Source organism: Triticum urartu, chromosome 6 (genome assembly GCF_003073215.2).
Source record: "Triticum urartu cultivar G1812 chromosome 6, Tu2.1, whole genome shotgun sequence".
Lineage (NCBI taxonomy): Eukaryota > Viridiplantae > Streptophyta > Magnoliopsida > Poales > Poaceae > Triticum > Triticum urartu.
This window is the reverse complement of record NC_053027.1, coordinates 196744255-196888433: the sequence shown is the minus strand read 5'-3', so window position 1 is coordinate 196888433 and position 144179 is coordinate 196744255. Positions and strand designations below refer to the sequence as shown.

Below are 144179 nucleotides of genomic sequence, written 5' to 3'. Positions count from 1 at the left end.
TTCAAGATAGTCTTCCTTAGCTGTTTTATCAGCTTTGTTGGAGACCAACAAGGATATCTCACTATCCTGAACCTTATCTGCATTACTTCCTTTACCATTGCTTAATAAGGCACTCTTCCCCAATATTCTGCCAGCATTCTAAAAGAAGAAACAAGCAGACACATAACAGGTTTAGCATGTACTAGTATGTGAAACTCATTTCGGTGAACCAGTTCATTAGTAAGGTGGACAGATTAAACTACCAAGTCTTCTATTGCCAAGTACTAGTACATAATAAAAGCATCAAGAAAACATATATCTATGTCCTATGGTCACTTCACTGTCTTGCCAAATCAAAATAGAGACACGGTTCAAATCATATCAGTTCAAGATAAAGCAGCAGTGAAAGAATACAAAGCGTGGGAAACTACACGGCACAACACGATTTCAGATGGGTACCACGGATCTACATGTACAACAACACTATTGGCTCTGTTATGATGCTAGTAATGTGCATGGTATGAGAAGTCAACTGTATACACAATTGAAATTGAAATCAAGAGAGCTATTGATAAGAGCAAACCTGTTAAAGAAACATGCGTGAACATACCTGCTGTGACATTGGAGTTTTGATTGGATCCTTCAATTTAAAAATAATTTTGTATGAGTAAATACAGTGATACAAGAGCAAAGCAGTATGCACGATAGCAATGGAATCTTAAATTAGAACAGTTGTTCTTCAGGTTTAAGCACTTGTTCTACATGAACAGAGTATAACGTAGGGGTACAATCTGTGAGAGTCTGGGTTATGTGTGGTAGGGCTGGTTCTCGTGCATGTATAACCGGGGTGGTATCTCCACCAAGAGGTAGCACTATTTTATTTGAAGACCGTGTTTTTACTCCGTTAGATACTGGCATCACCTGCTCCAATTCAAATGGATGATAAACAGGAAACATAGTTGAATGTGCAGACATTTATGAAAGACAGATGCAATAGATAGTGTTGAAAACAGAGGGCATGAAATAGTTGACATGTATATTGTTTAACTAAAACATATAGCATGACATAATTTCACATATATGATGTCTATCTAAATTGGATAGCATAGCATAACATAGTTCAAAGATATGATGAATAACTAAACAGGATCGCATGACATAATTCACATACATGTTATCTAAGTAATCAGGATCACATGATTTAATTCACATATGTGATTTATATGCTAAACAGAGGGCATTAGATATGATGCCTGAACTAAGAGCATGGTGTTGAATATTGTGTATATGATGTCTAAACTATGCAATGCAAGACACCATATGCATGATATGAGCAGTATAACCGTGCCAAGTTAAATCCCAAGTTAGAGCATACACCTCGGTGGGGGAATAGGACATGTCATCTGTCTCTGAATCCATCTCTGAGGAGCTATCGGGACCCAACAAGAGATCTGCTTCGACAGGTAGCAATGTCTGCTCTGAAGGCCTTATTTTCACTCTAGATTTTCCATCTCCCACCCAAATGGATGATTCACGGGAAGAGTAGTTTAATGTACAAACATTGTCGACAAATGGAAATGTAATGAAGAAAAGGATGGGAAAGATATCATCCAAATATATGATGCCTGGTTAAACAAGATGGCATTGCACATTTCGCATATATTATGGCTGGCTAAAAGACATGAGACTGCATAATTCCCATATATGATATAGAAACTAAACAGATGGCATTACAGAACATGTCTAAACTAAGGAGATGACATATATGATGTCAAAAATAGGCACTTCAAGGCAACATATGCATGATATGACTAACATCATCATGCCAAGGTAGAGCAAACACCTTGGGGGGGGGGGGTAAATAGGAGCGGTCAGCTGTGTCTGAATCCACCTTAGAATAGATATCTTCCTTTGGATTACAATCTGGAGAGGGGGGGGGGTTGCCATTGAACCCACCATGGAGCGATGTCTGCATGACATTGTATTGCCGTGCAAAACTCTTCTCTTTTCCCTACATGTTTAGTATGACCGTGTACAATATCTGACATGCATACGAAAAAATATGGTGTGATTATGTAAGGAGAGCATGCAGAAATCTAGAGTGATGGTAAAAACCAGTGGATGGATCCAAAAATAATGATAGCAGGCTGATGATTGCTTTAATTTAATAAAAAAGACAGACGATGATTGGTTTACTATTTGTTTCCCTCCTAAGATGAACAACATAGGCATACCCTAGGTGAACCAGATATTAGACAGAGATATTATTCATTGCTGCCTCGATATGTGCCCCACAACTAATTTAGAACTCAAGTTTGAACATTAATTCGGACTTGACTTGGAGTCTAAGAGGTGAATAGGACGATAAAGTAGCAAGTAATTTTAAGCAATGCATAACATAAGCAAAAACAAAAGAGTGCGACCTCTCTTGTGGACCCGTGTACTCCTCAGGTTCATCTACTGAGTCGATGATGGTGATGCCATTGCGGTGGGTGCCGGCGGCAGGGAAGGAGATCTGAGGCGGTGAAAGATGGTCATGAGTCGTGATGTCTGGTTTGGTGGATGCTTCTATCGATGGAGCAGCTCAGGTGAGGTGGACGACGTCGCGGCAGGAGCAGGACAAACCACACAAAGTTTCCTTCGACACCTGCCTGTAATTGAAGTAATTCTGTAAGGGCTCATTTGGCTTGCATGATTCTAAAAACGCAAGGATAAGAAAAACACCGGAATAGGATAGGAATGCACATGGTAAACAGAGCATTTGTAAACACATGATTTCTGTCAACTTGGGCATTTGGTTCACAGGAATTGGAAGAGTAGAGGAATGCAAAGAAACATGGCCAAAATAAAGTGAAACCATATGAAAGCGTGTACAGTTAGAATGTTATTCTGCCACTAATGCACTTGGTCTTGTTTTCATGCATAGGATTTTGAAAAGTAGGTCCAGGTGGATGTTTTGCTCCATTTCTTTCAACAAAATGCATGAATAATTGAATAGTAGAGTGCCATAGGAAAATTTCCTATTGCTATGTTTTTTCCGTTAAACCAAAATAGCCCTAATGGATCGACATGAATGTAGAGTAATAAGTGATGCAACAAGTGTAAAACCTCTTTGCCGTAGTTGTGTCGACCTCAACATCATTGGGTTGGTCACTGAAGAAGTTGAGGCAGAGGTGTCTGTCGGAGGTGTGGAGGAAGATCTGAGGAATCTGTAGACGGCGTCCAGGGCACTACTCTGTTTTGATGGATCGTTCTGTCGTTGGAGCGGCTCCGATGAGCCGTAAGACGTCAAGGCTGAAGCAGCAGAAGACAACCATCATTAATCTCAAGTGGGATTCTAATAGCATCTCCAATAGATGATGTAAAATAGATGTAAAATTTACATCACCAAAAACCACCTGACTACAATAGATGAGGTAAAAACTATTGACTCTAAACTTAACTGTCGAAACTGAAATTTACTGTGGAATCTGAATGTTACTGTCGAAACTGAACGCAATGGTAGTAGAGAGGCACTTGACATGTAGTTTAGGGAGGGTCCGCAGTTCATCTTCAACCTGCACCCCCTGATCCGCCAGCCACCACCGGCTGAACCGTCGGCCCTCGCGCCGCCTCGCCGCCCCGAAACAACAACCCACCGCCAGTCCGCTGCCGCCCCGAAACAACTCCCCACCGTCGGTCTGCTGCCGCCCCGGCCCGCCCTCTAGGCCCCCTCGCTCCAAGATTTTTCTCCAACGATCCCCACCCCACCGCCCCAGCACCGCACCCCCACCGCTGGCGACCACCGCCCCCACCCTGAACCCTAAGATAGATAGTGGGGTACCTCTCCGGCGAGCCCCCCTCCCCCACCCCCTGAAAATCGACTGACCCAAAAGTCGATTCAGTCGACTGAAGTGTAGCTAAATCGGAGCGGAGAAGTAGCACGAGCGAGGGGGAGAGCAGCAGCAGCGCGAGCGAGTGAGCGAGAGCCGGAGCAGCAGTAGCAGCGCGAGCGAGCGAGAGCCGGAGTAGCAGGAGTAGATCCGGCTGGTATGGACGCCGTCGCCGAAGGGGCCACGCATTGGGGGAGATCCGTCGTGGAGATGTCGCCAGCGGCGCCGGCTTCGAGGTAGCCGCTCCATGGGGGTGCGGGATGGAGCACCGTCAGCGCCAGGAGGTCGAGTTAAGGAGAAGGTGCGATGCGATGAGTGTACAACCTCTTTGGTGGCGCCGAGTAGGCCCCGGCTTCGTCCGCGGAGTCAGTGAGGATGCTGCGGTTCCGGTGGAGCAGGTTAATGTGGCACTGTGGGGATGGAGTAGCCGCGATAGATGAGGCAATCGTCGGAGCAGCTCCTTGGAGGTGGAGGACAGGGCGGCTGAACCGGCGGGATGACGAGATGGAAGACGGATCCTCATCCAGGGAGGTAGATGAGGGACATCGAGCTGTTGTGGTGGACGACGTCGTTGGGGAAGAGGCTGCGGCTGGGCAGCGGTGAGGTGGCAGACGGAGGAGGGTGGGGTTTCGCAGCTGGAGCGGAGAGGTTATGGCGGCTTGGGATGTCGAATGGCGAAAAGGAGGCGATGGGAGGGGGGAACCATGACTTAGGGACGCGCTTGTCCAAAATGTAGGGTGTGTTACAAAAGTACCCCCACCGATTTGAACTAGCAGCCCATTCGGCTCAGGGTTAGAAGGGGGATTTCGCGTGTCGTGATTTGGCAGCTGGAGGGAGTTTTCGCGCACATTGTAATTTAGGGATAGCAAGGCGCGGTTTGTGAACGCGCCAGTTTTGGGAGCACGGTATCTGATTTTTTGGGATATAACAAGGCGCATGTTGAATATTAGGGACAAGCCTAACGTGTAATATTGTACTTGTACGTACCAAATCAATTCGCACTTCCCTCAACGAAAAAACCAAAAAAAATAACTATTCACACCACACAAAGAGAGAGTCTTGTCCTATTTTACTATACAAATGCTATTCAAAGCTACTCATACCAACATGTTATGTCCAATTAAATTTTTTCGTTGGCTGTATAATGCATGTAACCTACTCATACCAACATTTTAGTGCATCCCAAATGTCTATACTACCGCTGCAATTCGAACTAAATTTGAATTCGTTTCTATATTTCAATAAGAATCTACAATCATGATTGTTGCCAACTTCAACCATCATTCGTGTATTACCTCAACAACACACCACATGAGTACTATAGAGATAGATATGAACTATGTGTACTATATGAACTCGAATTCAATTTTTTGAATACACTTGATGTTGATTCCAAATAATAGTACATTTGATGTACTAACTATATATTCATAATCTAACCCATGTTCCATATGTACACCGTGTTTATCACACAAAGTATAGTGCCCCCCTACATTATGACAAGTATTTAGCCCTGAGCTGCAAAAGCCACACATTGGCCCAAATTATAATCAATGTTCTACATTTTGATATCTTCTTCAAGTATTTGTATCCACTTTTTTTATAATGAATTATGATTTGTGTTCGCCTTTTACACCTTCACGATCCTCTTCTCTTTTTAGCTCGCTAGCACTAACTTTCTATCGTGCATGCACATGCCCGCCCCCCTCTCATCCTCCCTCAGCGTCCCCTCCATCACGCACGTTCGTTATTTCTCTTTAGGTTGTTCACCCGCGGTGTGTGTAGGCCCCCCGGGTCCTTCTTTCCGGCACACACCGGTCGATATACCTCTCTAGAAGAGTGTGCGTACCACAAACACATACTTCCCCTCTTCTCTTATCACCGTCCATGCCCCCCTATGTCCAATACGGTTCCACGCAAGTGCACACTCCCGCCCCTCTTTTCATCGATCTCATACTCGCACAGTCCTCCCCACTCGACATGGTAGGCCTCTCGCACCACCTCCTAGCGGCACCCCTCCTCCCTGTCTGTCGACCTTATTTGCTTCTAACACATGCATGCATGTATACGTACTAATCTCCCTACATATAGCCAGGTCGACTATAATTCGTTTTCCCCACGCACTGACAGACTTACCTCACTAGTTATGTCTCTCCCTTTCTCGGACACACGACAGTTGATCTTCATATGTACTTACGTATGCTTACCACAACCATATCGTCTCCCCTCATCATCCTTGCATACCTCCCGACCCGTCTCTCACATACACGTGCATAGACAGACAGACATCCCCTGCCCTCTCTTATTGATATTGCACTCGTACCCTCCGTTTGTCTAGCAGGCCTCTCCCACCATTTGTGAGATGCCACTCCACCACCAACCTTCCGGCGCTCTACCTTTGTCTTTCTCCCAACCTTATTCCTCTGCTACACATATCCATGGATGCCGATTGATCTCCCTCAATACATAGCTAGGTCCCTCTCCTTCCCCACAGATATACTAGTCAATCGGTCTCTGCCCCCACTCTAATAGTCGAACGTTGTAGATAGGTATCCATGCCACAGAGAAAAACTGCACCTCTGCCCTACCAAATTCCAGTAGGCCAGCCACCCTATATCTTTGACATGGGCAAACACAAATTCGATGGCACTCTTTATCGATCACGCAGCCACACACTTCATCCCTGTTTTCGATTCTATCGGTATCTCACGTCCATGACTCTATTTCACACACATTGCATATGTTATGTTTTTTGTTTGAGATATCATCGACACATTGCCTCTGTTTCGCACAAACCATCTCTCTCACACTCACCCATGTACTGCACCTAAAGAAGAGTGATACGTCTCCAACGTATCTACTTTTCCAAACACTTTTGACCTTGTTTTGGACTCTAACTTGCATGATTTGAATGGAACTAACCCGGACTGACACTGTTTTCAGCAGAATTGCCATGGTGTTATTTTTGTGTAGAAATAAAAGTTCTCGGAATGACCTGAAAATTCACGCAGACATGTTTTGGAATTTATAAAAAATACTGGTGAAAGAATCAGCATAAGGGGGCCCACACCCTGTCCACGAGGGTGCAGGGCGGCCCCCCTGGGGCGCGCCCCCTGCCTCGTGGGCCCCCTAAGGCTCCACCGACGTCAACTCCAACTCTATATATTCATGTTCGGGGAGGAAAAAATCAGAGAGAAGGATTGATCGTGTTTTATGATACGGAGCCGCCACCAAGCCCTAATCTTCATCGGGATGGCTGATCTGGAGTGCGTTCGGGGCTCCGGAGAGGGGAATCCGTTGTCATCGTCATCATCAACCTTCCTCCATCACCAATTTCATGATGCTCACCACCGTGCGTGAGTAATTCCATCATAGGCTTGCTGGACGGTGATGGGTTGGATGAGATTTACCATGTAATCGAGTTAGTTTTGTTAGGGTTTGATCCCTAGTATCCATTATGTTCTAAGATTGATGTTGCTATGACTTTGCTATGCTTAATGCTTGTCACTAGGGCCCGAGTGCAATGATTTCAGATCTGACCCCTATTATGTTTTCATGAATATATGTGAGGTCTTGATCCTATTTTGCAAGTCAATAGTCACCTACTATGTGTTATGATCTGGTAACCCCGAAGTGACAATAATCGGGACCACTCCCAATGATGACCGTAGTTTGAGGAGTTCATGTATTCACTAAGTGTTAATGCTTTGGTCTGGTACTCTATTAAAAGGAGGCCTTAATATCCCTTAGTGTCCAATAGGACCCCGCTGCCACAGGAGGGTAGGACAAAAGATGTCATGCAAGTTCTTTTCCATAAGCACGTATGACTATATTTGGAATACATGCCTACATTACATTGATGAACTGGAGCTAGTTCTGTGTCACCCTATGTTATAATTGTTGCATGAGGAATCGCATCCGACATAATTATCCATCATCGATCCATTGCCTACGATCTTTTAACATGTTGATCTTTTCTTAGTTACTTTTCCGTTGCCACTGTTACGATTGCTACAAAACTACTATTGTTATTTTTGCCACCGTTACCGTTACTTCAATATTACTTTGCTACTAAATACTTTGCTGCAGACATTAAGTCTTTTAGGTGTGGTTGAATTGACAACTCAACTGCTAATACTTGAGAATATTCTTTGGCTCCCCTTGTGTCGTATCAATAAATTTGGGTTGAATACTCTACCCTCGAAAACTGTTGCGATCCTCTATACTTGTGGGTTATCAAGACTGTTTTCTAGCACCGTTGCCGGGGAGCATAGCTCTATTCCTTGAGTCACTTGGAATTTATATCTGTTGATCACTATGAGGAACTTGAAAGATGAAAGAACCAAGATTTTTCCCTCAACTACGAGGGGAGGTAAGGAACTGCCATCTAGCTTTGCACTTGATTCACCTTTTGTTTTGAGTAAACTTGTGACACCTACTCCTTCTATTGATTCTAATATGTCGCATGTTACTGATGATGCCACTTCTGCTATGCATGATGCTTATGATGAAACTACTTCTATGCTTGATAATACTGTGCCATTAGGTGAATTTCTTGATGAACAACTTGCTAGGGCTAGAGAGAATGAAATTATTGAAACTGATAATATTGATGAAAGTGATGATGAAGATTCTCCCCCTAGATATGAATTGCCTGATGTGCCTGAGGGTTATGTTATGGATGAAGAAATTGCTCGAGACCTTTTTGCTTGCAAAGATAGATATGATCTTAAGAAGCTGTTAGCTAAGCTCAAAGAAAAGTCTTTGAATGCTAGAATGAAATATGACCCTGCTTTGGCTACTTCACTTATCTGTATTTCTGATGAGGATTATGATTTCTCTGTCAATCCCGAGTTAATTACTTTGGTTGACTCTGATCCTTTTTATGGCTATGAATCTGAAACTATTGTGGCACATCTTACTAAATAGAATGATATAGCCACCCTATTCAATCATGAGGAAAAAATTCGTTACTACTATATCCTTAAGTTATTTCCATTCTCATTAAAGGGTGATGCTAAAACACGGTTTAATTCTCTTGCTCCTGGTTGTGTGCGTATTCCCCAGGAGATGATTTATTACTTCTTTGCTAAATATTTCCCCGCTCATAAGAAACAAGTTGCCTTAAGGGAAATATATAATTCTATGCAAATTGAAGAAGAGAGTCTCCCATAAGCTTGGGGGAGGCTTCTCCGATTACTTAATGCTTTGCCTGATCATCCTCTCAAGAAAGATGAAATACTTGATATCTTTTATAATGGACTAACCGATGCTTCCAGAGACCACCTAGATAGTTGTGCTGGTTGTGTTTTCAGGGAAAGAACTGTTGAGCAAGCTGAATTGCTATTGAATAATATATTGAGTAATGATAATGATTGGACACTTCCTGAACTAACTCCTAAGCCAACTCCGAAGAAAAGGGGTATTCTATTTCTCAGTCCTAAAGACATGCAAGAGGCAAAGAAATCTATGAAAGAAAATGGTATTAAAGTTTAAGATGTTAAGAAGTTACCACCTATTGAAGAAATACATGGTCTTAATAATCCGACACATGTAGTGAAGGTGAATTCTCTCTATAGATTTGATGAAGGTGATATTCCTCGTAATAAGTCTGCTAGCAAATGCTTGGATGAGTTCAATAATTTTATTGTTAAACAAGAAAAATTTAATGCTTATGTTGGTAGACAATTGAAATATAATGCTTATATGGTTGAACACTTGAGTGATTATATGTCTAGAGTTAAAGGTGACATTAAACTTATTAGTAAACATGCTTCTATGATTACCACTCAAGTAGAACAAGTGCTTAAAGCACATGATGATTTGCTCAATGAATTAAATAATAAGAAAAATGATAATGCTATTAGAGTTGTGACTAGAGGTGGTAAAATGACTCAGGAACCTTTGTATCCTGAGGGCCACCCTAAGAGAGTTGAGCAAGATTCTCAGAGAACTAATGTGGATGCACCTAGTCCTTCTAAGAAGAAAAAAAAGAAAAATGATAGGAATTTACATGCTTCTAGTGAACCCGTTGTTGACACACCTGAGAATCCCAATGATATTTCTATTTACGATGCTGAAACACGATTTGGTAATGAACATGAACCTAGTGATAATGTTAATGATGATGTTCATGTTGATGCTCAACCTAGCAATAACAATGATGTAGAGATTGAACCTGTTGTTGATCTTGATAACCCACAATCAAAGAATCAACGTTATGATAAGAGAGACTTCGTTGCTAGGAAGCATGGTAAATAAAGAGAACCATGGGTTCAGAAACCCATGCCTTTCCCCCCAACCATCCAAGAAAAAGGATGATGAGGATTTTTAGTGCTTTGCTGAAATGATTAGACCTATCTTTTTGCATATGCGTTTGACTAATATGCTTAAAATGAATCCTTATGCTAAGTATATGAAAGATATTGTTACAAATAAAAGAAAGATACCGAAAGATGAAATTTCCACCATGCTTTCCAATTATACTTTTAAGGGTGGAATACCTAAGAAACTAGGAGATCCAGGAGTACCAACTATACCATGCTCCATTAAAAGAAACTATGTTAAAACTGCTTTATGTGATCTTGGAGCTAGTGTTAGTGTTATGCCTCTCTCTTTATATCGTAGACTTGATTTGAATAAGTTGACACCTACTAAAATATCTTTGCAAATGGCTAATAAATCGACTGCTATACCTGTCGGTATCTGTGAGGATGTGCCTGTTGTGGTTGCAAACGTTACTATTTTAATGGACTTTGTTATTCTTAATATTCCTGAGGATGACAGTATGCCGATTATCCTTGGTAGACCCTTATTGAATACTGCAGGGGCTGTTATTGATTGCAACAAAGGCAATGTCACTTTTCATTTTAATGGTAATGAGCATATGGTAAACTTTCTGAGGAAACAACCTCAAGTCCACAATATCAATTCTATTGGAAAATTTTCAACGATCACTATTGGGGGCTTTGAATTCCCCCTTCATGCTGTCAAGAAAAAAATATGATATTCTTATTGTTGGGGACATGCATATCCCCGTTGAGGTAACTTAGTGTTATTAAAAAATTCTCCGGTTTCATGTTATTCGAAAAGAGTTTGTTAACAAGACTTGATCAACCTTCTTAGTGGATTCCTTTTGATGAGCATGAGATGGATGAAGTTAGAAAGCACAACTCTCTGTACCCTCTTTTTACTTTCTGTTATTCAGATTAAATAAAGCAAAATAGTATTTTTTGTCTGTTTTTCGCATTATCCTTGCAATAAAAATACCCCGAAAATGAAAGTTCTCCAAATGTCCTGAAAATGATATATGATTTTTTGTAGAATATTTAAGAATTTCTGTCACTGAGAACACACTAGGGGGCCCCACCACTTGGCCATGAGGGTGCAGGGCGCGCCCCCTGCCTCGCGGGACCCACGTGGCCCTCCTCCACTTATTCCAGCACCCACACACTCCGTCTTCCTCCAGAAAAAATCATTCCATAGCTCAAACCCATGTTCTAGCTCATCTTGCTGCCATTTTCAATCGCCATGCTCAAAGCTCCATTCACAAAACTGCTTTGGGGGATTGTTCTTCGGTATGTCACTCCTCCAATGGTCCAATTAGTTTTTGTTCTAGTGCTTTATTTATTGCAAATTTTTGCTGCTAAGGTGACCCTGTTCTTGAGCTTGCATGTCAAATTTACATGGTCAAAAGTAGTTTTGATGCATGATATAGCCTCTAGGCACTTGTGGGAGTAGTTTCTATCAATCTTGTTGAGTTTGGTTCACTTTTATTTCGAGTCACTAAAAATCTCAGAAACTTTTCAGAGAAAGAAAATGTTTAAGATATTATTGAGGGGCTCTTCAAGCCAAAGCTCGAAGGGGCAGAATGAAGAGAATAAAAAGCCCAAATAAAATCTTCTTCGCACTGTGGAGGTTCGGCCGTGCGAATGTCCCTGTGATTGGTTCTTGAGAGCAGCTGGAATTCATGATGACTTTTATTATTTGGCTGAGAATGCAGGCCTCATCGACTTCCTCCATGACCAGCGCGAACAGTATCTCCTACTCACTAATATTTTCATGCAAAATTTTTATTTCCATGCAAAGAAATCACCACCTTCAGTGGAGTTTCACTTATATGATGAGGTTAAGGAGATGTCACTCCATGATTTTTGTTGGGTCTGCAAGATACCCTTTGAGGGCAGCATCGAGGAACCACATCGTAGTGATGTGGATTGGTTTATTGATAGAATTGTTGTAGGAGAAACTAGGAAAGTTTCTGATGCAAGAATTACCAGTATACATTTTCCTGTTCTACGTTACTTTGCGATATTTGCTAGTAGATGCTTAATTAGTTGCGGGAACAGTCAAAATCTTAGTGCTCCTGATATTGTCATTTTGCGCCATACTTTTTCGTGATACAACTTTCAGCTTAGGCGCTATTTTTGCTAAATGATTAAATCTGAACCATACGAAGGGCCCCATCTTCGGAGGCATCTTTACTTCACGCCTTGCTGTACACTTTGAGATACCTATTAGGCATTATGAGAAAGAGGAAAAGTTGCTGCCCCTATTTTTCTAGATTATAAGAGTATGATAGCACATGATTTCATTGCTAAAAATAAGAAGAAGATGCTTAAGTATAATTTAATATTTGATAAAACTCACTGTGAGATTATTACCTTACCTGCACCCTCTTTGTTTAACATACTTTCAGGCATGTACCTCATCTTGCCATAGGCCATTTATGCATACTGGAGGCTGACACAAGTCCTAGAGCCTGAGCCTGAGCCACCACTTGACCCTTATCGACAGTTTGTTAATCAGTGGGATCCGGAGGAGATTGCCAACCAGTGGCACACTAAGGACCCTCCTCAGTACACCGGAGAAAGTAGCTTCGATCCATGGGCATAGACCAACTTAGGCCAAAAGCCTAAGCTTGGGGGAGTACGTATTTCTCACCGACATTGTATTCATGTTCACACACTCATTCTAGTTGTTGGTGCTCATACTTTTTCATTGTACTATCCATGCTAGTTTATTTTCTTTTCTAGGCCTTCTTCCTGTGTGTTTGAAAAACCTTAAGAGAAACCAAAAAATTAGTTGTAGCTAGTTTACTTTCCATGCCTGTAGTAGTAGTAACTAAAAGAAAACCCAAAAAGATTTCTCGTTCTTCTTTTTCTTGTTGGGAGCTTTCCCGTGTAAATAGTTTTATTTCTTTTCTTATCCTTTGGGGGTCGAGAGGAGAAGACCTTGATGAAAATGTTTAGTGGATCTCATATGCATTATTGTTGATTTAACCAAGAGCCCATATTACCTTGTCTTCTCCCTTGTATTAAATGCTTACAGATTCCAGCTTAGTCCAATGCACGTGCACTATTATTATCCACACCGTTCGGTCGTGCAAGTGAAAGGAAATAATGACGATATATGATGGACTGATTGAGATGAGAGAAGCTGGTATGAACTCGACCTATCTTGTTTTTGTAAATATGATTAGTTCATCGTTCCTGATTCATCTTATTATGAATGAAACATGTTTGCAATGACAATTAGAGATTATAGTTGCTCATGCCATGCTTAATTAGATAGGAGTTTATAATGGTTTACCTTGTGTGCCAATACGCTATTAAAATGGTTGTGATGTGGTATGATAGGGTGGTATCCTCCTTTGAACGATTCAAGTGGCTTGACTTGGCACATGTTCACGCATGTAGTTGAAACAAAATCGACATAGCCTCCACGATATTTATGTTCATGGTGATTTATATCCTACTCATACTTGCACTCATTGTTGATTAATCTTAATGCATGTTCATGACTGTTGTCACTCTCTAGTTGGTCGCTTCCCAGTCTCTTTCTAGCCTTCACTTGTACTAAGCGGGAATACTGCTTGTGCATCCACTTCCATAAACCCCAAAGTTATTCCATATGAGTCCACCATACCTTACTATATGCGGTATCTACCCGCCGTTCCAAGTAAATTTGTATGTGCCAAACTCTAAACCTTCAAATGAAATTGTGTTTTGTATGCTCAAATAGCTCATGTATCAACAAGGGTTGTCTATATCTTCCATGCTAGGTGGGTTATTCTCAAGATGAGTGGACTCCGCTCATCATTCATGAGAAAATGGCTGGTAACCGGGATGCCCAGTCCCATGCCCAAATCAAAATAATTGCAAACAAAACTCCCCTAGGATTGTTGTTAGTTGGAGGCACCCGTTGTTTCGGACAAGCCATGTATTGATGTTTGTTGGTGGTTGGGGGAGTATAAACTTTACCATTCTTTTTGGGAACCGCCTATAATGTGTGTAGCATGGAAGATATCGAGATCTCTTGGTTGTTATGTTGACAATGAAAGTATACCACTCAAAATATTATTTATCTCTGTTTCAAAACTTGAGCTCTAGCACCTCTGCAAGTCCCTGCTTCCCTCTGTGAAGGGCCTATCTATTTACTTTTATGTTGAGTCATCATCCTCTTATTAAAAAGCACCAGTTGGAGAGCATCGCTATCATTTGCATGCATTGCTATTAATTTACATTAAGTATGACTGTGACTGGATCTCCTTTACCATGAATTACAATTTCCGGTCAGTTCTTGATCTTCAGGGGTGCTCTTCATTTATGTTTTGCGGTCTCAGAAAGGGCTAGTGAGAGACCATCTTGTTATATCATATTATGATTGTTTTGAGAAAGTGTTGTCATGCAAGATTTATTATTATTGTTCGCTAGTTGATTATGTCATTGATATGAGTAAACATGAGACCCAAATGTTATTGTGAATATGGTTAGTTCATAATATTTGCTGAAAACTTGAATGATGGCTTTACATATTAGCAACAACAAGATCAAACAGAGTTTGTAAAAGTTTTTCTTTATCACTTTCAGTTTGTCAACTGAATTGCTTGAGGACAAGCAAATGTTTAAGCTTGGGGAGTTTATACGTCTCCAACGTATCTAGTTTTCCAAACACTTTTGACCTTGTTTTGGACTCTAACTTGCATGATTTGAATGAAACTAACCCGGACTACGCTATTTTCAGCAGAATTGCCATGGTGTTATTTTTGTGCAGAAATAAAAGTTCTCAAAATGACTTGAAAATTCACGGAGACACATTTTGGAATTTATAAAAAATACAGGCGAAAGAATTAGAGTAAGGGGGCCCACACCCTGTCCACGAGGGTGCAGGGATGCCCCCTAGGGCGTGCCCAAGCCTCGTGGGCCCCCTGAGGCTCCACCAACGGCAACTCCAACTCTACATATTCACGTTCGGGGAGAAAAAAATCAGAGAGAAGGATTCATCACGTTTTACGATACGGAGCCGCCGCCAAGCCCTAATCTTCACCGGGAGGGCTGATCTGGAGTCCGTTCGGGGCTCCAGAGAGGGGAATCCGTCACCATCGTCATCATCAACCTTCCTCTATCACCAATTTCATGATGCTCACCGCCGTGCGTGAGTAATTCCATCATAGGCTTACTGGACGGTGATGGGTTGGATGAGATTTACCATGTAATCGAGTTAGTTTTGTTAAGGTTTGATCCCTAGTATCCATTATGTTCTAAGATTGATGTTGCTATGCTTAATGCTTGTCACTAGGGCCCGAGTGCCATGATTTTAGATTTGAACCTATTATGTTTTCATGAATATATGTGAGTTCTTGATCCTATTTTGAAAGTCAATAGTCACCTACTATGTGTTATGATCCAGTAACCCCGAAGTGACAATAATCGGGACCACTCCCGGTGATGACCGTAGTTTGAGGAGTTCATGTATTCACTAAGTGTTAATGCTTTGGTCTGGTACTCTATTAAAAGGAGGCCTCAATATCCCTTAGTGTCCAATAGGACCCCGCTGTCACGGGAGGGTAGGACAAAAGATGTCATGCAAGTTCTTTTCCATAAGCACGTATGACTATATTCGGAATACATGCCTACATTACATTGATGAATTGGAGCTAGTTCTGTGTCACCCTATGTTATAACTGTTGCATGAGGAATCGCATCCGACATAATTACCCATCATTGATCCATTGCCTACGAGCTTTTCACATATTGATCTTTGCTTAGTTACTTTTCTGTTGCCACTGTCACGATTGCTACAAAAAATACTATTGTTAATTTTGCCACCGTTACCGTTACTTCCATATTACTTTGCTGCAGATATTAAGTCTTTCAGGTGTGGTTGAATTGACAACTCAACTTCTAATACTTGAGAATATTCTTTGGCTCCGCTTGTGTCGAATCAATAAATTTGGGTTGAATACTCTACCCTCGAAAACTGTTGCGATCCCCTATACTTGTGGGTTATCAAAGAGGTGCACGCAGGACGCACATACTCACGTCTCGTTCCCGGCCACACCCGTGTGGGTACACGGTGGAGTTTGTTCCTGTACGAAAAGGCAGCCCATGTGATAATTTGACGCGTGTAGCGGTTGTTTACTCGAAGGAGGGTCGGGTACCACGCCTAGATGGAACAAAGTTTGACTTGACGCGTTAGTATTAAATAAAGTTATATATTCCTCAATGGCACGTACAGAATATAAACCGATTGCCGTGGGGAAAATGGAAAAATCCGCTCCACTATATAGAACGATGCCTGCCTGCCGAGGTTTGTCTCTCGTCACACCATCTCACACAAGGAGGCGGCGGCCTCTCTCTCTCTCTCACCGTTGGTCAGTGATCCAGCCGCATCCCGTCTGCCAGCGGAATGGGAGGATGTGCATCGTTTCTCCATTCGATGGCGTTGAGGCAGCACGTCCTGATCTGCGGTACCCGCCGTTCTCTCTGGCCAAGCTCCAGCGTGGTAAGGCCTTCGCCACTTGCTCACTGCCGCAGTATGGGCAGATACCGGCCGCCGGCGCCCTCCTAGTAACATCCCGACGACCCTCAGATATAGCTTCCTCCGGCCTTGCTCCACTGCCCATCTTCCCACGTTGCTGCATGTGGATCTTCTTTAGTTCTTTGCTTAAAACATATCTCGGTCGGGTACTTTCCATCTTGCAATATCGTCCTCAAACTATATTTGGTAAACCACCATGCTGCTATCTTTCCCTTATTACATGGAATATGCTTCTTTTTCGTCGGCGTATGTGTCTTCAACTCATGTTATTGGGCAGTAATTGTTTCCTTTCTACCTCCTTTTGCAAACAGGGCTGTCCATTTTCATCTTGTTGCTATTGCGACCTTCTGGTGAACTACACAAATCACTTTTTCTTAAGAGTGTTTTGTGCACTTCCACCAAAATGTCACACGGGCAACGTTTTTACATTTCTGTGGGACCACAGAAAGGGAGATTGGTTTTGCTATCCTCCTCATCCAACTCCATGCCTAATCTTCTCCAACAAGTAGTTAGTCCTAAAGAGAGATCGCAAAGGTGACCGGCTTCTATTTGTGTGTGTTATGTTTCATCATCTAGTTCCACTATTATTGTAATCACACCGACTGGATATCTTTTCAAATAGGGATGGTCCGCTCAATATTAGTGGAGCTACACAAAATGATCGGATTGTGGTTTCCTCCATACACCTATTTTTGGGCTACAGATCTGGGTGAAACTAGCTGCCAAGCAATGAACATTGTGCCCAGGAAATGGAGCCATGCCTACGAACATCATCGGTCAATTATATATTTTCTTTATTTGTACACCTTCTCACAACTTTGTCTTCAGTTGTGATGTGAATATTGGCGCTGCTCTATGAACCATTGAGATGCATTAGCAGCCATGGTAGTTTCATTTGTATTTGATGGAATGTTGTAACGAGATAATCTTGAGGCAAGAGGACACATGAATCTTAAGTTGAAACCTTTTTTTCCTGCGGGAACCAAAGTTGAAACCTTCATAGCATCACAGTACAATTTCATTAAAATTATGCCTACATATAAACAAATCCTGAAGGATTGATAGCAATGCCAGAAACAATTCAACTTCGTTTCGCCGACATGTGGGACATCCTCCATTCGGCTCCACCTGCCATGCAGCAATATTGAGTGCCCAACTGCAGGGAAAGATTCACCCCGGTCATTGCGCCGCAGTAGTAATGACTAGTGAGCAGTCAAATCATAGAGCCCCACCTTCACCACAGTAAGTTGCTCGAACGAAGCAACCATCATTTCTCTGTCCCTTGAATTCGCTGGTACTCCCATATTCCCAGAGTAATAAGTTGGTTGGGCGAAGCAACCATCACTTCACCTTTCCCACAGTAAGTACTAGTACCTCCTTTTTTTACTCTGGAAACAACCACACGCAAATATTGGCGGTAGCAGCACAACAACTGAATAAAAAATCGAAACCAACCAATGAACTACTACTAATGGTGAGCGTTTGCTAGTATCATGTACTCCATCTATCCATGTATATAGGGCTTAATGCGTTTTCCGAGACTAACTTTGGCCCTGTTTGGATCCATAGGTTAGAGTTAGTTTGAGCTAGTTGGGGCTCAAATATCCCTAAAGTATCCAAGCATGAGGTTTAAATTGGAGCAAGTTGCACCGAACCCACCAAAAAAAACTATCCCACCCAAGAGGTGCTAATTAGAGATAGTTCTCATTGGGCCCACTGGAAAATCATTTCTCTCTCTCTCCATCAAGTGCATTTATTGTCAATCTAACCCTATAACCCAAACACCTCTTTGGATACAGTTAGTTCAAGGTTAGTCATGAGTTAGTCTGACCTCTAGCTAGGATAGAGTATCCAAATAGGAGCAGTATAGGACATGCAAGTTGCTCAAAGCATACGGTCAAATTCGTACGTGAAAGGATCTTTTTTTTTGAAAACGGAATGTGAAAGGATCTTCGAATGATATAATTTTTAAATTATATAAAATCTTCTCAATAGTCAAAGACATCCTTGAAGAATACATTAGGCCCTATATAAAATCTTATCAATAGTCAAAACCAAGTGTCCTAAACGATTTCAAAACAAGAAACACTCATGGCACTGCACGCCTATCTCGTTTGGTCCGTCGGTCAAAGCGCTTCCTCTTCTTGGCATAACAATAGATTATAGTATTTTTTAGAATGCTCTTGGCATGTCGGTAACATGTGATGAGTTAACCGACCTCAATAGACGGCAAAAACGCCAGCCCGCCACACTTTGAGAGAGACAAGGAGCAAGAAGTGATACGGACTACTGGATTACTAGAGCTAGGTGTCACAGGGAGGCCAAGAAAAATGGTGATAGCGTGGGTTAGCCATGTAGTATGATGTAACTACACTGGGCTACCGTGTTTCATACTCTTCCAGTCCATTGTGGAGATCATTGGTTGATTTTATATCGCTAAATAATATAAAATATTATGACTGCAGACGCTCCACCACGAGGTTCCTTTCTCCTTCTCGGTCATTGGGAATCTAGACTCTTCCACTCTTTTTATTGATGTGAGCTTTGTTCATCCTTTTGCCAACACACAGCAACTCGCAGAATGACGAGAAGCTTGTTTACTACGGAGCCGTTTGGTTCTAGGACTAGGAGTGCCACATTTTGCCATACAATGTTGCCAAACTTGCCTAAGGTTAGTTCTTCAAAATGAGAGCCACAAGTTGGCAAACCTAAGGGAATCTTGCCACACTTTTTATGTGCACGCCATGTGGGGCCTAAGTGTGGCTTGCCTAAAGTGTGGCTTGAACCAAACACCCACTAAGTTGGTCAAACTTGCCTAACCTTAGGTGTGGTAACCTTTGGCAAACTTAGTCACAAACCAAACAGCCCCTACGCCTTCTCCCTTGCCAACGCGTGCGTGATGGCTCGCAGCACGAGGAGAAACTTTTGCTGCGGTGGATGTGCAACAGTTCATAGTGGGAGTAACATACTCCTAGGTAGTAACATAGCGTAGTACAAGACAAGTTTGCTTATGTGGCATGTATTTAATGAGGAGAGATGTGTTTAGAGTAACATAATATGTAGTGTGGGGCACAAGCGAGTAGTCCATTGTAGAAACTAGGGTGGTGCCAAATTAATTCCGCATGTAAATAAGCTTGTAACCGTGGATTTGGGGCTCTTTCCCCTCTCTTCTTTAATGAATGATACACACACTCGTGCGTATTCGAGAAAAAAAATATGTTACTGTAACATAGCGCTTTCCAAGAGAGGATGAGTCTACAAGGTAATAAATGAGGCCAACTAGTATGACACTACTACTATGTTACTTTGCATTATGGAGGTAGTAACTTAGACTAGTGTCATATGCATGACACTAGTCTAAGTTACTCTGCAATATGACCAGCCTAAGAGCATGGTTAATAGTATAGCCAGCTAATGGCTATAAGAAACTGTCATGTCATGTATAGCCCTCATTTATAGTCACTTATATAGTAGTGTGGGCTACAAGGTTGGCTATAACATCACTTAGTAATTTTTTCAACATTCCCTCTTTCTCTTTCTTCACATTTATTCTATTTGTCTAGGAATCCGCATATAGCTAGGCTCTTGCATGAGAGCCCACTCCCCATAATTTTCCTCATCATCATCTGAGTCCTAGAAGATCTCACCCACATCATCATTAGGCATGCAGCCGGCTTGATAGACAACATGCACAGAAGGAGTAGAGGCGGCTGGGGATGCACCACGCCCTGGGCACTCCGTATGTGCTCGTGTGTGTGCAGCGTGCGTGCTTTTCCATCGGTACTAGCTCTAAGGCCGAGGCTACGGTCGTCTTCGTCTCCGACTAGTCGTTGAGCAACGACGGTAAAGAGGTGCTGCAAGAAATGCATAGGCACCGTTATGTGCGAGCTTCGTCATAGCACGACGAACCAGACATCGCCGCAAATGGTGCACGCCTCCATGCAGTCGAGTGTGTGCGCATGCATGTGTTATTCACGTGCATTCTGCGGCCGAGTGTGTGTGCGTGCATGTGTTATGTACGTGCGTTGTGTGCTCCCTGCTGTGCACGTATGTGCATGAGTTGGATCGGCATGAGTTAGTGCGTTGGCGTGTGTACATGCGTGGCTGCATGCATCCTGTACATGCGTGGCTTCTTGCATGGTTATCAATATAAACTATAAAACATCTTCAACTTAGCATCCTAATGTATCGTCTCTAGTGGTTAGTGAAGAGTTCATGTTCTTTTATTTGTTTATAGGTGGGCAGGCGGCAAAAAACAGGGGAAAACGTGCAAGGTTCCTTGCAGATGCTCCACCACGAGGTTCCTTGCTCCTTCTTGGTCGTCGAGAATCTATGTTCTTCAACTCTTTTTACATGAGCTTTGCTCATCCTTTTGCCAACACGCGAGACATCTAGCATCAAGGTGCATGTGTCATGCAAGAAAATGGAGATAATTAGATAAGCAATGCGTAAGTGAGTCGTGCACTTCGATGGCACCTGTTACTACGCAATATTTTTTCTTCTCGCTCGCACGTGAATAGTGCATGTACTCAACGTCGGGGCACGGGATGGGGGTAGCCATGACATGGTCAGCCCTTTTTTGGAGAGAGTACGTACTAAATAACTTTGATGTGTCTCGTCAACTCACAGAACGACGAGAAGCTTGCTTACTACGCCTTCTCCCTCGCCAACGCGTGCGCGGTGGCTTGCAACACGAGGAGAAACTTTTGCTTACAAGCGGTGTACGTGATGCAGTTCATTTGGTGTCAGATTGCCAGAAGTACTACTGTAGTACCATCATTATTGTTCAATTTCCGGAAGAGGCGAAGAGCCAAGCGCAAGGTCACCTACTAACCTTAGGCTAGGCATAGTGGGAGTAACATAAGTAGGGGTACCTCCTTTTTTATTGTAGAAACAACCACACACAAATATTGGAGGGTAGCAGCACAGCAGCTGAATCAAAAAATCGAAACCAACCAATGAACTACTACTACTACTGGTGAGCGTTTGCTAGTATCATGTACTCCGCCTGTCCATGTATATAGGGCTTAATGCGTTTTCCGAGACTAACTTTGGCCCTGTTTGGATCCATGGGTTAGAGTTAGTTTGAGCTAGTTGGGGCTCAAATATCCGTAAAGTATCCAAACATGAGGGTTAAATTGCAGCAAGTTGCCCCAAACCCACCAAAAAAACTATCCTACCCAAGAGTCAGTAACATGTGATGAGTTAACCGACCTCAATAGACGGCGAAAACGCTAGCCCGCCGCACTTTGTTCATCCTTTTGCCAACACGCGGGACATCTAGCATCAAGGTGCATGTGTCATGCAAGAAAATGGAGATAAGCAGTGCGTAAGTGAGTCGTGCACTACGATGGCACCTAGTGCTATGCAATATTTTTCCTCCTCGATGGCACGTGAATAGTGCACGTACTCAATGACAGAGCACGGGATGGTAGCCATGGACATGGTCGGCCCTTTTTGGAGAGAGTACTAGATACTACTACTACTATGTATTAACTTTGATGTGTCCCGTCAACTCGCGGAACGATGAGAAGCACACACTGAGACTACCCATAGTGGGAGTAAGATCTACATCTACACTCTTATAAAAAAAAGAGTTGGTGATGATGGTGTGACTGCCATCCTGCAATATAGGCCGTCCGATTTATATCTGACGGATAGGAAGGAAACTATGGCAATTTTGCAAAAAGGTACCCACACACCTCTCCACATTTGCAAATAAGGCCTTCCCTCGTTCATCCTTTTCTCTCACAAGATAAAATAGTCATACAAATGCATCTTGATGTTACGTGCAACGCATGTGCATCTTGCTAGTAGGTAGTAACATCACACATGTCTAGATAAAGTAGATGATGTGGCAAGCAATAAATGAAGAAAGAGAGGAAAGTAGTAACATCACACATATCAAGGCAAGATGTGTCTATAGCCTAATAAATGAAGTGTTGCATGTTACCACACATATGTTACCCCCCTCAGACTGTTACTATAGAGGTAGTACTAACATAGACTAGTAACATGAGTAACATGGGCATGTTACTAGTCTATGTTACTACCCATTGTGGCTAGTCTGAGGGGGGTGTCTCGAACAGTATTCCTCGGCTCGCACCTCTTGCATCATGGTGGTCGAGCTTGCAGTCATTCATCTGGTACACGTGGCATCTCAGATCAGGACACAAGGTGACGTACACCATTAAGGTTCACAGTCAAGGGGGTCAGGGCGATGCGACCTCTCACTATGTCCGCCATTTGAAGCGGCGCGCTGGCCCAGGGCGCTGCTCGCTGCACTCCCAGCTATACCCGTCTCCTCACTGCATTCAAAAACCTACATTTAAAACCGCGTGGAATGCGAGAAACCAACTCCGGCCACACACGTCCGTTCAGGAGCAGGAAGAGCAGTTCTCCGGCATAAAAGCCGTCTGGGTGGCCTGCCGAGCCCAACAGTTACGAGCGAGGCAGCTCGCTTCTCCACCTACCTCGCCTAGCCCGTCGGAGACAGTTGTCGCACTAAGAAAACACGTGGTTCCGGAGCTGGCCTCTCCAATACAGCTCGAGGAAGAGTGCCGACTCCACACCGGCTTGTCGGGGAGCACAGTGGCACAGGCATCGTCACTGCCTCGACGCCACCGCGTCGTACATAGCCTCTAGTGTCTGTGACTGCGCCATCTGCCATCAACGCGCTCGTAGCCGCGACATGCAGGCAGGGAAAGAAGCCGCGGCGTATGTCGACGAGGTGATGCGGCTATGCGGATGTCGACGAGGTGACGGGCAGCACGTCCTCGCTCGCCACCATCATCGAGGAGAAGTAGAACACGGGAGACTGCCGTGATTGTATCCCATGAAGGCCACCGCCGAGGCGACGCCGACGAATACAACCGATGTCTTGCATGATTCTTCTTCTGTCGGATGCTGGAGGAGGACAAAGAGATCGGGCGGCGACCATTTAGATTAGGTGTTTTAATTCTACCAGCCTGGTTGTAATGGGAGTATTATAAGTAGTATCATGCATGCTAACTAGTAGTAGGAAAATTTGATGAGGTGGCATAGAATTAAATGAAGAAAGAGAGAGTTGAGTATCATATTATGATACCGTATGGAATTAAGACCTCTTCCAATGCAAATGTGCTTAGATGAGGTGCTAAGTGCATAAAATGGCTTAGCAACTCAAGTCTCCAATCCATAGTAGGTGCTTAGTTTGTTGTTGCTAAGCTTGCTTCATTTAATTAACTATAGACTCAAAACTGTCTTTCCACGGTTTCTTCCTGGGGTCACCAAACTAGTCTCTCTCTTCTTAATTAACTTGCCACATCATATTTTATGCCAACGTGGCAGGCTTAGCAGCTATACATGGTGGAGCACTGGGAGAGGCCAATGCTGGTCATAGTGGGGAGTAACTTATAGTAGTGTAACATATTACTATGTTACTCTAAAGATCTCTCTCCTCATTAACTAAATGCCACATAAGCATAATTTTCTTGGAGTGCCTTATGTTACTAGTAACCTAAGTTACTCCCACTATGTGGCGGGCGACGAGCCGATGAGGTAGCCCGATGACCCCTTGAGCTTGGAAGGCACCCGCATGATCTCCTCTCCTCGTAGGGAAGGTCGGGGTCCATTGGGTACATCTCCGACGACATCTATGGCTCTCGACGACGTCGTTGCCATTTCATTAGTGTAAATAATTAGTCAATTCCTAGTCAACAATCAAAACCGCCTAAACTCTAACATGCGAACACTAAAACCGCTCAAGGGGGTGATATACCCGGTTTTAGATATTTGAGGGTAAAAATCGTACTAAAATTGACTTTGGGCGGTTATTTGTCCATCAACTTACATTTGAGGGTGAAAAATATACTCCACTTCTTTCAATGGTCCGCTGTTCAGAGTATTCTTTTTTAGATTTACTAGCAAAATAGCCCGTGCGTTGCAACGGGAGAAAAAACACAACGCACACTCTTAACCGAACAACCATCACTCAAGACCACAATAGGTCCATCTCCTTTATTTTAGCGATGCATCATATTTGTGTTGCCGCTTATCATTCTTCTCACCCTCGCCGGCGGTGGCCATAGTGTTCGCACAAACCAAAACATGTTAGAATGTGGTTAATCCTAAGACGTCTCTCTCTCCCTCTCTCCTCCCTCTACTTCTCTCTCGCTTTCTCTCACACTCGCGATGAGAAATTTGTTGTTTTCCCCTGCGACATATTCAGAGGTATGCATGTGTAGTTCTCAATGTTTTCTTTTCCCTATATGATTATAGTGGGTGTTTATTTGCAATCCGGATCGCTGCCTGTATGAAAGAAAAGGATCATGCACTATAGTTATAAGTTTGCTTCCAAAACAATATTTAAAAAATATTTAACAGGTAAAATTAACATCATATACAGATTTCACACATTTTTCTAATCAAGATTCATATATAACACATTAAAATTGGAGTTACAGTTTAAAAGATACGTATAATTTAGAAAACCATTTGTTTGAATTAACTATCTTCCAAAATAATCTTTATAAATACTTAACAGATTAAAATAATCTTATATTCATATTCTACATATTTTTCTAATCAAATTTCATATATAACATGTTTAAATCGGAGTTACGGTTTAAAAGATATGGATGGTTTAGAAAAGCATTTGTTTGACTTAAATATGATCCGCGGATGGAATACCTAAAAAGTCAGGGGGGGTTTTGAAAAACTGTAAAATAACGGTTCGGTGTGACTTAAATCTGGATTGCGGGTTGATTTCATGAAAACGCAGGGGATTTTTTTGCAAATTGGCGCGACGGATGGGCAGAAACCCTACGTGCTTTATTATTAGGTAGATATAACATGTGGGACCAAGTGTGAGCGAACCGACCTCAATTGACGGCAAAATTGCCTACCGAACGCACTTTGAGAGAGACGAGGAGCAAGAAGCGATACGGGCTGGTCGTGTCATGCAAGAAAATGGTTGGTCTCATGTTTAAAACTTGCTGTACTGTAGTAGAGGTATATGCAGATGTAGATGTAGTGTAGATGTAGATGCAGATGTAGATGCACATGTTGAGATGTAGAGATAAGTGAGACTCACCAACGGTCACCAATGTAGGCCGAGTACGTGCACGAATCACCCACAAAAAAGGAGTACGTGCACGAAGAGAAAAATTGCACGCACGGACGCACGTACTATGTGCCTCATACCCTAACACACGCACGCGGGTACACGGTGGATCTCATTTCTGGATGAAGTGGCAGCCCACGTGACAATTTGACACGTTTGGTAGTTTTTCACTTAGTGGAGGGTCGGGAACCACGCGTGGACAAATCAAAGTTCGACCATAACGCGGTGGCGTGTTTGTTTTTAATTTTTTCTTCAATGGAACGTACACAGTTTTTTTCTTGAATGACACATGAATCGTGCACATACTCAATGATGGAGCACGGGATGGGATGGTAGCCATGGACATGGTCGGCCCTTTTTGGAGACTACTACACTGGTACTCCCTTCGTCCCGAAATACTTTTCGGAAAAATACATAAAAATGGATGTATATAGAACTAAAATACATCTAGATACATCCATTCCTTCGACAAGTATTTCAGGATGGAGGGAGTACTTTGACGTACATTTTGAAAAAAACTACTACTTTGATGTGTCATGTCAACTCACAGAACGATGAGAAGCTTGCTTACTACGCCCTCTACATATCCCACACTTTGTACGGCTAGTTATAGTGGGAGTCACTTAGCGCACTCCAAGAAAATTTTGCTTATGTGACAAGTAGTTAATGAGAAGTGGTAACATAATATGTTACTGTAACATAGCGTTTCCCAAGACAAGATGAGTCTACAAGGTAATAAATGAAGCCATCATAACATTACTGTACTACTCCCTCCTTTCCGGTTTATAGGGCTCAACTCAAAAATCTCACCAACCAAAGTAGATGATGAGTGGTGGAATACTTTTTGTAATTTGCAAAAGCACCCAATTAATGCTCTTGTTTTCCTCAAAAATTTATGTTTACCATTGTATTAGTTGCAATGCATGCATGCATAAAGTACATGCATCGGTCAATTTTCTCTTAATACTTGCATGCAATTATTTAATGCAGCTTAAAATCTAAACTTGTAATGGGGAACAACCAAATTGATCCTTATAAAATGGAAAAACTACGATTTTGAGATAAGCCCTATAAACCAGAAAGGAGGGAGTAGTAACATAGACTAGTGTCATATGCATGAAACCACTACTCCCTCCGTTCCTAAATATAAGTCTTTCTAGAGATTTCACTATGGACTACATATGGATGTATATAGACATAGTTTAGAGTGTAGGTTCATCATTTTGCTCCGTATATAGTCTCTTATTGCAATATCTGAAAAGACCTATATTTAGCAACAGAGAGAGTAGTGAGTATGGGAGCACATGATATTTCCCCATCCCGATCCCAAGCTGGCTTCTCACCTTCTTGGCCCAACAAAAACCCCTCCCCCTCCCCCATGGGCTTCCCTCTTGGTGCCAGCTGAGCCCGCCGCTCCACATTGATGGCAAGTCAGGGCGACGCGACCTCTCACTACTTCCGCCATTGAAGAGGCGCGCCGACCGAGGGCACCGCCCGCTGCACGCCCGACATTTCAGACTACACAGTGGAGAGTAACTTTAGAACAAATACTACAATTAGATGACATAAGGATTTAAATATAGTATTTGTGCTTAGTTGAAGGAGAGAGAAGAGAAGCGGGTTGTAAACTTGTAGCCGGTTGTAGCAGGAGCTCCAACATACTTTGTGAGACAAAAGGTGTGGACATTATTAATGATATAGTATTATACTAAAGGGACTAACTATTGTACTAGCAGGCTATTAGGTTGGTTCTAGATGATGTGTCAACTTCATATAGCCCGATGTTGGCTATACTATTAACCATGCTCCAAGTGTTGTGTGAGTGGGACTAAAGTTTAGTCCCATACTTCTAGGTGAGTGTGAGTTGCACCACTTTATAATGTGATCTATTATATCATTTGCATGAGCATGATAATAGGAAACCTACACACACGCTCTTCGGGAATGAGCCTGTCCAAGGAAAAAAGCTATCCACGTGGTCTATATTTTTGTTGGTCAGAAAATTTATGAAGTCATTAATTAATAATTAACAGACGCCTTAATTACTCAGCCGTTTCTGATTCTTTTGGATAGTGGGGCTATTATTGACTTGGACGTGGGGTTTGGGCCAAAGGCCTACTATTATACTTGGTCTTACTCGCATGACCGACCAGACAGGCTCTACCCTAGCCGCCGCTGTATCATATGGTTTCGCACCGTTCCAGATCTTAGCACCGCCATGCAATTCTTCTCCAGCCCTCCTTCTAGTTTGCACCACGAGAAGGGACAACAGTCCTCCGATCTTGTACGGGAGAGGGGCGATCAGGCTTTTGGGGAGCACACTCCTATGACTGCTGCCAGCGATGACTTCCTCGACGATAGCCTTCTTCCCCTACCTCGGTAACCTCTTCATCAACGACACGAGTGACAACATCAACCGCAGAGGTTCTACTCCCGCTGTATAGTATGTGATTCCGTCCTCCTGGTGTAATACGCATCATTAATTTGGTCTTTGCAATTGTCGTCATGATCTATTTACTGTTCATTCAGATTAAATATCATAGTAAATTGCTCATATATTCAACAATCCAATCCAAAAACCTGATTATAGGCAATTTACTCCAAGTGGTTTTGCTGTGCTTTTGAAGCCGCCTACTTTTAAGGGGGTGCAATATAAAAGGTGGCGCACAAGAGCAGTATATTGGTTTCAGATCATGTACTACTATGACGCCACTAAGGGTAATCCTGAGGGCGATATTAATCCTACACAGCAGGAAGCTTTTGAGAACATGGGTACCCTCTTCAAAGCCGCCCTGCTGAGTGTTCTTGACGATTCCATTGTGGATTCATATATGTCGTTTGACAGCGGCAAAGACAAGTGGGACACGTTCGAGGCCATGTTTGGGGCATCGGGCACTGGCAACGAGTTGTATGTCATGGAGCAATTCTGTGACTACAAGATGACTGATGAGAGCTCTGTTGTTCAGCAGACTCATGAGATACAGTCAATCGCTAAGGAACTAGATTACTTTAAGTGTGTGTTGCCGGACAAATTTGTTGTTGGGACCATCATTTCCAAGCTTCCACCTTCTTGGAACGATTTTGCTACTTCTCTGAAAAACAAGAGACATGAGTTTTCCGTTTCGGATCTCATTAGCACTCTTGAATTTGAAGAGAAGGCGAGAGCAAAAGACACACGTGCTCGGGTCGCTGAGGGAGCTTCTAGTGCCCACATGGTACACGAGAAGAACTTCCAGCCCAACCAGCACCAAAACAACAAGAACAAATCTCAGGGGAAAGGCAAGTTTGATGCAAAGAACAAGCCGTCACATTCTACCAACTTCAAGAAGAATTCTCATAACGCGAAGGGATACAAACCTCAATTTTAGTAGCATTGCACAAAATTTATATGGCTGCATCTACCTGCTGTCAGCTAACCTCATGGTGCTCCAGGTATTCCTACATTCGTAACTAGGTACAATGACCACCGCAAGATGAAATAAGCTTATTCGTACATTGACTTGCTGATTGTAGTGCGGAACGATCCTGTCATGTGTGGAGTAGCAAACAAGCAGCGCAGCCGAAGGTGGAAATCAACCAAGGACTTATGAAATTATATATAATCTTCCTCAAGCAGGTCAGTATCCCCTTCGTCCAGATGATCGTGTTTTGTCATGCCGAGCTATTGATATGTGCTACTGTTTTGCAACACTGTTTAAGTATAGCTATTGTTTTCCTATCTTTTCAGATTCAGGACAATGAAGATGATTTCAGGGGAACTGCACAATATGGACTCATGTTGAGTCATCTCTATTGCCTCATGTGTTTGCTGCAAATGTGTCAGTATCAATTGCAAGATGTGGCAGCTAGCTAGCTATGGAGTTGCCAACATGCACAAAGTGCTCACAACATTGAGCAGAAACAAGCATTCCCAGGAAATTAATGCGTGCGCAGAGAGGCCCTTTCCTCGGAGAAGCATCGACCGATTTTCTTTATTTTCACACCTTCTCACAACTTTGTATTGGTTATAGTATGGTGAATCATTGAGATGCATAAACATGTTGTACTTTTGTTCTTCTGAATGTTAGTATGCATACTGTATCTTCTGAAGCTTAGTTTAATGTGAATGTTTACTAGCCTGTGAACCTTTACAATCTAGTAAGTATATTGTAGGCCTGTTATTGGACACCTCACTCTGCCGCGCTACGCGACCAGTGTGAGTGTTTGCATCCAATACCGCATCCTCTAATTTGGTGGATGCCAAGTTGAAAAAGGTTACCGATGAGTAGCCATAAGCTGGAGGCGTCTCTTTTTTTTCTTTCGAATGGGCAATAAGCTAGAGAGTGTCTCGGGCTGCCTCTAGTGTTAAGGTCCTCCAGTACGAAACACGGGCAGCCGACTGGGCCGATACAAAAGCCTATCCATCTTAAAGCCCATTTGTTTTTTTTTGTGAGGAGAAGCCCATATTTCTTGAAGAAGGGGCGATCCCAGAAAAACCCTCCTTCCTCCTCGCTTCCACTTCTACTACAGCACGCTGGACTCTCCTGCTTCCATCGCCCCCACTTCCCTCCCGCTCCCCATCTTCCTCACTCATCCAGAAAACCCCCGCTCGCCTTCTTCCTCACTCGTATAGAAAACTCCTACTCCTCTTCTTCCACTCCTACAGAAAACCCCAGCCCTCCTTCTTCCCCACTCGCACTGCCACTAGGCTCGTCTCTGGCTACTCTGCTCAAACCCGTGAGCTCGGCGCGACGCCCACAAGGAAAATGGGGTTGGCTGGCCCTAGCGCCAAGAAGATGAGGCTCCAGCCAGCAGCGACGCGGGTTGTAGATCCCGCACCCGACAACACGAGGAGAAGCGGCGAGCCCCCCCCACCCGGATCTGAGGAACCGGTAGAATCTCTGATGGACCGCATCAACGATCTCCCGGACATCATCCTTGAGGAGATCATCTCGCTTCTCCCCACCAAGGATTGCTACCGCACACAAGTCCTCTCAACTCGGTGGCGCCCTCTATGGCGCACTGCGCCCCTCAATCTCGATTGTGGTTAGATACCTGTCCTTCCTGAATTTGATCTCCTCAGAGCCATCATCTCCTCTCACCAGTAGGGCCCCATTCAACGCCTCTGCATCCCAACACGCTACCTGCTGTCCATGCCCGGCACGGTGGATGCTTGGCTGACATCCCCTGAATTCTGAAAACTCCAGCAGTTTGAGTTCTATGATTACCACGAAAGTTTCATACCACGAACACACCAAGAATTCGTGCCCACACCACCGTTGTCCATCTCACAGTTTTCCTCCTCTCTCCACACCGCCACCTTTGCCTGGTGCCATCTACCAGATGATCTCGTACAAATGCTTCGACTCCCACTGCTAAAAAAACTTTCGCTTGTGGTGGTATATCTGTCGGAGGCCTCACTCCACAACATCGTCCACTCTAGTTTCCCTGCCCTGGAGCGCTTGCTGATTGTTTTGGGAATAGAAATCCCTATCAGTTGTCTCCAAATAAAGTCACCTCACCTTAAAAGCATTGGAATTTGTTTTCAAGGACAACAGCTCATCATCGAAGATGCCCCTTCACTTCAAAGGTTGCTCCTTGATAATTGTTATAGACCTTCGCAAATAACTGTCGTCTCTACGCCCAAACTGGAGATCTTGGGTGTAATTCGTGATCCATTTGGTGATCACGGGAAGTTGGTGTTTGGCTCCTCACCTTTTCAGGTACCGTATATTATCATCTATGCATTTGTAATCATAAGCTGCATTTTCATTTGTGCGCATAAATTTTATATCATCTTGGAGTACACTTTGGGTACTAATATTATGTTATATGATCAATGAAGATTTCGTCCATGGATAGCCTATCAATGCTGCTGGATTCTGTCAAGATCTTATATATCGGAATGTCTAGTTTTGATCTGAACATAATTATTGGCTTGCTGCGTTGATTTCGATCTCTGGAGAATTTATATATAGAGGTGATGATTTCATGCACATTGAAAGCCCGTATATATTGTACTAGAATTAACCTTTCAGCTGTCTCTCTTTCGACATACTATTTTTTCAGACCTTAACTGTTTTCAATCTGCATGTCTACTTAGGTACTGTGACCACATGGAGAAAAACGTATAACCAATCGGTGGCGTAATAAGCACAAGGATTTTCTCAGTTCTCATGACATTCGTTTGAGGACAATAACGATGGAAGGATATGCATCCAACCAGGCAAACAGAAGCTTTGTCACATTCTTCCTGTTGAATGCGAGGTTACTATTGTCCATGAGGCTTAAGCTTTACCGCAAGAAATTTCTCACAGAAGGACACGTTGAAGAGCAAAAAAAGATGTTTCAGGTGGACAAATGGGCTTCTAAACGTGCTCGGCTTCTATTTACTACAAGTTGTAGTCATCCTGAAATAACTTTTTTTGCACAGGATGTTGATCTTATGGATTAGACTGATCCATTTGTTTGTGATTGCGAAAAAGAGTGGCTGGGTTAGATGTTACTGCCATGTTCAATCCGGGTTTTGTCTAAAAATTTGATGAACAATTAATCCTTGGGCTTTTTTGTACCGTTTTGTAAGCTTGAGTTGCATGTTGTTGCCCTCGTACTCCCCTCCACTTGCCACTACACTGCCGCATCTTCCATGGCTGCTGTTCGTTCCCGTCCAAGGCCTCGCCGTCGTTCTACGCCTTGGTTCGCTTGTTGTGCCCGCCGTCGTCTGGCGTTGTCAACATGGTCAACAACCAAGAGGAATCAGGAGATGACTGTACGTGGAGAGGCCAACAGTAGGGACCCACCAGGGTCATTGCATTACACAAGCAGGTGCCTCATTATTACAAGCCAAAAAATACTTCCTCCTAATTGTTTGATAACTAGGTCCCACGCCATTGTCAATGTAGTCAATAAACGAGAAAATTACACAATGAGCGGATAACACCAGGGACCCAGTAGCTCGCCCAGTAGTTTTTTAGTTTCAAAGACGGAGCTCAACTGTACGTTGTGCGGGGGCTGTGGCCCGTCTAGCCCACGCTTACGCTTTTATTTAAGAACATGAGGAGCCCAGTTGATATCTTTTTTCTTTCTAAAAATGGCTAGCCCAGTTCTTTTTTTGGAGAATACCAAAACCGAGGCCTACTTGCTTTTCTCAGCCCTGTTGGGCTGCAAATCTTTCAAGACGAGGAGGGATGTAAGTAGTAAGAAATGGGCTTCCCCAAAAAATGGGCTGTAAATTTTTAAACCAAAGCCAAGCGGCAGTTACATTAAAATATCATTTTTATGGATTTCTCTACTCTCTACTCTTATATAAACTAAAGCCAACTGGCAATTACATTAAAATATCATCCTTTCTCCCACAAGATAAACTACTCATACAAATGCATCTCCATGTTCCGTGCAACGCACGGGCATCTTGCTAGTTAAGATGTTAAATTTCATTCATTTTTTGTGGATAATTGTTTTTTGAATTTTATTTTGATATAATTTTTTTTAAAATTATTTTTAATGTGACTCAAAATTTCTTGATTAAAAGAGTTCGGACCCCACAGAAATATGCAAAATTTCGTTGAATTTTTTAGCAGTGCCTAGAATATATGGTATGTAATGCTAATAAAAATATGGGCTTCAAATATCCTTAAAAATTAGCAAATGGGTTGTAAATTATTGAAAATAATGGCAAATGGGTTGTATGCTGTTTTCCACAGATTTGGAGGCTGACTTCTGGGCCTACTAGGTAGATGATGACGATGTCCTAATTTTTTTGACGCATACACAAGGCTTTGTAAACTTAGTCAACACAAAGCAGTGATTGTTGGATGTCCATCCAACGGCCGCAGTGCGTCTTCATTCTCTGATCTTCCTACTCCAGCCACCCAAACCAGCGCTGGCGGGACTGCTTGCTCCCTCCTCCCATGGCTGGCTGTGCTGCCACCAGGCCATCCCTCTCACTACAAGAAATATGTCAACTAGTGACCTTCTGTCAGTGACCCTGGAAGAATTGGTCATAGATCTATGACCATTTGAGACCAATTGGTCAAAAGCTGTTCGGGAGGCTCCAAACCCTAAACTATAACGACCATTTTGGTCAGAAAGGTCATAATTTCCTTACATGAAATGGTCATAAAGCATATAGCACTGGTCCGCTGCCATATTTCTAGTTGATCATGACCAATATAGATGGTCATGACCTTGTAAATTGTGGTGGGTTGCTATGACTAGGCGCCACCTCATCGGTTTTGCCTATGTGTCATGTCTATGTGTCAGCTTTTGCCCTAGGTTGTGAAGCAACCTATATTTCTGTCATTCCCAAAATTTTGAAAAGAATCTCATAAATTCTTTGGGTCATATCTTCGTCAAATATGTAAAAATCCCTTGCCTAGTTCAAAAATAATTCAACAATATTCATTTTCCTATTCTGTTCAGAATAACACTTTGTGAAGGAAGTGCTATTTATATATTCTTGATTGCCCTCAAAATTTTTGGGCACTCTTTCCTATCCAAATAATTGCCTCATGACAAAATTCAACTCCATTTTCCCAGTAAATCTTCCTTGGAAAATTTCCAAAGTTTTTGTCCACCTAGAAGCATTGTGAAGGAAGAACCATTTTTATATATCCAAATGACATGAAATTTGTAAAGTTCCTTCATATGCCCAAATTATCACCCTCCTCCAAATTGCAGCTCAGTCAAATCATCTATGTGAGCCCAGGTTCAATTTATATTTTATGGCCAGATTGGCACGTTTTCAAAGGAAGTGTTAGCTAGACCCCTCCTATTACCCTCAAACTTTTTGGTCACTCTTCCATACCCAAATAATTGCCACATGATAATATTCATCTCCATTTTCCTGGTAAATCTTTCTCAAGAAATTTCCAAAGTTTATATCTCAAGAGAACCTTTGTGAAGTAAGTACTAGCTAGGCTTACCCAAACGATCTGAAAATTTACCAGGGCATGGCCATGCCTATGTAACTTACCTACACCAAATTTGAGCTCATTTCATTTATCCAATTTCTCTCGCTAATTTTCCCAAGTTTCTGTCTAGAGAAGAGCATTGTGAAGGAAGTACCACCTTGGCATGTCCAAATAGTATCAATTTTCTACAGTGCTTTCCTATGCCCAAATAACCATCCTCCACCAAATTTCAGCTCAATCCATTCATTATTTTGAGCCCAGCTTCAACATTCATATTTTTGTCCAGTGTGGTACTTTGCAAAGCAAGTACCACCTAGGCTCCTCCTTTTGAGCTGAAAATTTGTGAAGACAGTCTTCGTAGTAGGTGATCATCTTGAGCCAAAACACACGCGAATTGGCCATGTGCATTTCTTGTACCGCTAATCAAACACTTGGCTGCTAATTCATATTTGAGCATAGTTTGGTCTCCTCGTGAGAAACTTCTAGTGTAATTTTATTCCTAGCACCTACCAGGGGAGTGCCCAACGCACTAGACATGCCTAGGCCACCCAAAACGCATGTTAATGCCACAGTCACGCGGTGACCACGCGGCAGGCATGCGACTTTACGCGCTTTGGAGTTGGGGCCCTCGGCTACCTTCCAAACCTTGATGTATCGCCACCAAACCATGTATTTTTGATTAAATAGATACTTATGTAACTATAAATGATTTTTGGAAAAAATAAAGAGCAAACTATAAGGCATCTGCAGTTCAAATTTGACCCGCTTCCTGTTGAATCGGCAGAAATTTGTCTTTTTCACCAGAGGTCGATCAAGGCTTTTGACACCCAACCATTTTGTCAAGTGTGCATTAAATATGTCCTAGTATTTTAGAAAATTGATTTGATCCATTTTTGCAACAAATATATGGTAGGTCCTTCACAAAAAAAACTCAATTCAGGCACTCGGAAAATGGAAAATGAATTTTCCGTGCAAAGAAAATGAAAACTCCCTTAGGCAACATTGTTTGGAATTCCAAGATGCACCCTTGTGCACAATATGAGATCATGTGAACAAACTATGCCATGAATGTGGCCATAAGATTGATCATTTGGCTTGAAAGCCCTGAATCTTCACGCATGATAGCTCATTTCTTAGAACACGTTTTTAAATTAATTGCCGTATTACAAGTTTATTATTTTTCCTAGAAACTTGGTCACATATAATGACACAATGTGAAGGTTTTCCATTTTTTGATTTTTTTGAATTTTTTATGCCCGTTTCGAAATGTGGTCAAAACGGCAGGCTTGACCGTTCCTAGCTAGTGGTTGAATCTTGGAAAACTTTTGATGTTTCTCAGATTAAATATATAATTATGTACCTAGAAATAATTTTGGAAAAAATAAAGAGCAAACTATGAGGCAGCCGCAGTTCAAATTTGACCCGCTTCCTACTGAATCGGCAGAAATTTGTCTTTTTCACCAGAGGTGGATCAAGGCTTTTGACACCCAACCATTTGGTCAATTGTGCATTAAACATGGCATAGTATTTCATAAAGTTGATTTGGTCCATTTTTGCAACAAATATATGGTAGGTCCTTCACAAAAAAACTCAATTCAGGCACTCGGAAAATTGAAAATGAATTTCCTGTGCAAAGAAAATGAAAACTCCCGTAGGCAACATTGTTTGGAATTCCAAGATGCATCCTTGTGCACAATATGAGATCATTTGAACAAACTATGCCATGAATGTGGCCATAAGATTGATCATTTGATTTGAAAGCCATGAATCTTCACAAATGATAGCTCATTTCTGAGAACACTTTTTTAAAGTAATTGTCGTATTACAAGTTTATTATTTTTCCTGGAAACTTGGTCACATATAATGACACAATGCGAAGTTTTTCCAATTTTTTGAATTTTTTTGAATTTTTTATGTCCGTTTCAAAATGCGGTCAAAACGGCAGGCTTGACTGTTCCTAGCTAGTGGTTGAATCTTGGAAAACTTTTGACTTTTTTGATGTTTTAGTACTTAGAAACTATTTTAAACCATAAATTTTCTGAACCAATCAGGGCTCTTCCCACGGATCACCCCCCTTAGCCGATCTGAACCGTCCATTCTAGTTGATCTGAACCGTCCACCTCTCTACAGCCCAATCCAAACCCTAAGAAGCCTGCGCCCGCCTCTCTCTCCCCCTCTCCGTCGCCTCTCTCTTTCCCCTTCTCCCCGAGCCAGATCCAACCTAAGTGCCAGTGCTCTGCAGTCCTCCGCCGCCGCCCCGTCCCCCGTCGCAGCTTCTCGTGGGAGCCTCGCCGGTGCGCTGCGCCGCCCAGAGCCCCATCTCGCAGCCGCTTGGCCGGCGCGCCCACCGCATCCCCGCTCCTCCGCCCCGACGCCGACTCTGAAGACGGCGACAACGGATCCCCTCTGTCCCCCTCCCTAGCTCCCGCCCCCACGAGCTCCCCCGGCGTCGACAAGGCGGCGAAGGCGCCCGCCGATACCTTCGGATCCCTCTGGCCGCTCGCGCCCTTGCTCCCTCTCCGCCTGCGGGGTCGCGCCCCTCGCGCTGCTCCCCGATGACGTGGGCAGGCGCGCGGGCCTCGACCGCGGGGCTCGTCCAAGTGGTGCGACCGGTGGTAGCGGCACCAACGTTGTTGCGAGGGGGCCAGAGGAGGCATCTTCCTGGCCATTGCCTACTTCGACCACTTCTTCCTGGTAATCAATCACCGCACCACTGCTGTAAAACAAATTTAGCCTCTCCGCTTCTTAGGAACAGGAGGATGATGTGGTTGTGCGCATGCAGAGGATGGCCATGCTGTGGGTGGCGCGGCTCCTTTCCGTGGCCTGCGTCTCTGTGGCAGCGAAGATGGAGTACTGCACGCCGGCACTGTCGAAATTCGACGCCAGCGGCAGCTACAAGTTCTGCTCCGCCTCCATCCGCCGGATGGAGCTGCCTGTGCTGTCAACCTTTGGCTGGCACATGGCCGCCGTTACGCCCTTCCATTACCTCCCCTGCTTCTCTTCCCGGTTTGACCGGCACGACAGCTGCGGCGGCTGTGGGCATGACCCCGCCTGCGTGGCCCTCAAGTCCATCGGCTTCATCTTTGCCACAACCGAAGGTTCATCTTCGTCCTGCACACCTTCTTAACTGAATATGGATCTTTCTTGCATTTTGTCTGACTGATATGTGTTGTGTTCATGCAGCCGATAGTGTGCTGGATTACATGCCATCTACTATGGCTGCAGCTGCAATCCTACCTGCATCCTATGGAGCTCTAATGACCAAAGAAGCACTAGAGTCCATGAAACTCTGTTTTTAGACTACTAGGCATGACTGCTTCTTCTTGGCCATGTCCAGTTAAAATCCATGACAACAAGCTAGCTAGCTAGCAACCATGTCACTGACAATGTCCATATATATATATATATCCTTCTCCATTGTAGATCCATTGTATTTGCATGCTGCTATATTATGTCAAGTTGAGTGAAGCGAACATATCCTCGTGTGTGTGTGTTATCATCTCCTAATGCTCCTACCAACTTTCTAACTGTGGCAAATGATTTGACTCCTCTCACTTGGCCTAGGAGCAACACCACTACTGATGAGAGAAGATCCTTTCCCTCAATAGACTAGCATCATTCCATTCTTACTCTGTAGTAGAATTGGTAGTGATAGAGTGGGTGAATCTATGTGATGTAGAGATACACTAAGATCATGCAAAAATATATATTAGTTCTGCTAATGCTTACCAGTGAATTCAAGTATGCTTATTTGAAGGTCCAGCACTTGTGCATACTGATTTGTGTCCTTTTGAGTGAATTGTGTTTTCAGACTGCAATTATGTGATGTTGGTGAAGTGTTTTCTGAGTGAACTAGGAATGTTAGAAGGATATGATGTGGTTGTATCAGTTTCAGCATGATGATTCTCATCAACTTGCACCTGGTCATAGTCCAATAAATGCATGGCAGTGTTTTGTTCAATTATATTATATAAGAGTGACTCGTGTAGTATAAATTGTCATGGTCAAGTAGCTGCATACAGCTACATGCCATTATCTCATAAGAGTGACTCGTGTAGTATGAATTGACAGTGTGATCTAAGTATCATGTGTGTAATTGTGTATGCTTATATGATTTCTGGCACATTTCCTGTACCTACAATACAAATTTGTGAGCATAGCTTCTGTTGTCAATGCAAAAAATTGTTCCTTGTAATGTACATACTCATACTACATCTTTTGGATTGTTCATTTTTGCTTGGTTTTAGGTGATGGACTCATTTCCGGTGGTGGTTCTGCTTGGGTTTTCCTGATGTTGTTTCGCGTTGGGTTCTGATTCGCTTTGCTCCTATTGTTTCTGTGGTGATGCAGACTTGTGGTGAAGAAGAGAAAGGCCGAGAAAGACAACAACAAGCCCAAGCGCCGTCTTAGTCCTCATGTGAGCCAGAGATTTGATTTTTTGTTGTGGTTCGATTCACGTTGTTTCTATGGCGTGGTGACGCGTCCTGACCGGGGCCCATTTTGGTTCTATTTTTGCAGGGACAGATTCAGGAAGGACTCCAACATCAAGCAGGTCTCCATGGTAAGCATCTCGGTTCCCTTTGCTCCCGCCCCTATCTCCTTGTTCTTATTCGAACTCGTGTTGTGATAGTTTTTCTTGCAAATCCCGTGTCCTGATTTGTGTTTAAATCGCAGGTTTGCAAGGTTGATGGTGAGAAGTGGAAGTATCTTTTGTGATGTTGTAAGTTACCCGCTCCCCCATTCCCTCTCTGTTACCGCTCTATTCAGTGTTGGCCTCTTCCACCTGATCTCAGTGTTTGCTCGGTGATGCGATGAAATTTTGGCAGACTTTGTGTTGGTTTCCATGTTTCTGTGTCGCTGCACCGCGTCATTTGGGTATTGTTGGTCAGTGATATTTAGAATTTAGTTGCTATGCAATTGTTGATCTACTCCTATTTTTAATTTGGTTGTTCAAATTTATGGCTTCTTGTGTTCAAATGTGTAGCCTTGTAACCTTGTAGCCTTGCTAGAATCTATATAGTATGCTCATCGATTCAAACTGCCGCTTGAATGTTACTTTCCAAATCCACCATGCCATTTCACACGATTTATTCAACAATTCTTCTTCTGTTAATATTTAATCCTGTAATCTGTCGCCTTGCACCACACTAACATTTGCTCCATGATTCCCTATCTGCTCAACATGTTGATATGTTTTGAACATCTGAATTTTGTGTGTCTAGGGGGACTTGTGATGCAGCACGCCAAGCAACAACAAGGGGAGGGCGTCTCTGAAATGTCGCCGCTGGTGGTGATGGATGGTTGCTGCTGGTGGTGGTAGTACCTCCTTGTCTTTCAGGCGGCTGTTGCTGCTGTTGGTAGAAATGGTAGCTACTTGGTAGCTACGTGGATGCTTGAATGTACATGTTTGCTGTTAGTACGTGTTTTAGCTCCTTGGTAGTACTTCCTATGCTTGAATGTACCTTGAGTGTACCTATTGTTGTACACGTGGCTGTTTAAGGAATCTTTTTGTGTTGAAAGAAATAAAATTGTCACCCGTGGCTGTTTAAGATACATGCTTGTTTGAATTCCCTCTATTTCACTGTCGCTGGAACAATTTTGTTATGGAGGCCCAAAATTGAAATAGACTATAAAAAGTTTGAGGCCCAAAAAAGAAATGAACTGTAGAAGGCCGTGTCCTAGAAAATAAAAGGCCAAATTCTTGGTCTCGGCCCATGTAGGTGACACAAATTGCTAGAAAAATAATAATTAATGGGCTTGGCCCATATAGACACTGAACTGGACCGGGCTCATTCTAAGTAATGACCTTTTCAATTGGTCGCAATTTTGCCACGTCAGATTGCCACGTCAGATCCGACGTGGCCTGGGCAGACAGCCAGTGACCAAAACAAAAGGTCATGGGTTCAACGACCTTCTGTTTTGGTCGTAAACGTCTACGACCTTCTCACAGAGAAGGTCGCTAATTTCAGTTTATGACCGCCAGCTTTTGACCTTCTGTTTTTGGTCACAAAAAGGTCGCAAATGAAAAACTATGACCTTTCAGTGGCCAATAGCGAGGGTCACAAGTTGACATATTTCTTGTAGTGTCTACCCACCCACACATCCTGTTATTTTCCGGCGACGTCAGCCTCACCCCGCAGCCGACCAGCCAGTGCTCATACTCCCCTTAGCGTGGGCATCCATTGCGGTGGCTTCACCGGCTCCGGGTCGTTCCCTTCCTAGGCCTCGCCCTCATCCACCGTGTTTGTGCTCTCAGCGTGGCGAGGTCAACATACAACAGCCATCGGAAGAGGCTGATAGTAGGGGCCCACACAAGGAAATGCCTCCTTATTACACGCAAAATAATGATTCGTCCACCTGACAGCCGGGACCCACTGGAAGGGCCTATGTATTTCACGAAAAAACATTCCCTCTGCTGACAGGTCGGACCGACCAGCTATATCTTCGCACGCAAGGAAGTGCCTCCTTATTACGCACAAAAAAATGTATACTCCCCCTACTAGCTAGGACCCACCATAGTGGGAGGCTGACTTGTGGGCCTACTAAGATGACGAGGATGGAGGGCTTTGTCAACTTAGTCAATATGAACGATTCTAGCTCCAGTGACCGTACGATGTCCATCCAACGGCCGTAGTGCTTCTTCAACCTCTGGTCTTCTTGCTCCAACTGTCCAAACAAGCGTCGGCCATGCCACCTACTCCTGTCTCCCGTGTCCGGCTGTGCTATCACTGCTGGCCATGCCATCCCTCTATACTCACGCACACCTCCTGTTATTCTCTGGCGACGGCATCCTCACACCGCAGCCGAAGCAGTCAACCCACGTACCCCCCTCTGCGTGGGCATCCACTGCCGCGTTTTTCCTGGCTCCGCGTCATCCCCTTCCTAGGCCTCGCTGTCATCCACTACCCAAGTGCTCTCGGCGCGGCGTGGTCAACGTGATCAAGGAACGACTTCCATCAGAAGAGCACTGTACGTGGAGAGGCTGACAGCTGGGTCCATGGCAGCAGCAAGGAAGTGCCTCCTTATTACGCAGAAAATAATTATTCCTCCACCTGACAGCAGGGACCCACTGGACGGGCCATCGTATTTCGTGAAAAAAACATTTCCCCCCTGACTGCTGGGACCCACCAGCTACATCTTCGCACGGAAGGAAGTGCCTGATAGTTAGGACCCACTTCATCGAAGCGTGCATAGCGTTGTCATTCTGGTTGTGAACGTGTACGTACATAATGGTTGATGTAGAGGCGCACACGTGTCGTAGTAGAGGCGCGCACATAGCATGTACACGTACGTATAGCCAGGGTGCAAGAAAGTAAATACGGCCACATACATACATACAGGCGGGGTCTCGAATGCCTACTCGCGCATACGTACGGCCAGGGCTCGTGTACATGGCTGGGTCGGAACGGAGAAACCGCGTCATCGTCATGTTCATGGGGAGGCAACGGAATGCGTCATGTTCATCGGAAGGCAACGGAACGCGTGCTGTTCATCGGGAGCCAACTGGCTTGGACGGAACAGCCGATGGAAACGAGGCCTGGCATACCGCAGAATGGAGGAAACGGCCTTGTGTTCGACCGGCCACGGTCTAAACGGGATCCTGTTCATCGAGAGGGGTCTGACGTACCACAAAATGGTGGAAACAGGGTCCTGTTGATCGGGAGGGGTGTGGCGTACCGCAAAATGGAGGAAACGGATTTGTGTTGGAGCGCTAAGGTCGAAACGGGGGTCCTGTTCATCGGGAGGGGTGTGGCGTACCGCAAAACGGGACTCCACGAGATACTGTTCATATCTACCGTCGACTGCCTCCACGGGCTGCTGTTCATCCACCATCGACCTCCTCCAGCCTCCACCTACGACTGTTCATCCATGGGCTCCTGTTCATCTAGCCTCCACCATGCGCTCCTCCACCGGCTACTGTTCAACCAGCCCTCTCCACGGGGTCCTATTCAACCACCCCTCCACGGGCTACTGTTCATCCAGCCCTCCACCGACTGCTGTTCAACTAGCCCTCCATGGGGTCCTGTTCATCCAGCCCTCCACAGGGTCTTGTTCATCCACCGGCTCAATCGATCGGGGTAGTGTTCATCCAGCGGCAACGGCCTCTACTACCACGGGGTCCTGTTCATCCAACCCCCACCAGGAACTATTCATCCAAACCCCCCAACAACACACACTGTTCATCCAGAGGCAACATCAACCGGCTTCAGTTAGCAGCAGTAGCGAATGAATCACTCAGGTTTAGTTAGGGGAACGCCTCGCTCATGTTCAGTTAGAGCCCAACGCCTCGCACCCATGCGCGTACATGTATGAGAGAAATGTGCATCGCTCGGCCCCTGACCACCCGTCGTAACCGGGAACTCCCCGATATTTTCCTCGCCCTCGCTTCTACCATGGTTTTTTCCGTCATGGACAGCCCAAAGAATGTCTTGCAGCTGTGTCTCCAGCCTGCCTAGGACGAAAAGCCCATTTTTGTCATAGAAGTAGGATCCCACCACATCTATGATGATACCGGGTTTTGTCACAATTATCATCATAGAAGTGTCATAAGCATGATAGAAAAAAATTCGTTCATCCCAAAATGTCATGGATGTGTCTTTTTTTGTAGTGCCCTCCCTCAAACACACACGCACGCACACACACACACAAACACACACACACACACACACTTTCAGTCAGCGGGAGAGGGCATCTTACCAAGATGTATCATAAAACAGACCAAGAAGAATCCACCTTGGTCGTACAACCTCGCTCTTGTTGTTGGTCAAAGTGATGGACGCCCACGCAACCCTAGAGATGGGCTAGCTCGCCAATAATCATGCAAGTAGCTAGTGCCCGAAGACAACCACTGCCTGCATGTGGCCCAAACATATGTACGGATCGGTGTTGATGTTTGAATACTCAGTGAAACAAAACTTTGATGTGGCACCGTGCTTTGGAACCAGAAATCCCCACACGGAGCGAGGGTTAGTGGACGACGCGTTGTATATATGTATGTCACACCACACTTCAAGCTGTTGACGGGGATTCATGCATGCATATCTATGTATGCGCTCAAACTTAGGTCTGGAATCTCACCATGACCTACTACGATAACACAAACCAAAGAAGAAGAATCCACCATGGTAGCCTATCTCGTTGTCAGTCAAAGTGATCATGGATGTCCACGCGGGCCCATGAATATATAGGCTTGCCACCGAGAACCACGTGAGGGAGAGTACCTTTCGAAGACAACCACTGCATGCATATGTATGTATGGAGGTGATGTGTGCATGTTTGAATACCATGCACAACATTGATGTGGCGCGTTGCGACGAAAATCATACAGTCCCCACACAGAGCAAGATGGATCATGACGTGTCGTGGTGCGCTGCCCCTCCCCCCGCTGCCCACTTCGACTCGGTGGGAGGGATTCAGGCATACACATGCATGTGCTCAAACTATATCATGTCATCCCAGAGCATGACCTATATATCGTAATATAAATCAAAAAATAATCCCCTCCTAAGTCAAATTAACCTCTCTCGTTGTCAATCAAATTAAGTAGTGATGGACCAAGCGGGCCCCTAGATGGAAAGCATTGATACCGTTGATAATCGCGTGAGTGGGTGCCAGAGGACAACTGATGACCCACAAGTATAGGGGATCAATCGTAGTCCTTTCGATAAGTAAGAGTGTCGAACCCAAAGAGGAGCATAAGGAAATGACAAGTGGTCTTCAGCAAGGTAATTCCTGCAAGCACTGAAATTATAAGTAACGAGTAGTTTGATAGCAAGATAATTTGTAACGAGTAAGTAATGGTAATAGTAACAAAAGGGCAGCAAGGTAGCCCAATCCTTTTGAGGAATGTTCTCTTATGATAAGCAAAGCGTTCTTGAGGGCACACTGGAATTTCATCTAGTCACTTTCATCATGTTGGTTTGATTTGTGTTCACTACTTTGATAATTTGATATGTGGGTGGACTGATGCTTAGGTGCTGTTCTTATTTGAACAAACCTCCTACTTATGATTAACCCCCTCGCAAGCATGCGCAACTACGAGAAAAGTATTAAGAATAAATTCTAACCATAGCATTAAACTGTTGGTCCAATCAGTCCCTTACGGAATGGCGCATAAACTAGGGTTTAAGCTTCTGTCACTCTTGCAACCCATCATCTAATAACTACTCCACAATGCATTCCCTTAGGCCCAAATATGGTGAAGTGTCATGTAGTCGACATTCACATGACACCGCTAAGGGAATCACAACGTACATATTATCAAAATATCGAACACATATCAAGTTCACATGATTACTTGCAACATGATTTCTCCCGTGACCTCAAGAACAAAAGTAACTACTCACAAGTGATAAACATGTTCATGATCAGAGGGGTATTAAATAGCATAATGGATCCGAACATATAATCTTCTACCAAATAAACCATATAGTGGTCAACTACAAGGTGTAATCAACACTACTAGTCACCCACAGGTACCAATCTGAGGTTCTGGTACAAAGATTGAACACAATAGATGAACTAGGGTTTGAGAGGAGATGGTGCCGGTGAAGATGTTGATGGAGATTGCCCTCCCCAAGATGGGAGAGTTGTTGGTGATGATGATGATGATGATTTCCACCTCCGGGAGGCAAGTTCCCTCGGCGGAATCGCTCCGCCTGAGGGCAGAAGTGCTCCTTCCCAAGTTCCGCCTCGAGACGGCGATGCTCCACCCGAAAGCCCTATCCCTATTTTTTCTAGGTCAAAATGACTTATATACCAGAAGATGGGCACTGAAGGTGGGCTGGGCTGAGCACAACCCACCAGGGTGCGCCTGGGGGGGCCTGGCGCGCCTTGGTGTCTTGTGCTCACCAGGTGGCCCCCTCCGGTAGTTATTTGCGCCAGTATTTTTCATATATTCCATAAAAATTCCTCGTGAAGTTTTAGCTCATTTGGAGTTGTGTAGAATAGGCTAGCCCAGGTGGGTTGTGCCTACCTGGTGGCCCCCCTCTAATACTTATTAGCTCCAATATTCCTCATATATTCCATAAAAAATCTCCGTGAAATTTCAACTTGTTTGGAGTTGTGCAGAATAGGTGGCCTGACGTAGCTTTTCTAGGTCCAGATTTCCAGCTGTCGGAATTCTCCCTCTTTGTATGAACCTTGCATATTATGAGAGAAAAGGCATTATAATTACTCCAAAAAGCATTATTATGCATAAAAACATTATAAATAAAAGTAGGTAAACATGATGCAAAATGGACGTATCAACTCCCCCAAGCTTGTCCTCAAGCGAAAACCGAAATTGAAAGATGCCTGCTTTCAACTTCTCTGCCGCTTCGGTTGGACGCCCTGTTCGTGCTCACAAACCAAAACCCATGATCGTTGAGTCTGAAGTCAGACGCAATGCCATGCTTTCTACCTTGTGTGATGGATTTATGCACTGCTCTCTGGCCAAGCCTGCATCTCTGAGGAAACTAGCAGCAAAATCCCATAAGAAGCGCAAGGTTTCAGCAAAAGATCATCAGCCATGGAATGGCCATCATTCTGTAGAGCAAGCTACTGTCCCACCTTGGGCACCTAGGTTACATGTCATTGGAGTGGGAGGTGGGAACGTGTGGGTCTTCACCTTGGAATTGCACCTGAGAAGCTGACTAAGGAGAAGCTTGAGGCTTCTTCATGCAAGCCTTCCTCTGCTTCTTCTAGTTCTGATGATAGTTAAATATTTGCCTTGGTGGGGTTTCTGGTTAACCCTTGTTAAAACCATCTATCTTTTTTTATGTTTTGTACTGTCTGAACTTTATTGCTATTATTTGGCTGATCTGGCACTATCACTATGTGGTCGTCTTTTGATGTTTGCTTTACTTTGGTCTGTAATGAATCAGTACAACTTTAGAGACTGGAAAGTGTTGTGCTGGAATGTTCGTGGACTGAATTCGGAAAGTGCTTGTTCTCTTGTTTGTTTACAAGAAACTAAATGTGAGATCATTGATCATCATTTTATTCGTAAGTGTGGCCCGCGACGTTTCTGTCAATTTGTACATGTGCCATCTTCTGGAGCTTTGGGTGGGATGTTGGTGGTATGGAATTCAACTATGTTTGATGGCAAGCTAATTCAGTCTACTAGTTTTGGAATTATAGTGGAGTTGAAATCCACTCATAACTCTCAAACATGGACAATGGTTACTGTCTATGGGCCCTGTCAAAATCCAACTAGGGCAGATTTTGTTAATTGGTTGCATGATTTAAGTATTTCTGATTATGCTAATTGGCTGTTGCTGGGTGACTTTGACTTCTTGTGCTTGATGGAAAAGAGGAAAAAACCTGGTGGGGACATCAATGACATGTTTCTTTTCAATGAAGTTATTGGGCACCTAGGCTTAATTGAACTTCCACTTAAGGGAAGAAAATTTACATGGTCAAATATGCAAAATGCTCGTTTGCTTGAACAAATTGATTGGTTCTTCACAACTCCGACCTAGACTTGTTCTTATCCAAACACTATGGTTTTGCCACTAGCTAGAACTTCTTAAGATCATGTGCCCTGTGTGGTACAAATCAAAACTTCTATTCCTAAGGCCAAGGTTTTTCGTTTTGAGAATTATTGGACTAATTTACCTGGCTTTATGGATTGTGTCAGAGATTCTTGGAACATGCCTATTCATAGAACATCTTTTGTTGCATTTATCTTTGCAAAATTTAAAGCTCTTCGACAAGCCCTTAAACACTGGCACATTGGTCTTTCTAAGGTGAAAGCTCTGATTTCTAATTGCAATAAGGTCATCTTCCTCTTGGGTGAATTGGAGGAGTCTAAGCCTTTGTCTGGGCCAGAGGCAATTTTCACAAGAATAGTTAAGCTACATCTGGAGGAAATTCTCAAGTTACAATTTATCTACTGGAAACAGAGATGTACCATCAGGAGCATTAAAGGTGGAGAGGAAAACACTAGGTTTTTCATGCTATGGCTACTGAGCGTTACAGGAGCAACTCTATCTCCAGCATAGCTTTAGATGATGGGCAAGTGACCTCTGATCATGCCACAATTGCTGGGCTTTTTTGCAAGAATTTAAATAGAGGATGGGTTGTGCTAATGATACTCATATGGGTTTTGACATGCCAAATATTATCAGAAAGGTTGAGGGCCTTGATGATTTGACTAAACCTTTTTCTCAAGAGGAAATTAACAATGTTATTAAAGACATGCCTCCAGACAGAGCTCCTAGGCCTGATGGTTTCACTGGTCTCTTTCTCAAAAAGTGCTGGAATATCATTAAGGATGATTTTATTCAATTGGTAAAGGTGTTTTCTTACGGGCATCTTGACCCTGAGTGCATCAATACTTCTCTCATAACTCTGATTCCAAAGAAGCTCACACATGAGGTTTCAATGACTACAGGCCAATTTCTTGACAAACATCTGCTTGAAATTCCTCACTAAGCTACTTGCAAATAGACTTCAGAATGTGATTCTTTCTTGCATTCATAATAACCAGTATGGGTTTATTAAATCTATGTGTATTCAGGACTGCTTAGCTTGGTGTTTTGATTATATACATCAATTTCAGGCATCAAAAAACCAATCGTCCTCCTGAAGTTGGATTTTACTAAGGCTTTTTATACTCTTGAGCATGATGCCATTCTCAGGATTTTGAGGTACAAGGGTTTTAATGATAAATGGATTTTGTGGATGCAATCCCTTCTGTCATCTGGTTCTTCCTCTTTGCTCCTTAATGGTGTACCTGGACATCATTTTAAATGTAAGAGGGGAGTTAGGCCAGGTGATCCAATGTCACCTCTGCTATTTGTGCTTCTACTGATCTTCTTCAGTCTGTGGTCAATGATATGTGCTCTAAAGGAATCTTAACTCTTCCAATCCAAACTCATAGTCAGGACATGATTACCCATAGCGCATTATGCTGATGATACACTAATTGTGTTGCCTGCTTCTGATCACCAGCTCCTTGCTCTTAAAGACATGCTTGATGTTTTTGCTTCTTCAACTGGGCCGTCTTTGAATTTTGCAAAATCTTTAATGGTGCCTATGAATATGACCAGTGATGAAGCTAATAGGCTAGCTACAATTCTGGGATGCAAATTGGGGGTCATGCCTTTCACATACTTGGGTCTTCCCATGGGAACTACCAGACCCTCAATTCAGGATGTGATGCCCCTTGTGCATAGAATTCAAAGGAGATTATCTACCACTTCTTGTTTTCTGAATCAAGGGAGCAGATTACAATTGCTTCAGTCTGTTTTAACCTCCATGCCCATATATTTTCTCTACACACTTGTCATTCCTCCTGGAATTTTGAAGCAAATTGAAAGGATTCAAAGACAATGTCATCGGAGAGGAAATTCTGATACCCCAAGACAATCTTTGGCTGCTTGGGATTTGGTATGCTTGCCTAAAAATAAGGGAGGTCTTGGGGTGCTCAACTTAAGAGTGCATAATGAGGCTCTGCTTATGAAATTCTTGCACAAGTTCTGAAATCACCATGACATTCCTTGGGCTAATCTAATTTGGGACTCATATTATGATAGGGATGTCCCTCATACTGCCAGTTTATGTGGGTCCTTTTGGTGGCGTGATGTGTTTAAATTAGCACACAAATATTGCCAGTTGGACTCTCATAAGTTGGGTGATGGTAGGTCTATTTTGTTCTAGACTGATAGTTGGGTTGTTGAGCTTAAGGGTTCCTCCATCAGTAAAAAGTTTCCCACACTTTTTTCATTTTTTATTGATGGACGACTTTCAGTGTTTGATGTCCTTTCCCAGGAGCTCCTCTCATTTTTGCACTTACCTTTATCCACCCAAGTATTTAATGAGCTGGAATGTCTGCAACAAATGATGAATGCATATGCTTGCTCTGAGGATCATGACACATGGATATGGACTTTCAATAAGGGGTGCTTCAGACCAAAATCCTTTTATGTGCATGTGCACCAAAATATTGTTGTTGATCCTATTTTCCATCGGATTTGGAAATCCTCTTGCACCCTGAAAATTAAAATGTTTGGGTGACTGCTGTTAAGGGACATTTTGAATACTAGAGATATGCTACAGAGGAGGCATTGGCATGTGGAGGATCATTCTTGTGTGCTATGCCCATTTCTCATTCATGAGGATGTTGCCCATTTGTTTTTCTCATGCAACTTCAGTGGCACAGTATGGCATTATTTATGGATTAACTGGGATCCTCAGCCTGGGATGACTACTTATCAAATGGCAGCAAAGGCTAGGAAAGACTTTGGGCATAATTTCTTCACTGAAGTGGTTTTTACAACTGCTTGGAATATCTGGATTCTAAGGAATGGCAATGTTTTTAGGAATGAAAGGCCTACATTCAGAGCTTGGAGACACAATCTCTCAGAGGATAAAATGTAAATTCAAGGATAGTCTTCTGACTTGGATTTATCACCTCCCTTAGTTAACTTCTTTTGTTGCCCTGTTTGGGTTGTAAGTAAGTTTTTCTCTTTTCTTTTGTAAAGGACTTGTACAGTACTTTTGTTTCCTTTAGTTTATTTGAATAAAGAGCTGTGAGGCTATTGCCTTGAAGTACATAGTCAAAAAAACATGTCCACATGCTTAGAGAGAGAGAGGTGTTAATAAAAACAAAATACGGACATAAAAGCATCATGTATATTATTATAATAGCAACAAACTTTAACATAAAACTTTTATCATAGACTTCTCATGAATAAGTAACAATTCATCACAACATCGAAGTATAAAGCATAAACTCTATTGGAAACCAACAAACTATGTTCTTAGTCAACTTTGCAATTACAATTCATCATCTTTTGAGGAAGGGCCACGTATCAGAGCCTTTAGGCAGTCCACATACTCAACCATCATATAGTCTTCTCTGATTGCTAACACTCATTGAATACACATGAGAAAAACATTTCAACTGGAATAGAAAGATAGGGGCTTATAATTTCGCTTCCCAACGTATTCACCTCAAGGGTGATGTCAACAATAATAACTCATGCTACCCATATCCAACTGGATATATGTGCCTAGATCTTTCCTCACCACATGATGCTTGCCAAAAGAGAAAAATAAAAAGGAATAGAGAGAAAAACTTTGACTCTTACATGAAAGTAAATACATAAAAGTAAAAGATGGGCCCTTCGCAGAGGGAAGCAGAGGTTGGCATGCGCTTTTTGTTTGTATTCTCAAACCCTTAGTGCAAAATAACGTCACGTTATATTGCCCATTATGATAGAAACCTTTATTATGCAGTCTGTCGCTTTTATTCTTTGCCATCACAAGTTCGTACAATGCTCAATTTTCTCTTTCACTAAATGATCTAACACTTTTAGAAGCAATTTTTATTGCCTTATTGCACCGATGACAACTTACTTGAAGGATCTTACTCAATCCTTAGGTAGGTATGGTGGAGTCTTGAAAATAAGATTTGGGTTTAAGGGTTTTGGATGCACAAGTAGTATCTATACTTGGTGCAGAATTTTTGGCTAGCAAAGATGGGGGGCAAGCACCAAATGTTGAAGGATCTATGACAATATAACTTCTACGTGAATATGAAAAAACATAAATCATTATGTTGTCTTCCTTGTCCAGCGTCGACAATTTTGGCATATAATATTTTGACGGGGGCTCACAATCACAAAAGATTTCCAAGATAGTGTATTTACAGGTGAATCTTCTCTTCCCTTATTAATTCTTTCATGAATTGCATCATTGACCAATGCTATGTTTGTCAATCTCCAATAAAATTTTCTACTTATACTTTTCCTTATGTGATGTCATTACCCACCGTAAGATTAGCATATGATCTTTTTCATTTATTTCCTTTCTTTTTTTGAAACATGAAAGTAAAGAAAGCAAAAGTCAAACTATACTTTATTATATATTTCGCACACGATTACAAAGGTAGATCACGAACCAAACTCTCGAAAAGAAAGGATCAAACTAAACTTTTATTCATCTAAAGCAAAACATAACTATGGATCGAACTAAGGTAAATAAATGCAAAATATAGTGGAGGTGATACGATACCGGGCACCTCCCCCAAGCTTGGCGCAAGCCCAGGGGAGTGCCTATACCCAATACTCAATTTTCTTTTGGTGATGAAGAAGGAGGTGGTGGTGATGATGTAGAGGGTTTGTCTTTCTTCCTTAGCTTACGCTTGAGGATGGAATTCTCCTCCTTCAATTCACCTATCTCCTGCTAAAGCTCCATTACCTTTTTGCATCAATCTTGCTTGTTTTCCTGCAAAAGACGAAAGGGGATAAACTGGATCTTAGGCTTTTTTGTTCTTTTGGGGAGACTCGACTCCTTAAATTCAATGTGCATCTCCTCTGGTTGAGGAAATGGGGCTTCATACTCGTCTGAGCTCGTCTCCTCCTCCCTTTTAGGATCATAGTCCTCTTCTTCCTCCAAAGTCCAGCTATAGTGCTCCACATCCCCCATAAACCTTAGGGTTTGCGATATAATCAGCAACATAGCTCTCACCCTCCGAGTCTTGGGATGACATATTTACAGATCTGTTTGGAAAACGGCGAGAAAAGAAAACAGAAGATTTCTCCGCGAGAAGGAGGTCAATTGGTTCGGGGGGTATATAAAGATTTTTTATCTTGGGAAACAACCGAACGGAAGAAAAACATAGCCCAAAAGGTACCCGAGGTAGGCACAACCCACCTGGGCGCGCCTGTTGTCCTGTGCCCACCAGGGGTGCCTTCCTGGTTGTTTCTTATTTTCCTAATTTTTGTTATATTCCAAAACAGATAGAAAATATTTTTTAAATTTTTCGGAGTCCGTTTACTTACCGTATCACGTACTTCCTTTTTTCACGATTCTAGAGTGTTCCAGAAAGTTTCTTTTATGTGTTCTTCCGGTGTCATAGTTTGGATAATATTGCTTTCAACATTAATGGGCGTACCTTCGGGTTAGTACCTTCGGCATTATTTATTTTGATAGCTCCAGATCGATAAACCTGCTCGATAACATAGGGTCCTTCCCATTTGGAGAGGAGTTTTCCTGCAAAGAATATGAAATGACAGTTGTACAAAAGAACATATTCTCCAACTTTGAACTCACGCTTTTGGATTCTTTTATCATGCCATCTTTTAACTTTTTCGTTAGATAACTTGGCATTTTCATAAGCTTGGGTTCTCCATTCATCTAATGAGCTAATATCAAATAATCTCTTCTCACCAGCAAGTTTGAAATCATAGGTTATTTCTTTAATTGCCCAATAAGCTTTATGTTCTAACTCAAGAGGCAAATGACAAGCTTTTCCATAAAACATTTTATAAGGAGACATACCCATAGGATTTTTATATGATGTTCCATAAACCCAAAGTGCATCATCTAATTTCTTAGACTAATTCTTCTGGTACCTATTGACAGTCTTTTGTAAAATTAATTTTATTTCTCTATTGCTAAGTTCAACTTGACCACTAGACTTGGGATGATAGGGTGATGCAATTCTATGGTTAACATCATACTTGGCAAGCATTTTGCAGAAAGCACCATGAATAAAGTGTTAACCACCATCAGTCCTTAAATATCTAGGGACTCCAAAACTTGGGAAAATAACCTCTTTAAGCATTTTAATAGAGGTGTTGTGATCAACACTACTAGTTGGAATAGCTTCTACCCACTTAGTAACATAATCATCAGAATCCAAAATATGAGTATACCCATTAGAGGAAGGAAAAGGCCCCATGTAATCAAATCCCCAAACATCAAATGGTTCAACAAGTGAATAATTCATAGGCATTTCTTGACGCTTACCAATATTACCTATTCTTTGACATTCATCACAAGATAATACGAACTTACGAGCATCCTTGAAGAGAGTAGGCCAATAAAACCTAGATTGCAATACCTTGTGAGCAGTTCTGTCTCCCGCATGATGTCCCCCATAAGCTTCGGAGTGACATTTTCGTAGGATTTTTTCCTGTTCATGCTTTGGTACACAACGTCTAATAATACCTTCTACTCCTTTATAAAGATGTGGGTCATCCCAAAAGTAATGTCTTAAATCATAAAAGAATTTTTTTTCTTTTGGTGGTATGTAAAGCTAGGGGATATGTATTTAGCAACAATATAATTAGCATAATCAGCATACCAAGGTGTACTATTAGAAACATTTATTGCAGCTAACTGCTCATCAGGAAAGCTATCATTAATAGGTTGTGGGTCATCAAGAATATTTTCAAGCCTAGACAAGTTATCAGCCATGGGGTTCTCCGCTCCTTTTCTATGAGTGATATGCAAATGAAATTCTTGTAGCAAGAGAGCCCATCGAATAAGCCTAGGTTTGGCATCTTTATTTTCCATAAGATATTTAATAGCAGCATTATCAGTGTGAATAATTATTTTTGAATCTAAAATATAGGATATAAATTTATCACAAGCAAACACCACAGCTAGAAATTCTTTTTCAGTAGTAGCATAATTTCTTTGTGCAATGTCTAGAGTTTTACTTGCATAGTGAATAACATTCAGTTTCTTATCAACTCTTTGTCCTAGAACTACACCAACAGCATAATCACTAACATCATACATAATTTCAAAAGGCAAGTTCCAATCAGGTGGTTGAACTGTAACATCCCAAAATTCTAAATTTTGGAATGTTATAATAAATAGATAGATTTCATTGACTGTTTGATTGATTGACTGAAAGTGAGTGAAATTCGAAACTTTTTGAAAGTTAAATGAGAGGCAATAAAAGGACTTTCCCAAACTTTCATTTTTGCATTTATGCTCTCCGTGAATTCAAATACTTTTTCATCACGAAACACTGGAGATAAGATGACATAACTTCTTCCATTATTTCAATGACAAGGGGTGTTGAAAATATTTGAATTTCATTTGGAAAATATTTCCAATTCAGAAACTTTAAGCTACTCAATGATTTTCACGAGAGGAGATAAAATGACTTCTTCAAATTATGAAATATGAGTTGGGAGTTTCAAGGGTCAAATTCAAAGTCCTTTTGAAATTATTTTCAATTTGGAATTGTTTGAGTTTTATTCAAATTATTTTTCTCCAAAAATAAAATATATGGAAAATAGGCTAACATGATTCCCTACATTAGAAAATTGGAGAAAAATTAATTTGAAATCATTTTGGTATTTTTAAAATGATTTTTGTTGGATTTTAATAGACCAGTAGCACTCTTTGTTTTATCTGAATTTGTATGAATTTTATTTGACTCTAGAAAAATGTCCATGTTGTTGGAAATCTTTTTCTGAAAATTCTAATATATATATATATGCCTATATATTTTTTTCTTTTAATTTGTTTTTATTATTTTAATTGTCTGAAAAATGCTTTTTTTTGAAAAAATTCTCCTCACCGACTGGGCCGGCCCAGCGCCCGAGCCAGGCCGTGGCCCAACGGCTGATACCGCTCATCCCCGAGCTCCGCTCGGTTTCCAGCCGCGCTACGGCACGCCACCGCACCGACCTCGGCGTCCGTGCCGAGGCCGGACTTTCCCTGCCCCCTCACGCAAGGCGCTGCACCCGAGGGCCCTTTAAAAAGGAGCTGGACCCCCCTCTCTCTCTCCCCGCACCTGCCCCGCTGCCTCTCCCGCTCGCAGCCGCCGGCGCACTTCACCGCCTAGCCCCGTGCCGCCACAGCCGCGCCTCGCCTAGCCCCGCGCCGCTCCCCGCCGACGCCGCACCGCTCGCCGGAGGCCACGCCCCGCCGGAGCCGATCCAAGCCGCCGCCGCCCCAACTCACCGACTCGCCGGCGCCCGACCACGATCCAATCGCCGGTTTTCTTCCGGTTCGGTAAAACCGCCCCGGTCCAGACATGTTTTATTTTAAAGGTTCGGTTTTGGTTTAAAAAAACCCCGTTTTTTATTTAGTTCAGTTATGTAGTGAACGTTTTCTATTTAGGTAGTTATAGTGAACAGATTTGTCAGATAGCGTTCGGCAGCGAACATTCGTACGGTAAAGTTTTTCTTTTTCTTTTTAATTTTTCGCCAGGAACCTATCTGTGATTGTTTTTCTTACAGATTAGTCCCTCAGTTTCAAACTACCACAACGTTTTGCTCGTTATTCCAAATCCAACGAAACCAACGCCCACTTCTTCATTACGATCTCCTCTATCCGGTGATCCAACCCAAACATGTTTTTTTAATATTTTAAAATTTGAATTAGATCAGACTTAGATTCAAACTTCGTTTGATCATAACTTGAGTTTCGTAGCTCCGTTTTAGTTGATTCTTTTTGCAAATTGAAGCTCTTTACCTAAACTTTTTGATAAGGCCAAATTCACATAATTTTGGTACTGTTAGAAATTGTTTTATGTTGCGAGAGTTATTTTCTTAGTTTTGAAGTTTTCCGAATCGTCTTCTTCGATCTTTCTGATATTTTGAGTGATTGCTTATGTGTGGTTACAATTGCTTGCTTACGATAGATGGACCAGAGTGTGACGAGTAGAACTATCAAGAGTTTTGAATGCGCATCATCTTCATCAACATTGCAGGCAGGTTCACACTTTGATCATATTCCTTTTATACCCAGTTTTTATGCATTAGTTTCAACCTCAAACATTGCATGGTTAGGATGAGATTTTAACATGTGGGTATTGGGAAGTAGTTGATGAGGTAGGAACCTATTGCCCTGCATTCAAACCTTGGGAGTTACTATAACGTTATGCTTATATTGCCATGCTATGCTCGTAGACGTGGATTGGGTTTGAGAGTATTTCATGACAGATGTGAGGTTGTTAATTAATGGTTCACTTAAGGTGGCAACTTTAACACACATATGGGTGGATTGAGGCACCTGGGTATTCCAGCGATTGCCTGCCTAGGCACCTGGGTATTCCAGGATTGCCTGTTTCTTTATGGACCACCACCCAGGCTCAAAGGGATCATGAGATTATTCATGCTAGAAACTTCCGTGTGCAGCCACAAGCTACTATGGGCTCTAGCATAGTTGATTAAGTCATGCGAACTCTTACAGTGGTAGACTAGCAGATGTAGGGGAAAGTAGGTGTAACGGTCTACCCGATCATAAGGTACTAGCGCTTCTAAAAGACTATGTCTCGGTCATCCGTTTCTCAAACACCATGTAGTGCGAGAATCCCAACGGAGGAGATCGAGTCTTGTGGGGAAAAGTGCGCAAACCTCTGCAGAGTGTATAAACTAATCATGATTAGTCGTGTTCCCGGTTATGGACGTCTTGAGTATCTAGTACTTGGATTATCATGTGAATCTCAACATGTTACTTTAAATTAAGTTCGTTGGGTTTAATGATGTTACTTAATTGGGATTGAGAATGCTGTCAACCATTCTCAATGTTCAACAACCACTATGATAGTTAAATAAAATTTATTCCTTTGCAGTAGGGAAAAATTGGCTTTTCGCAAAAACCTTATAACCATAGAGCTTTTCCACCAGCCATATATGCATGTAGTGATAGCCATTGTTCATCATTTCTCTCTATGGTGTGAATTTGCCAGTACATTGAATGTCCTGACCCTTTGTGGCTGCAACGTCTCATGTTGCAGGATATCTTACGACGAGTAAGTGATACGTTAGGGTTACAATTTTCTACACTCAACTTTGCCGTTGTTGTTGATGGGAATCCACAACCTTGTTACTTTCGCTATTTTGGATTGAGGTAATAGTATCTTACGTTACTTATACATGTGATTTACCTATGTTATAAATCCTCGAGTACTGTGTGTGTCAGTATACCGATCCAGGGATGACACTTAAGCACAGAGACTTGATCCATTCGGGTCGGGTCGCTACAAGATGGTATCAGAGCACATGTTAACTTAGGACGTGACCCCTAGAAACTGGCAAGCCTATAGGAAAGATTTTTCTCTAAAACTTTCTTTTCAAAAAGATCTTTTACCTCTCTTCTCTTCTGAGCTTATTCAAATATCCCCTTTTAGTGAGGCCATACCCCCTTTTCTCTTTTGACCACACGAAGATTCGACTAATGAGACCACTCCAAGATGTACAAGATATCAGACAACCGAGACCATTCGGAATGAAGAGGATTTTACCATATATTATAATAATGGAAACTACAACGGTTGAAGACTCCGAAGACTAGGAGAATTTGAAGACTCTGAAGAATTTTCTAGATTTGTATTACCTAGGAAGGCACCCCTTATGGAACTTGGCAGACTAAGGAAGCCGTCAATACCTGAGATCAAGGTGTATCGGAGAAAGACCGAGCATGGAGAGTTAAAAACCTCAAAGTTTTGTCAAGAAAACCCTAAGGCAGGAGATATCAACTATGGAAGATAGCTCATGGCAATGACAAGGGCAGAAACACGGTTATCCATGATGTCATCGCCATTGATATATGGTCACCGAGCTGAGCTAAGCATGCATTTCTTCGGAAGGATTAGATGGTAGAAGGCTGACGTAGCAGCTATCAGCAAAAGATGAAGTTTTAACCTTAGCTGGTGTATCACCAGGATCTGGAGTGTTACATCAAGAAGTTAAGATGGAGCTACAAGAAGCCGTATTTTGACAAGGAGCATTTCGTGAAGAACTTAGGTCCCAGAAGTTGAAGTAGCCAAGCTGGAGGAGCTACAACCTCGAGATACCGGAGATTTGTCAGGAACTGAAGGATAGTACGACCATGGCTCATGCCAAGGATGTTGAAACCCAGAAGTTTGGAATGCAACTCCAGAATATTCATGGATGTCACCAGAGACTTTGCTACAGCAGAGATGAGCTGGCAAAAGGACTTGAGAAAGACAAGTATGACCAGAAGAAGCCATTGGAGGCATGAACAAGACTTGAAGAGTTATACGACCTTGAAGATTTATTGACCTTTAGAAGACCAAACCCCTTTCATATGCCTACGTTAGATGCGATGATTGTGAGCTATCATTTGTTTGATGTTTTCCGACAGCCACAATAAAATCTGTCTTTTCAAAACTTTTGTTTGTATTGTGTGTATCCCTCTCTATCTCTCTTATCTCACCCCAAACCCATGGACCCAATAGAGGATGAATGAAGATGAGCTTATATTTTCTAGACCGATGAGTCAATTGGAGATGGACCAATGGATTCAGAACATGGAGGATCACATGACGAATAACCCTATAGTCGGATAGGATATGACCCAGCATGCTCTTCAGTGCTTTGAAAGAGGTGCTGCTACTTGGTGGGGGATGTACCAAACCATCAATGGATGGCAAGGAGTAACCACTTGGAAAGAATTTAAGTTGACTCTGCCAAAGTCTCAGCTTGTGTTTCAGAAGTTGAAGCCTTATGGAAAGGATATGAAGAAACCTTGTGCATGCAAGATTTGTGCGGAAATAGGACACACCCATAAAGAACACAAGGATGAATGCCCTAATTTTGAAGGAAGTCACCCAGTTGAAGAATGCTCAACTAGGCAGATTACTTGTTTCTTGTGTGAAGGGACTACCCACTATCCTGCTCAGTGTCACATTTACCCCATGGTACAATGAACCATCCAGCAGAAGAAAGAAGTAATGAAAGGAGCCCTCATGGAAATTTTAGAAGAAGCAGTGATGAAGGAAGAGATGGAGGACACACCTAAAGAAGACCCGAGTAAACCCTGCACTAAGTCTTGCTATTCATGTGGAGCAGGACACATCTCCCAAAATTGTTTGAATGGGGATCTAGTAGAATTCCCGATAGAGGAAGTAGAATATGACCCACAGGAAATAGAAGCCCTGATTGGAATGGAAAAGTCCAAGAAGAGAAACCGATTGGAGCCCAGGAAGGACCTGAGTCATATCACCTGTTATAGGTGCAAGGAGTCAGGGCACTACCTCAACACTTTCCCAAAAAGGAAACCTCGAGACTTGTCAGAAGTAATATGTTTTAGTTGTAATGGAGCACCAGTACAAGATGAACCCCCCTTTAGCAACGCATCAATGTGTTGTCATCGGCCCATATAAGCGTTGCTAACGTATATACCAACGGATTGTTATGCGTTGTCGTTGGTGGCTTTGCAAAGGTCTACAACAACGTATATACATGCGTTGGTAAACGACCTGAATAAGTGTTGCAAAATTGCAACGTATAAAGTTATAGCGTAACAACACTTCATATGCGTTGGTCGCAACCCTGCACAAAATGATTTCAAATGGACATACACGGTGATTACAATGCCTAGAGGCTGTCCTTCGCATGAAAAATTAATGGTATTTCGTATAGTCATATAGAGAACCACAATATAACAAACAGAAAGGCTCATTTATTAAATTGATTGCTGCATTAGAAAGAACACGAGCCAAAGATTACAAGATGTGGAGCTATCTTGTAGCAGCAGCCAATTCTCGACCTTGCAATCAACATCTTACTTATTCTATTTAATATATACTGTTTGAAGCATTGATCTGGCAAAAAACATCTAAAACATTATGTGCAACTATCTAGTAGCAGCTTCATTCTCGACCTTGCAATCAGCATCTGAGCCATGCATATCAGTTTATCTACAACATGAAAGAAATGAGATAAGTAACTTAAATTACAAATAATCAAATTGCTACATCAGTAAAATTTGGAGGAGCAACATACAAAGGTGAAGGCCATGCATAAATAATCCCGCTACATCTATTGAACCGCATGTTCTAAACCATCATCATTTTTCCACCTTGTATATTGAATGGATGACGCAATACTATGTGCATTGTGTTATTACTGCAAAAAGAAAAACTAACATAAACCGAGAAGATAGATTGATCATTACACACATTTATAGCCTATTAAAATATACAGCTATATTATTTGCTGAGTTGCAAACACAAGAACCATTAAGGAGAAAAATAATTGGCATTAAAAAATTTAAGAATTAATGATGCACTGACTCTTACCCATTTTTAGATACACTATATATTCGGAAACAATGGACAAGAAAGGATGATGGATGTATAAATTGTACATTTAGCAGTAGTAATAGGAAGATATACAAAAAAGAAATAGTAGGGCAAAATATTTTGTGAAACTGTATGGGAAATGTGTGCGCACATTATGTTAGTCTATCACTAAATATCATAAGTTTAAGTTGTAGTATATTATCATACGAGAAAGTCAAAAAAAGGAAGAATTTCAAAAGCTAGAGCAAAATATATTACATGTTCATACGCTAAAAATCTTACCATCTTATACTTTTACAAGAGTGCAACTTAGCTATCATTATGTTGTCCACAGATAAAAAAGTTAGGGTACCCCCAGAAGTGTTCTCTTGTACAAATAAGGACAAAAAAGAATTTGCAATATTGAGCTATTAATAATCCAATTTCCTTTGAACCATGGAAGAATCGTTGATGCAATATAGAGCTAACAATTACGAATTACCTCATAGCAAAACTAGCTTGCTACGTACTAGTAGTTAGCTAGGTTCAGTGCCAATAACATTGACATGGAAGTCTGGAACAAATCAATTTTTTTAACCTGCATATTCAAAATATGGATTGGTAAGTTAGCAGACCAGTAACCAATATTTCAAATATATATATACTAAGATAAAAAAATACTCTAGACAAATTGTCCCATCTATAAGCCAATACTCTTGGTGGATCGGAGAACTAAATATTAAATTCTGCAGTTACAATCATGTAGTAGATCAGCTGCCGGTCATCAGAAAATCATTACTAAAACAAAGGTCTCCAGCCTAAATGGTTTCCTGAGTATGAACTTTCTTAATCTGGAATACAGAGAATTTGATGCACATTGGTATTACCAATATATATGATAAACAAAAAGCTTTCCTAAGGGGAGATGGCTCAATATTTAACTTTATGATTACGGTTGTACTCCCTCCGTTCCTAAATATAAGTCTTTGTAGAGATTTCAGCATGGACCACATACGGATGTATTAGATGCATTTTAAAGTGTAGATTCACTCATTTTGCTCCATATGTAGTCCATAGTGAAATCTCGACACAGACTTATATTTAGGAATGGAGGGAGTAATTGGCAAGCTACTATTTCAATAGTAATTGGTGTCGTTTCCATGCTTACTCCAAAGTTGAAGATTCTGTAGTCAGTTTCTAGTATATTTCTAAATGAGATGGGAGATGTAAGAAAGGGAACATCCGAGTGGTTTGTCATCTTGATACTTCTAGTACTTGTAAAGGTATCTAATAATTCTTCCTCCTTGGTTAAACAACTATATATCAGTACAAAACTAATACCTGAACTACACCTAGTAGTATTTCAAACTTCTGCATCATCAGCATAGTGTAGGGAATATGGCTAAGTTCTGCTAAAAAATATACATAAATCAATAGAAATATAAGAAACACAATCACGTAGAGAGACACATACACGACGAGGAGCAGCGCCCCTTGGCTGTCCCTGAACTAGGTAGTGCGGTCGCGGAGCATCCTGGGGCCGACGAGCAATGGCAGCACAGAGCAGGCATTGTTCCACTCCAACGTTGTACTGCTGCACGAGTCACACTACCGACGGACTTGGGCTCTAGTGTGTCCCCCAACCACGAACCCCTCTGGCAAGCTCTTCACCACCCTGCACGCACCACAACCCAAATTGACAGAGTATGTGTGTTCATTAAGAGCCTGTTTGGTACGCGTCCTGGCTTCCGTGCCTGATAGAAAGTGGTGCCTGGACATTGCCTGGGAACTGGAAATTTTATGCCTGGCCAGGCATGGGCTGTTTGGTTGCATTCCTCGCCTAAAAAAGTTTACTGCAAAAAGCATTATAGTTCAGAGCTAACTCACAAAAGAACCCCGCTGAATAATGTACTACTTGTAGCCAGGCTGCCTCCAGGTGACCGGTTCCTTGTGCCTGAGCCAGGCTAATCAAGTAGCCTGGGTCATGGGCCAGGCTAATCAAGATTTTGTGGTCACCAGGCCAGGCTAGCTTCTACTCCCGTGGACTCCAACCAAACATGGTACAGGCAGTTTTCAGGCATGGTACAGGCCAGGCGCAAACGGACGAGGACGCCATCCAAACTGGCCCTAAATCTCTTACCTTCATCGTTGTACCCGGCTACCTTCACGTACTCATCGACAGCAGAACCTGAGGAACTTACCCAGAGGCCTCATGGCCTTAGAAGATCCTTGGAAACACATGTGGGATGGGAAAGACTTCCAACGAAATCAATAGTAATTAAGGAACCAAAGTTATTAGCAGGTAGCACATGTTTCTACTTCTGAATCCTCCGATGTGTATGTACCTTCCATGCCTGTAGATGATCTCTGTGTGGAAGGGGCAAGTGCAGAGGACGTTCATTTGGATCTCGTCGGCTGTCCATCGAGGATCCACTAATACCTCCCCTGCACTATTGACACAAGATCCAAATTCCAATCCGACAAGGGGCAACCAGATGGATTGCTATGGTGAGAACTGAGAAGGATGATTGACACCAAATAGATATGAAAAGGGGCGGCGCAAGAAAATATGGAAGCAGAGATGCAGAGCTAGGTGGAGATTCGGAGCCTCAGAGGGGAAGGCGCCGCCACCGCTTATGGAATATGGAGTGAGGGATTGCTTTAGGGTTTCTCACGATAGAAATTTTGGGAAGATTTTGTTACGGGCGGGAGAAGACTAGAGATCAAGGGAGACTCTTCTCTGAATACGTGGGAGAGGTCAAATAAAAAAACGTGGGAGAGGTGGTATACCTGGGGCTATTTGCAACACATCTTATTTTTTGTTGCAAGCTATTTGTTGTTATAGGGGGGTTGTTGTTGTAGTGGCGCAGGGCAGTTTGCCAGAGAATGCCCCAAGGAGAAGGAAACTTGTGCTAGATAGTTGAGTTTGCAACAAAGGAAATGGAGTAGTAGAAGTGAGAACATTTTATTTTATATTGAGGTGTTGAGTTGAGACATGTAATGGAAAAGAGAGAGATTGTAATCACTTGAGAATGAATAAAGTTAGCATCGTTGGTACTGATATGGATTTTATGAGTTGTTACTCTATGAAGAAGAATTTTGGCCATTCTGAGGATATGAGAAATATGGTCTATGGAAGATTTGTGCATTTTAAGGGTGGTAGTACCCTGTATGAACCGTTGACCCCTAGAAAAGATAAGGATACTCCATCTGAGTGGATTTCGGACAAAATGAATACGAGCTTTGTCTCGATGTGTGTGATGCCCCACGAGTATGTGGAATGAAGTTGGAGACCGTTAGTTGTTTGGACCAAATGTGATCAAGGAGTCAGAAGAGAATGTTAAGTTGATTAGCTCAGTCCAGGCAGAAGAGTTATGCAGACTCAAAAACGCAAGGAGGTAGTCTATGAAATAGGAGACCAAGCATGTCTTCGTGTGTCCCCTCTGCGAGGAGTTAAACGATTTGGAGTTAAGGGAAAGTTATCCCCGAGATTTGTAGGGCCATACCTAGTTTTGGAACGTATGGGAGAAGTGGCCAACAAGTTGGAGTCACCCGAAGGACTGTCAGGAGTTCATGATGTGTTTCACATTTCCCAGTTGAAGAAGTGCCATACAGAGATGGCCAATATTCCCCTGTAAGGACGCTTGACCCTAGAAAGGATAATGATGTTCCATGAAGTAGAGTATGGACTTCACAAGTATAAGTTTTTATCTCGGTATGAGGGATATCCCACGAGGATGAAGAGATAAATTACTATTGGATATAAAGGAGGTATGATGTCGGAAATATGGATCACTGGAAACTCCATGATGAGTCTGAGTAATCATGTCCTAGTTTGGTGCCAATAGAAGGAAGGAAGACAGTACAATTGGATGGATTTAAGAATACTAGGAAGTTGGAAGTTGGAATAATGATCAGTTGCCCGATGATAAGTTCAAGGACTACAAGTGATGAGATGGGCCATAACCCACAGGCCCCAGGACCTGCCAAGAAACAAGCACACTCTTGCTGAAGGAAAAAACCTTGGAAGAAGTTACAATTTTATCGATAGACAATTTTATAGGAGTAACACAAAACCTGAGAGTTGTGAAGGAACGATAGATGTTTGTTTGGCTTGCAGAATCAATGGATTATTCCGAACGCAGTTCATCGACAAGAGAAATTCTGCAATGCTTGTGAGGATGACCAAGTGTTAGAATGCGAGATTTGCTAAACCGTATACAAAGTAATGATTTGGGTGCGAGATGGATTGATCACCATACCGACTTACTCTTATTATTCGCCTTGCTATATGGGATGGTAAATCTGAGTGACTTACCTATAGTAGAGAGACGACGATATTAAACCTTGCTTAAAACTTAGAATGGTATAAGTATTTTCCCTTGTACAAGGCAGCTTTTGCCAACCGTAGGTTATACGGTGAGGATCAACCCAGACCCATTTCCTGCAGGAGAAACCATAAATTGTTGACCACCATGAGATATCGATAGTTGTTTAGTGTTGGCGCTAGACCCGTCAGCTAAGAGGACCCAATCTCGGAAGAACCTTACCTAGATGAAAGACAGGAGAATTGTGGTAAAGGTTATGCCACTACCGGAAGAGCCCAGATAAGGAATTATCCTGAAGATTTGAGAAGACCGACCCTGTCAAGAATAAGGATATAGTATATGAGTATTGATGGGACCGTAAAGATGTTTTTAAGGGTGGTAGCACCCCAGACCCCGGTGATGATTGATGGATTTTGAGGAGACCCCAAACGCTAACCTTTTTGTCAGGACCCCGATTCCAAGTCACATCGATCTAGCTGGTAACACCTCATATCACTTTGCGGCCTCACGCACGGTATTCCCACGGGTGTCGCCTTACCAGGGCCCGGGACCGTTTGCGTCTTTTGGCTCACGTACATGATAGTGTCGCTAGCATCCATATGACAGAGAACCCGGGCCGACATGGCTAGTCGTGAACCCAAAGCGGCACTAACCCATGGGGACAGGCATACATGAATCAACTTCAAGCATGTCGGTCAGCAGCGTGTGAATCTGGGCTGTAGCACTGGGCTAACAGGACTCCGGTAACCCGGGCTGTAGCAGGCTAGGCAGGACTCCGGATGTCACCACATGACATTTCCCCGAAGGGACAGACACAGGAACGAAGTGAAACACATGCCGGCTAGTCAAGTGTCCTGAGCAGTAGTGCTGGGCAAGCAGGACTCCGGTGAACCGGGCTGTAGCGGACTACTATGGCTCATGGAAGCACAAGACTACATTTCCCCATAAGATAGGCTACCAAGGATAAACCACTAGGTTGTCAGATCCCACACATACCAAGCATTTCAATCATACACACAATATGCTCGACATGTGTAAATACAACATGGCATCACAACATAATTCTACGACTCAAGTATTTATTCATTAGGATCAGAGGAGCGAGATATTACAAACATGGGTCTCATGACCCAACATTCAAAGCATACAAGTCAAAGCACATGCGGAAGCTTAACTTGTCTGAGTACATACAACTAAAAATGAAGAAGGCTGAGGAGCCTGACTATCTACAAGATCCTGCCGAGGCACAAGATCGTAGCTGAGGTATCAAGCTAAACATCGAAGTCCACACGGAACTACTAGCGAGACTGAAGTCTCTCTGCAAAACATAAATTAAACAAACATGAGTACAATTGTACCCAGCAAGACTTACATCAGAACTAACTACATATGCATCGGTATCAACAAAGAGGTGGTGGAGTTTGACTGCAGCAAGCCAGCTTTGACTCAATGGCTAACCTGAACTACAACTGCAAGTAACTCTTTTGAGGTGGCGCACACGAGTCCACATATTCACCATATCAATACTCCACTATGGATCCGCTCCCGTCTCCCTACGAGAACGCCATCCATAGCACTCACGCTTATCTTGCGCATTTTAGAGTATCCACTTTCACTTGTCTATGAACTATGCAAGGGGTCCAAGTTTTCATATCCGAGGAATCCGGCTATTCGAATAGATAATGATAACCCTGCAGGGGTGTACTTCTTCACAGACGCTCTCGCCACTTATCGCCCTGTACACGTCATGTACCTCGGCAACCTTCAAGCGGAAGCCGGGCGAGGGAGTCGGCCATGACCTGACTAACCAACAAGTCTCTAGTCCAGGTTTATCGCCTATTCGGGTTCCATCCGCAAGGAGATCCGGCCGGGGTGTCGCTCACGGCCCCAAACGATGTGTGCAGGGTTCCCAAGCCCACCATCCGGGTGCCACTTGGTACATCGTGCCACTGTGCCTAGTCTGTCCCAAGCCCACCTGTACCGGGTGCCACTTGGTAGACTACTAACACTACCTACAAACACCAGAAACTAGTTGCAACTCCTGGACAGAGATCGAGTTGATTAATAAGCCGAGAGGGGCCGAGTTACCGGAACCCAATGTGTGGTAGTAACTGTTCATGGATCACAAACACAGGACTCAGTTCCTGAGGACGGCTGCAATGAGACAACCCACCATGTACTCCTACATGGCCTCTCACCGCTACCTTTACCAAATCGTGTTCACACACTTAGCTCTCAACAGTAGGACATGTTCACAACTTTCCAATTCATTCCCGATGAATCAGACCTGACTCAACTCTAAGCAGTAGCAGGCATGACAAACAAGCATGAATAGTAGGCACATCAAGGCTCAAACAACTCTTACTCATGCTAGTGGGTTTCATCTATTTACTGTGGCAATGACAGGTCATGCAGAGGAAATGGGTTCAGCTACCGCAACATGTAACAGTTGAAACATTGTTGTCCTAATGCAGTAAAAGAGAGAAGGAGTGAGAGAGTGGGATTGTATCGGAATGAACAAGGGGGTTTTGCTTGCCTGGCACTTCTGAAGATAGTAAAGCTCTTCATCGGTGTCATCAAACTCATCGTCGGAACATACGTCTACTGAGGGGGAACAACCTCCGACTAGCAAAGACGGAACACAATCAATGCAATGCACATTCACATGAATGACATTTCATGTTAAGGTACTGAATTCACCTAATGCAATATCTAGCCAAGTTAATTGAAGTGGAACTCAAACAAGATCAAATTCCAACTCCAAATGTTATTTCATAAATTGCCCTAATCATAATTTGTCCTATTCAGTGAGGTTAACTTGTTCAAACATGCATGAAAATGCCATATACAGATTCCTTGGATTTTTCTGATAATTTTTCATATATAACTTGTTTCATTTGGAGCTACGGTTGAATTTCTATGAATTTTAGAAGTTTTGGATATTTTCTGAATTAAATAAATCATTTCTGATTTATTTAAAATCCAGAAAACATATTACTGTGTCAGCATGATATCACCATGACGTCATCAGGTCAACTCGGTGGTCCAGGTCAAACCTGACCAGTGGGTCCCACTGGTCAGTGTCAGAGTGCTGGTTAGGGTCGCTGACGTGTGGACCCAGTCAACGGCCATGTCAGCACGGTCAAAGATGACACGTGGGGCCATCGAGATTAAGTTAAATCTAAGTCCTGTGGTTATTTAAGGGACGGGGCCCGCTGTTAGTGCCTTGGGAGGTTAATTAGCAGGTGATTAGCTTTTAACTAAGTGGCCATGTCGGCGGCTAACCGCCGGTGACACACAGACGCGGCGGCGTCGCTTGTTCCGGTGATTCCGGCGACGAGAGGAGGCGGGGTTGAGCTCTACGGGTAGCTGGCGCAACGTCACGTCCGTTGGTGGCCGGGGTTGGGCCTGGGGTGGCCGGGGTCGACGGCGGCGAGCTCGGTTGCGGCCGCCGGATTTCGGGTGGCCACGGGTTAGGTGCTGCAGCCTGCAAACGGGCGGTTGCTTGCGCTAGGAACGCTCTACGGGACGCCGTGAACGCGTTGGAGTCGCCGGGGTGACCAAGTGGTCACCGGAGCTGCGTTGACGGCGAGCTCAGGCGGCGGCGTGCTACGGTCTGCAAGGGGGTGACGGCTACAGCGAGAGACAGACCATAGGGTAAGGGGAAAACGGTGGCGGAGCTCACATCGGTGCGGTAGGGACGGTTAGCAGGCTTGGGGACGCTCGGAGGTGTCGAATCAGCAGTGGCGATCTTCGGTGGCCGTCGGTGATGATGACGACGATGGCGACGCGTAGGGGCTCTTCCGGTCGCGTGAGACAAAGTGGAGGACGAGGGAGGCACGGCGGAGCTCGGGGCCGCGTCGGAGAGGTGAGGGGTGGCGGTGAGCGCGGCGAACGGCGTCGGTGGTCCCGGGTGTGCTCGGCGGCGCGAGGAGGAGAGGCCAGAGGAAGGGGGCGAAGCAGAGGAAGGAGGGGAAAGTGAGAGGGGGCCACCCTCATCTCCTGGGCGTGCAGGTGGACTCGGGAAAGGCTAGCCAGCGCGAAGCAGGAGGTGGCGCGCTCGGCCGCGTGCGAAGTCTCTCCCTCTGCCTACTGGCAGAGGTTGAGGATGACTGGCAAGTCGCCAGGTGGGCTGGGCCGGCCACTTGGGCTCCAGGTGGACTGCACAGGTAAGGTTTCCTCTCTCTCTCTCTCTCTCTCTCTCTTCCATTTCTGTTTTCTATTTATTCTGTTTTGTTTTGATTTAGTAAAATACTAAACCATTTTATAAAATGCTGAAAATATTTATGGGCACCTCTGAAATTAATTCCAACAGCCCAAAAATACTTCCAAGATTATTTGGACATTTAAAAATATTTATAGCATTTAAATGTCCAAATGCAAATACTTTAAGATTTAACTCAAAGATCCAAAGTGTCCTAGAAAAGTGAGCACCATTTTTGGCAGAGGTTATGGACCAAGGCAAAGATGATGAACATTTTAGAAGGGCATTTCAGGATCATTGAAAAGATTTTTATTTTGATCCTAATTGCATTTCATTTAGTGCTAGGGCTTGTCATCCCCATTTCAAATTTCAAACAAATATAGACATGATGCATGGATGCTTATGAAACTAGTTGCAATCAAATTCTAGGGCTGTGACACTTTTCTTGCTAGCCTCTCTGAATCTCGAGGACGAGATTCCTTTTAAGGGTGGTAGGTTTGTAACATCCCAAAATTCTAAATTTTGGAATGTTATAATAAATAGATAGATTTGATTGACTATTTGATTCATTGACTGAAAGTGAGTGAAATTCGAAACTTTTTGAAAGTTAAATGAGAGGGAATAAAAGGACTTCCCAAACTTACATTTTTGCATTTATGCTCTCTGGGAATTCAAATACTTTTTCATCACGAAACCCTAGAGAGAAGATGACATGACTTCTTCCATTATTTAAATGACAAGGGGTGTTGAATATATTTGAATTTCATTTGGAAAATATTTCCAATTCAGAAAATTTAAGCAACTCAATGATTTTCACGAGAGGAGATAAAATGACTTCTTCAAATTATGAAATATGAGTTGGGAGTTTCAAGGATCAAATTCAAAGTCCTTTTGAAATTATTTTCAATTTGGAATTGTTTGAGTTTTATTCAAATTATTTTTCTCAAAAAATAAAATATATGGAAAATAGGCTAACATGATTCCCTACATTAGAAAATTGGAGAAAAATTAATTTGAAATCATTTTGGTATTTTTAAAATGATTTTGTTGGATTTTAATAGACTAGTAGCACTCTTTGTTTTATCTGAATTTGTATGAATTTTATTTGACTCTAGAAAAATGTCCATGTTGTTGGAAATCTTTTTCTGAAAATTTTGATATATTATATGCCTATATATTTTTTCTTTTAATTTTTTTTTATTATTTTATTTGTCTGGAAAATGTTTTTTTTAATTCTCCTCACTGACTGGGCCGGCCCAGCGCCCGAGCCAGGCGGCGGCCCAACGGCCCATACCGCTCGTCCCCGAGCTCCGCTCGGTTTCCAGCCACGCTACGGCGCGCCATCGCGCCGACCTCGGCATCCGTGCCAATGCCGGACTTTCCCTGCCCCCTTGCGCAAGGCGCCGCACCCGAGGGCCCTTTAAAAAGGAGCCGGACCCCCCCTCTCTCTCTCCCCGCACCTGCCCCGCCGCCTCTCCTGCTCACAGCCGCCGGCGCACTTCCCCGCCTAGCCCCGCGCCGCCACAGCCGCGCCTCGCGTAGCCCTGCGCCGCCCGCGCTGCTGCCTCGCCTAGCCCCGCGCCGCTCCCCGCCGACGCCGCACCGCTCGCCGGAGGCCACGCCCCGCCGGAGCCGATCCAAGCCGCCGCCGCCGCCCCGACTCACCGACTCGCCAGCGCCCGACCACGACCCAATCGCCGGTTTTCTACCGGTTCGGTAAAACCACCCCGGTCCAGACCGGTTTTATTTTAAAGGTTCGGTTTTGGTTTAAAAAACCCCCGTTTTTTATTTAGTTCAGTTATGTAGTGAATGTTTTCTGTTTAGGTAGTTATAGTGAACAGATTCGTCAGATAGCGTTCGGCAGTGAACGTTCTTACGGTAAAGTTTTTCTTTTTCTTTTTAATTTTTCGTCAGGGACCTATCTGTGATTGTTTTTCTTACAAATTAGTCCCTCGGTTTCAAAGTACCACAACTTTTTGCTCGTTAGTCCAAATCCAACGAAACCAACGCCCACTTCTTCATTACGATCTCCTCTATCCAGTGATCCAACCCAAACATGTTTTTTTAAATTTTAAAATTTGAATTAGATCAGATTTAGATTCAAACTTCGTTTCATCATAACTTGAGTTTCGTAGCTCTGTTTCAGTTGATTCTTTTTGCAAATCGAAGCTCTTGACCTAAACTTTCTGATAAGGCCAAATTCACATAATTTTGGTACTGTTAGAAGTTGTTTTATGTTGCGAGAGTTATTTTCTTAGTTTTGAAGTTTTCTGAATCGTCTTCTTCGATCTTTCTGATCTTTTGAGTGATTGCTTATGTGTGGTTACTATTGCTTGCTTACGATAGATTGACCGGAGTGTGATGAGTAGAACTATCAAGAGTTTTGAGTGCGCATCATCTTCATCAACATTGCAGGCAAGTTCATAACCCAGTTTTTATGCATTAGTTTCAACCTCAAACATTGCATGGTTAGGATGAGATTTTAACATGTGGGTATTGGGAAGTAGTTGATGAGGTAGGAACCTATTGCCCTGCATTCAAACCTTGGGAGTTACTATAACGTTATGCTTATATTGCCATGCTATGCTCGTAGACGTGGATTGGGTTTGAGAGTATTTCATGACAGATGTGAGGTTGTTAATTAATGGTTCACTTAAGGTGGCAACTTTAACACACATATGGGTGGATTGAGGCACCTGGGTATTCCAGCGATTGCCTGCCTAGGCACCTGGGTATTCCAGGATTGCCTGTTTCTTTATGGACCACCACCCAGGCTCAAAGGGATCATGAGATTATTCATGCTAGAAACTTCCGTGTGCAGCCACAAGCTACTATGGGCTCTAGCATAGTTGATTAAGTCATGCGAACTCTTACAGTGGTAGACTAGCAGATGTAGGGGAAAGTAGGTGTAACGGTCTACCCGATCATAAGGTACTAGCGCTTCTAAAAGACTATGTCTCGGTCATCCGTTTCTCAAACACCATGTAGTGCGAGAATCCCAACGGAGGAGATCGAGTCTTGTGGGGAAAAGTGCGCAAACCTCTGCAGAGTGTATAAACTAATCATGATTAGTCGTGTTCCCGGTTATGGACGTCTTGAGTATCTAGTACTTGGATTATCATGTGAATCTCAACATGTTACTTTAAATTAAGTTCGTTGGGTTTAATGATGTTACTTAATTGGGATTGAGAATGCTGTCAACCATTCTCAATGTTCAACAACCACTATGATAGTTAAATAAAATTTATTCCTTTGCAGTAGGGAAAAATTGGCTTTTCGCAAAAACCTTATAACCATAGAGCTTTTCCACCAGCCATATATGCATGTAGTGATAGCCATTGTTCATCATTTCTCTCTATGGTGTGAATTTGCCAGTACATTGAATGTCCTGACCCTTTGTGGCTGCAACGTCTCATGTTGCAGGATATCTTACGACGAGTAAGTGATACGTTAGGGTTACAATTTTCTACACTCAACTTTGCCGTTGTTGTTGATGGGAATCCACAACCTTGTTACTTTCGCTATTTTGGATTGAGGTAATAGTATCTTACGTTACTTATACATGTGATTTACCTATGTTATAAATCCTCGAGTACTGTGTGTGTCAGTATACCGATCCAGGGATGACACTTAAGCACAGAGACTTGATCCATTCGGGTCGGGTCGCTACATGAACAAAAGGTGCAGAAATTAAGGCTTTCTTGAGTATTTCGAAGGCTTGTAAACAAACATCATCAAAACCAAAGAATATCCTTTTGCAAAAGATTTGTAAGAGGCCTAGAAATTTTAGAAAATTCTTGATAAATCTCCTATAGAAACCAGCATGGCCAAGGAAACTACGAATACCTTTGATATCTTTAGGACATGGTATTTTCTCAATTGCATCCACCTTAGGTTTGTCCACCTCAATACCTCTTTCATAAATTTTATGGCCCAAAACACTACCTTTGTTAACCATAAAGTGGCACTTCTCCCAATTCAAGACATATTTGTTTCCTCACATCTCTACAAACTCGATCAAGATTTCTAAACAGCATCAAAAGACTTCCCATAAACAGAAAAGTCATCCATGAAAACCTGAACAATCTTTTCACAAACCTCAGAGAATATAGAAGTCATACATCTTTGAAAGGTAGCAGGTGCATTGCATAAACCAAAAGGCATGCGTCTATAAGCATAAGTTCCAAAAGGACAAGTAAAAGTGGTATCTTTTCTTGATCGGGTTGAGAAAATAGGTATTTGTGAAAAATCAGAATATCCATCAAGGAAGCAAAAATGTGTGTGCTTAGATAATATCTTTCTAGCATTTGATCAATAAAAGGCAGAGGGTAATGATCTTTTCTAGTTGCTTTGTTTAATTTTCTAAAATCAATTACCATTCTATAGCCTGTAACAATTCTTTGTAGAATAAGTTCATTCTTATCATTAGGAACCACTGTAATACCTCCTTTCTTAGGGACACAATGGACAAGACTTACCCATCTACTATCAGCTATAGGATAGATTATACCTGCTTCCAGAAGTTTTAATATTTCCATTCTTACCACTTCTTTCATCTTCGGATTAAGCAACGTTGGTGATCAACAACGGGTTTAGCATCAGGTTCCATATTAATCTTGTGCACATAGAGTGGGACTGATGCCCTTTAAATCATCAAGAATATACCCAATAGCAACTCGGTGCTTCTTCAGAACCTTTAATATTCTACCTTCTTCATGTTCTGAAAGGTTAGCACTAATAATAATAGGATAAGTCTATTTCCAATTGAGATAAGCATATTCCGAAGTGTCGGTAACAGTTTTAATTCAAACACATGATCACCTTTAGGTGGAGGAGGACCTCCTATAGTTTCTATAGGCAAATTGTGCTCAAGCAGATGTTCTTGTTCGAACAAGATTCTATCTATTTCATTTCTTTCATGCATATGCAAATCATTTTTATGGTCTAGCAGATATTGTTCTAAAGGATCGGTAGGAGGTACAACAATAGAAGCAAGATAAGACCAATAATTTCATCCTTACTAGGCAATTCTTTCTTATGATGCTTTCTAATAAACTTGGAAAAATTAAACTCATGATACTCATCACCAAAACTAACACCAAATGTTTGTTTCTCACAATCTATTTTAGCATTAACGGTGTTCAAGAAAGGTCTACCAAAGATAATGGGACAAAAGTCATCCTGGGGAACCAAGAACAAGAAAATCGGTAGGGTATTTTATTTTCCCACACAAGACTTCAACATCTCTAACAATCCCAAGAGGTGTCCACTTCTCCTTAGGGAGATCAACATGAGTAGCAAAAGATTAACAAAAGGATGCTACTATCTTAGAGTCTAGTCCATATTTAGTGCTAAACTTTTGAAAAGCATCGGTATTCATAAAACATTTAACACAATCAAACTTAAGCTTAATACATCACTCTTTACCTTCGTCGAGTTCCCAATCTTCAGAGTTGCGTTTATTTCTTTCTAAAAGATTCCACTGGAATTCAATAGTCTTCTTCATAAAGGAACCGGTACAAGAAGTATCAACCATGGTTCGATCATCATGAGAAAGCCGAGCATAAAAATTTTGAATGATAATTTCTCTTGAGAGCTCAGGATTGGGGCATGAATATAACATTGACTTAAGCCTCCCCCAAGCTAGAGCGATACTTTCTCCTTCACAAGGCCAAAATTATATATATAATTCTGATCAATGTTGAACTAGATGCATAGGATATTTTTTGGTGAAACTCCAATTTGAATCGATTCCAATTCCAAGATCCAATATCATCACATAGCCTATACCATGACAATGTTTTTTCCTTTCAAAGATAAAGGGAAAACCTTCTTATTAGCTTCATCTCCGGGTAAACCTGCAAGATTAAACAATGCACGAATTTCATCCACATATATCAAGTGCATATCAGGATGTTCGGTTCCATCTCCTACATAAGGATTAGCTAGCAGTTGTTCTATCATAACCAAAGGAATTTCATATTTAGTATTTTCAGTAGGTGCAGTGGGTTGAGGGGCAACTAATTGTGGTTCCAATCTAGGTGAAGATACCTCGAACAAACCCCTCAAAGGATTGTTCTCCATAGTAACAAGTGAATAAATTTCAGCACGTAGTAATAAATTTTTCCTTACCAAGAGCGCTTCCCTCCCCGGCAACGGCGCCAGAAAAGAGCCTTGATGACCCATAAGTATAGGGGATCAATTGTAGTCCTTTCGATAAGTAAGAGTGTCAAACCCAACGAGGAGTAGAAGGAAATTACAAGTGGTTTTCAGCAAGGTAATGTCTACAAGCACTGAAATTATAAGTAATGAGTAGTTTGATAGCAAGATAATTTGTAACGAGTAAGTAATGGTAATAGTAACAGAAGTGCAGCAAGGTAGCCCAATCCTTTTGAGGCAAAGGACAGGCCAAAACGGCCTCTTATGATAAGCAAAGCGTTCTTGAGGGCACACTGGAATTTCATCTAGTCACTTTCATCATGTTGGTTCGATTTGTGTTCACTACTTTGATAATTTGATATGTGGGTGGACCGATGCTTAGGTGATATTCTTACTTGAACAATCCTCCTACTTATGATTAACCCCCTCGCAAGCATCCACAACTACGAGAAAAGTATTAAGAATAAATTCTAACCATAACATTAAACTTTTGGATCTAGTCGATCCCTTACAGAATAGCGCATAAACTAGGGTTTAAGTTTCTGTCACTCTCACAACACATCTTCTAATAACTATTCCACAATGCATTCCCTTAGGCCCAAATATGGTGAAGTTTCATGTAGTCGATGTTCACATGACACCACTAAGGGAATCACAACATACATATTATCAGAATATCATACACATATCAAGTTCACATGATTACTTGCAACATGATTTCTCCTGTGACCTCATGAACAAAAGTAACTACTCACAAGTGATAATCATGTTCATGATCAGAGGGCTATTAAATAGAATAATCGATCTGAACATATAATCTTCCAACAAATAAACCATATAGTGATCAACTACAACGTGTAATCAACACTACTAGTCACCCACAGGTACCAATCTGAGGTTCCGGTACAAAGATTGAACACAAGAGATGAACTAGGGTTTGAGGGGAGATGGTGCTGGTGAATATGTTGATGGAGATTTCCCTCCCAAGATGGGAGAGTTGTTGGTGATAATGATGACGATTGTTTCCCCCGCCGGGAGGGAAGTTCCCCCGACAGAATCGCTCCACTGGAGGGAAAAAGTGCTCCTGCCCAAGTTCCGCCTCGAGACGGCGGCGCTCCATCGCGAAAGTCTTATCCCTATTTTTTCTAGGTCAAAATGACTTATATACCAGAAGATGGGCACTGGAGATGGACTGCGCTGAGCACAACCCACTAGGGAGCGCTTGGGGGGCCTGGCGCGCCCTGGTGTCTTGTGCTCACCAGGTGGCCCCCCTTCGGTAGTTATTTGCTCCAGTATTTATCATATACTCCATAAAAATTCCTCGTGAAGTTTTTGCTCATTTGGAGTTGTGCAGAAGAGGTAGCCTGACGTAGCTTTTTCAGGTCCAGATTTCCAACTACCGGAATTCTTCCTCTTTGTGTGAACCTTGCATATTATGAGAGAAAAGGCATTAGAATTACTCCAAAAAGCATTATTATGCATAAAAACATTATAAATAACAGTAGGTAAACATGATGCAAAATGGACGTATCAACAACCGCCATCGCCTTGCATGTGGGCCAAACATATGTATGGAGGTGTGTGTGATTGTGATGTTTGAATACCTAAAATGCAAAGCTATGATGTGGCACTTGCCTCGAAAACCATAAAGTCCCCACATAGAGTGAGGTTCATGAAGCATAGTATATATGCTAGTCCCCTTCCCCCTCTTCGACGCATACTATATACTCCTACCGTAATACAAACCAAAAAGAACCCTCCTTGATGGTGAAATTAATTAACCTCTCCCGATGTAGGTCAAAGTGATGCATGCATGGACCACGACCTGGCGGGCCCACAAACGGAAGCGTCACATGTGATTTTCCTAGGATAAACACCGCCTGCATGCATGTGGCCCAAAGGGGTGTCATGTGATGTTTGAATAGCCAATGCGCAACTTTGATGCGGCATGTGCCTCGGAAAATGAAAAGTCCCCACACTAAGTGAGGTGTGTTCATGGACGCATACGTAGTATATATGCTGGTCCCCTCCCCCTCTTCGATGCATACTATATACTCCCATCATAACACAAACAAAAAAGAATTAACCTTGCTGGTCAAATTAACCTCTGTGCCGACTGTAGGTCAAAGTGATGGACGACGACCTTGCGGGCCCACAGAAAGCATCACACGCGAGTGAGTGTCATGTAGGACAACCACCGATTCATGTGGCCCAAACATGTATGTATGAAAGGGTTGTGTAATGTTCTAAATAACAAATTCACGACTTTGATGTGGCACCTGCCTCACGAAAGGGCCAATATATCCCACATGGTGGTTCGCGACTCGTAGTGTACTACCAGACACTCCCCCAGACGCACACACACACACACAACTGCGATACATGTTAAAATTTTCGGCGGTGAACATATGTTACCAAAGGAGGGGCGCTTTCATTTTGAAAAAAAAATAGAGATCATTAAGATGTTTTGGTACATTGATTAATTTTATAGGGGTATAATATGCAAAAAAATAAGATTTGAGCTACATGCACACATGACAGTGCACCTAAATGGATTGAAAAAACACATGTGTGTCACTGGGTGCATGTTTACTCCCCATGCAAGAAATTTCACACATTGAGAATCTTGATTTTTAAAATCTAGTACATTCAAAACTTAGTTGAAATTCATGAAACTTATCGTGTTGTCATATGGACACCAATACACAGTGGTATTGTACTTTTTTGGTCAAATTTGAGACAAGTTTGGTTGTAGATTTTATCTTCTTACAAATGGGAGATTATTAATAATTGGGAACCAACATCGCAAATGGATTATTTATTCGAACCATGGGCGTTAGACCAACAATGGATACGTGCCATGCTTTGGTTAAGCAATAAAGCGGCAGCATTAATCATCAAAATAGAAAAACAATATACGTGCCGCCACGCATCCCATGTGCCATTCGACCGGGCGTGAGTTGACGGGATGCATGCGAGCAGTCCGCCGTGCAGGAAGACCGGGAGGCGTGCATGCATGTGTGTGAATTGACGGGATGCGTGCTCGCTGTGTAGTGTCATCGGGAGGCGTGCGAGTAGTTATGTGAATAATGGTAGGCATGCTGGCAGTCCGCTGCGCAGGCTTACTAGGAGGCGAGCCAACGGTTTTACCGCTGTCCGCCTCTCTCCCACTACTCGATATTAATCGCGTGCCCAAGCGCCCGCACCCCCCACACACAATCCCCTCTCTCTCTGCCTGCATCCTCGACACCGCTCTCAGTCCTCACCGCTGATAACCCACAAGTATAGTGGATCAGTTGTAGCCACTTTCTATAAGTAGGAGTGTTGAACCCAATGAGGAGCTAAAGGTAGAACAAATATTCCCTCAAGTTCTATCAACCACCGATACAACTCTACGCACGCTTTATGTTTGCTTTACCTAGAACAAGTATGAAACTAGAAGTACTTTGAAGGTGTTGTAGGATATGTTTGCACGATAATAAAGAGCACGTAAATAAAAACTAGGGGCTGTTTAGATAAAGAAATAACTAAGTTAGTTTTAGTAGAGAGCTTTTTTTCACAAGAAAGTTATTTGTCCCGAGGCAATAGATAAATAGACCAGTAATCATTATTGCAATTTTATATGAGGGAGAGGCATAAGTTAACATACATTCTCTTCTTGGATCATATGCACTTATGATTGGAACTCTAGGAAACATCCGTAACTATTAAAGATCATTAAGGTAAAACCCAACCATATCATTATAGTATCAAGTCCTCTTTACTCCCATACGCAAAAAACCTATTTACTCGGGTCTGTGCTTCTGTCACTCACGCCACCCACCACAAGCAAATCATGAACATATTGCAAACCTACAGTGGGGATCCCTCACGCTTGCGCGACGTGGAGAGCACCATAGAATAGCACCAATAATAAAACATGCAACTCAAACCAATCACGATCATCAATCAACCCATAGGACAAAACGGATCTACTCAAACATCATATGATAGCCATACATCATTGGGAAATAATATATAGCGTTGGGCACCATGTTTAAGTAGAGATTATAGTGGGGAGAAGATGTATTACACCGCTGCATAGAGGGGGAGAGAGTTGGTGATGACGGCGGCGAAGTTGTTGGTGTAGATCGCCGTCATGGTGATGGCCCCAACGATGTTCCGGCGCCACCGAGAGAGGGGGGAGAGAGCCCCCTCCTTCTTCTTCTTCCTAGGCCTCCCCCTAGATGGGAGGATGGTTTCCCCTCTGGTACTTGGCCTCCATGGCGACGGAGGGGCGGGAGCCCCTTCGAGATTGGATCTCTCTCTCTCTCTCTCTCACTATTTTATCCGGATATTAGCTTTCTTTCTCTAGGAGAAGGGAACCAGCTGCCTTATGGGGTTACCACAAGGGCCCATGGAGCGCCCTACCCCCTGGGGCGCGCCCCTGCATTGTGGCCCCCTCGGGCATCATCTCGCGTTGATTCTTTTTCCCAAAATTCACATATATTCTAAAAAAATCTCCATATGTTTTTATCGCGTTTGGACTCCATTTGATATGGATTTTCTGTGAAGCAAAAAACTTGCAACAAACAGGAACTGGCAATGGGCACTGGATCAATATGTTAGTCCAAGAAAATCCTATAAATTGTTTCCAAAATTATGTAAAAGTTGTAGAATATTGGCATGGAACAATAAAAAATTATAGATACGACAGAGACGTATCAGCATCCCCAAGCTTAATTCCTGCTCGTCCTCGAGTAGGTAAATGATAAAAAAGGTAATTTTTGATGTGGAATGCTAACTAGCATAATCTTCATCATATAATCTAATCATGGCATGAATATTAAGACATGAGTGATTCAAAGTAATAGTCTATCATTTGACATTAAGACAATAATACTTCAAGCATACTAATAAAGCAATCATGTCTTCTCAAAATAACATGGCCAAAGAAAGTTATCCCTACAAAATCATATAGTCTGGCTATGCTCCATCTTCATCACACAAAGTATTTTATCATGCACAACCCCGATGAAAAGCCAAGAAATTGTTTCATACTTTTAATGTTCTCAAGCCTTTTCAACTTTCACGCAATACATGAGCGTGAGCCATGGATATAGCACTATAGGTGGAATAGGATATGATGGTGGAGGTTGAATGGAGAAGACAAAAGGGAAGAAAGTCTCACATCAATGTGGAAAATCAACGGGCTATGGAGATGCCCATCAATTGATGTCAATGCGAGGAGTAGGGATTGCCATGCAACAGATGCACTAAGAGCTATAAGTGTATGAAAGCTCAAACTGAAAACTAAGTGGGCGTGCATCCAACTTGCTTGCTCATGAAGACCTCGGGCATTTGAGGAAGCCCATCATCGGAATATACAAGCCAAGTTCTATAATGAAAAATTCCCACTAGCATATGAAAGTGAAAACATAGGAGACTCTCTCTATGAAGAACATGGTGCTACTTTGAAGCACAAGTGTGGAAAAAGGATAGTAGCATTGCCCCTTCTCTCTTTTTCTCTCATTTTTTGTTTTCTCTTTTTTAGGCTCTCTCTTTTTTGGCCTCTTTTTTGTCTGGAGTCTCATCCCGACTTGTGGGGGAATCATAGTCTCCATCATCCTTTCCTCACTGGGACAATGCTCTAATAATGTTGATCACCACACTTTTATTTACTTACAACTCAATATCTAGAACAATATGACTATATGAATGCTCTGGCAGTGTACTAGGATGTGCAATGATCTAGCATAGCAAAGATATCAAAAAATGGACAAGCCATGAAAATATCATGCTAGCTATCTTACGATCATGCAAAGCAATATGACAATGAATGCTCAAGTCATGTATATGATGATGATGGAAGTTGCATGGCAATATATCTCAGAATGGCTATGGAAATGCCATGATATGTAGGTATGGTAGCTGTTTTGAGGAAGAGATATAAGGAGGCTTATGTGTGATAGAGTGTATCATATCACGGGTTTGGATGCACCAGCGAAGTTTTCGCCAACTCTCAAGGTGAGAAAGGGCAATGTACTGTACCGAAGAGGCTAGCAATGATGGAAGGGTGAGAGTGTGTATAATCCATGGACTCAACATTAGTCATAAAGAACTCACATACTTATAGCAAAAGTCTATTAGATATCAAAAAAGTACTATGCACATGCTCCTAGGGGGATAGATTGGTAGGAAAAGACCATCGCTCGTCCCGACCGCCACTCATAAGGAACATAATAAAAAATAAATCATGCTCCAACTTCGTCACATAATGGTTCACCATACATGCATGCTACGGGAATCACAAACTTTCACACAAGTATTTATACAAATCCATAATTACTCACTAGCATGACTATAATATCACCTACTTTATATCGCAAAACTATTGCAAGGAATCAAACATATCATATTCAGTGAACTACAAGTTTTATGTAGGATTTTATGACTAACCATGTGAATGACCAATTCCCGACGACGCTCTAAATAGATATAAGTGAAGCAAGAGAGTTCAATTTTCTACAGAAGATATGCCCACGCTCTAACAAATATAAGTGAAGCAAAAGAGCAATCTACAAATGGTGGTTTTCTAGGTGTAGAGAAACGAGTAATCCAAACTTCAAATGATACAAGTGAAGCACATGAAGCATTCTATAAAGCCATACTCAAAAGATATAAGTGAAGTGCAAAGAGAATTCTATAAATCAATCAAGGACTATCTCATACCAGCATGGTGCATTATTAAAAATAAAAATAAAAAACACATGATGCTCCAAGATTTACGCATATCATGTGATGAATAAAAATATAGCTCCAAGTAAAATTACCGATGATCATTAGAAGAAAGAGGGGATGCCTTCCGGGGCATCCCCAAGCTTAGTTGCTTGGGAGTCCTTGAATATTACCTTGGGGTGCCTCGGGAATCCCCAAGCTTAGGCTCTTGCCAGTCCTTATCCCTTCATCCATCTTGATCTCATCCAAAACTTGAAAACTTCAATCACACAAAACTTAACAAAACCTCCGTGAGATCCGTTAGTATAATAAAGCAAATCACCACTTTAAGTATTGTTTCAAACCCATTCATATTTTATTTTAGAATTTTAGCTACTATATTATAACTTATCCATGGCTTATACCATCGATAAAATTGATAGTTTCATCAAAACTAGCAAAACAATGCATCAAAACTAGAATTTGTCTTCAACGGGACAGTCTGTAGCAATCTGGACATCTACCATGCTTCCGTAACACCAAAAATAATGAAAAAATTATGAAAAAATAAAAAAAATTGTATAGAAGTACTATACAAAAAGTTTCAGAATCATTCAACATTCCAGTAAAAAATGAAAATTCATGCACTACAGCCAAAGTTTCTGTTTTTGCACTGCACAAACCAAACAAGCAATCTAATCATCCTAAAGGCAAATCTTGGAACACTATTTTTATGATACAATGGATTTGCACAAGGGGATAATTATTTTTTTTGAAAAGTTTCTGTAATCAAGGTTTGCATAGTTTCCATGGGCATGAACAGAGTACAAGGAGCTCCCCCACTTCAACGATGCTTGTCTTTCTTTCTTTCACTTTTCTTTTTGAAAAATTTTAGGTTCCCCTCTTTATTTTTTTTGTTTTTAAACTATATAAAAGCAAACAATAGAATGAAATGACTCTCTAAAACTTCTGGGTTGTCACCCTGGCAGCGCTTTCTTTAAAGCCATTAAGCTAGGCATAATGTGCTCAAGTAATGGATCCACCCGGATCCCAAGGTATATCAAAGACAATTTTAATTAACAATGATTTGTGATTTAGTAGTGAGCACAAAGTAACATATATCATGCAACATCAAAGTCTAAATCTCTTCCTATGCATCGACATGTCATAAAAGAACAATTCGTGCACACAAAGTAAAGGCCAATACATAGCATAAGCAGTTTCTTGTAATTTTATTGTAGTGGAAACATAGAGAGGCGGAGATGTAGTTCCTCTGTCATAATAATTGCAAGTAGGAGCAGCAAGCACATGCATATTATATCTATCAAAATCATCATGTGTAGTAGTGAAACACAACCCATCAATATAATCCTTAATGAGGGCAAACTTCTCTAATATAGTGTAGTAGGGAGAATACAAAAAGATAATAGGACTATCATGTATGGGTGCAATAGAAAAAAAACATTATTAACATAAGGAACTATAGAAAGTTCATATCCGTAAGCATATTTCATATTGCCATCATGATCACAAGCATAGCAAGCATCAAGTTCATCAAAAGTGATATTTCAAATGAATGCAAGGGATCATAGCAATTATCACAGCATTCATCCTTCGGTAAGCACGAAGGGAAATTAAACAATGTATGAGTTGAAGAGTTACTCTTATTAGAAGGTGGGCACGGGTAGCTAATCCGCTCTTCCTCCTTTTGTTCTTTGCTCTCCTTGTCATCTTTTTCATCTAATGAGCTCACAGTGTCATCAATTTTGTCTTCCATAGTTTCCTGCAAAATAATAGTCTCTTCTTGGACAGCGGAGACTTTCTCAATAAATGCATCAACATCGGCATTGTATTCGTAATTTTTATAGAAATATTTAAGTATAGCATAATTTTTAGGTCTGTAAACATCATCATCAAGATTTTCACACTTTTTAAACAAAGATTCAATTTAATAAGCACACTTAAAAGCAACGAATTCTTCTTTTCATTGCACATCATAGTAATCACATATACCATTAGCATAAGAAGCTAAGGTTCCATTATTGTTAAATTTGCATGTAAAGGGAAGGTGTGGAGCCTTCATCCTAGAGCAACAAGTATAATCATATCTCAAGCACAGTTTCCGAGCATACCAATGCAACATATGAATTTGATCCCATAACAGTTTCCCTTTTTGAGTCAAGTGATAATCCCTAAAGTATTCACGTTGATCCAATGTGTCTCCCATTATATAATTGAATGGGGTTTTCTCCGGATTAGTAAAGTAGTGCATAATATCTTTCACATAATGAGCATCGAGGGTTTTAGCAGGTTCCCCATCTCCATGAGTATCAAGTAGACCTAATTTTTTGGTATTTCGTGATCCATATCCATAACTAAAGATAGAGAACAACTTATAATAGAAAATAAAATCTACTTGGTGAATAAAGAAAACAAGGACACATGAGAATATTCACCCCACGTTATTGCTCCCCGGCAACGGCGCAAGAGAAATGTCTTGATAACCCACAAGTATAGGGGGTCAGTTGTAGCCTCTTTCGATAAGTAAGAGTGTCGAACCCAACGAGGAGCTAAAGGTAGAACAAATATTCCCTCAAGTTCTATCGACCATCGATACAACTCTACGCACGCTTTATGTTCGCTTTACCTAGAACAAGTATGAAACTAGAAGTACTTTTAAGGTGTTGTAGGATAGGTTTGCAAGATAAAAAAGAGCACGTAAATAAAAACGAGGGGCTGTTTAGATAAAGAAATAGCTATGTTAGTTTTATTAGTGAGCTTTTTGTCACAAGAAAGTTATTTTCCCCTAGGCAATCGATAACTAGATCGGTAATCATTATTGCAATTTTATATGAGGGAGAGGCATACGCTAACATACTTTCTCTTCTTGGATCATATGTACTTATGATTGGAAATCTAGCTAACATCCATAACTACTAAAGATCATTAAGGTAAAACCCAAACATAGCATTAAAGTATCAATTCCTCTTTACTCACATACACAAACAACCTACTTACTCGGGTCTGTGCTTCTGTCACTCACGCCACCTACCATAAGCAAATCATGAACATATTGAAAACACTACAGCGGGGATCCCTCATGCTTGCACGCCATGGAGAGCACCATAGGACAACACCAATAATAAAACATGCAACTCAAACCAATCATGATAATCAATCAACCATAGGACAAAACGGATCTACTCAAACATCATATGATACCCATACATCATTGGGAAATAATATATAGCGTTGAGCACCATGTTTAAGTAGAGATTACAGCGGGGAGAAGAGATGTTACTACGCTGCATAGAGGGGGAGAGAGTTGGTGAGGACGGCGGCGAAGTTGTTGGTGTAGATCGCCGTCACGATGATGGCTCTAGTGGTGTTCCGGCGCCACCGGGAGAGAGGGGGAGAGAGCCCCCTCCTTCTTCTTCTTCCTTGGCCTCCCCCCTAGATGGGAGGAGGGTTTTCCCTCTGGTCCTTGGCCTCCATAGTGGAGGAGGGGAGGGAGCCCCTCCGAGATTGGATCTCTCTCTGTTTCCTTCTGTTTCAGCGCTCCCAGATTCTGGCCTTTCATTGTTTCTTTAATTCCTGGAGATCCGTAACTCCGATTGGGCTGAAATTTTAACACGATTTTTATCCAGATATTGGCTTTCTTGGCCAGAAAAAGGGCACCAACCGCTTTACGGGGTGACCACAAGACCCAGGGCACGCCCTACCCCCTGGGGCGTGCCCCTGCCTTGTGGCCCCCTCGGGCATCGTCTCGCGTTGATTCTTTTCCCCAAAATTCACATATATTCCAGAAAAAATCTTCGTAAGTTTTTATCGCGTTTGAACTCCGTTTGATATGGATTTTCTGTGAAACAAAAAACATGCAACAAATAGGAACTGGCACTGGGCACTGGATCGATATGTTAGTCCAAGAAAATCATATAAATTGTTTTCAAAAGTATGTAAATGTTGTAGAATATTGGCATGGAACAACAAAAAATTATAGATACTACAGAGACATATCAACCGCCGTCAGTGTATGAGGATGCCACCGAAGAGTCCCATCGGGGGGAGTGGCGATGCCGGGGCTGCTGAAGCATCGGAGAAACCGCGTGAAGATGGCGACAGAGGTTGCCATCGGTGCTAACGAGGTCATGCTGAAGCATGACATCATCGATGGCATCGTGCTTCCATAGCCGGAGCCGAAGGTCCACACCGACTCCGGTGATGACTCCGACGACGACTCTAACGACCACTCTGGCGATGACTCTGATGATGACGGACAACCAGTTAGTCATCTATACCCATTTATGTGTCAAATATATCCTAGGGTTTCTCTAGTTACTCCTGCTTCCCCCTTTTTGGAATAGAAATCCTATGGTTATGTTCTCTCAATCCATGAAATCCGAGCAATTTTTGTTAGATCCATGTAGTGTATTGATTGTTTGAATGGTAAAATGATAAGTGATTAGTTGTTTCATATGTGCAAATGATTTCTGCTAATAATCCGACTAGGGTTAGTGTGTGTGCTAATAATTCCTAGCCAGGTCTTGACAATTGATTTTGAATGACCTACATATATCTTTGTGCCATTTTTTTCAAGATTGGTCTGTACATAGACGATTGTGCTTAAAAATAAAACCATAATCTTTGGATATGTCTAAAAAATAGGCATAAATTCCTAATCCTACTTTACGGCATGTAAAAATTGATCTGATACCAACTGCTTGGAATATCTGGATTCTAAGGAATGGCAAGGTTTTTAGGAATGAAAGGCCCACATTCAGAGCTTGGAGACACAATTTTATTCATGACATAACTTTGCTCTCTCATAGGATAAAATGTAAATTCAAGGATAGTCTTTTGACTTGGATTTCTCACCTCCCTTAGTTAACTTCTTTTGTTACCCTGTTTGGGTTGTAAGTAAGTTTTTATCTTTTCTTTTGTAAAGGACTTGTACAGTACTTTTGTTTCCTTTGGTTTATTTGAATAAAGAGCTGTGAGGCTATTGCCTTGAAGTACATAGTCAGAAAACATGTCCACATGCTTAGAGAGAGAGGTGTCAATAAAAACAAAATACGGACATAAAAGCATCATGTATATTATTATAACAACAACAAACTTTAACATAAAACTTTTATCATAGAACTCTTATCATAGACTTCTCATGAATAAGTAACAATTCATCACAACATCGAAGTATAAAGCATAAACTCTATTGGAAACCAACAAACTATGTTCTTAGTCAACTTTGCAATTACAATTCATCATATTTTGAGGAAGGGCCACATATCAGAGCCTATAGGCAGTCCACATACTCAACCATCATATAGTCTTCTCTGATTGCTAACACTGATCGAATACACATGAGAAAAACGTTTCAACCGGCATAGAAAGATAGGGGCTTATAATTTCGCTTCCCAACGTATTCACCTCAAGGGTGATGTCAACAATAATAACTCATGCTACCCATATCCAACTGGATATATGTGCCTAGATCTTTCCTCACCACATGATGCTTGCCAAAAGAGAAAAATAAAAAGGAATAGAGAGAAAAACTTTGACTCTTGCATGAAAGTAAATACATAAAAGTAAAAGATAGGCCGTTCGCAGAGGGAAGCAGAGGTTGCCATGCGCTTTTTGTTTGTATGCTCAAACCCTTAGTGCAAAATAACGTCATGTGATATTGCCCATTATGATAGCAACCTTTATTATGCAGTCTGTCGCTTTTATTCTTTGCCATCACAAGTTCGTACAACGCTCAATTTTCTCTTTCACTAAATGATCTAATAATTTTAGAAGCAATTTTTATTCCCTTATTGCACCGATGACAACTTACTTGAAGGATCTTACTAAATCCTTAGGTAGGTATGGTGGAGTCTTGAAAATAAGATTTGGGTTTAAGGGTTTTGGATGCACAAGTAGTATCTCTACTTGGTGCAGAATTTTTGGCTAGCAAAGATGGGGGGCAAGCAGCACATGTAGAAGGATCCATGACAATATAACTTCTACGTGAATATGAACAAACATAAATCATTACGTTGTCTTCCTTGTCCAGCGTCGACAATTTTGGCATATAATATTTTGACGGGGGCTCACAATCACAAAAGATTTCCAAGATAGTGTATTTGCATGTGAATCTTCTCTTCCCTTATTAATTCTTTCATGAATTGCATCATTTACCAATGCTATGTTTGTCAATCTCCAATAAAATTTTCTACTTATACTTTTCCTTATGTGATGTCATTACCCACCATAAGATTAGCATATGATCTTTTTTTCATTTATTTCCTTTCTTTTTTTGAAACATGAAAGTAAAGAAAGCAAAACTCAAACTATACTTTATTATATATTTCGCACACGATTACAAAGGTAGATCACGAAGCAAACTCTCGAAAAGAAAGGATCAAACTAAACTTTTATTCATCTAAAGCAAAAGATAACTATGGATCGAACTAAGGTAAATAAATGCAAAATATAGTGGAGGTGATACGATACCGGGCACCTCCCCCAAGCTTGGCGCAAGCCAAGGGGAGTTCCTATACCCAATACTCAATTTTCTTTTGGTGATGAAGAAGGAGGTGGTGGTGATGATGTAGAGGGTTTGTCTTTCTTCCTTAGCTTACGCTTGAGGATGAAATTCTCCTCCTTCAATTCACCTATCTCCTGCTAAAGCTCCAATACCTTTTTGCATCAATCTTGCTTGTTTTCCTGCAAAAGACGAAAGGGGATAAACTCGATCTTAGGCTTTTTTGTTCTTTTGGGGAGACTCGACTTCTTAAATTCAATGTGCATCTCCCCTGGTTGAGGAAATGGGGCTTCATACTCGTCTGAGCTCGTCTCCTCCTCCCTTTTAGGATCATAGTCCTCTTCTTCCACCAAAGTCCAGCTATAGTGCTCCACATCCCCCATAAACCTTAGGGTTTGCAATATAATCAGCAACATAGCTCTCACCCTCCGAGTCTTCGGATGACATATTTACAGATCTGTTTGGAAAACGGCGAGAAAAGAAAACAGAAGATTTCTCCACGAGAAGGAGGTCAATAGATTCGGGGGGTATATAAAGATTTTTTATCTTGGGAAACAAGAAAATGGAAGAAAAACGGAGCCCGAAAGGTACCCGAGGTAGGCACAACCCACCTGGGCGCGCCTGTTGTCTTGTGCCCACCAGGGGTGCCTTCCTGGTTGTTTCTTATTTTCCTAATTTTTGTTATATTCCAAAACGGACAGAAAATATTTTTTAGATTTTTCGGAGTCTGTTTACTTACCGTATCACGTACCTCCTTTTTTCATGATTCTAGAGTGTTCAAGAAAGTTTCTTTTATGTGTTCTTCCGGAGTCATAGTTTGGATAATATTGCTTTCAACATTAATGGGCGTACCTTCGGGTTAGTACCTTCGGCATTATTTATTTTGATAGCTCCAGATCAATAAACCTACTCGATAACATAGGGTCCTTCCCATTGGAGAGGAGTTTTCCTGCAAAGAATCTGAAACGACAGTTGTACAAAAGAACATATTCTCCAACTTTGAACTCACGCTTTTGGATTCTTTTATCATGCCATCTTTTAACTTTTTCTTTAGATAACTTGGCATTTTCATAAGCTTGGGTTCTCCATTCATCTAATGAGCTAATATCAAATAACCTCTTCTCACCAGCAAGTTTGAAATCATAGGTTATTTCTTTAATTGCCCAATAAGCTTTATGTTCTAACTCAAGAGGCAAATGACAAGCTTTTCCATAAAATATTTTATAAGGAGACATACCCATAGGATTTTTATATGATGTTCTATAAACCCAAAGTGCATCATCTAATTTCTTAGACTAATTCTTCTGGTACCTATTGACAGTCTTTTGTAAAATTAATTTTATTTCTCTATTGCTAATTTCAACTTGACCACTAGACTGGGGATGATAGGGTGATGCAATTCTATTGTTAACATCATACTTGGCAAGCATTTTGCAAAAAGCACCATGAATAAAGTGTGAACCACCATTAGTCATTAAATATCTAGGGACTCCAAAACTTGGGAAAATAACCTCTTTAAGCATTTTAATAGAGGTGTTGTGATCAACACTACTAGTTGGAATAGCTTCTACCCACTTAGTAACATAATCATCAGAAACCAAAATATGAGTATACCCATTAGAGGAAGGAAAAGGCCCCATATAATCAAATCCCCAAACATCAAATGGTTCAACAAGTGAATAATTCATAGGCATTTCTTGACGCTTACCAATATTACCTATTCTTTGACATTCATCACAAGATAAGACGAACTTACGAGCATCCTTGAAGAGAGTAGGCCAATAAAACCTAGATTGCAATACCTTGTGAGCAGTTCTGTCTCCCGCATGATGTCCCCCATAAGCTTCGGAGTGACATTTCCGTAGGAATTTTTCCTGTTCATGCTTTGGTACACAACGTCTAATAATATGTTCTACTCCTTCTTTATAAAGATGTCGGTCATCCCAAAAGTAATGTCTTAAATCATAGAAGATTTTTTTCTTTTGGTGGTATGTAAAGCTAGGGGGTATGTATATAGCAAAAATATAATTAGCATAATCAGCATACCAAGGTGTACTATTAGAAACATTTATTGCAGCTAACTGCTCATCGGGAAAGCTATCATTAATAGGTTGTGGGTCATCAAGAATATTTTCAAGCCTAGAGAAGTTATCAGCCACGGGGTTCTCCACACCTTTTCTATGAGTGATATGCAAATGAAATTCTTGTAGCAAGAGAGCCCATCGAATAAGCCTAGGTTTGGCATCTTTATTTTCCATAATATATTTAATAGCAGCATGATCAGTGTGAACAATTATTTTTGAATCTAAAATATAGGATATAAATTTATCACAAGCAAACACCACTGCTAGAAATTCTTTTTCAGTAGTAGCATATTTCTTTGTGCACTGTCTAGAGTTTTACTTGCGTAGTGAATAACATTCAGTTTCTTATCAACTCTTTGTCCTAGAACATCACCAACAACATAATCACTAACATCATACATAATTTCAAAAGGCAAGTTCCAATCAGGTGGTTGAACAATAGGTGCAGAAATTAAGGCTTTCTTGAGTATTTCGAAGGCTTCTAAACAAACATCATCAAAACCAAAAGGAATATCCTTTTGCAAAAGATTTGTAAGAGGCCTAGAAATTTTAGAAAATTCTTTGATAAATCTCCTATAGAAATCAGCATGGCCAAGGAAACTACGAATACCTTTGATATCTTTAGGACATGGTATTTTCTCAATTGCATCCACCTTAGCTTTGTCCACCTCAATACCTCTTTCAGAAATTTAATGTCCCAAAACACTACCTTTGTTAACCATAAAGTGGCACTTCTCCCAATTCAAGACAAGATTTGTTTGCTCACATCTCTACAAAACTCGATCAAGATTGCTTAAACAATCATCAAAAGACTTCCCATAAATAGAAAAGTCATCCGTGAAAACCTGAACAATCTTTTCACAAACGTTAGAGAATATAGAAGTCATACATCTTTGAAAGGTAGAAGGTGCATTGCATAAACCAAAAGGCATGCGTCTATAAGCATAAGTTCCAAAAGGACAAGTAAAAGTGTAACATCCCAAATTTTCAATTTGGAATGTTATACATAGTCATCCATGCATATCATATTTTATTCACATTTCATCTCACGATCCTCGAAATCCTAAGCAACTCAAGGACCCTCGGAGAGAGTTGGGGATTTCCCGGTTTTCAAATTTGATCTTTATCAAATCTTGAAAACGAGGATTTTTGGTTTTAATTATTTTCTCTCCAAAAATATTTCACACTAAAATATATGAGAGGAGATAATATGACTTCTCCAAGATAATTGAAATATTGGAGGAAAAATATTAAAACCAAATAATTGTTTTATTTGGATTTTATTGCAATTTTGTTCGCATTAAAAAAATGGCACGTTTTCAAAATTGCAATTTAGGGCCAAGAAAATGTTCATCTCGTTCTAAATATTTTATTTAGACGGTGAAAATTTATTTTGGCATTTTTAGTTTTTTTTATTTATTTTTTTAGGATTTATTTCAGTCGGCGAAATTATTAAAAAAAGTTCCCGCGCCCGACTAGGCCTAAGGCCCAGCCGAGCCAAGCCGCCGCCGCCTTCCCCGCGCGCGCGCCGCCGCCGCCGACTCTGACAAGGAGTCCGAGCCGGACTCCACCGCCGCCGCCTTGGCCCCTCCTCCAAGCCACCCCGCCCCGCCCCTTTATATACGCACCGCCCGAGCCCCCACCCCCCTAGCCACCGCCACCGCAGCCTCACGCCGCCGCCGCCGAACGCCCCCACGAGGCGCCGCTCCGCCGCCGCACCTCACCTCGGCGGACCTCTCGCCGGAGGTAGTCGTCGGACTCCGCCGCCGGTTTTTTTATAAAACCATTCGGTTTTTTGGAAACCCTAGATCCGTTTTTTTGGATTCGCCGATTTTTCTCGGTTCTTCTAGTTAGCAGACGTTCGTCCGAAGGTTCGTGTTAACGAACGGTTCTTCGCCCGTTAGATACAGCTAACGAACACTCGTTCGTTAGTCTCTTTGTCAGTTTTCCTTTATCGGATTTATTCCGCGGTTTTCTCTGATCGCGATTTCTGATTCGATCTTAGTTTCTGTTTATCTTTTCGCTCGTTAGTTGGAATCAGGCGATTCAAGCGCCTAGAGTTTCATCTCGAAACTCTCTTTCCGTTTAACCAACTCAAACAAGTTTTCTCTACTGTAAAGTTTTACCTAGTTTCAGATTAGTAAACGAAGTTTTTTCTTTCGCCATTTGAGTTTCGTTGCTCCGTTTGATTTGATTCTTTTTGCGAACCAGAGTTCTTAATTTGAACTTTCTAGTCAACCTCTTTTATTTGAGTTTTTCTTGTGCATCGTTGCTTGTTACTTATGTATGCTATTGTTTTCTTGCGATAGAACACCCGGAGTGCGAAGCGTTCTACTACGAGTCCCTAGGTTTCGCAGATCGTGAGCAAGGCAAGTAAGACTTTGATCATACCCCTTTATCACCCAGTTTTTATGCATTAGTTCCAATCCTCAAACATTGCATGATTAGGATGTCATTAACTTGTGGGTTGGGAAGTAGTTGATGAGGTAGAACCTATTGCCCTGTTACATTCAAACCCTTGGGAGTTACTCTACGTGTTGCTTATATTACTATGCTATGCTCGTAGACATGGTTTGGGTTTGAGTGAAATCCATGACAGATGTGAGATTGTTAAATTAATGGTTCAACTTAAGGTGGCAACTTAATCAAACAACTGGGTGGATTGAGGCACCTGGAGTACCCAGTGTTGCCTGTATTTTTTTGGAAATCCCGGAGTACCCGTGTGATCTTCCTATGGACCGCCACCCAGGCTCAAAGGAAACTGAGATGATTCATGCTAGAAACTTCCATGTGCAGCCACAAGCTATTATGGGCTCTAGCATAGTTGAGTAAGTTACGTGAAGCTCTTGAAGATGCAGATCAGCAGGTAGTGGGATGTAGGTTTGGTATGGTCTGTCCGGAGTAGAGAGTTAATGTTTCTGAAAGACTGTGTCTCGGTCATCCGTTTCACAAACACCCTGTAGTGCGAGAAACTCAATGGAGGATATCGAGTCTTGTGGGGAAAAGTGCGCAAACCTCTGCAGAGTGTACAATCTAATCATGGTTAGTCGTGTCCCCGGTTATGGACAATTCTTGAGTATCTAGTACTTGGGTTATCACATGTATCTCATCATGTTTAATTAATATTGTTGGGTTGTTAATCACTTTAATTGGGATTGAGTTGGAGGAACCTTCTCAATGATGTTGCAACTACCATGATAGTAAAATTAAAATCTATTCCTTTGTTGTAGGGAAAAATTGGCTTTTCGCAAAAACTATAAACCATAGAGCTTTCCACCAGCCATATATGCATATAGTGGTAGCATTATTTTGTTCTTGCTCTATTGTGTTATGTTGCCAGCATATTCCATGTGCTGGCCCGTTTTCAGGCTGCAACGTATTATGTTGCAGACTTTTCAGATGAGAAGTAAGGTAGGTTAGGTCGTTGCCGTGCAGCTCAGCTATGCGGTTGGAGTTGATGGACTCACCTTATCTTCCAAGCCTTCCACTATTATCATATTAGATGGCCTTAAGCCATATTATTGTAATAAGTTCTCTCTTGAGACATTCGATGTAATAAGTGTGTGATTGCTACTCTGTTATAAATCCTTCGAGTACTGTGTGTCAGCATTACCGATCCAGGGATGACACTGAAGCACAGAGACTTGACCATCTGAGGTCGGGTCGCTACAAGATGGTATCAGAGCACACGCTGAGTGTAGGACATGACCACTAAGATAAACCCTAGGTCACACCTCTCTTCTCATTTCTGACTCCTCTCCATTTTCTACTCTTTAGGATGACGGAGATGAGGAACAAGTTTGCACAACCGGATGAAGACACACCTTTTGGACGTCAGTTGAAGGAAGTCACTAGGTACTTGAACATTGGAATACCAAGCTTCACCGGGACATACAACGCCACTTTACCTGAAGAGGAGCGCTGGATGATTCAAGTACAAGTTCCAGGAAGGACATTCTCGCCAACTTCTAAACCCATATTGTTTTCTTTCGAAGCAGCCACCTGGAGTCTAGGCAAGAGCATGGTAGCCCACATTACCATTGGACGCATTGGAGAAGTTTACAACAGGGAGCTTAAGGACACTATTTACCAAATATGTGGGCGCCAAGACGAGCAATGGGAAGTAATCAGCACCAGGAAGGATAGATCCATTGCAGCTTTCATCCAGGAGTTAAACCAGTACATCCGACATCAGGAAAACCAGATGTGCGCGGACATGATGGACTTAAAGAAGGCGAAGACTAGAATCATCGAACTGGAGGAAGAACTCAAGTTTACACGTGATGGATATGAGGAGGAAATCAAGACACTACTGGGGAAGAATGACGACCTAGTCAAGAAGATCGGAGTATTCATGGGAGGACCAGCACCGGGAGACGAAGACGAAGATCCCACTTGCCCAGACAACTACATCATCATCGGTGACACCGATTCCGATCCTAGTGATGATGACTATGAAGACGAAGCTAGAGCAGACGTCATGGAGTCTTCCACCGATCAAAATTTCTAGATGACTACCATATATCACTAGTATTCCCCCATGTATTTAGTAGTAGTTGAGCACTTGTGCGATAGTTCTAGATCATTTGTATGCCCTTGCTTGATTGATTGAGTGAAATGATTGTGTTTGTCTCATGTGCATATGGGTAGTGTTTTCTCATTAGACCTCTTTTCTATTCTAAATCTTTTCCATCTAAGCCCCTCAGATGCCTCTGAGACGTGACCCCGGTTTTGCCTTCCCACCGGAGCTCACCCAGTTGATCCAACAACAGAATACGTTGATGCAATTGCTAGTTCAGAATCAGGGCAACAACAACAACAACAACAACCCGCCACCCGTGGACAACCTAGCCCGTTTTCTAAGGTTACAGCCGCCAGTGTCTTCCAATAGCACCGAGCCCATAGTTGCGGACGATTGGTTGCGCCGTATTGGAAGGGAGTTGACCACCGCAGGTTGCACAGATGCTGAGAGAGTGCGCTTTGCCGCACATCAATTGGATGGACCAGTAGCCTCATGGTGGGAGAATTACACAACCACTTTTCCTATAGCCAATGTCACTTGGGACTAGTTTCAGCAAGCTTTCCGCACAACCCATGTCTCCACTGGAGCTATGTGTAACGCCCGGATAATCTTGCTACAGTAACTCCACGCTAATCGTGCCACGTCACCTCGGTTACTGTTGCTAGGCTTTCGTTAGATCAAACCGCGTCGAATTCAAATCTAAATTAATGTCAACAATAAAAGTTTTTGAAAGTTGAAACAAAAATGTTCGGTGGGTGCCGAATATTACAAGGGTAATTATAATAAAGCAAACTCATTTTTATAAAATGTCTAGATAATTTAAAATGATTTAAAAACAGAAAAGTAAATACATAAAAGAAAGTAAATACAAAACAGAAAATACAAAACAGAAAAGCTAAAACCTAAAGCTAACAAAAAAAAGAAGTGAAAGAACCCTCTCCCTGGGCCGTGGCCCAACTGGACCAGCCCACTGGCCCAGACCGGCCCCCACCCCCCCCTAACCCCCCCCCCCCCCCACCCCCACCCCCCCCCCTCCCCCCCCCCCCCCCCCCCTGCCCCCCCCCCGATCCAGATCGGATCGGGGGCGTTCGCCACCGCCGCCCGGATTCCACGCCAGGAGCCCCCCCCCCCTCGTCGGAACAACCTCGCCGCCCTCCTCGCCGGTCCCCCTCTACCTCCTCTTGATCGGGATCGAGGGGATCCACCCCGGCCTCCTCCGCGCCGGACCTCCCCCTCTACGTTGTCGTCGTCTCCGTCCTCCTCCCCAAAGGCTCCACCGAGCCTCGCCGACCCTCGTCTCTGCAACGCCGGTGAGGCCACGGCCTCCTCTTCCTCTTTGCGCCCGCTCTGCACGTCTCCCTGTCGCCACCCGCACCGGCCTCCCCTGCTCGACGCGCCACCGCGCGCGCCCGGCGCTCGTCGCCGCGGCCACCGCGCGCATGCACCCCGTGCACGCCTCGCCATCCCACTCCTCGCGCCCGAACGCCCGCAACCCCGCGCTCTCCGTCCGCTCACCGCAACCGCCGCCCTCACTCCCCTGCTTGGCCGCGCGCACTCGCGCGCGCGCCCTCGCCGCGTCCCCCTGTACCGCCCCAGTCATCCCCCCGGTCACTGCGGCTAACGCCCGCCTCCCCTCTTCCCTGCCTGTGGTGGCTGACCTAGGCCGGTCGCCGTTCGGTCCGGCCGCACCTCTCCACGGCCCCGGCGCCCTCCTCCGGTGGCCGCCGCTTCACCACGGCACCGCTCCGCCCGTGGCCTCGCCGTGGCCATGGCCACCCGCGCCTGGCGCCTCCACTGGCCTGTGCAGGCGCCCAATCGGGCTACGGGTTGCGCCCGCACCCCCCTACACACGACGCCCGTTAGGCCGAACCGATAAGGCCCCCTGGGCCACTGACACGGGGGCCCCATGGCCCCAGAACGTTTTATTAAAAAAAGGAATTAAAAAAATAAATAAAAATAAAATTAATATAATTAATAAAAATAAAAATGATTTAATAAAATTAATTATTAATTAATTAATTAAGAAATTAATTAAGTTAATTAATCCGGTTTAATTAATTTAATTAACTAGTTAAGTTTAATTAAACTATAATTAGATTAACCTAAACCCTAATTAACCTAATTAGAGGATGACAGGTGGGTCCCCCCTGGACCCACATGTCAGGTTGACCCAGTCAACCCCTGTTGACTGGTGACGTCAGCATGACATCATGCTGATGTCATAAATCCAAATTTTGAATTAAATTAAATAATTAATTAAATTCCAGAAATTAATAAAATCTTTAGAAAATCATATCTTTTAACCCGTAACTCGGATGAAAACTTTGTACATGAAAGTTGCTCAGAACGACGAGACGAATTCGGATACGCAGCCCGTTCGTCCGCCACGTGTCCCTAGCATAGTGAACCTGCAACATTTCACCTCCGGTTCATCTGTCCGAAAACGCGAAACACCGGGGATATTTTCCCGGATGTTATCCCCCTTCACCGGTATCACCTAATACCGCGTTAGGGCACCCCTAGCCACCGTTACTTGCCTTGTCATGCATCGTTATGCATCTGTTTGCATTATATTTATTGTTTCTTCCCCCTCTTCTCTCGCTAGACACCGAGACCGACGCCGCTGCTACCCAGTACGACTACGGAGTTGACGACCCCTCTCTCTTGCCAGAGCAACCAGGCAAGCCCCCCCCCTTGATCACCAGATATCGCCTACTCTCCTCTATACTGCTTGCATTAGAGTAGTGTAGCATGTTACTGCTTTCCGTTATTCCTATCATGATGCATAGCATGTCCTTGCTACTACTGTTGTTACCATTACCTGCTATCCTACTGCTTAGTATAGGATGCTAGTATTTCCATCTGTGGCCCTACATTCTTGTCCGTCTGCCTTGCTATACTATCGGGCCGTGATCACTCGGGAGTTGATCACGGGTATATACTATATACTTTATACATGATACATGTGGTGACTAAAGACGGGTCGGCTTGAGGAGCACCCGCGAGTGGAGTTTTGAGGCGGAGCGGCAGGGCAGGTTCCGACCACCTAGGAGAGAGGTGGGCCTGGCCCTGGTCGGCGTTCGCGGATACTTAACACGCTTAACAAGATCTGGGCATTTGATCTGAGTCTGGCCATTTGGTCTATACGCACTAACCATCTACGCGGGAGTAGTTATGGGTATCCCGGCGTCGTGGTATCAGCCGAAGCCTTCGTGATGTCAGCGACTGAGTGGTGCGCGCCGGATTGGACTGGAAGGCCACTAGGCTAGGTCTGCTTTCGGCCGCGTTCGCAACGTGCAGGTGTGCTAAGGGCGATGGGCCCAGACCCCTGGGCGCTTAGGTTTAGACCGGCGTGCTGACCTCTCTGTTGGTCTAGGTAGGGCTGCGACGTGTTGATCTTCCGAGGCCGGGCATGACCCAGGAAAGTGTGTCCGGCCAAATGGGATCGAGCGTGTTGGGGTATGTGGTGCACCCCTGCAGGGAAGTTAATCTATTCGAATAGCCGTGATCTTCGGTAACAGGACGACTTGGAGTTGTATCTTGACCTTATGACAACTAGAACCGGATACTTAATAAAACACACCCTTCCAAGTGCCAGATACAACCGGTGGTCGCTCTCCCACAGGGCGACGAGGGGAGGATCATCGGTTAGGGTTATGCTATGCGATGATACTTGGAGGACTTCAGTCTACTCCCTTCTACATGCTGCAAGACGGAGGCTGCCAGAAGCGTAGTCTTCGAAAGGATTAGCTATCCCCCCTCTTATTCTGGCTTTCTGCAGTTCAGTCCACCGATATGGCCCTTTACACATTTACCCATGCATATGTAGTGTAGCTTCTTGCTTGCGAGTACTTTGGATGAGTACTCACGGTTGCTTTCTCCTTCTTTCCCTCTATCCCTTCTACCTGGTTGTCGCAACCAGATGTTGGAGCCCAGGAGCCAGACGCCACCGTCGAGGACGACCCCTACTACACCGGAGGTGCCTACTACTACGTGATGCTCGCTGACGACGACCAGGAGTAGTTAGGAGGATCCCAGGCAGGAGGCCTGCGCCTCTTTCGATCTGTATCCCAGTTTGTGCTAGCCTTCTTAAGGCAAACTTGATTAACTTATGTCTGTACTCAGATATTGTTGCTTCCGCTGACTCGTCTATGATCGAGCTCTTGTATTCGAGCCCTCGAGGCCCCTGGCTTGTAATATGATGCTTGTATGACTTATTTTATTTATAGAGTTGTGTTGTGATATCTTCCTGTGAGTCCCTGATCTTGATCATACACGTTTGCGTGTATGATTAGTGTACGATTAAATCGGGGGCGTCACAAGTTGGTATCAGAGCCGACTGCCTGTAGAAATCCCCCTTCCACACTCCTTGGCCGAAGTCGAGTCTAGACATTGCAAAAACTTTTACTAACTTGGCTGTGTGCCTTACGGGCCCACGTCGCCATCGGGTGGTACTAGGATCTTTTACTCCTCGACCTTTACTCTGGGACTCTGAACTCTCTTCTACTCGGGTTAAACGAATTTACTAACTCTGACACTAGGATCCCATTACGACATTCACCCCAAAGTTGGATAAGCCCTAGTTATTCTTTAGAATTGTATTTGAACATTATCCACATTGTCATTTGACTCCTATGAAAACATCTGTGTTTTCAGATGGAACCCACGAGGCAGGTCGTGCGCCACACGACGGCCATTGGTGCCTCAGGATCACCTGCTGTGTTGGTTGAGATGATGACCTATCTGGGTTATCGCTGGCACCCTGAGTACACCGTCTATGAGGAGTATCAGGACTTCAACCAGGAGCAGTACCGTGCCATCGTCCACCTCTACTCTCGGGAGTATGACTCCACTACCGCGCTGCACACTGCTCTTGGTGTTGGAGTGACCATCGACATGGCGGTCCACGATGCTGCTTATGCTGCTCTGACACGTCTTCGAGGAGAGTATCAGGAGTTGGACACCTCCCCCTTCAGGCACATTGCTATCGCGTCCGATGTTGGCGCGGAGGGATACTACACTGCTGCCTACTCCACTGTCACCCGAGAGCCCTTCTACCATCAGAACCTGGTTCTGCATGCTGATGGGCTGGATAGAGCTAACCGAGCTCTTCGCCACGAGTTGTACACCACCCGTCAGCACCTGTATCGTGCTCTGACGCTGTTACACCCCTCTGTCCACTCTGGTGATCTGTCGCGTTCTGCGATCTACCCTGCCCGGACCGTGATGCCCCAGGGCGTCGGCTGGCCAGATGTGGGAGGCTACTCTCCTGCATTGGGTCCTCTCCTGCCACCTGCGCATCGGGTTCCGCACCAGAGTATCCGCGGACCCCAGGCTACTCACGTGGAGGTCTTCCCTTCGCGTCACTACCAGCTGTCGGGATACACCTACCTCCGCAGTACCGCATGGGACTGACGTAGACTTGCTTATTAGTGTTAGCTGCATTCGCCGCGAGCCTGTGTGCCGCCTATGATGTCTTAGCCTATGTACCGAACTCCGTGTAACGAACTCTGTGCTGATCTCTTTTGTAAGATATGCCGACTACTATGTAGTATCTATCATGCTACGTTCGTTGTGCATGTTTCATCATGAATGATTCTTGTTTTTACAATTCCTCAATGCTGAACTACCCCTGTTAAATATTAGCAGGATGGTTAGACCAGGTGGTCGTGGTCGTGGTGGCAACGCCCCACCACCACCTGAGTACATGGCTGGGATGATGCAACAGTTTGAGCTGAATCGTCAGTTCATGGAGAATATTATGGCTCAGTTTCCTCGCCCCAATATGAACCAGCAGCCAACCCAAGTGACTCTGCAAGATTTCATGCGCCTCAACCCAACCGTGTACCACAGCTCAACTCAGCCTCTGGATGCAGACGACTGGCTCCGTGACATCACCTATGAGATGGAGTCTGCTGATGTAGCCCCTGCCAGCTATGTCACCTTCGCTTCCTTCTTCCTGAAAGGACCCGCGGCTCAATGGTGGGACAGCCACAGGCGTACTCTGCCAGCTGGAACAATCATCACCTGGCCAGACTTCCAAGCTGCCTTCCGTGCTCGCTTCATCCCTCAGGGAGTTATGGACCGGAAGAAGCGTGAGTTCCGCAACCTCACCCAAGGCAACAAAACTGTGGAAGCTTATCAACGGGAGTTTCTGGACTTGTCCCGCTATGCTGAAGAAGACATTGCAACTGATGCACGCAGACAGGAGAAGTTCCGTGATGGCCTTCAAGCTGACATCAAACTCACACTTCTAGTGCATGATTTTGCTGATTTCGCCACTCTGGTGAACAAAGCCATCAATGTCGAAACTGGTCTGCAGGAATACCAGAGCTCTCACAAGCGCAGCCGTGACACGGGCTCATCTTCGGGCCCATCCTCGCAGAAGCGCAAGATATGGATTCCCAACAGCATGTACCAGCCAAGTGCACCTGCCCCAAGCCAGTCCTATGCTGCACCTCGTCTGCCTACGGCTCCAACTAGGCAGCCAAGGCTTCCAGCTCCACCACCCCAAGCTCCTGTTCCTACTCCCGAGAATGGTTTGTGCTTCAGGTGTGGACAACCAGGGCACCGTGCTAGGGAATGCAACCAGAAACAGAATCAACTGGCCCTTCCAGCAACTGGCCGTGGAAGCATCCAGCCTCGCAACAACAGTGCCAAGTCTTATGGTCGTGTTCATGCCAACCATGTTGATCTCAATGAAGTTCTAGACCAGCCTGCTACCGTGATGGGTACACTCCTCGTAAATTCAGTACCAGCATCTGTTTTATTTGATACAGGAGCATCACATTCATTCATATCAGCTGAGTTTGCATTCATGCATGGCATTAAATACGAAGAGATGAACACTGCGATTGTGGTACACACTCCTGCGGGCCAGTGTCAAACCTCTATGGTTAGTCACAACGTTCCCGTTGAAATTGAAGGACTGGAATTCCTTGCCTCCCCCATCGTACTAAAGTCCTGTAGCATCAACCTCATTCTGGGAATGGATTGGTTGAAAGCGCATACTGCTTCTATAGTTTGCGCCACTAAGGTCATCCATCTGCTACACCCTTCTGACGAAATAATAGCTTACCAAGCTCATCTAGTTCAGAACGCCGAGGCACGACTTTATGCCTTGAATGCGTTGAACGCTGCACCACTCGAGGGCATTGAAAACATTCCCGTCGTTCGTGAATTCCAAGATGTCTTCCCAGAAGAACTTCCAGGGATTCCCCCTGTTAGAGCTGTCGAATTCATCATCGACTTGAAACCCGGCACCACCCCTATAGCTAAACGACCCTATAAGATGCCGCCGCATGAACTCATTGAGCTTAAGGAGGAAATCGACAAATCTCTTGTCAAAGGTTTCATTCGTCCAAGTTGCTCTCCTTGGGGAGCACCTTCTCTCTTTGTTAAGAAGAAGGATGGGACAAACCGATTAGTCCAAGAATACCATCCTATAAACCAAGCTACCATTCAGAATAAATACCCTCTTCCTTGGATCAATGATCTTTATGATCAACTGGCTGGCTCATCAGTGTTCTCCAAACTCGACTTGAGGTTGGGTTACCACCAGATCCGTGTTCGTGAGGAGGACATCCCAAAAACCGCCTTCGTGACTCGGTATGGATCATACGAGTACACCGTCATGTCATTCGGCTTAACGAATGCTCCCGCCACCTTCTCTCGTCTAATGAACTATATATTCATGGATTACCTCGACAAGTTCGTCATGGTTTATCTGGACGATATCCTTGTATTTTCCAAGAACGAGGAAGAACATGCTGGACATCTTCGTCTGGTGCTAGAAAAACTTCGAGAGCATCAACTGTATGCTAAGTATTCCAAGTGTGAATTCTGGCTCCCCGAAGTAACCTATCTTGGGCATGTCATCTCCAAGGATGGTATTGCCGTCAACCCTGAACGAGTTCAGGCTATTCTCGATTGGACTCCTCCGAAGAATGTCAAGCAAGTCCGAAGTTTTCTCGGTCTCGCCAGCTATTGCCGTCGATTCGTCGAGAACTTCTCCAAGATTGCCAGGCCTCTGACTAATCTGTTGCATAAGGGTGTCAAGTTCGAATGGACAGACAAGTGTCAGGAAAGTTTCCAGGCGCTCAAAGACAAGTTGACTTCTGCCCCCGTACTTGCTCCACCTGATACTAAGAAGGACTTCGTCATTTACTGCGACGCTTCCCGTCAAGGATTAGGCTGTGTCCTAATGCAAGAGCGCAGAGTGATTGCTTATGCCTCTCGTCAACTGCGCCCTCACGAAGAAAACTACCCAGTTCACGACCTCGAGCATACTGCTGTCATTCATGCACTAAAGCAGTGGCGACATTACCTTCTCGGTAATCGTTGCGAGATCTTCACCGACCATCAAAGTCTGAAGTATCTGTTTACTCAGCCAGATTTGAACCTACGCCAGCAAAGATGGATGGAGACTGTTGCAGACTTTGACGTGGGTATATCCTATACCCCCGGCAAGGCTAATGTAATGGCTGATGCCTTGAGCCGCAAGTCTTACTGCAACCACCTCCAGGTTCATAAAGTTCAGCCCTCGCTTGTCGAAGAATTTAGAAAGCTGAACCTCCATATTGTTCCTCCTGGAGCACTCGCTCCCCCTCCCCCGGAGTTCCGCAAGATGAATCTTCTTGTTGTTACTAAGGGTTCTCTAAATACCCTGGCTGTCGTACCAGATCTCGTAGCTGGTATAAAGACTATACAAGGTTACGACTCTGAAGTCCATAAGATTAAACGCCATCTAGCAGAAGGAAAGCCCTCATTCTTCTCTATCGCCGACGATGGCGCCTTGTATTTCAAAGGCCGCCTAGTGGTACCATGTTCGAAGAAAAACCTGGATAAGACTAAAAGGGTTATGCAAGAAGCCCATGATACGCCTCTGTCCATCCATCCTGGTAGTACAAAGATGTACCAGGATATTCGTCAAAGATTCTGGTGGTCTAATATGAAGCAGGACATTGCTCGTTATGTTGCTGAGTGTGACGTTTGTCGCCGAATCAAAGCAGAGCATCAAAGGCCTGCCGGAACTCTGCAACCTATCTCTATTCCTGAATGGAAATGGGACCATGTTGAAATGGACTTCGTCACTGGATTTCCCAAATCGCAGAAAGGTAATGATGCTATTCTTGTCGTCATTGACCGGCTTTCCAAAGTTGCCCATTTTCTGGCGGTCAAAGAGACAATCACTGCTAGTCAGCTTGCTACTCTCTACATGGCCAGAATTGTTTCACTTCACGGTATTCCACTGGTTATCAGTTCGGACCGTGGCAGCTTATTCACTTCAAGGTTTTGGGCAAGTTTCCAAGAAGCTATGGGAACTCATCTGTCGTTCAGTACTGCGTTTCATCCTCAGTCGCAAGGACAGTTTGAACGTGTCAACCAAGTTCTCGAAGACATGCTTCGAGCTTGTGTAATCTCATTCGGCAAGAAATGGGAGGAATCTCTTCCATATGCCGAGTTCTCTTATAATAATAGCTATCAAGCTAGTCTGAAGATGTCCCCCTTCGAAGTGCTATATGGACGAAAGTATCGAACCCCCCTGAACTGGTCAGAAACTGGGGAACGTCCACTCTTCGGTCCGGATATTATCCAACAGGCCGAAGAACAAGTTCGCATTATTCGCGAGAATCTCAAGACTGCTCAGTCACGTCAGAAAAGTCAGTATGACCGTCATCACCAAGACATGGTCTATCAACCTGGCGAAAAGGCTTATCTTCGAGTTACACCAATGAAGGGTGCTCACCGCTTCGGGATCAAGGGCAAGCTAGCTCCTCGCTATATCGGTCCCTTCACTATTCTCGAAAGGCGTGGAAAAGTGGCATATCAACTGGAGCTTCTGCCGAACCTTTCTCAGGTTCACGATGTGTTCCATGTGTCACAACTCCGCCGTTGCTTCAAGGATCCAATCCGAGCGGTGGATCATGAAGTGCTCGAATTGCAACAGGACCTCTCCTATAAAGAGCATCCGGTCCGCATTCTCGACCAAACTGAACGCCGCACCCGTCAGAAGGCAATCAAGTTCCTCAAGGTCCAGTGGTCGAATCACTCTGAAGACGAAGCCACCTGGGAACGCGAGGATCGTCTTCACGATGAATACCCTGCACTGTTTCCTTCTACCTCCTAAATCTCGGGACGAGATTTCTTGTAGTGGAGGAGATTTGTAACGCCCGGATAATCTTGCTACAGTAATTCCACGCTAATCGTGCCACGTCACCTCGGTTACTGTTGCTAGGCTTTCGTTAGATCAAACCGCATCGAATTCAAATCTAAATTAATGTCAACAATAAAAGTTTTTGAAAGTTGAAACAAAAATGTTCGATGGGTGCCGAATATTACAAGGGTAATTATAATAAAGCAAACTCATTTTTATAAAATGTCTAGATAATTTAAAATGATTTAAAAACAGAAAAGTAAATACAAAAGAGAAAATACAAAACAGAAAAGCTAAAACCTAAAGCTAACAAAAAAAAAGAAGTGAAAGAACCCTCTCCCTGGGCCGTGGCCCAACTGGACCAGCCCACTGGCCCAGACCGGCCCCCACTCCCCCATAACCCCACACCCCCGAAACCCTAACCCCACCCCGTCGCCCCCAGTCGCCCCACTCCCCCCGCCACTCGTTCCACTCCCCCCTGCCCCCTCCCCGATCCAGATCGGATCGGGGGCGTTCGCCGCCGCCGCCCGGATTCCACGCCAGGAGCCCCCCCTCGTCGGAACAACCTCGCCGCCCTCCTCGCCGGTCCCCCTCTACCTCCTCTTGATCGGGATCGAGGGGATCCACCCCGGCCTCCTCCGCGCCGGACCTCCCCCTCTACGTTGCCGTCGTCTCCGTCCTCCTCCCCAAAGGCTCCACCGAGCCTCGCCGACCCTCGTCTCTGCAACGCCGGTGAGGCCACGGCCTCCTCTTCCTCTTTGCGCCCGCTCTGCACGTCTCCCCGTCGCCACCCGCACCGGCCTCCCCTGCTCTACGCGCCATCGCGCGCGCCCGGCGCTCGTCGCCGCGGCCACCGCGCGCGTGCGCCCCGTGCACGCCTCGCCATCCCACTCGTCGCGCCCGAACGCCCGCAACCCCGCGCTCTCCGTGCGCTCACCGCAACCGCCGCCCTCACTCCCCTGCTTGGCCGCGCGCACTCGTGCGCGCGCCCTCGCCGCGGCCCCCGGTACCGCCCCAGTCATCCCCCCCCGGTCACCGCGGCTAACGCCCGCCTCCCCTCTTCCCTGCCCGTGGTGGCTGACCAAGGCCGGTCGCCGTTCGGTCCGGCCGCACCTCTCCACGGCCCCGGCGCCCTCCTCCGGTGGCCGCCGCTTCACCACGGCACCGCTCCGCCCGTGGCCTCGCCGTGGCCATGGCCACCCGCGCGTGGCGCCTCCATTGGCCTGTGCAGGCGCCCAATCGGGCTACGGGTTGCGCCCGCACCCCCCTGCACACGACGCCCGTTAGACCGAACCGATAAGGCCTTTGGCCCACTGACATGGGGGCCCCAGCCCAGAACGTTTTGTTAAAAAAATATAGGAATTAAAAATAATATGTAAAATAAATAAAATAAATAAATAGATAATAATAATATAATTAATTAATTAATTAATTAAGGAATTAATTAAGTTAATTAATCCGGTTTAATTAATTTAATTAACTAGTTAAGTTTAATTAAACTATAATTAGATTAACCTAAACCCTAATTAACCTAATTAGAGGATGACAGGTGGGTCCCCCCTGGACCCACATGTCAGGTTGACCCAGTCAACCCCTGTTGACTGGTGATGTCAGCATGACATCATGCTGATGTCATAAATCCAAATTTTGAATTAAATTAAATAATTAATTAAATTCCAGAAATTAATAAAATCTTTAGAAAATCATATCTTTTAACCCGTAACTCGGATGGAAAAACTTTGTACATGAAAGTTGCTCAGAACGACGAGACGAATTCGGATACGCAGCCCGTTCGTCTGCCACGTGTCCCTAGCATAGTGAACCTGCAACATTTCACCTCTGGTTCATCTGTCCGAAAACGCGAAACACCGGGGATATTTTCCCGGATGTTATCCCCCTTCACCGGTATCACCTAATACCACGTTAGGGCACCCCTAGCACTGTTACTTGCCTTGTCATGCATCGTTATGCATCTGTTTGCATTATATTTATTGTTTCTTCCCCCCTCTTCTTTCGCTAGACACCGAGACCGACGCCGCTGCTACCCAATACGACTACGGAGTTGACGACCCCTCTCTCTTGCCAGAGCAACCAGGCAAGCCCCCCCCCCTTGATCACCAGATATCGCCTACTCTCCTCTATACTGCTTGCATTAGAGTAGTGTAGCATGTTACTGCTTTCCGTTATTCCTATCCTGATGCATAGCCTGTCCTTGCTACTACTGTTGTTACCATTACCTGCTATCCTACTGCTTAGTATAGGATGCTAGTATTTCCATCTGTGGCCCTACATTCTTGTCCGTCTGCCTTGCTATACTATCGGGCCGTGATCACTCGGGAGTTGATCACGGGTATATACTATATACTTTATACATGATACATGTGGTGACTAAAGACGGGTCGGCTTGAGGAGCACCCGCGAGTGGAGTTTTGAGGCGGAGCGGCAGGGCAGGTTCCGACCACCTAGGAGAGAGGTGGGCCTGGCCCTGGTCGGCGTTCGCGGATACTTAACACGCTTAACGAGATCTGGGCATTTGATCTGTCTGGCCATTTGGTCTATATGCACTAACCATCTACGCGGGAGTAGTTATGGGTATCCCGGCGTCGTGGTATTAGCCGAAGCCTTCGTGACGTCAGCGACTGAGTGGCGCGCGCCGGATTGGACTGGAAGGCCACTAGGCTAGGTCTGCTTTCGGCCGCGTTCGCAACGTGCAGGTGTGCTAAGGGCGATGGGCCCAGACCCCTGGGCGCTTAGGTTTAGACCGGCGTGCTGACCTCTCTGTTGGTCTAGGTGGGGCTGCGACGTGTTGATCTTCCGAGGCCGGGCATGACCCAGGAAAGTGTGTCCGGCCAAATGGGATCGAGCGTGTCGGGGTATGTGGTGCACCCCTGCAGGGAAGTTAATCTATTCGAATAGCCGTGATCTTCGGTAACAGGACGACTTGGAGTTGTATCTTGACCTTATGACAACTAGAACCGGATACTTAATAAAACACACCCTTCCAGTGCCAGATTCAACCGGTGGTCGCTCTCTCACAGGGCGACGAGGGGAGGATCATCGGTTAGGGTTATGCTATGCGATGATACTTGGAGGACTTCAGTCTACTCCCTTCTACATGCTGCAAGACGGAGGCTGCCAGAAGCGTAGTCTTCGAAAGGATTAGCTATCCCCCCTCTTATTCTGGCTTTCTGCAGTTCAGTCCACCGATATGGCCCTTTACACATTTACCCATGCATATGTAGTGTAGCTTCTTGCTTGCGAGTACTTTGGATGAGTACTCACGGTTGCTTTCTCCTTCTTTCCCTCTATCCCTTCTACCTGGTTGTCGCAACCAGATGTTGGAGCCCAGGAGCCAGACACCACCGTCTACGACGACCCCTACTACACCGGAGGTGCCTACTACTACGTGATGCCCGCTGACGACGACCAGGAGTAGTTAGGAGGATCCCAGGCAGGAGGCCTGCGCCTCTTTCGATCTGTATCCCAGTTTGTGCTAGCCTTCTTAAGGCAAACTTGATTAACTTATGTCTGTACTCAGATATTGTTGCTTCCGCTGACTCGTCTATGATCGAGCTCTTGTATTCGAGCCCTCGAGGCCCCTGGCTTGTAATATGATGCTTGTATGACTTATTTTATTTGTAGAGTTGTGTTGTGATATCTTCCCGTGAGTCCTTGATCTTGATCGTACACGTTTGCGTGTATGATTAGTGTACGGTCAAATCGGGGGCGTCACACTATGCAAATGAAGAAGCGGGAGTTCCGCAACTTATGCCAGGGGAACCGTACTGTGGCTCAGTACGTGGATGAGTTTAGCAAGTTATCTCGCTACGCCCCTGATGATGTGGCCACAGATGCAGCGAAGCAGGAGAAGTTTATGGAAGGGCTGAATGATGAGATGAGTATGCAGTTGATGGTAGCAACCTTCAACAACTACCAGGAGTTGGTAGATAAGGCTCTTATGATTGAAGGGAAGCAGCAGCAAATTGAGAGCCGCAAGAGAAAGTATGGACAAGGGAAGTATAACTCAGGAGCTCAGCAGAAGCCTCGCCTAACCCCAAATTCGGGAGGACTTGTTCATAACCATGGAGGTCACAACCACACTGGAGGAGGATTGCATAACCACAATGGATCTAAGAATGGGAATGGGAACGGAACCAACAATAATCATAACCGCCCCAACCCAGCCACACCCGCCAAAAGGGACTTAAGTCATGTTACTTGTTTCAAGTGTGGGAAGACTGGACACTACGCCACGGAGTGCCCTGAAGGAAAGAATGGAAATGGAAATGGGAGAGCTGGGAAGAAGCCAAATCCATTCAACAAAGTACAAGTGAACCATGTTAACGTGGAGGAGGTTGAAGAGCAGCCGGACGCGGTAATAGGTAAGTTTTTGGTTAAGTCATTTACCGCTCTTGTTCTTTTCGATACTGGTGCATCGCATTCATACATATCAAGGGGATTCGTGGATAAGTTTAAGCTACCAACCCAGACCCTTAGGACCCCTCTTTTAGTGAGTTCAACCGGAGCAGAGTTTATGGCTAGCCGATGGTGTGACCAGATACCCTTAACCATTGGTACACATGTTTTTCCGTCCGACCTAATTATCTTGGAGTCACAAGGATTGGATGTGATATTGGGTATAGACTGGATGTCAAAGTTTGGAGGAAGCATTGACTGTGCTAGTAAGTCGATTTATCTCACCACCCCGGAAGGAAAAAAGGATTAAGTATGTATCTAGGCATGTGCCTAGGAGGAGTCAGGTGAATGCCCTTACGAGAGTTGTTCAGGAGGAAGTGCCTGTAGTGAAGGATTACCCGGATGTTTTTCCAGAGGAGTTACCAGGCATGCCACTGGATAGAGACATTTGAGTTTTTGATAGAGCTGTTGCCAGGTACTGGACCAATATCCAAGAGACCCTATCGGATGCCCGCAAATGATCTGGAAGAAATTAAGAAACAGATTAAGGAGTTATTGGAGAAAGGATACATCCGAAGAAGTTCATCACCTTGGGGAGCCCCAGTACTTTTGGTTGAGAAGAAGGATAAATCCCTGAGGATGGTTGTTGATTATCGAGCATTAAATGAAGTGACGATTAAGAACAAGTACCCACTGCCGATGATCAACGATCTGTTTGATCAGTTGCAAGGAGCTAAAGTGTTTTCGAAGATCGATTTGATCGGGGTATCATCAGTTGAAGATACGAGAGAAGGACATACCGAAGACAGCGTTCACAACACGATATGGATTATACGAGTACACGGTCATGTCATTTGGACTGACTAACGCCCCTGCCTATTTCATGAGCATGATGAACAAGGTGTTCATGGAGTATTTGGACAAGTTTGTTGTGGTGTTTATTGATGATATTATGGTATACTCGAAGAACGAGGAGGAGCACAAGGAGCATTTGCGCTTAGTTCTCGAGAAACTCAGGGAACACCAGTTGTATGCTAAGTTTAGCAAATGCGAATTTTGGTTGAAGGAAGTCGGGTTCCTTGGACATGTTATATCGGGAGAAGGTATAGCAGTAGACCCCAGCAAAATTCAGTCAGTCACTGAATGGTTGGCACCCATCAGTTAGCGAGATCCGCAGTTTCTTGGACTCGCAGGATACTACCGGAGATTCATCGAGAATTTTTCCAAGATTGCAAAGCCAATGACTGACTGTTGAAGAGGGATACTAAGTTTAACTGGGCAGAAGAGTTATGCTGACTCAAAACGCAAGGAGGTAACCTATGAAATTGGAGATCGAGCATATCTGCGAGTATCACCCTTGCGAGGAGTGAAACATTTTGGAGTTAAGGGAAAGTTAGCCCCGAGATTTGTAGGACCGTATCGTATTTTGGAACGGATGGGAGAAGTTGCCTACAAGTTGGAGTTACCCGAGGGATTGTCAGGAGTTCATGACGTGTTTCACGTTTCACAGCTGAAGAAGTGTCATGCTGATAAAGTACCCCTTGGAGGCAATTCAGTTGGACAGTGATTTGACCTACGAGGAAAAACCAGTTAAGATTCTTGAGTTTGCCAGCAGAGTCACCCGCAGTAAGGTTATCAAGTTTTGTAAAGTTCAGTGGAGCCACCATACCGAGGATGAAGCCACATGGGAACGAGAGGATGATCTCCGCAAAGACCACCCACACCTATTTTCTAGCCAACCCGAATCTCGAGGGCGAGATTCATCTTAAGGGGGGTAGGTTTGTAACATCCCAAATTTTCAATTTGGAATGTTATACATAGTCATCCATGCATATCATATTTTATTCGCATTTCGTCTCGCGATCCTCAAAATCCTAAGCAACTCAAGGACCCTCGGAGAGAGTTGGGGATTTCCCGGTTTTCAAATTTGATCTTTATCAAATCTTGAAAACGAGGATTTTTGGTTTTAATTATTTTCTCTCCAAAAATATTTCACACTAAAATATATGAGAGGAGATAATATGACTTCTCCAAGATAATTGAAATATTGGAGGAAAAATATTAAAACCAAATAATTGTTTTATTTGGATTTTATTGCAATTTTGTTTGCATTAGAAAAATTGCACGTTTTTCAAAATTGCATTTTAGGGCCAAGAAAATGTTCATCTCGTTCTAAATATTTTATTTAGACGTGAAAATTTATTTTGGCATTTTTAGTTTTATTTATTTTTTTTTTAGGATTTATTTCGGTCGTGAAATTATTTTTAAAAAAAAGTTCCCGCGCCCGACTGGGCCTAAGGCCCAGCTGAGCCAGGCCGCCGCCGCCGCCTTCCCCGCGCGCGCGCCGCCCCGCCGACTCGGACGAGGAGTCCGAGCCGGACTCCACCGCCGCCGCCTTGGCCCCTCCTCCAAGCCGCCCCGCCCCGCCCCTTTATATACGCGCCGCCGAGCCCCCACCCACAGCCACCGCCGCCGCGCAAGCCCCGCCGCCGCGCTAGCCGCCGCCGCCTTGCCGCCACCGCCGAACGCCGCCGCCGCCCCGCGAGCCGCCGCTCCGCCGCCGCACCTCGCCTCGCCGGACCTCTCGCCGGTGGTAGTCGCCGGACTCCGCTGCCGGTTTTTTTATAAAACCATTCAGTTTTTTAGAAACCCTAGATCCATTTTTTCGGATTTGCCGGTTTTTCTCGGTTCTTCTAATTAGCGGACGTTTGTCCGAACGTTTGTGTTAACGAATGGTTCTTCGCCCGTTAGATACAGCTAACGAACGCTCGTTCGTTAGTCTGTTCGTCAGTTTTCTTTTATTGGATTTATTCCGTGATTTTCTCTGATCACGATTTCTGATCCGATCTTAGTTTCTGTTTATCTTTTCGCTCGTTAGTCGGAATCAGGCGATTCAAGCGCCTAGAGTTTCATCTCGAAACCCTCTATCCATTTAACCAACTCAAACAAGTTTTCTCTACTGTAAAATTTGATCTAGTTTCAGATTAGTAAATGAAGCTTCTTTCTTTCGCCGTTTGAGTTTCGTTGCTCCATTTGATTTGATTCTTTTTGCGAACTAGAGTTCTTAATTTGAACTTTCTGGTCAACCTCTTTTATTTGAGTTTTGCTTGAGAATCGTTGCTTGTACTTATGTATGCTATTGTTTGCTTGCGATAGAACACCCGAAGTGTGAAGCGTGCTACTATGAGTCCCTTGGTTTCGCAGATCGTCAGCAAGACAAGTAACACTTTGATCATACCCCTTTATCACCCAGTTTTTATGCATTAGTTCCAATCCTCAAACATTGCATGATTAGGATGTCATTAACTTGTGGGTTGGGAAGTAGTTGATGAGGTAGAACCTATTGCCCTATTACATTCAAACCCTTGGGAGTTACTCTACGTGTTGCTTATATTACTATGCTATGCTATGCTCGTAGACGTGGTTTGGGTTTGAGTGAAATCCATGACAGATGTGAGATTGTTAAATTAATGGTTCAACTTAAGGTGGCAACTTAATCAAAGAACTGGGTGGATTGAGGCACCTGGAGTACCCAGTGTTGCCTGTATTTTTTGGAGATCCCGGAGTACCCGTGTGATCTTCCTATGGACCGCCACCCAGGCTCAAAGGGAACTGAGATGATTAATGCTAGAAACTTCCGTGTGCAGCCACAAGCTATTATGGGCTCTAGCATAGTTGAGTAAGTTACGTGAAGCTCTTGAAGAGGCAGATCAGCAGGTAGTGGGATGTAGTTTGGTATGGTCTGTCGGAGTAGAGAGTTAATGTTTCTGAAAGACTGTGTCTCGGTCATCTGTTTCTCAAACACCCCGTAGTGCGAGAAATCCAACGGAGGAGATCGAGTCTTGTGGGGAAAAGTGCGCAAACCTCTGCAGAGTGTACAATATAATCATGGTTAGCCGTGTCCCCGGTTATGGACAATTCTTGAGTATCTAGTACTTGGGTTATCACATGTATCTCATCATGTTTAATTAATATTGTTGGGTTGTTAATCACTTTAATTGGGATTGAGTTGGAGGAACCTTCTCAATGATGTTTCAACTACCATGATAGTAAAATTTAAAATCTATTCCTTTGTTGTAGGGAAAAATTGTCTTTTCGCAAAACTATAAACCATAGAGCTTTCCACCAGCCATATATGCATATAGTGATAGCATTATTTTGTTCTTGCTCTATTGTGTTATGTTGCCAGCATATTCCATGTGCTGGCCCGTTTTCGGGCTGCAACGTATTATGTTGCAGACTTTTCAGACGAGGAGTAAGGTACGTTAGGTCGTTGCCGTGCAGCTCAGCTATGCCGTTGGAGTTGATGGACTCAATTTATCTTCCAAGCCTTCCGCTGTTATCATATTAGATGGCCTTAAGCCATATTATTGTAATAAGTTCTCTCTTGAGACATTCGATGTAATAAGTGTGTGATTGCTACTCTGTTATAAATCCTTCGAGTACTGTGTGTGTCAGCATACCCGATCCAGGGATGACACTGAAGCACAGAGACTTGACCGTCTGAGGTCGGGTCGCTACAAGAAAAGTGGTCTTTTCTTGAATAGGTTGAGAAATAGGTATTTGTGAAAAATCAGAATATCCATCAAGGAAGCAAAAATGTGTGTGCTTAGATAATATTTCTAGCATTTGATCAATAAAAGGCAGAGGGTAATGATCTTTTCTAGTTTCTTTGTCTAATTTTCTAAAATCAATTACCATTCTATAGCCTGTAACAATTCTTTGTAGAATAAGTTCATTCTTATCATTAGGAACAACTGTAATACCTCCTTTCTTAGGGACACAATGGACAAGACTTACCCATCTACTATCAGCTATAGGATAGATTATACCTGCTTCCAGAAGTTTTAATATTTCCATTCTTACCACTTCTTTCATCTTCGGATTTAAGCGACGTTGGTGATCAACAACGGGTTTAGCATCAGGTTCCATATTAATCTTGTGCTAACATAGAGTGGGACTGATGCCCTTTAAATCATGAAGAATATACCCAATAGCAACTCGGTGCTTCTTCAGAACCTTTAATATTCTACCTTCTTCATGTTCTGAAAGGTTAGCACTAATAATAATAGGATAAGTCTATTTCCAATTGAGATAAGCATATTCCGAAGTGTCGGTAACAGTTTTAATTCAAACACATGATCACCTTTAGGTGGAGGAGGACCTCCTATAGTTTCTATAGGCAAATTGTGCTCAAGCAGATGTTCTTGTTCGAACAAGATTCTATCTATTTCATTTCTTTCATGCATATGCAAATCATTTTTATGGTCTAGCAGATATTGTTCTAAAGGATCGGTAGGAGGTACAACAATAGAAGCAAGACTTCATTTCTTTCATGCATATGCAAATCATTTTTATGGTCTAGCAGATATTGTTCTAAAGGATCGGTAGGAGGTACAACAATAGAAGCAAGACCAATAATTTCATCCTTACTAGGCAATTCTTTCTTATGATGCTTTCTAATAAACTTGGAAAAATTAAACTCATGATACTCATCACCAAAACTAACACCGAATGTTTGTTTCTCACAATCTATTTTAGCATTAACGGTGTTCAAGAAAGGTCTACCAAAGATAATGGGACAAAAGTCATCCTGTGGGGAACCAAGAACAAGAAAATCGGTAGGGTATTTTTATTTTCCCACACAAGACTTCAACATCTCTAACAATCCCAAGAGGTGTGATGGTGTCTTTATTAGCAAGTTTAATAATAACATTTATGTCTTCTATCTCAGTGGGTGCTATGTCATTCATAATTTCTTGATATAAAGTAAAAGGAATAGCACTCACGCTAGCAGCTATGTCACATAAACCATGATAACAGTGATCTCCTATCTTAACTGGGACAACAGGTATATGTTTATATTTTTCATCAGGTTTGGCAATTCTAGCAGCTTCATCATAGAAGTAAATAACATGCACATCTATATTTTCAACCAGGATATCCTTAACCATAGCAACACTAGGTTCTACTTTGATTTGTTCAGCTAGTTTAGGTGTTCTAATATAACTTTTATTGACCACAGTTGAAACCTTAGCATGTTCTTTTATCTTAACAGGAAATGGTGGTTTCTTGATGTAAGCAGTAGGAACAACTTGATCAACATTGTATATGATAGTTTCATCTTTACCTAGTACCGGTTCTTTTATTTCTTCTTTAATTGGTGGGTGATATTTAAACCACTTCTCCTTAGGGAGATCAACATGAGTAGCAAAAGATTCACAAAAGGATGCAACTATCTCAGAGTCTAGTCCATATTTAGTGCTAAACTATTGAAAAGCATCGGTATTCATAAAACATTTAACACAATCGAACTTAAGCTTAATACATCACTCTTTACCTTCGTCGAGTTCCCAATCTTCAGAGTTGCGTTTATTTCTTTCTAAAAGATTCCACCGGAATTCAATAGTCTTCTTCATAAAGGAACCGGTACAAGAAGTATCAAGCATGGTTCGATCATCATGAGGAAGCCGAGCATAAAATTTTTGAATGATAATTTCTCTTGAGAGCTTAGGATTGGGGCATGAATATAACATTGACTTAAGCCTCCCCCAAGCTAGAGCGATACTTTCTCCTTCACAAGGCCAAAAATTATATATAATTCAGATCAACGTTGAACTAGATGCATAGGATAATTTTTTGGTGAAACTCCAATTTCAATCGATTCCAATTCCAAGATCCAATATCATCACATAGCCTATACCATGACAATGTTTTTTTTCCTTTCAAAGATAAAGGGAAAACCTTCGTCTTAGCTTCATCTCCGAGTAAACCTGCAAGATTAAACAATCCACGAATTTCATCCACATATATCAAGTGCATATCAGGATGTTCGGTTCCATCTCCTACATAAGGATTAGCTAGCAGTTGTTCTGTCATACCCAAAGGAATTTCATATTTAGTATTTTCAGTAGGTGCAGTGGGTTGAGGGGAAACTAATTGTGGTTCCAATCGAGGTGAAGATACCCCGAACAAACCCCTCAAAGGATTGTTCTCCATAGTAAAAAGTGAATAAACTTCAGCACATAGTAATAAATTTTTCCTTACCAAGAGCGCTTCCCTCCCCGGCAACGGCGCTAGAAAAGAGCCTTGATGACCCATAAGTATAGGGGATCAATCATAGTCCTTTCGATAAGTAAGAGTGTCAAACCTAACGAGGAGCAGAAGGAAATTACAAGTGGTTTTCAGCAAGGTAATGTCTACAAGCACTGAAATTATAAGTAATGAGTAGTTTGATAGCAAGATAATTTGTAACAAGTAAGTAATGGTAATAGTAAAAAAAGTGCAGCAAGGTAGCCCAATCCTTTTGAGGCAAAGGACAGGCCAAAACAGCCTCTTATGATAAGCAAAGCGTTCTTGAGGGCACACTGGAATTTCATCTAGTCACTTTCATCATGTTGGTTTGATTTGTGTTCAGTACTTTGATAATTTGATATGTGGGTGGACCTATGCTTAGGTGCTATTCTTACTTGAACAATCCTCCTACTTATTATTAACCCCCTCGCAAGCATCCACAACTACAAGAAAAGTATTAAGAATAAATTCTAACCATAACATTAAACTTTTGGATCCAATCGATCCCTTACAGAATAACGCATAAACTAGGGTTTAAGCTTCTGTCACTCTCGCAACACATCATCTAATAACTATTCCACAATGCACTCCCTTAGGCCCAAATATGGTGAAGTTTCATGTAGTCGACGTTCACATCTGTGACGCCCCGAGACCGATGCTCGAGAAGACTTCCATGTGTTCCGAGTTTCGCCGTGAGTTTCATTTGTGCCCGCCCTTTTATTTGTGCATTGCATCATGTCATCATGTCATAAGTCTTTTGTATCTCACTAAATAAATTGCATGGATTTTCGGTCCATTTAAATCGAGGGAATTCACATGGTGATTCTCTTTATAACATATCCTCCCGATATTAGGGAGCTATTATAAATATTTCCATTCTTGTGGAGTTACCGTGACGCACATGCAATGTAACTCTCAATTCTTTTCTGCTTCGAGTTGCTCCTCAAACCTTGCCATATATTCTCTCATCATTTTCCGGAGCTCCACCAAAAATTCGAACATTTTTGGACCTTCCTAACTGTCACTTCCTATTCGAACCATTTGAATTCAAATAAATTAGTGTGAATTTAAACTTTGAAAAATGGCCACTTCATTTTTCTTGGATCATACACATTTTTGCGAGTCCGAAATATTATCCCCATGCCCAGATTCCACCCCTTCCTCCTCTTTCTTTTCTTTCTCTATTCTATTTTGTTTTTAAATGGAAAAGGATAGTTTAAGAGATGAGAGAGGGAGTGGAGAGCCCAGCGTCCCTACCAGCTCTACCAGGCCGGACAAACAGCGCCCTCCACCGCTTCGGCCCATTTTCCTAAGGCCCAGTCTCCTTTCCTAACCCTAGCCTTCCTGAGCCCGTTCCCTCGATGCCCATCCCTCTCCCTCTCGATCTCTCCTAGCGCCGCCAGGGAGACCGCTGCCCGACTCCTCTCCCGATCCCATCTCCTCCTCTCTTCCCTTCCGCAGCCACCCTTCTCCCATGATCCCCTTCCTCTCCTCTCGATCTCGCGCCTGCACCCGATGCCCTCGCGCACCCCGTCCATCCTCCTGCGCCCTTGTGCTCGCGAGCAGGGAACCCCGAGGATGCGAGTCGCCCTCCTCTACCAACCTACGCTGCCCTCCTTCCTCTTCAGGCGGCCATGGCGCCCCGCCGTCGGCGCGCTGCAGTCGCCGCCGCTCTGCCGCCGTGCTGAGCCCCACCTCCATGGCCATCGCGCCCCTGCCGAACCTCCCGGTGACCTGCATCTTGTCCGGTGGCTTCGGTGTGCCTGCGCCACCTCGAGCGCCCAGCAGGAGCCTCGCGCCGCTCACTCCCTTCATCGTCTGCATTGCCGGAGTTCGTCGGAGCCCCAGTATCGATCCCCAGCGTCGTCACCTTCCTGCCTCCATGGACGGCCCCTTTGAGAGCTTGGCAGGAACCGCATCCTTCCACCCCGATGGCGCCCAAGGCTCCATGTCGCCATGGCCTTTGCTGGTGTTATGTTGTTGCTCCACACACGCCCCTGCTAGCTGCTTCGACTCTCTGCCCGAGCTCCGTTTTTCGTCATGGACGTGGGGTAGCTGTTGAACCTCGCCGTGGTTCTGTCCAACGCCGCAAGTCCGACGCCAAGACCACCTCAAGTTCGGCTACATGTAACACCGTGTACGACTACATATCCGGGATGCGTCAAGTACCCCACCATCAAGACCAGGACCGCCCGGAGACCACGAATCCGTGAGGTTCCACAACCGTCGCCGTGGATCCACAAGTTCGCGAGTACCACTACCTCCCACGACGACCTTGTACAACTACCGTCGCAAGAACCGAGACCGGCAAGTCCGAAGACCCAAGTACCATGACGCCAAGTACCCCTTCGGATCGCCAAGGTGGATCGTGAACGTTGACGAGGTTCCGATAAGACCGTCGACGTGTACGACCTACTCCGTGAATGTGTACCACTACCGTCGCTCGAACATTTACAGAACATGTACCGTCGACCCTCGAAGACCCGTGAACGGCAAGTTCCTTGTTGACCCCGAACACCTACGGAGTGTGAACATCTACGAAGCGAGAATGACTACTTCCACTACCGCCGTCGTGAGAACGCCTACTTCCCTCTACGAATGAGAGCCGTCCCCTTTGCATGCTCTGAAGGTATAACCCCGAGACAACGTCCGTGAATGAATGCTTGCGATGTTTGAGATGCACCCATTGTCTGCACCGTGTCCGAGTTGTCACTTGCTCGGTCCTCCTCTTTTGCCGCTAACTCGTGGGGACCCGGTATCCGGGAGCACCCCACCATCCTTGCATGACACGCCCCCGTCATTTTTCCTGTTGCACCCGCATCTCAACCGAGTTACCGGAAACCGGGACGTTGCCGTGGCACCGTTTCGTTATCGTTGTCGTGGCACCGTTTCATTATCGTTGTCGTGGCACCCCTTTTCATTTCCGCCACGATGACAAATGCTTCATAATGCTCTTGTCAACTTATAATAAAGATTGCATAAAACTTGTTCATGTCATCCGCATCATGATAACAATAATTAAAATGTTTAAATTATTGTTGCTTTAAATTACTAAGGCATATGGGGTTTTACCGGGTTTGTTGTTTATTATACCGGGCCAATTTAAATTGTTTAGATGGTATAGTTTTGTTATGTATCATCTCTTGACATGCTTAACAACATTTAATATTGGTGAGTACATAACCGAGAGAGAACTAAATAATTGATGTGGTGTTCCGTCAATATGCAACCCATTGCATATTGAGCTCCACTTAATTTGTAGTGTTGTTTGTTGCACTTTGCCATGTCATGCTTCTTTAAACCGGACATGCATCATACTTGGTTGTGCATCATGCCATGCTTGTGTTGGTTGTTTACCATGTTGTTTGCTTCTTTCCGGTGTTGCTTTTCCGGGTTAGTTCCGTTAACGTTGCGTTTGTGAGGATCCGTTCGACTATGTTCGTTTGTCTTCTTCATGGACTCGTTCTTCTTCCTTGCGGGATCTCAGGCAAGATGACCATACCCTCGAAATCACTTCTATCTTTGCTTGCTAGTTGCTCGCTCTTTTGCTATGCCTATGATGCGATACCTACCACTTGCTTATCATGCCTCCCATGTTGTTGAACCAAGCCTCTAACCCACCTGGTCCTAGCAAACCGTTGATTGGCTATGTTACCGCTTTGCTCAGCCCCTCTTATAGCGTTGTTAGTTGCAGGTGAAGATGAAGTTTGTTCCTTGTTGGAACATGGAGATGTTGTTCCTTGTTGGAACATGTTTACTTGTTGGGATATCACAATATCTCTTATTTAATTAATGCGTCTATATACTTGTTAAAGGGTGGAAGGCTCGGCCTTTTGCCTAGTATTTTGTTCCACTCTTGCCGCCCTAGTTTTCGTCATATCGGTGTTATGTTCCCAGATTTTGCGTTCCTTACACGGTTGGTTGATAATGGGAACCCCTTGGCAGATCGGCTTGAATAAAACTCTTCCAGCAATGCCCAACTTTGGTTTTACCATTCGCCACCTCGCCTCTTTTTCCCTTGGGTTCCGCGGACTCAAGGGTCATCTTTATTTAAACCCCCCCTGCGCCAGTGCTCCTCTGAGTGTTGGTCCGACCGAGCAGACTGCGGGGCCACCTCGGGGCAACTTGAGGTTTGGTTTTACTCGTAGGATGTCTCATCTGAGTGTGCCCTGAGAACGAGATATGTGCAGCTCCTATCGGGATTTGTCAGCACATTCGGGCGGTGTTGCTGGATTTGTTTTACCTTGTCGGAGTTGTCTTGTAGAACCGGGATGCCTAGTCTGATCGGAATGTCTTGGGAGAAGGTTTATCCTTGGTTGACCATGAGAGCTTGTGATGGGCTAAGTTCGGACACCCCTGCAGGGATTGAACTTTCGAAAGCCGTGCCCACGGTTATGGGCAGATGGGAATTTGTTAACGTCCGGTTGTAGAAAACCTGAAGTTGACCTTAATTAAAATACAACAACCGTGTGTGTAACCGTGATGGTCTCTTCTCGGCCGAGTCCGGGAAGTGAACACGGTGTTGGAGTTATGCTTGACGTAGGTTGTTCTAGGATCACTTCTTGATCATACTTTTATCGACCGTGCTTTGCCTTCTCTTCTCGCTCTCATTTGCGTATGTTAGCCACCATGTATGCTAGTCGCTTGCTGCAGCTCCACCTCATACCTTTTACCTTACCCATAAGCTTAAATAGTCTTGATCGTGAGGGTGCGAGATTGCTGAGTCCCCGTGACTCACAGATTACTTCCAAACCAGATGCAGGGCCCGATGACTCCGTTCCAGATGACGCGCTTGAGCTCAAGTAGGAGTTCGACGAAGACTCACGCCGTTACTATGTGTCTTTCCCTGATGATCAGTAGTGGTGCCCAGTTGGGGCGATCGGGACCGTGTCACATGTTGGGGTTGATCTTTTATTTTGGTACCATAGTCGGACCATGAGTGTATTGGATGATGTAATGCTATTTATGTACTTTGTGTGATGTGGCGAGTGTAAGCCAACTATGTACCTTTCCCCTTATTATCTATTTACATGGGTTGTTGTGAAGTTTACCCTACTTGCGACATTGCTTTCAATGCAGTTATGCCTCTAAGTCGTGCTTCAACACGTAGGAGATATAGCCGCATCGAGGGCGTTACAACATGACACCACTAAGGAAATCACAACATACATATTATCAAAATATCGTACACATATCAAGTTCACATGATTACTTGCAACATGATTTCTCCTGTGACCTCATGAACAAAAGTAACTACTCACAAGTGATAAACATGTTCATGATCAGAGGGCTATTAAATAGAATAATGGATTTGAACATATAATCTTCCACCAAATAAACCATATAGTGATCAACTACAAGGTGTAATCAACACTACTAGTCACCCACAGGTACCAATCTGAGGTTCCCATACAAAGATTGAACACAAGAGATGAACTAGGGTTTGAGAGGAGATGGTGCTGGTGAATATGTTGATGGAGATTGCCCTCCCGAGATGGGAGAGTTGTTGGTGATAATGATGACGATGATTTCCCCCGCCGGAAGGGAAGTTCCCCCGACAGAATCGCTCCGCTGGAGGGCAAAAGTGCTCCTACCCAAGTTCCGCCTCGAGACGGCGGCGCTCCATCGCGAAAGTCTTATCCCTATTTTTTCTATGTCAAAATGACTTATATACCAGAAGATGGGCACTGGAGGTGGACTGCGCTGAGCACAACCCACTAGGGCGCGTTTGGGGGGCCTAGCGCACCCTGGTGTCTTATGCTCACCAGGTGGCCCCCCTTCGGTAGTTATTTGCTCCAGTATTTATCATATACTCCATAAAAATTCCTCGTGAAGTTTTTGCTCATTTGGAGTTGTGCAGAAGAGGTAGCCTGACATAGCTTTTTCAGGTCCAGATTTCCAATTACCGGAATTCTTCCTCTTTGTGTGAACCTTGCATATTATGAGAGAAAAGGCATTAGAATTACTCCAAAAAGCATTATTATGCATAAAAACATTATAAATAACCGTAGGTAAACATGATGCAAAATGGACATATCAACAACCGCCATCGCCTTGCATGTGGGCCAAACATATGTATGGAGGTGTGTGTGATTGTGATGTTTGAATACCCAAAATGCACAGCTATGATGTGGCACTTGCCTCGAAAACCATAAAGTCCCCACATAGAGTGAGGTTCATGAAGCATAGTATATATGCTGGTCCCCTTCGCCCTCTTCGACGCATACTATATGCTCCTACCGTAATACAAACCAAAAAGAACCCTCCTTGATGGTGAAATTAATTAACCTCTCCCGATGTAGGTCAAAGTGATGCATGCATGGACCACGACCTCGTGGGCCCACAAACGGAAGCATCACATGTGATTGTCCTAGGATAAACACCGCCTGCATGCATGTGGCCCAAAGGGGTGTCATGTGATGTTTGAATATCCAATGCGCAACTTTGATGTGGCATGTGCCTCGGAAAACGAAAAGTCCCCACACTAAGTGAGGTGTGTTCATGGACGCGTACGTAGTATATATGCTGGTCCCCTCCCCCTCTTCGATGCATACTATATACTCCCATCGTAACACAAACAAAAAAAATTAACCTTGCTGGTCAAATTAACCTCTCTGCCGACTGTAGGTCAAAGTGATGGACGACGACCTTGCGGGCCCACAGAAAGCATCACACGCGAGTGAGTGTCGTGTAGGACAACCACCGACTCATGTGGCCCAAACATGTATGTATGAAAGGGTTGTGTAATGTTCTAAATAACAAATTCACGACTTTGATGTGGCACATGCCTCACGAAATGGCCAATATATCCCACACGGTGGCTCGCGACTCGTAGTGTACTGCCAGACACTCCCCCCAGACGCACACACACACAACTGCGATACATGTTAAAATTTTCCACGGTGAACATATGTTACCAAAGGAGGGGCGCTTTCATTTTGAAAAAAAAACAGAGATCATTAAGATGTTTTGGTACATTGATTAATTTTATAGGGGTATAATATGCAAAAAAATAAGATTTGAGCTACATGCACACATGACAGTGCACCTAAATGGATTGAAAAAACACACTTGTGTCACTGGGTGCATGTTTACTCCCCGTGCAAGAAATTTCACACATTGAGAATCTTGATTTTTAAAATCTAGTACATTCAAAACTTAGTTGAAATTCATGAAACTTATCGTGTTGTCATATGGACACCAATACACAGTGGTATTGTACTTTTTTGTCAAATTTGAGACAAGTTTTGATGTAGATTTTATCTTCTTACAAACAGGAGATTATTAATAATTGGGAACCAATATCGCAAATGGATTATTTATTCGAACCATGGGCGTTAGACCAACAATGGATACGTGCCATGCTTTGGTTAAGCAATAAAGCGGCAGCATTAATCATCAAAATAGAAAAACAATATACATGCAGCCACGCGTCGCATGTGCCGTTCGACCGGGCGTGAGTTGACGGGATGCATGCGAGCAGTCCGCCGCGTAGGAAGACCGGGAGGCGTGCATGCATCTGTGTGAATTGACGGGATGCGTGCTCGCTATGTAGTGTCATCGGGAGGCGTACGAGTAGTTATGTGAATAATGGTAGGCATGCTGGCAGTCCGCTATGCAGGCTTACCGGGAGGCGAGCCAGCGGTTTGACCGCCGCCCGCCTCTCTCCGACTACTCGATATTAATCGCATGCCCGAGCGCCCGCACCCACCACACACAATCCCCCCCTCTCTCTCTCTCTGCCTGCATCCTGGACACCGCTCTCAGTCATCACCGCTGATAACCCACAAGTATAGTGGATCAATTGTAGCCACTTTCTATAAGTAGGAGTGTTGAACCCAATGAGGAGCTAAAGGTAGAACAAATATTCCCTCAAGTTCTATCGACCACCGATACAACTCTACGCACGCTTTACATTTGCTTTACCTAGAACAAGTATGAAACTAGAAGTACTTTGAAGGTGTTGTAGGATATGTTTGCATGATAATAAAGAGCACGTAAATAAAAACTAGGGTCCATTTAGATAAAGAAATAACTAAGTTAGTTTTAGTAGAGATCTTTTTTTCACAAGAAAGTTATTTGTCCCTAGGCAATCGATAAATAGACCGGTGATCATTATTGCAATTTTATATGAGGGAGAGGCATAAGTTAACATACTTTCTCTTCTTGGATCATATGCACTTATGATTGGAACTCTAGCAAATATCCGTAACTACTAAAGATCATTAAGGTAAAACCCAACCATGTCATTAAAGTATCAAGTCCTCTTTACTCCCATACGCAAAAAACCTATTTACTCGGGTCTGTGCTTCTGTCACCCACGCCACCCATCATAAGCAAATCATGAACATATTGCAAACCTACAGTGGGGATCCCTCACGCTTGCGCGACATGGAGAGCACCATAGAATAGCACCAATAATAAAACATGCAACTCAAACCAATCACGATCATCAATCAACCCATAGGACAAAACGGATCTAGTCAAACATCATATGATAGCCATACATCATTGGGAAATAATATATAGCGTTGGGCACCATGTTTAAGTAGATATTATAGTGGGGAGAAGATGTCTTACACCGCTACATAGAGGGGGAGAGAGTTGGTGATGACAGCAGCGAAGTTGTTGGTGTAGATCGTCGTCACGATGATGGCCCCGACGACGTTCCGGTGCCACCGGGAGAGGGGGGGAGAGAGCCCCCTCCTTATTCTTCTTCCTAGGCCTCCCCCCTAGATGGGAGGAGGGTTTCCCCTCTGGTACTTGGCCTCCATGGCGGCGGATGGGCGGGAGCCCCTCCGAGATTGGATCTCTCTCTCACTGTTTCCTTCTGTTTCTGCGCTCCCAGATTCTGGCCTTTCACCATTTCTTAAATTCCCGGAGATCCGTAACTCCGACTGGGCTGAAATTTTAACACGATTTTTATTCGGATATTAGCTTTCTTGCTCTAGGAGAAGGGAACCAACTGCCTTATGGGGTTACCACAAGGGCCCATGGCGCGCCCTACCCCCTGGGGCGCGCCCCTGCATTGTGGCCCCCTCGGGCATCATCTCGCGTTGATTCTTTTTCCCAAAATTCACATATATTCCAAAAAAATCTCCATATGTTTTTATCGCGTTTGGACTCCGTTTGATATGGATTTTCTGCGAAACAAAAAACTTGCAACAAACAGGAACTAGCAATGGGCACTGGATCAATATGTTAGTCCAAGAAAATCAAATAAATTGTTTCCAAAATTATGTAAAAGTTGTAGAATATTGGCATGGAGCAATAAAAAATTATAGATACGACAGAGACGTATCAGCATCCCCAAGCTTAATTCCTGCTCGTCCTCGAGTAGGTAAATGATAAAAAAGGTAATTTTTGATGTGGAATGCTACCTAGCATAATCTTCATCATATAATCTAATCATGGCATGAATATTAACACACAAGTGATTCAAAGTAATAGTCTATAATTTGACATTAAGACAATAATACTTCAAGCATACTAATAAAGCAATCATGTCTTCTCAAAATAACATGGCCAAAGAAAGTTATCCCTACAAAATCATATAGTCAGGCTATGCTCCATCTTCATCACACAAAGTATTTTATCATGCACAACCCCGATGAAAAGCCAAGCAATTGTTTCATACTTTTAATGTTCTCAAGCCTTTTCAACTTTCACGCAATACATGAGCGTGAGCCATGGATATAGCAATATAGGTGGAATAGGATATGATGGTGGAGGTTGAGTGGAGAAGACAAAAGGGAAGAAAGTCTCACATCAATGTGGAAAATCAAATGGGCTATGGAGATGCCCATCAATTGATGTCAATGCGAGGAGTAGGGATTTCCATGCAACAAATGCACTAAGAGCGTGTATCCAACTTGCTTGCTCATGAAGACCTCGAGCATTTGGGGAAGCCCATCATCGGAATATACAAGCCAAGTTCTATAATGAAAAATTCCCACTAGCATATGAAAGTGACAACATAGGAGACTCTCTCTATGAAGAACATGGTGCTACTTTGAAGCACAAGTGTGGAAAAAGGATAGAAGCATTGCCCCTTCTCTCTTTTTCTCTCATTTTTTGTTTTCTCTTTTTTAGGCTCTCTCTTTTTTGGCCTCTTTTTTCGTCCGGAGTCTCATCCCAACTTGTGGGGGAATCATGGTCTCCATCATCCTTTCCTCACTGGGACAATGCTCTAATAATGATGATCATCACACTTTTATTTACTTACGACTCAATATCTAGAACAATATGACTCTATATGAATGCTTTGGCAGTGTACCAGGATGTGCAATGATCTAGCATAGAAAAGATATCAAAAAATGGACAAGCCATGAAAATATCATGCTAGCTATCTTACGGTCATGCAAAGCAATGACAATGAATGCTCAAGTCATGTATACGATGATGATGGAAGTTGCATGGCAATATATCTCAGAATGGCTATGGAAATGCCATGATAGGTAGGTATGGTAGCTGTTTTGAGGAAGATATAAGGAGGCTTATGTGTGATAGAGTATATCATATCACGGGGTTTGGATGCACCAGCGAAGTTTGCACCAACTCTCGAGGTGAGAAAGGGCAATGTACTATACCGAAGAGGCTAGCAATGATGGAAGGGTGAGAGTGTGTATAATCCACGGACTCAAATCATAAAGAACTCACATACTTATAGCAAAAGTCTATTAGCTATCAAAAAAAGTACTATGCACATGCTCCTAGGGGGATAGATTGGTAGGAAAATACCATCGCTCGTCCCGACCGCCACTCATAAGGAACATAATAAAAAATAAATCATGCTCCAACTTCGTCACATAATGGTTCACCATACATGCATGCTACGGGAATCACAAACTTCCACACAAGTATTTATACCAATCCACAATTACTCACTAGCATGACTCTAATATCACCTACTTTATATCGCAAAACTATTGCAAGGATTTATGTAGGATTTTACTCACAAGTGATCTACAAGTTTTATGTAGGATTTTATGACTAACCATGTGAATGACCAATTCCTGACGACGCTCTAAATAGATATAAATGAAGCAAGAGAGTTCAATTTTCTACAAAAGATATGCCCACGCTCTAACAAATATAAGTGAAGCAAAAGAGCATTCTACAAATGGCGGTTTTCTAGGTGTAGAGAAACAGGTAATCCAAACTTCAAATGATATAAGTGAAGCACATGAAGCATTCTATAAAGCCATACTCAAAAGATATAAGTGAAGTGCAAAGAGAATTCTATAAATCAACCAAGGACTATCTCATACCAGCATGGTGCATTATTAAAAATAAAAATAAAAAACACATGATGCTCCAAGATTTACGCATATCATGTGATGAATAAAAATATAGCTCCAAGTAAAATTACCGATGATCATTAGAAGAAAGAGGGGATGCCTTCCGGGGCATCCCCAAGCTTAGTTGCTTGGGAGTCCTTGAATATTACCTTGGGGTGCCTCGGGAATCCCCAAGCTTAGGCTATTACCAGTCCTTATTCCTTCATCCATCTTGATCTCACCCAAAACTTGAAAACTTCAATCACACAAAACTTAACAAAACCCCTGTGAGATCCGTTAGTATAATAAAGCAAATCACCACTTTAAGTATTGTTGCAAACCCATTCATATTTTATTTTAGAATTTTAGCTACTATATTATAACTTCTCCATGGCTTATACCATCGATAAAATTGATAGTTTCATCAAAACTAGCAAAACAATGCATCAAAACTAGAATTTGTCTTAAACAGGATAGTCTGTAGCAATCTGGACATCTACCATACTTCCGTAACTCCAAAAATTATGAAAAAATTAGGACAAAATAAAAAATTTGTATAGAAGTACTATACAAAAAGTTTCAGAATCATTCAACATTCCAGTAAAAATGAAAATTCATGCACTACAGCCAAAGTTTCTGTTTTTGCACTGCACAAACCAAACAAGCAATCTAATCATCCTAAAGGCAAATCTTGGCACACTATTTTTATGATACAATGGATTTGTACAAGGGGATAATTATTCTTGTTGAAAAGTTTCTGTAATCAAGGTTTGCATAGTTTCCATGGGCATGAACAGAGTACAAGGAGCTCCCCCACTTCAACGATGCTCGTCTTTCTTACTTTCACTTTTCTTTTTGAAAAAATTTAGGTTCCCCTCTTTATTTTTTTGTTTTTAAACTATATAAAAGCAAACAACAGAACGAAATGACTCTCTAAAACTTCCTGGTTGTCTCCCTGGCAGCACTTTCTTTAAAGCCATTAAGCTAGGCATAAGGTGCTCAAGTAATGGATCCACCCGGATCCCAAGGTATATCAAAGACAATTTTAATTAACAATGATTTGTGATTTAGTAGTGAGCACAAAGTAACATATATCATGCAACATCAAAGTCTAACTCTCTTCCTATGCATCGGCATGTCATAAAAGAACAATTCATGCACACAAAGTAAAGGCCAATACATAGCATAAACAATTTCTTGTAATTTTATTGTATTCATAGAGAGGCAGAGATGTAGTTCCTCTCTCATAATAATTGAAAGTAGGAGCAGCAAGCACATGCATATTATATCTATCAAAATCATCGTGTGTAGTAGTGAAACACAACCCATCAATATAATCCTTAATGAGGGCAAACTTGTCTGATATAGTGTAGTAGGGAGAATACAAAAAGATAATAGGACTATCATGTATGGGTGCAATAGCAAAAAAACATTCTCAACATAAGGAACTATAGAAAGTTCATCTCCATAAGCATAATTCATATTGGCATCATGGTCATAAGCATAGCAAGCATCAAGTTCATCAAAAGTGATATTTCAAATGAATCCAAGGGATCATAGCAATTATCATAGCATTCATCCTTCGGTAAGCACGAAGGGAAATTAAACAATGTATGAGTTGAAGAGTTACTATTATTAGAAGGTGGGCACGGGTATCTAACCGCTCTTCCTCCTTTTGTTCTTCGCTCTCCTCGTCATCTTTTTCATCTAATGAGCTCACAGTGTCATCAATTTCGTCTTCCATAGTTTCCTGCAAAATAATAGTCTCTTCTTGGACAGCGGAGACTTTATCAATAAATGCATCAATATCGGCATTGTATTCGTAATTTTTATAGAAATATTTAAGTATAGCATAATTTTCAGGTCTGTAAACATCATCATCAAGATTTTCACACTTTTCAAACAAAGATTCAATTTAATAAGCACCCTTAAAAGCAACGAATTCTTCTATTCGTTGCACATCATAGTAATCATATATACCATTAGCATAAGAAGCTAAGGTTTCATTGTCGTTAAATTTGCATGTAAAGGGAAGGTGTGGAGCCTTCATCCTAGAGCAACAAGTATAATCATATCTCAAGCACAGTTTCCGAGCATACCAATGCAACATATGAATTTGATCCCATATCAGTTTCCCTTTTTGAGTCAAGTGATAATCCCTAAAGTATTCACGTTGATCCAATGTGTCTCGCATTATATAATTGAATGGGGTTTTCTCAGGATTAGTAAAGTAGTGCATAATATCTTTCACATAATGAGCATCGAGGGTTTCAGCAGGTTCCACATCTCCATGAGTAGCAAGTACACCTAATTTTTTGGTATTTCGTGTTCCATATCCATAACTAAAGATAGAGAACAACTTATAATAGCAAATAAAATCTACTTGGTGAATAAAGCAAATAAGCACACACGAGAATATTCACCCCATATTATTGCTCCCCGGCAACGGCGCAAGAGAAATGTCTTGATAACCCACAAGTATAGGGGGTCAGTTGTAGCCTCTTTCGATAAGTAAGAGTGCCGAACCCAACCAGGAGCTAAAGGTAGAACAAATATTCCCTCAAGTTCTATCGACCATCGATACAACTCTACGCACGCTTTATGTTCGCTTTACCTAGAACAAGTATGAAACTAGAAGTACTTTTAAGGTGTTGTAGGATAGGTTTGCAAGATAAAAAAGAGCACGTAAATAAAAACGAGGGGCTGTTTAGATAAAGAAATAGCTATGTTAGTTTTATTAGTGAGCTTTTTGTCACAAGAAAGTTATTTGCCCCTAGGCAATCGATAACTAGATCGGTAATCATTATTGCAATTTTATATGAGGGAGAGGCATACGCTAACATACTTTCTCTTCTTGGATCATATGTACTTATAATTGGAAATCTAGCTAACATCCATAACTACTAAAGATCATTAAGGTAAAACCCAATCATAGCATTAAAGTATCAATTCCTCTTTACTCACATACACAAACAACCTACTTACTCTGGTCTGTGCTTCTGTCAATCACGCCACCCACCATAAGCAAATCATGAACATATTGAAAACACTACAGCGGGGATCCCTCATGCTTGCATGACATGGAGAGCACCATAGGACAACACCAATAATAAAACATGCAATTCAAACCAATCACGATAATCAATCAACCATAGGACAAAACGGATCTACTCAAACATCATATGATACCCATACATCATTGGGAAATAATATATAGCGTTGAGAACCATGTTTAAGTAGAGATTACAGTGGGGAGAAGAGATGTTACTAGGCTGCATAGAGGGGGAGAGAGTTGGTGATGACGGTGGCGAAGTTGTTGGTGTAGATCGCCGTCACGATGATGGCTCTAGCGGTGTTCCAGCGCCACCGGGAGAGAGGGGGAGAGAGCACCCCTCCTTCTTCTTCTTCCTGCCCCCCCCCCTAGATGGGAGGAGGGTTTTCCCTCTGGTCCTTGGCCTCCATAGTGGAGGAGGGGAGGGAGCCCCTCCGAGATTGGATCTCTCTCTGTTTCCTTCTGTTTCAGCGCTCCCCGATTCTGGCCTTTCATTGTTTCTTTAATTCCTGGAGATCCGTAACTCTGATTGGGCTGAAATTTTAACATGATTTTTATCCGGATATTAGCTTTCTTGGCAAGAAAAAGGGCACCAACCACTTTACAGGGTGACCACAAGACCCAGGGCGTGCCCTACCCCCTGGGGCGCGCCCCTGCCTTGTGGCCCCCTCGGGCATCATCCCGCGTTGATTCTTTTTCCCAAAATTCACATATATTCTAGAAAAAATCTTTGTAAGTTTTTATCGCGTTTGGACTCCGTTTGTTATGGATTTTCTGTGAAACAAAAAACATGCAACAAATAGGAACTGGCACTGGGCACTGGATAGATATGTTAGTCCAAGAAAATCATATAAATTGTTTTCAAAAGTATGTAAATGTTGTAGAATATTGGCATGGAAAAATAAAAAATTATAAATTCGACGGAGACATATCAACCGCCGTCAGTGTGTGAGGATGCCACCGAAGAGTCCCATCGGAGGGAGTGGCGATGCCGGGGCTGCGGAAGCATCGGAGCAAACGTGTGAAGATGGCGACAGAGGTTGCCATCGGTGCCGACGAGGTCGTGCTGAAGCATGACATCATCGATGGCATCGTGCTTCCACAGCCGGAGCCGAAGGTCCACACCGACTCCGGTGATGACTCCGACGACGACTCTAACAACCACTCTGGCGACGACTCTGATGATGACGGACAACCGGTTAGTCAGCTATACCCATTTATGTGTCAAATATATCCTAGGGTTTCTCTGGTTACTCCTGCCTCCCCCTTTTTGGAATAGAAATCCTATGGTTATGTTCTCTCAATCCATGAAATCCGAGCAATTTTTGTTTGATTCATGTAGTGTATTGATTGTTTGAATGGTAAAAATGATAAGTGATTAGTTGTTTCATATGTGCAAATGATTTCTGCTAATAATCCGACTAGGGTTAGTGTTCGTGCTAATAATTCCTAGCCAGGTCTTGACAATTGATTTTGAATGACCTACATATATCTTTGTGCCATTTTTTCAAGATTGGTCTGTACATAGACGATTGTGCTTAAAAATCAAACCATAATCTTTGGATATGTCTAAAAATAGCCATAAATTCCTAATCCTACTTTACGGCATGTAAAAATTGATCTGATACCAAATTTTGGCAACTGCCAAATGTTCATTAGAGATTAGTTTGTATTCCAAATTGACGCCACATTTTTTACTATATGTATAGGTGCTATCTGACGATGCCGACGGTGAGGATGGAGATGGCCAGAGGAGGTACATGAGGCAAATCCTCATGGAGCTTTATGCGGGATTTCATAACAAGCGTATTAGGACCTGGAACGGGGGCTTTCGATGACCATTTTGCAACCAAACCCTTCGTGACACGTATGAAAGTGTTCTGGCGCATGCAAGAGGATGAGCCGTTGGCTCCTTCAGGCAGAAGTATTGTCGTAGGGTGGCGTACGCCACATACGCTGAGTACCTGGAGAAGCTTGACAACCGTGTCAGCATATGAGATGAGATGTGGGATTCAACTATGTATGGCTATGTAGTGTCTTAATTATAATTGTGCTTGAGTATGCTTAATGACGGTTGAAGTATGCTTGTGTATGCTTATTACCTACGCCTGAGTATGTTTAATCTATGTTTACTCATGTCTAAATGTGGGATATGGATGCAATCAGTTCGGTCGATGGAATTTTAAGCATGTTAGGGTGAGTGTTTAGCGTGGGTAAAAATTTCAGATTCAACCAACAAAGGGAAAGTGGAACCATGCTAAAACATGGTTATTTTCCCAAATTGGAACCGTGTGCAATGACTTTGATTTTCCCAGTTATGTTAGTCACACATAGTTGGCTCTAGCAAACCATTACCTCCAAAACTCTTTGTGGGACAGAAAACCCTCACCACACAACAAAAAGGAAAAAATAAAACACTCACCATCCCCACGTCACAAAAACCCTCACCCCGCCCGCCACCCCTCTGATCTCCATTCAAACCTGCACAAGCTCCTCCACGACTCTACATGGCACCGCCTATCACCGCGACAACCACTTAGCTCGATGCTTGTCACTGCCACCAGGTTGCCGGCAAACCCCACCGCAGTTTGCCACTTCCGCTTGCCACCGCCTATCGCCATCGACTTTTTCGACACTACTCGCCGTCGACCTATCTCCTCCTGATTGGGGAATCCACGATATTGAGGTTTTTTTCTCATGGAAAACAAGGTAACTAATTTTCTAAGATATTTTCTCATCTCTTATCCCAGTTCATCTACCTCCTTAATCACCCAACGAAAATCACCGTGAATTCATTTTTATTGGAGCTGATTTGAGGGTTTTGTTTCATTCATATAGTGTACAGTGCACGGACACATCAAGACTTGGCGGGCTCGGCCAGACATTCGTGAAGTTCCATCTCAACGTACCAGATGACTTGAGGATGCACACAGTATGTTCAATCTCACCCTCCATCGGTTGGCATGGCCTACTTTTCTTAACATATACTATATATTGCTACATTTGGATAAAAGGTGGCACATGCAGCATATACGTCAAAGAGGATTTTTTTCACTCTTCTTTCTATATTAGGCAAATTAATGATGTATTGTTCTTTTGATTACTCTCATATTTCCATGACATCATGGTTACACTATCTGTTTAATTATAGATTTTTGTCCTTTGATTTCAACTGTTGTATTGTTCTTTCAATTTTGCCATATTTGCATGTTACCATATTCTTTAACAATCCTACCATTTTCTGTAGTACATACCACTACTACAGGTTGGTCCAAACACAGTCCAATCAGAGATCCTTCGACACAACTGTGTGAGATGCATTGACCACAAACAGTGTTGTAATAAAACCATTAAAAAAGATGCAAAACGTTTGTGATGGCGGTGACATCAAACACAGTTCAGATTAGAGTTGCATGAGCGATGCATCGCAAACAGTTAATCCAGAAGAACTGTTTGCGATGAGGTAGAACAACCAAAACGGGCAGCCAGATGAGGGTGTGTGCGATATACGGCATACAGTTCACTAGGATGAACTGTGTGTGATTAGGCAACACAATAGAAATGGTCAGCCAGATCAACGGCATACAGATCACTCGGATGAACTGTTTGCGATGAGCCAAGACAACAGAAACAGTTTAAGTAAACAAGATGTGTGTGATACGTGGAAAATAGGTCCATAATCAGAAATATGTGCTAAGACCAATAATAACACGGATGATTGCTGCTAATAAGCCGTGTGATTTGCTCTATCTATAGAAGAATAACATATATATATAACTGATATAAACATACAATTACATAAGTGATTATACAGATCATTCGCACACACCTTAATAAACAATTGCATGCATTCTAAACTAGGAGAAACAATCGTCTAGTCATCTACTTCTTGTGACGCTCCTGCCACTGCTCTGTGGCTGGATCCCACGTCTGGAGCAAGAAGAAGACACTCCCTCATGTCAATGATCCGTCTTTACATCTCGTAGCTTGTGTATGCGTCCTTGGCCGCGTACTTGACCTGTTGTTCATCCAGTCTGTGATGCCAGACACTGTGACAGGCATTCTTGTCGTTCCTGCTGTCATCCTTCATCTTCATGTAGTAGGGGTCGACGATGGTCGAGGCGAGATCAACCAGGGAGTTATGTTTATTGTTGTCACTGCCCCAGACCTTGTAGTGGTTCTGGATGTTGACAAGATTCTGGCATTTCAAGCCCGAAACCTTGAGCGCTTTTAGATCATTGGTGGTGTTCACCATAGCGAAAGTGTAGTCGGAGTTGTTGATAAACTTGGAGAAATGCTCGCAAGGCCTTGTGGCCAATGAAGGAAATATGCCCTAGAGGCAATAATAAAGTTATTATTTATTTCCTTATATCATGATAAATGTTTATTATTCATGCTAGAATTGTATTAACCGGAAACATAATACATGTGTGAATACATAGACAAACAGAGTGTCACTAGTATGCCTCTACTTGACTAGCTCGTTAATCAAAGATGGTTATGTTTCCTAACCATGGACAAAGAGTTGTTATTTGATTAACGGGATCACATCATTAGTTGAATGATCTGATTGACAAGACCCATTCCATTAGCTTAGCACCCGATCGTTTAGTATGTTGCTATTGCTTTCTTCATGACTTATACATGTTCCTATGACTATGAGATTATGCAACTCCCGTTTGCCGGAGAAACACTTTGTGTGCTACCAAACGTCACAACGTAACTGGGTGATTATAAAGGAGCTCTACAGGTGTCTCCAAAGGTACATGTTGGGTTGGCGTATTTCGAGATTAGGATTTGTAACTCCGATTGTCGGAGAGGTATCTCTGGGCCCTCCCGGTAATGCACATCACATAGGCCTTGCAAGCATTGCAACTAATGAGTTAGTTGTGAGATGATGTATTACGGAACGAGTAAAGAGACTTGCCGGTAACGAGATTGAACTAGGTATTAAGATACCGACGATCGAATCTCGGGCAAGTAACATACCGATGACAAAGGGAACAACGTATATTGTTATGCGGTCTGACCGATAAAGATCTTCGTAGAATATGTAGGAGCCAATATGGGCATCCAGGTCCCGCTATTGGTTATTGACCGGAGACGTGTCTCGGTCATGTCTACATTGTTCTCGAACCCGTAGGGTCCGCACGCTTAAGGTTTCGATGACAGTTATATTATGAGTTTATGAGTTTTGATGTACCGAAGGAGTTCGGAGTCCCAGATGAGATCGGGGACATGACGAGGAGTCTCGAAATGGTCGAGACGTAAAGATTGATATATTGGACGACTATATTCGGACATTGGAAAGGTTCCGAGTGATTCGGGTATTTTTCGGAGTACCGGGTAGTTACGGGAGAAGCAATGGGCCTTGATGGGCTTTAGTGGGAAGAGGAGAAAGGGCCAAGGGGCTGCTGCGCCCCCCTCCCCTCTAGTCCGAATTGGACTAGGGAAAAGGGGGCCGGCCACCTCTCCTTCTCCTCCACTTCCTTCTCCCTTCCTACCCTCTTGGTGGACTCCTACTAGGACTTGGAGTCCTAGTAGGACTCCAGATCCTGGCCGCACCTAGCCTTGGCCGGCCTCCTCCTCCTCCATCCTTTATATACTGAGGCAAGGGGCACCCCATGAACACAAGTTGATCCATGTGATCATATTCTTAGCCGTGTGCGGCGCCCCCTGCCACCATAGTCCTCGATAATATTGTAGCAGTGCTTAGGCGAAGCCCTGCGACAGTAGTACATCAAGATCGTCACCACGCCGTCGTGCTGACGGAACTCTTCCCCGACACTTTGCTGGATCAGAGTCCGGGGATCGTCATCGAGCTGAACGTGTGCTAGAACTCGGAGGTGCCGTAGTTTCAGTGCTTGATCGGTCGGGCCATGGAGACGTACGACTACATCAACCAAACGCTTCCGCTGTCGGTCTACAAGGGTACGTAGATCACACTCTCCCCTCTCGTTGCTATGCATCACCATGATCTTGCGTGTGCATAGGAAAATTTTGAAATTACTACGTTCCCCGACAGTGGCATCCGAGCCTAGGTTTTATATGTTGATGTTATATGCACGAGTAGAACACAAGTGAGTTGTGGGCGATATAAGTCATACTGCTTACCAGCATGTCATACTTTGGTTCGGCGGTATTGTTGGACGAAGCGGCCCAGACCGACATTACGCGTACGCTTACGCGAGACCGGTTCTCCCGACATGCTTTGCACATAGGTGGCTTGCGGGTGACAGTTTCTCCAACTTTAGTTGAATCGAGTGTGGCTACGCCCGGTCCTTGCGAAGGTTAAAACAGCACCAACTTGACAAACTATCGTTGTGGTTTTGATGCGTAGGTAAGATTGGTTCTTGCTTAAGCCCGTAGCAGCCACGTAAAACTTGCAACAACAAAGTAGAGGATGTCTAACTTGTTTTTGCAGGGCATGTTGTGATGTGATATGGTCAAAACGTGATGAGATATAAGTTGTTGTATGAGATGATCCCCGGGTACCGAGCTCGAATTCGCCCTATAGTGAGTCGTATTACAATTCACTGGCCGTCGTTTTACAACGTCGTGACTGGGAAAACCCTGGCGTTCATGTTTTGTAACCGAGTTATCGGCAACTGGCAGGAGCCATATGGTTGTCGCTTTATTGTATGCAATGCAATCGCCCTGTAATGCTTTACTTTATCACTAAGCGGTAGCGATAGTCGTAGAAGCATAAGATTGGCGAGACGACAACGATGCTATGATGGAGATCAAGGTGTCGCGCCGGTGACGATGGTGATCATGACGGTGCTTCGGAGATGGAGATCACAAGCACAAGATGATGATGGCCATATCATATCACTTATATTGATTGCATGTGATGTTTATCTTTTATGCATCTTATCTTGCTTTGATTGACGGTAGCATTATAAGATGATCTCTCACTAAATTATCAAGAAGTGTTCTCCCTGAGTATGCACCGTTGCGAAAGTTCTTCGTGCTGAGACACCACGTGATGATCGGGTGTGATAGGCTCTACGTTCAAATACAACGGGTGCAAAACAGTTGCACACGCGGAATACTCAGGTTAAACTTGACGAGCAAGCATATACAGATATGGCCTCGGAACACGGAGACCGAAAGGTCGAGCGTGATCATATAGTAGATATGATCAACATAGTGATGTTCACCATTGAAACTACTCCATCTCACGTGATGATCGGACATGGTTTAGTTGATTTGGATCACGTGATCACTTAGAGGATTAGAGGGATGTCTATCTAAGTGGGAGTTCTTTAGTAATATGATTAATTGAACTTAAATTTATCATGAACTTAGTACCTGATAGTATCTTGCTTGTTTATGTTTGATTGTAGATAGATGGCCCGTGCTGTTGTTCCGTTGAATTTTAATGCGTTCCTTGAGAAAGCAAAGTTGAAAGATGATGGTAGCAATTACACGGACTGGGTCCGTAACTTGAGGATTATCCTCATTGCTGCACAGAAGAATTACGTCCTGGAAGCACCGCTGGGTGCCAGGCCTGCTGCTGGAGCAACACCAGATGTTATGAACGTCTGGCAGAGCAAAGCTGATGACTACTCGATAGTTCAGTGTGCCATGCTTTACGGCTTAGAATCGGGACTTCAACGACGTTTTGAACGTCATGGAGCATATGAGATGTTCCAGGAGTTGAAGTTAATATTTCAAGCAAATGCCCGGATTGAGAGATATGAAGTCTCCAATAAGTTTTATAGCTATGCAAGATGGAGGAGAACAGTTCTGTCAGTGAGCATATACTCAAAATGTCTGGGTATAATAATCACTTGATTCAATTGGGAGTTAATCTTCCAGATGATTGCGTCATTGACAGAATTCTCCAATCACTTCCACCTAGCTACAAGAGCTTCATGATGAACTATAATATACAAGGGATGGATAAGACAATTCCCGAGCTCTTCGCAATGCTGAAAGCTGCGGAGGTAGAAATCAAGAAGGAGCATCAAGTGTTGATGGTCAACAAGACCACTAGTTTCAAGAAAAAGGGCAAAGGGAAGAAGAAGGGGAACTTCAAGAAGAACAGCAAGCAAGTTGCTGCTCAGGAGAAGAAACCCAAATCTGGACCTAAGCCTGAAACTGAGTGCTTCTACTGCAAGCAGACTGGTCATTGGAAGCGGAACTGCCCCAAGTATTTGGCGGATAAGAAGGATGGCAAGGTGAACAAAGGTATATGTGATATACATGTTGTTGATGTGTACCTTACTAATGCTCGTAGTAGCACCTGGGTATTTGATGTTGGAAATATGCCCTAGAGGCAATAATAAATTGGTTATTATTATATTTCCTTGTTCATGATAATCGTTTATTATCCATGCTATAATTGTATTGATAGGAAACTCAGATACATGTGTGGATACATAGACAACACCATGTCCCTAGTAAGCCTCTAGTTGACTAGCTCGTTGATCAATAGATGGTTACGGTTTCCTAACCATGGACATTGGATGTCGTTGATAACGGGATCACATCATTAGGAGAATGATGTGATGGACAAGACCCAATCTAAGCTAGCACAAATCGTGTAGTTCGTATGCTAAAGCTTTTCTAATGTCAAGTATCATTTCCTTAGACCATGAGATTGTGCAACTCCCGGATATACCGGAGTGCTTTGGGTGTACAAACGTCACAACGTAACTGGGTGATAAGTGCACTACAGGTATCTCCGAAAGTGTCTGTTGGGTTGGCACGAATCGAGACTGGGATTTGTCACTCCGTGTAACGGAGAGGTATCTCTGGGCCCACTCGGTAGGACATCATCATATGCGCAATGTGACCAAGGAGTTGATCACGGGATGATGTGTTATGGAACGAGTAAAGAGACTTGCCGGTAACGAGATTGAACAAGGTATTGGATACCGACGATCGAATCTCGGGCAAGTAACATACCGCTAGACAAAGGGAATTGTATACGGGATTGATTAAGTCCTTGACATCGTGGTTCATCCGATGAGATCATCGTGGACATGTGGGAGCCAACATGGGTATCCAGATCCCGCTGTTGGTTATTGACCGGAGACGTCTCGGTCATGTCTGCATGTCTCCCGAACCCGTAGGGTCTACACACTTAAGGTTCGGTGACGCTAGGGTGAGATATGTAGCGTAACCCGAAAGTTGTTCGGAGTCCCGGATGAGATCCCGGAACGTCACGAGGAGTTCCGAATGGTCCGGAGGTAAAGATTTATATATAAGAAGTCCTATTTCGGCCATCGGGACAAGTTTCGGGTCATCGGTATTGTACCGGGACCACCGGAAGGGTCCCGGGGGCCCACCGGGTGGGGCCACCTATCCCGGAGGGTCCCATGGGCTGAAGTGGGAAGGGATCCAGCCCAAAGTGGGCTGGGGCGCCACTTCCTATGGGCCCATGCGCCTAGGGTGAAGGGGAAACCCTAAGGAAGAGTCCCAAGGAGGGAAGGCACCTCCTAGGTGCCTTGGGGGGGAGGACTCCTCCCCTGGCCGCCGCCCCCTCTGGAGATTGGATCTCCTAGGGGCTGGCGCACCCCCCCCCTTGGGATTCCTATATATAGTGGGGTAGGAGGGCCTCTCAAACACACCTTTTGCCTTTGGTGCAGCCCCTCCCTCTCTCCCCGTTACGTCTCTCTCTCGTAGTATAGGCGAAGCCCTGCTACTGTGACGCCCTGCATCCACCACCACGCCGTCGTGCTGCTGAATCTTCATCAACCTCTCCCTCTCTCCTTGCTGGATCAAGGCGTGGGAGACGTCATCGGGCTGTACGTGTGTTGAACGCGGAGGTGCCGTCCGTTCGGCACTAGGATCATCGGTGATCTGAATCACGACGAGTACGACTCCATCAACCCCGTTCACTTGAACGCTTCCGCTTAGCGATCTACAAGGGTATGTAGATGCACTCTCCTTCCCCTCGTTGCTGTTCTCCATAGATAGATCTTGGTGATACGTAGGAAAATTTTGAATTTCTGCTACGTTCCCCAACAGTGGCATCATGAGCTAGGTCTATTGCGTAGATTCTATGCACGAGTAGAACACAAAGTAGTTGTGGGCGTTGATTTTGTTCAATATGCTTGCCGTTACTAGTCTTATCTTGATTCGGCGGCATCGTGGGATGAAGCGGCCCGGACCAACCTTACACGTACTCTTACGTGAGACGGTTCCACCGACAACATGCACTAGTTGCATAAGGTGGCTGCGGGTGTCTGTCTCTCCCACTTTAGTCGGATCGGATTCGATGAAAAGGGTCCTTATGAAGGGTAAATAGCAATTGGCATATCACGTTGTGGTTTTGCGTAGGTAAGAAACGTTCTTGCTAGAAACCCATAGCAGCCACGTAAAACATGCAAACAACAATTAGAGGACGTCTAACTTGTTTTTGCAGGGTATGCTATGTGATGTGATATGGCCAAAAGGATGTGATGAATGATATATGTGATGTATGAGATTGATCATGTTCTTGTAATAGATGATCATGGAGCCCCAAGATGGAGATCAAAGGAGCTACATGATATTGGCCATATCATGTCACTATTTGATTGCATATGATGTTTATCATGTTATGCATCTTGTTTACTTAGTACGACGGTAGTAAATAAGATGATCCCTCATTAAAATTTCAAGAAGTGTTCTCCCCTAACTGTGCACCGTTGATACAGTTCGTCGCTTCGAAGCATCACGTGTTAATCGGGTGTGATAGATCCTTTCGTTCACATACAACGGGTGTAAGCAAGATTTACACATGCAAAAACACTTAGGGTTAACTTGACGAGCCTAGCATGTGAAGACATGGCCTCGGAACACAGAGACCGAAAGGTCGAGCATGAGTCGTATAGAAGATACGATCAACATGAAGATGTTCACCGACGTTGACTAGTCCGTCTCACGTGTTAATCGGACACGGCCTAGTTCACTTGGATCATGTAATCACTTAGATGACTAGAGGGATGTCTATCTAAGTGGGAGTTCATAAGATGAACTTAATTATCCTGAACATAGTCAAAAGGTCTTCGCAAATTATGTCGTAGCTCGCGCTTTAGTTCTACTGTTTAGATATGTTCCTAGAGAAAAATTAGTTGAAAGTTGATAGTAGCAATTATGCGGACTAGGTCCGTAGACTGAGGATTGTCCTCATTGCTTCTTAGAAGGCTTATGTCCTTAATGCACCGCTCAGTGTGCTGAACCTCGAACGTTGTCTGTGGATGTTGCGAACATCTGACATACACGTTTTGATAACTACGTGATAGTTCAGTTAAACGGTTTAGAGTTGATGCACCAAAGACGTTTTTTTGAAACATCGCAAAACATATGAGATGTTTTGAGGGCTGAAATTGGGATTTCAAGCTCGTGCCCACGTCAAGAGGTATAAGACCTCCGACGATTTTCTTAGCCTGCAAACTAAGGAGAAAAGCTCAATTGTTGAGCTTGTGCTCGGATTGTCTGAGTACAACAATCACTTGAATCAAGTGGGAGTTAATCTTCCAGATGAGATAGTGATGTTTCTCCGAAGTCATTACCACCAAGCTGCTAGAGCTTCGTGATGAACTATAATATATCAAGGACATATATGATGATCTTTGAGATATTCGCGATGTTTGACACCACAAAAGTAGAAATCAAGAAGGAGCATCAATTGTTGATGGTTGGTGAAACCACTAGTTTCAAGAAGGGCAAGGGCAAGAAGGGATACTTCATGAAACGGCAATTCAGCTGCTGCTCTAGTGAAGAAACCCAAGGTTGAACCCAAACCCGAGACTAAGTGCTTCTGTAATAAGGGGAACAGCCACTGGAGCAGAATTACCCTAGATACTTGGTAGATGAGAAGGCTGGCAAGGTCGATAGAAGTATATTGGATATACATTGTGTTGATGTGTACTTTACTAGTACTCCTAGTAGCACCAGGGTATTAGATACCGGTTCGGTTGCTAAGTGTTAGTAACTCGAAATATAAGCTACGGAATAAACGGAGACTAGCTAAAGGTGAGCTGACGATATGTGTTGGAAGTGTTCCCAATGTTGATATGATCAAGCATCGCACGCTCCCTCTACCATCGAGATTGGTGTTTGCGTTGAGCATAGACATGATTGGATTATGTCTATCGCAATACGGTTATTCATTTAAGGAGAATAATGGTTACTCTGTTTATTTGAATAATACCTTCAAATGGTCTTACACCTGAAATGAATGGTTTATTGAATCTCGATCGTAGTGATACACATGTTCATGCCAAAAGATAGTAATGATAGTACCACCTACTTGTGGCACTGCCACGTAAGTCATATCGGTATAAAACGCATGAAGAGGCTCCATGTTGATGGATCTTTGGGCTCACTCGTTTTTGAAAGGTTTGAGACATGCGAACCATGTCTATTGGTAGATATGCATGAAGAAACTCTATACAAATGGACCGTTTTGTACTCGCTTGATTTTGAATCACTTGAGACATGCAAATCATACCACATGGGCAAGATGACTGAAAGCCTCGGTTTCAGTAAAATGGAACTAGAAAGCAACTTGTTGGAAGTAATACATTTTGATGTGTGCAGTCCAATGAGTGCTGAGGCATGTAGTGGATATCGTTATATTCTTACTTCACAGATGATTTGAGTAGATGTTGAGTATATTTACTTGATGAATCACGAGTCTGAATTATTGAAAGGTTCAAGTAATTTCAGTGTGAAGTTGAAAGATCGTCGTGATAAGAGGATAAAAATATCTATGATATGATCATAGAGATGAATATCTGAATTACGAGTTTGGCACAGAATTAAGACATTGTGGAAATTGTTTCACAACTAATACAGCCTGGAACACCATAGTGTGATGGTGTGTCCGAACATCATAACTGCACCCTATTGGATATGATGCATACCATGATGTCTCTTATCAAATTACCACAATAGTTTATGGGTTAGGCATTAGAGACAACCACATTCACTTTAAATAGGGCACCACGTAATTCCGATGAGATGACACCGTATGAACTATGGTTTAGAGAAACCTAAGCTGTCATTTCTTAAAAGTTTGGGACTGCGACGCTTATGTGAAAAAGTTTCAGGCTGATAAGCTCGAACCCAAAGCGGATAAATGCATCTTCATAGGACACCAAAAACAGTTGGGTATACCTCCTGTCTCAGATCCAAAAGCAATAAAGGATTGTTTCTAGAATCGGGTCCTTTCTCGAGGAAAAGTTTCTCTCGAAAGAATTGACTGGGAGGATGGTGGAGACTTGATGAGGTTATTGAACCGTCTCTTCA

At 43.3% G+C, this 144179-nt stretch overlaps 1 protein-coding gene across 1 annotated transcript; it reads left to right on the top strand.

Annotated features, from left to right (window-relative positions):
• Positions 1–37458: 37458 nt before the first annotated feature.
• On the top strand, positions 37459–39987 carry LOC125516697 (cyclin-D5-2-like). The gene is made up of 5 exons (XM_048682042.1): positions 37459–37765; positions 37851–37944; positions 39018–39228; positions 39342–39357; positions 39890–39987. Exons 1-5 carry the CDS (start codon positions 37459–37461, stop codon positions 39985–39987), a joined length of 726 nt encoding a protein of 241 aa, XP_048537999.1.
• The last annotated feature ends 104192 nt before the right edge of the window (positions 39988–144179 follow it).

Bases quoted from the DNA above. Each gene is read 5' to 3' on its own strand.
- LOC125516697 (XM_048682042.1), top strand. From the start codon at position 37,459: ATGCTGTGGGTGGCGCGGCTCCTTTCCGTGGCCTGCGTCTCTGTGGCA. The intron at 37,766-37,850 runs GTTCATCTTCGT...GTGTTCATGCAG, and splicing joins CATCTTTGCCACAACCGAAG to CCGATAGTGTGCTGGATTAC. The intron at 37,945-39,017 runs GTCCATGAAACT...GTGGTGATGCAG, and splicing joins ATGACCAAAGAAGCACTAGA to ACTTGTGGTGAAGAAGAGAA.